Source organism: Vitis vinifera, chromosome 5, assembly GCF_030704535.1.
Source record: "Vitis vinifera cultivar Pinot Noir 40024 chromosome 5, ASM3070453v1".
Classification (NCBI taxonomy): Eukaryota; Viridiplantae; Streptophyta; class Magnoliopsida; order Vitales; family Vitaceae; genus Vitis; species Vitis vinifera.
In genome coordinates this window covers 12,505,672-12,649,850 of record NC_081809.1, presented here as the reverse complement: position 1 = coordinate 12,649,850, position 144,179 = coordinate 12,505,672, and the positions used below count along the sequence as shown (strand labels likewise).

The 144,179-nt window shown below is 36.8% G+C and overlaps 3 protein-coding genes across 10 annotated transcripts in view; 1 reads left to right on the top strand and 2 right to left on the bottom strand.

Moving 5' to 3' along the window:
- The first annotated feature begins 32,409 nt into the window (after positions 1 to 32,409).
- LOC100254507 (glutathione reductase, cytosolic) lies at positions 32,410 to 91,752 on the top strand. 4 transcript variants are annotated; one of them, XM_002285636.5, is made up of 17 exons: positions 32,410 to 32,655; positions 33,274 to 33,442; positions 34,078 to 34,142; positions 34,515 to 34,584; positions 35,080 to 35,151; positions 36,698 to 36,901; positions 61,881 to 61,954; positions 62,047 to 62,130; positions 63,076 to 63,163; positions 63,289 to 63,370; positions 82,402 to 82,475; positions 83,866 to 83,973; positions 84,103 to 84,167; positions 86,569 to 86,682; positions 87,326 to 87,425; positions 89,762 to 89,815; positions 91,130 to 91,752. In XM_002285636.5, exons 2-17 carry the CDS (start codon positions 33,302 to 33,304, stop codon positions 91,223 to 91,225), a joined length of 1,491 nt encoding a protein of 496 aa, XP_002285672.1. In that variant the 5' UTR covers positions 32,410 to 32,655; positions 33,274 to 33,301; the 3' UTR covers positions 91,226 to 91,752. The 4 variants fall into 4 exon arrangements, with proteins under 4 accessions (XP_002285672.1, XP_059592957.1, XP_010650233.1 ...); XM_010651931.3 differs by having other exon boundaries at positions 32,509 to 32,857; XM_059736974.1 differs by lacking the exon at positions 34,078 to 34,142 and having other exon boundaries at positions 32,475 to 32,655.
- Positions 91,753 to 119,897: 28,145 nt separating this feature from the next.
- Positions 119,898 to 133,217, bottom strand: LOC100259626 (protein disulfide isomerase pTAC5, chloroplastic). Of its 5 annotated transcripts, none has more exons than XM_019220248.2 (6): positions 132,610 to 133,217; positions 131,138 to 131,233; positions 130,773 to 130,907; positions 129,065 to 129,332; positions 120,292 to 120,329; positions 119,898 to 120,205 (listed from the first exon to the last, which is right to left on the bottom strand). In XM_019220248.2, exons 1-6 carry the CDS (start codon positions 133,114 to 133,116, stop codon positions 120,173 to 120,175), a joined length of 1,077 nt encoding a protein of 358 aa, XP_019075793.1. In that variant the 5' UTR covers positions 133,117 to 133,217; the 3' UTR covers positions 119,898 to 120,172. The 5 variants fall into 5 exon arrangements, with proteins under 5 accessions (XP_019075793.1, XP_019075792.1, XP_059592955.1 ...); XM_019220247.2 differs by having other exon boundaries at positions 119,898 to 120,192; positions 132,610 to 133,216; XM_059736972.1 differs by having other exon boundaries at positions 129,065 to 129,311; positions 132,610 to 133,215.
- A 6,997-nt stretch (positions 133,218 to 140,214) lies between these two features.
- The window catches only part of LOC100264807 (sm-like protein LSM5), a 14,829-nt gene continuing 10,864 nt past the window's right edge, over positions 140,215 to 144,179 (bottom strand). The window contains exons 3-4 of the mRNA XM_002285632.3: positions 140,571 to 140,643; positions 140,215 to 140,486 (exon numbers count right to left, since the gene is read on the bottom strand). Coding sequence (XP_002285668.1) covers positions 140,454 to 140,486; positions 140,571 to 140,643 — 106 coding nt within the window. The 3' untranslated portion in view covers positions 140,215 to 140,453. The remainder of the gene's footprint in view (positions 140,487 to 140,570; positions 140,644 to 144,179) is intronic.

Here is a 144,179-nt window from a genome sequence, read left to right as displayed (position 1 = left end):
TGGTGGCTCTGAACGCCTATAAAAATGGTGGCTCTGAACGCCTATGAAAACGGTGGCTCTGAACGCCTATGAAAGTGATGGCTCTGAACGCCTATGAAAGTGATGGCTCTGAACGCCTATGAAAATGATGGTAGCTCTGAACGCCTATGAAAATGATGGTGGCTCTGAACGCCTATGAAAGTGGTGGTGGCTCTGAACGCCTATGAAAATGGTGGCTCTGAACGCCTATGAAAATGGTGGTGGCTCTGAACGCCTATGAAAGTGATGATGGCTCTGAACGCCTATGAAAATGATGGTGGCTCCGAACGCCTATGAAAGTGGTGGTGGCTCTGAACGCCTATGAAAATGGTGGCTCTGAACGCCTATGAAAATGGTGGCTCTGAACGCCTATGAAAATGGTGGTTTTGAACGCCTATGAAAATGATGGTGGCTCCGAACGCCTATGAAAGTGGTGGTGGCTCTGAACGCCTATGAAAATGGTGGCTCTGAACGCCTATGAAAATGGTGGTGGCTCTGAACGCCTATGAAAGTGGTGGTGGCTCTGAACGCCTATGAAAATGGTGGTGGCTCTGAACGCCTATGAAAATGATGGCTCTGAACGCCTATGAAAATGATGGCTCTGAACGCCTATGAAAATGATGGCTCTGAACGCCTATGAAAATGGTGGCTCTGAACGCCTATGAAAATGATGGCTCTGAACGCCTATGAAAATGGTGGCTCTGAACGCCTATGAAAGTGATGGCTCTGAACGCCTATGAAAATGATGGCTCTGAACGCCTATGAAAATGGTGGCTCTGAACGCCTATGAAAATGATGGCTCTGAACGCCTATGAAAATGGTGGTGGCTCTGAACGCCTATGAAAATGGTGGTTCTGAACGCCTATGAAAATGGTGGCTCTGAACGCCTATGAACATGGTGGCTCTGAACGCCTATGAAAGTGGTGGTGGCTCTGAACGCCTATGAAAATGGTGGCTCTGAACGCCTATGAAAATGGTGGTGGCTCTGAACGCCTATGAAAGTGGTGGTGGCTCTGAACGCCTATGAAAATGGTGGTGGCTCTGAACGCCTATGAAAATGATGGCTCTGAACGCCTATGAAAATGGTGGCTCTGAACGCCTATGAAAATGATGGCTCTGAACGCCTATGAAAATGGTGGCTCTGAACGCCTATGAAAATGGTGGCTCTGAACGCCTATGAAAGTGGTGGTGGCTCTGAACGCCTATGAAAATGGTGGCTCTGAACGCCTATGAAAATGGTGGTGGCTCTGAACGCCTATGAAAGTGGTGGTGGCTCTGAACGCCTATGAAAATGGTGGTGGCTCTGAACGCCTATGAAAATGATGGCTCTGAACGCCTATGAAAATGGTGGCTCTGAACGCCTATGAAAATGGTGGTGGCTCTGAACGCCTATGAAAGTGATGATGGCTCTGAACGCCTATGAAAATGATGGTGGCTCCGAACGCCTATGAAAGTGGTGGTGGCTCTGAACGCCTATGAAAATGGTGGCTCTGAACGCCTATGAAAATGGTGGTTCTGAACGCCTATGAAAGTGATGGCTCTGAACGCCTATGAAAATGATGGCTCTGAACGCCTATGAAAATGGTGGCTCTGAACGCCTATGAACATGGTGGCTCTGAACGCCTATGAAAGTGATGGCTCTGAACGCCTATGAAAGTGATGGCTCTGAACGCCTATGAAAATGATGGCTCTGAACGCCTATGAAAATGGTGGCTCTGAACGCCTATGAAAATGATGGCTCTGAACGCCTATGAAAGTGATGGAGAAAATTGGATAACTTCTACTCAAGAGATATGCACCAGTATGACGACCTATATATAAAAAAACTAAACTAGGTAATAACAAATTTCTAACTTAAGCTTGATATTCTCAAAGAAGGGGGTATGCCCCAGTATCACGGTTGCATCAAACTGCTAAAATGTCCAATGAAACAAGCAGCTGCAAACATCGTAATGAGAAAGAAGCAACACCTCATGACAAAGGTCTCGAGAATTATATACACAAATTTCTTCATATCTCAAATAAATTCCTTGTCAAATGATCTCAAAGATAAAGCTCAACAAATGCACATCATAATTTGCAAAAGAACGACTATGGCGAAAACAAATCATCTCATAAACTCTTGACAAGGGAGTCCATCGATACTTTCTGGGTGAAATCTGATGCGGTCCATCTCAGTCTCAAGCAATGTCGTATGTAGCCAATCACAATATCACAAATTATAAAACTGAAGAATGTGCTCATATAAGGAAATAAACTGGCTACGAAAGCAAAAACTGATCATAGAGACATCAATCCCCCATGTAGAATAGAGAATCATAAATACAAGGCACAAAGCCACCCATCTCATCAAAGCGAGAAATATGCTCCAGTGTAACAAATGATCCTCACGTGAAGTAAGTAATTAATACAGACCATCCGCCCATGCATTACTACTCCAATCAGTTCACTTCAACAAAAGAGGGATATGCCCCAGTATGGCATCTGATGATCAAGTCTCAAGAAGATCGAACAACATTGATTATCCCCTTTATGCACCCAACATTCAAACAAATCTTATCATCCCAAGAGAAAAATAACACGCTCATATGATGATAACCCAAGGTACTGGGCCAAGGTGTACCAGAGTAGATGCGTAGCGTATGACAAGGTTCTATCATTACCAGTCAAGCATATCTACAAATCATGGATGTGGGAGTCGTACAAACCAATCACAACTAGGAAAATCCCCTGATGAGGGCAATATGCCCCAGTATAGGCATCTGGTGTGTCAAAGCTGCCAAACATCATTAGACTAAGCATAAGAGGAACCAAATGTCACTCGAAGCATCTTCCATAAAGGAAAGCATAGCAACACCCATATTTCTACCAATTGTTAAGACCTGCCCAACTGGAGACTGTCAAAGATAACGTTTAATCTCATGGCCTCAGGGTGGTCTTACGACACGGACCGTAATGTAGGCTTAGGTTACAGGGTAAAAGAAATGAAAGGAAACTAGGCTCAAGTGTCCAATGATCAAACCCAATACCCTCGTGTGTAAGATGTGATGTGCAGGGTAATCTCGTGAGCCAACTAACTCGATAACAAACAACGAAAGTGTCAATGACGAACTATAAGAGAAAAGGGAAGTGGTCAGGTCTTCAATGCGATGTAATGGATATGAAGAGGCTACTAAAACAAAGACATGTATCAATGGAAGAAAAGAATAAATATGGAATAATCACCATGAAAAGGGATGATCGAAAATGAATGAGAGAAGCGAGAAGATACAAGGATGATGACTAACTCATATTAATGCAACCAAGGAAAATCATATCACCAAAGATGGAATGGAAGTGAAGACAGTGATCTGGAGATCATAGTGATGGGTTACCCAATCCTCACACCCAATGTATACCAACCCCGATCCATGAAGCGAAGGATCTCACAAAACTCTCACCAAACTGTTGTTACTCAGAAAACATGAGTAACGCAAGGAACGGGATGCTTTCAGATAGGCTCACATACGAGCTCAATGATAGATAACTCAATGAACAACCCTCAATCATCAATGAATGCCCAGTGGAATGTGCTATCACAAACAAACTTATTGTCACAACTTTTTTTTTTTTTTTTTTTTTGCTTTTTGTGAACACTAGTATCAATAAACCAAAACCCCATTGAGCAAAGAATAGAAATGAATAAACTCTCTTCAATCCCCAATGAAAATATGAATCATACACAAACCTCCAAAAGTATGTCAACTCCAATCACTGACATGTATATAAAACCCCCACCCTAAGGTCACCTCTCAAGCTAAGGTATCCAGATCAAAGTCCACAGATGGAATGAAGGGTGTGACATGACTACCTTGATACACCAAAAAATGTGAAAAGTCATCAACTAGAGAAAATAAAGAGGATGAGACGAAGCAAGGAAAGACAAAACACGAAAGTGGATGGAAAATGAACAATAATGAAACATGATAGAAGTAGAATAGTAAAGGATGATGACAAGAGAAAAAAAAAATGAAAATAGATCAAATAGTTGAAACTCACGAGACTAACCAAGTAAAACATTCATACACAACCAAGGGCCCCTACCCAGGTGATGAAAGGTAAGCAGAGCTATAAGAATGAAAGGCTTTAATGTACTCATAGGGCTCAAGGGGCTAGCAACGGGATGTATGTGAAATGGGTGCGATAAGGTATAAGGCTAATCGAAATGATGGCCACCCATCCTTTAACCATGATCTTAAACGTAATACTTCTTCAGTTGATCCACATTGGTTGGCTCCAAAAATTGGTTTCCATCTAGGTCAGTCAACCATGCCGCCCCTTCTGGAGTTAGCTCTCGAATAACATAAGGTCCACTCCAATTAGGTCTGAACTTCCCCCTAGGGTCTCCAATCAAACCTCTGAGCATCCTCAAAACCAAATCCCCTTTATGTAGTGGTCTAGGCTTGACCCTTTTCCTGAAGGCACGAGCCATCTTTCTCTGATAGGCCTGAACATGATCCGCTGCTCTCAATCTCCTCTCATCTAAAAGGTTAAGCTGATCAAATCGAGCCTGGGCCCACTCTGTCTCTGAAATCTGCTGCTCAAGAGCCACTCTTAAAGAACCCATCTCTGTCTCGATTGGCAAAACAGCCTCCATACCATACACCAAGGAGTAAGGTGTAGCTTCTGTAGGAGTGCGAAAAGAAGTACGATATGCCCATAAGGCAAAAGGAAGCTTTTCTGACCAATCCCGAGAAGTCTCGACCATCTTTCTCAGAATTCTCTTAATGTTCTTATTTGCAGCCTCTACAGCTCCATTAGTTTGTGGCCGGTATGCAGACGATCTGTGGTGTTGGATGCCATACTTTTGTAACAAAGTTTCGACTTCAGCTCTAAAGTGTGCACCCCTATCTGAAATCAACTCGTGTGGAACTCCGTAGCGACAAATGATGTGTGACCTGATGAAACTAGCAACTCTAGAAGATGTCAACTTCGCATATGATGCAGCTTCCACCCACTTGGTAAAATAATCAATGGCTACTAAGATGAACTCATGGCCATTGGAAGATTTCGGCGAGATCTTTCCAATGATATCAATACCCCATACTGAGAATGGCCATGGTGATGTCAAAGCATGCAACTCTGAGGGTGGTACATGAATAAGATCCCCATGCATCTGACACTCTGGGCATCTTTGAACAAACTGGCAACAATCTGTCTCCATGGTCAACCAGAAATAGCCAGCCCTCATGATCTTACGGGTTAACATGTGTCCTCCCATATGCGGACCACAAACTCCTGCATGAACCTCTCTCATCACTCGATCTGCAGAGGCTCGATCCAAACATAATAGTAATATCCCATCAACTGATCGTCTGTATAAGGTCTCTCCACATATCACAAATCTAGTGGCTAACTGCCTCAACGCTCTCCGATCCTTAGCTATCGCAGCTTCAGGGTATGTGCCAAATCTAAGAAACTGACGAATGTCATGAAACCATGGTAGGTCATCTTGGACCTCTGTCTCATCAATCAAATGACAATATGCGGGCGCAGATCTAGTCTCAATCAGTAAAGGACGAACTACCACATTAGTTGGAATATCAACTGTAGAAGCTAAGGTAGCCAAAGCATCAGCAAACTGATTATGTGCTCTAGGGAGATGAATGTATTTCAACTCTTCAAATTTCTCAATCAACAACTCCAAGTAGGCATGGTATGGCTTCAACTTCGCGTCTCTGGTCTTCCAGTCACCCTGAACCTGTCTGAGCACTAGATTGGAATCACCAAGTACATCCATCTGTGTGATGCCAAGCTCTAATGCAGTCTCTAAACCAAGGATACATGCCTCATACTCAACAATGTTATTTGTGGTGGGATGGTAATTAGGAAATGTTAAACGAACAGATCTCGGGATGTGATCACCCTGGGGAGATACCAACAAAACACCTATCCCATACCCTGAATGATTAGCTGCTCCATCGAAGTACATGCGCCATCCTGATAACCTAGTCATAGCGACAAACTCCTCATCTGGAAAATCATCATCAATTGGCCTACTCTCGATTATTGGTAACGACGCTAAATGATCCGCAACAACACTTCCCTTAATGGATTTCTGAGAGACATAATGAATATCAAATTCTGTAAGAAGCACTAACCATCTCATCAGTCTACCAGCCAAAGCAGATCTATCAAACAAGTATCTCAATGGATCAAGACGGGAAATCAAGTGTACTGAATACTCTATCATGTAATGCCTCAACCTCCTAGTAGCCCATACTAGCGCTAAGCAAAAGCGCTCAATCATAACATATCTCATCTCATATTCCAGCATCCTCTTACTCAAATAGTAGATAGCTCGCTCCTTTCCTGAGTCATCCAGCTGAGCTAGCATACATCCTAAGGCCATGTCTGAAACTGACAGATATAAAAGAAGTGGACGCCCTGGCATGGGAGGCACTAAAACAGGAGGAGAAAGCAAATACTCCTTAATCCTCTCAAACGCAAGTTGACAATCATCATTCCAGACTGTAGGCTGGTTCTTTCTCAATAGACGAAAAATGGGCTCACATATGTCTGTCAACCTGGCTATGAATCGACTGATGTACTGTAACCTACCCAGAAAACCCCTGATCTCTTTCTCAGTCCTTGGCACAGGCATGTCAAGTATGGCTTTGATCTTATCTGGGTCAACCTCTATGCCTCGCTCACTGACCATATGCCCTAACAATTTCCCAGAAGTTACTCCAAAAGTGCACTTCTTGGGATTTAGCCTCAATCTGAATTTTCGAATCCTCTCAAAAAATCTCTCTAGAGCTGCTAGGTGATCTGCTCTGCCTCGAGATTTCACAATCATATCATCGACATACACCTCAACATCCCTATGCATCATGTCATGAAATAAAGCAGTGGCGGCTCGCTGATAAGTGGCTCCGGCATTCTTCAACCCAAATGGCATAACCCTGTAACAATAAGTACCCCACTCAGTGATAAATGTTGTCTTTTCCATATCCTCCGAAGCCATCAAAATCTGATTATACCCTGAAAACCCGTCCATGAAGGACAACATCGAATGGCCTGCTGTGCCGTCGACCAACAGATCAATGTGTGGGAGAGGAAAGTCATCTTTAGGGCTGGCTTTATTAAGGTCTCTGAAATCAACACAAACCCTGACTTTGCCGTCCTTTTTTGGAACAGGAACAACGTTAGCCAACCATTCTGGATACTCAACCACTGATATAAATCCAACACTGAGTTGTTTTTGAATCTCCTCTTTCACCTGCAGACTCCAACGTGGGTGTAATCGCCTCAATTTCTGCTTAACTGGTCTGGCGTGTGGCAAGATGGGCAGATGATGCTGAACTATAGAGGGATCAAGGCCTGGCATGTCCTCATATGACCACGCAAAGACATCCAAGTATGATCTGAGTAAATGAATAAGTCTATTTCTTTCATCTATGGATAGGGGTAAACCAATCTTCAGTTCTCTAGACTGATCATCTGTGCCAAAATCAACAATCTCAACATCCCCTATAGCGGGTGAAACTCTCTCATCTATGGGATCAGAGTCGTGATCAAAAGAGTCTTTACCTGAATCGGGCTGTGCAATTTCATCATTTATATCAAATATCTGTGAAGTAAGTGGATAAGGTGCAAATAACGAAACATCATCACAAGAGACAGACGAATACTCGTAAATGCTCAAATCCATAACTGAATCATCAGAAACACAGTCAAAGCGGGTGACAAAACCCGATAGAATGTCAAATGAAAGAGGTGGGTCCACAGAGTCGGACGCTCCCTCAATTGGGCCAATAGTGCCCTCATACATATCAACAGTAGGAATAACAAAAGCAGAAAGCTCAGGAGCAGGAACAGTCTGATCCTCCTCAGCAATCTCGATGACAGATACTCCAAAAAGCTCCAATGGTGAGAAAGGCTCACGCTGAACTGTATCAAGGAACTGACTGATACCCAACATGTCCATCTCATCATGATACTCATCACGAGGAACTACTCCATCAGTCATATCTTCGGGCTCAATGATTACCCCATAATCAGTAATCTCATCCGGGAAGCACAAGGAGAATAAGCTGGCTCGATCCGGAGATGGTGGAAGGATCATCGCAGAAACTGACATGTCAGGGGTCTCATCACCCAACTGCATCTGATGAAACACATGCTGAAGCTCACCTAATGTACTATCATCAACACCTATCTCCTCAACACGAGGCTGAACCTCTGATCCCCTAACAAAGTAATCGGCCAGGCTGAAAGTGTAAGGGCGAACAGGATAATCAAATGGGATGCCAGACAAACGAGCCCTCACCCTGTCCCTACGTAGTCGTGCCATATAACAAACATCATCCTCTGAAGGGGTGAATCCAAGTCCATAAGGAGTTTCATGATCAATAGAAGTCACAAACTCACTAGATCCATGTTGGCGTCGTCCTAACCCAAAACCAGGTAGAAATGACATGCCTCTCATCATATCAAGAACAAGGGTACTACTATGCTGGTCAAATGACATGGCCACGAAATCTCTGCAAAAATCCTGAATCTCAAGGGTCTGTACCTCATCAAATGTGAATCCCGTTAGAAAAAAATCATCATCACTATGACTGATCTGCAATACTGGCTCAGAGGATGAAATCATGTCTCTAGTAGACTGCACTGTAATAACCCGTCCGTCATGGATAAACTTCACCTTCTGATGAAGGGAAGATGGAATAGCTCCAGCCTGGTGAATCCAAGGTCGGCCCAAAAGCAGGTTAAAGGAAGCAGGAATCCTCAAAACCTGGAATAATATAGAGAATGTGGTCGGGCCGATGAGCAAATCTATAGTCAAGGTGCCCATGACCCCTCTCTGAGTGCTGTCATAAGCCCTCACCGTCTGTGTGGAGGGACCAAAATCTGAGGGTGCAAAGCCGAGGGCTATAGCAGTGGCTAATGGGCAAACATTCAGGGCAGAGCCATTGTCCAACAAGACGGATGGGACTCTGTGGCCTGAACAAACGACTGTAATATAGAGAGGGCGAGTATGGTCAGAACCCTCCGATGGTAGATCATCAGCAGAAAACACAATGCAAGTGGCCCTATCAGCTGTCATCATATGAATCAATCCCTCTGGAGTAGTAGAGGTCTCAACACGTATCTGACTCAAAGCTCGAATAAGTGCATCTCTATGGATGCTAGAAGTAGCCAACAAACTCCAAATGGATATCCGAGCCTGGGTGCTCTGCAATTGTCTCAATATCTCATCATCCTCCCTCCTGACCTCCTCACGAGAGTCCGTACCACCAAATGGTCTGGTAACTGGAGGTGCAGCCTGGGCTAATCTCCCACTACGGGTCATAACCTGTACATCAACGTCCTCAGGCCATAGAATAAACGGAGCAAACATGTCCCTATGCTCGACATATGATGGTGTAAAAGGAATCAACTGTAACGGTGCTCTATCCGGGATCAAACTAAATGGTGCAGGGATCGAAGAATCTGATGTAGCTCCTACAATCTCATAGCCATCATCTGGAACAATCATCTCAGGCAATCCATCATCCCAACTCAACATGTGTATGACATCGTCCTGAACAAAATCCATGTGATGAATACCACCAGTAGGCGGAGGCACCGAATGTGTGGTGTGAGCAGGTAAAGGGTTCGTGGTCACACTTGGCTGTCCCAAGTTAACCAAACCCTGATCTATCAAGTCCTGAATAGCATGTCTCAGAGCAGAGCAGCGGTCAGTGTCATGTCCTGGACCCTGATGGTAAGCACAGTGAAGGTCCATCCTGAACTGAGGTGGCAAAGGCTGAGGTGGTGGTCTCGGTGCTAGTGCAGTCAACAATCCTCCCTCCATGAGCTTCTGGAAAGCTCTACTCAAAGGCATTCCCAGTTGGGAAAACTGCCGCATCGGTCTCGGTGCAGGTGGAGCCCTAGGCTGAGGATAATGAGCAGGTGGCCTCTGTGTGGTCTGAGTAGCATAAACTGGCTGTGGAGCTGAGTGTAGATATGTGGGAGATATAGGTCTAAAAGGAACAGGTGACCTATACTGCACATGGGGTGATGGCGGATAATAAACTCCAGAAGTCTGTCCAACTGTCTGATAATATCTGGGGGGCCTCGGTCTGACTGCGCTAATGGCGCTGACGTCTCCTGGTCTCTGTCCAATAGTGGGTTTCTTCCCTTTCGAGTCTGAAGGGGAAGAATCAGGCCACAAACCTCTAGCAATACCCTCCTCAATACCATATAATGCCTGTACCAAAGATCCAAAGTCCACGTGTGGGAACCCCATCAAATGTCTAGCAAATCGAGGCTGCAAGCTCTTCATAATCATGCTGATCTGATCTCTCTCAGACGGCCTATCAATGATCTGGGCAATCTTCTCCCTCCAACGGGAGATGAATGATGTGACTGTCTCATCGGGCCTCTGCCTCAAGGCCTCCAACTCCCTCCGTGAGACATCTATGACAGTGTTAAATGCAAACTGTCGTAGAAACTCCTGGGCTAAATCATCCCATGTACGACGACGTGATACATCTAAGGAAGCAAACCAACGCTGGGCCGCCCCACTCAAGGACATGGGGAATAGCATAATCATCTGAGCCTCATCCAAACCGTGGGCCCTCATAACAGTACTATATAGTCTCAAATGAATGCGCGGACATCCAATCCCTGTGTATCGCTCGATCTCTGGCATCCTAAACTTGGCCGGCAGACTGGCCACTGGTAGTCCATCAAAATCATCCCATCCCATACCTCCATCTGATACTCTCATCTGTCTCATCTTCTGCTCAAGCCTGTCCATGCGTGCATGGGTATCCTCCGAGGTCGGAACAACCACCATGGCAGGCGGTGGGGTAACCTCAGTCTGACTCTGTAAAGTAAATGGTGTAGGCTGTGGAACTGTCTGACCAAGTGGGGGAGGGGGTGGCATCTGAGTGTCCTGTGGAGCTATCTGACTAGGCGGGAGAGGGGACGGAATAGTGGGATCATACTGCACACTCTCCTGAACTGGAACCTGTTGGGCCTGCTGCCCATCCATCCTCTGACCAAGGCTAGTTATGGCCTCCTGGATCGAAGCCATAGCAGCAGCAAACTGATCAACTGTAACCACCTGCGAATCCATATCTGTCTGATCTGACTGGTCTGACACTCTAATCAATCTCCCTCTAACTCTGATCCAAGAAGCTGAACCCAGATCGAACGTATCAATACTCCTACAATAGTGGAAATACTAGATAAGATACGGTGTAAAGAAAACTCTACAAGAAATGTCTATCAACTGTACAGAAAGGTAACCTGGAAGTACTCAGACTAATATCCAATTCTAAGTGAATATAGAAGAGACTACTACGAAGGTAACTAAACCTATTACTACTAACCCGGCTTTGAAGGACCACAGATGCACCCACGTGTAGGAAGGGAATCATAATGGGGCCTAAGCTTAGCCTAAAAGGACAAGGTGGCTCTAAAAATAACAAGGTGGGTTAAAGGATCCCTAGCAGAAGCGATCATACCCTCCAGCGGTATGCAACCCTCTGCACGCCTCCGAAGAGACGGGGCGCTTCCATGCAAGGTGGTCATCACCTCCACACATGCACTACCTCGACATCCCAGGGGGTTTCCTATAGCTAAAGCTCTCACAACTCTCAGCACTCAATAGTCAACTAAAGTGCACAGTGAGTGGTGTGGGTGCATCCGAAAATCTTATGAATCTAAAATAGAAAACAGAAACACCCTGGTCACACAAATATCCATAAAACCTAGCTCTGGGTTATACAGGTCTTCAAAGATCGGACTTCAATCAGTATCAGTGTGTCGGCTTTCTCCAGAATGCTCCCAAACATCAATATAGCCCGTCGCTAGACCCTACTCCTAACCACTAGCTCGGTCAGAGAAACAAACACACACCAGGTCTCACACTTGCAAATGTAAGAACCGAAAGGAAGGAAATGACCGAAACCAGAGGGTTGGAGGTAAGGGGATATATGTGCGACCCACACAGACAAGCAACATGCAATCACACAGGAGAAGAGCAGTCATGCAACAGGCAATCAAGCAAAGCACAGATACATCATCCATGTTTACATACAAGCTAAACGAGAATATGAAAATCAAGACGAATAGTGGCAAAGACAGCATGCTCAAAGATGATTAAGATAATATACAAGCGAGAAAATCAACACATCCAGTCAGAATATGTACAACAATGAGTCTACACATGTGAGGTGAACAGAACAATCATGGCAAGATCAAAGTCACTATGCTAAGACAGACAAGATAAACAATCAATGTCATCAACACGTTAATGTCCCAAATGAATGTGATAGTCAAGCATAGCAAATCATCACATCAAACTCTCAGTGTGCTATGAACACTCGATCATAGAAAAACACAAAGAGAAGGTATCCATCAATCGACTAATTAAACGCCATATTTGCCTCAACTTAAGTTCGAGCTTGATCTTCTATGAAACCAGAGATTCTGGGTTCGATCCCCAGTGGAGTCGCCAATTTGTGGACCCGCATTTTTCGCGTGCGTCCCCACTCGATCGGCGAGACTCGCTTTTCGTTTATTTGGTGAAAAATATGTTTCTTAGAAAAGACTTGGAGTCGCCACTTACTTTTATTTATTTTTAAAGGGGAAAACAAGTAAGAACAAAACCCCTAGATGGACTCCTGATTTTGTTTTTGGAAAAGCTGTCTGCGAAAAAACTGAGGCTGGGTCCGGGGATCAGGTTACTTATTGGGAAGGTACGGTAAAGACCGTAGCACCCCTCTAAGCCCCTTAAAAAATGGGTCTCTACTAAATAAGGTGAACCAGACATGGCAATTAACTAGAAGATCAACGGATACCAAAACGATCATAGTTTAAAAATAAGTCATGATAACGAAATAATAAACAAAGTGAGAGTGAGAGTGTACCTTATTAGCAGGTAATAAAGCGCTATCATGAAAACAAGGTTAGTGTACAATGACAAGTGTAAAAAATCTCATACAAAATCAAACAAAATGGAGAACACAACTTACTTGAATTATTTTTGAAAAAAATGTTATGAATGTCGGGCCCCCACCAAAGCCCAATTAATTTTTGCTATGAATTAATTCTCATAAATTCCATCATTTTGGAATTATGAAAAACTTATTCATTTTTATATAAAAAAAATTTAAAAAGAGGAATTTTGAAAATTAAATTTGAAATTTCGGAAGTGTGGAATTTTATTTTATTTAAAATAAAAAAATAAGTTTGAAAATTTTGGAAATCTCTTTGAAAATGGTATTTCCAAATAAATAAATAAATAAAAATAAAATTAAATTAAAAAAAACGAATAAATAAATAAATTTTGAATTTTGGAAAATGGGAATTTTGAGAATGGAATTTTGAAAAATTAAATTTAAAAAATTGAAAATTTGGAAGGATTATTTTTGAAAAATGAAATTTCGGAAAATTAAATTTTAAAAATTGGAAATTTGGAAAATAGGGACTTCGAGAATGGAATTTCGGAAAATTAAACTTAAAAAATGAAATTTTGGAAAATTATCTCGAAAATAGAAATTTTTGGAAAATAGGAATTTTTGAAAATCGAAACGTGAAGATCGAAGTTTTGAAAATTATATTTTTGATGTATGAGAATAAAAATAAAAAAAAATAAATAACAAGATGGTACGTAGTCGGTGGGACTCGAACCTTAAGATTTAAAGAAAATTATTGACCTACAATGGATCAACTGAAATATCGATAAATGATTTAAAGAGCAATATGTATCAACATGGATCAACCCAAACCAAAAATTCAAGAAGCAATATATACCAACATGAGTTATTAAAATCAACAATTAAAAACTCCTAGGTACATACAAGTTATCATAGGTCATCAAATTAAAAACTGAAAATTCAAAGGACTACAAAGGATTAACATGGATCAACCAAAAATAATGACTAATAATTTTAATGACAATGCAAATTAACCCGGATCGATAAAAAATAAGAATAAAAATTTAAGGTGCAATATAAATAACGCAGATATTTGAAAATTAATAACAAATGATTTTATGAAAATGAAAACAAATACTAATAATAATAATAATAATATTGAAATAAAATAAAATAAACTAAAAATAAACAAACAACATTTCACGAATATTATAAAGCTACATGGATATTAGTTTTCATTTTGTTTCATTTTAAATTCAAAACAATACAAACCAAAACACCATGACTTACCACTGCCACTTTGATTTTTAATTAAATGAAACAAACCACCAACATCTCATGGCCGCCCATATGTTGTATTCTCCTTGATTTATCAATTTAAGAAAGAATAGAAAACATCAATGCACTACAACTTATGCACACAGCCACACGTCTCATATTCCTTTGATTTATTTAAGATTTAAAAGCCTAAAACATCCAAGCACTAACTCAATGCATGCAGCCACACGTGTTTATTCCTTTGATTTATTCAAATTTTAAAAACCTAAACATCAAAGCACTAACTCAATGCATGCAGCCACACGTCTCAAAATTTGATGGTATTTGGTGTATAGGAATTTTAAAAAAATGAATCCGGAACTTTATGAATTTATGGAAATTTGGTGTATAGGAATTATAAAAAATGAATCTAGAATTTTATGTGTTTTTGAAAACTTGGCGTACGGGAATTTTAAAAAATGAATCCGGAATTTTGCGAATCTAAGGAAACTTGGTGTACGAGAATTTTAAAGAATGAATCCGGAATTTTGCTAATTTTTTGGAAATTTGGGTACGAAAATTTTAAAAAATGAATCCAGAACTTTACGAATTTTTGAAAATTTAGCGTACGGGAATTTAAAAAATGAATCCGAAACTTACGAATTTTTGAAAATTTAGCGTACGGGAATTTAGAAAAATGAATCCAGAACTTTACGAATTTTTGAAAATTTAGCGTACGGGAATTTAAAAAAATGAATCCGAAACTTTACGAATTTTTGAAAATTTAGCATACGGGAATTTAAAAAAATGAATCCGAAACTTACGAATTTTTGGAAATTTGGTGTATGGGAATTTTAAAAAATGAATTCGAATCCGGTACTTACGAATTTTTGAAAATTTGGTGTATGAGAATTTTTTTTTAAATGTTGAGTTTGGAATTTTGGGGAATATTGGAAATGTTGGAAATGATATTTTAAAAGTTAAGTTGAGAATTTGGAAAATTAGAAATATTGGAAATGATATTTTAAAGGTTAAGTTGAGAATTTGGAAAATTGGAAATGTTGGAAATGATATTTTAAAGGTTAAGTTGCATGTGGGTTGTGCATATACGGGAAGTGCATGGGCTGAATGGGAGGTGTGGACGTATGAGAGGAGTTGTGGTGAGATGTATTTGATGGCTGTTTAAAGACCTTGAGCTTCATATGGGCAGTGGGGTGGCTTTAAGCTGCATGGGGGCTGCATGTGTGAGCTTTAGGCTATATGTGTGGGCTGTAGATGAGGGTGCGGAGGCCGTGGGTGCATGTGAGGATGAGGTGTGAACTGTACGAGTGGTCATGGTGGGGTGCGAGGATGTATGTGGCAGTGTGGGCTGCACAATGGGTGGGTTGTGGGTTGTATGAGAGATGAGTTTCATGAAGAATGAACAGTGGAGGAGGTAGAGAGAGAAATGGCTTTGGTGGGTGTGGAACATGAAAATATGGATATGGTGGTGGGAATGAGTGGGCTGTGAGGTGATGTGCGGGCTGCATCATTTTATCCTGTATGCCATTTTAGGTTTAAACTCATTTTCAACTCAAAACCATGGCGATGGGAAAAGAGAGGGTAAGGAAAAAATGGCCCAGAAAGGTTTTCAATTTCCTTTAATTGCATGCCATATCTCTCTCACGAAGCATCTCTTCTTCACTTTCAAATTGTAACTTAACTCCAAAAGAACCCCATCAATTCTTCACAACTACACAAGAATAATCGATCACCTCCCTTGTCTTCCTTTCAAAATTACTTTCTTTGCACAGACCAGCCCACTCACCAAGAGTTTTAACATTGAGCACCAATATAAGGCTGACATTATGGTCAGCACAAATAAATTTAATACAGTCCGGCTGATTGCAAATCTCTTTCAATACACACAGTTGGGCAGCATGTTTCTCAATCATCTTAGCACTTTCGTGGAAGCCTCACACAGGTCCAATATGAGCCAATGATTACCTCAGGACGAGTATTAGGGCTCTCTTGAGGTCTATGGTCTTACCTAGGAGGGGCACCAGTAGCCTTAACCACAACAACTTCATCTCCAGACATTTTCCTCAATCGTCCTCCCTAGATGATCCTGGTGTGCAAGCTTACTCATATGATTCTAACCGAGCATGAGAAATTGGCATACATGGCGTACAGAACCAAAAACACAGGACATCGGGAAGACCAGACAAGAAGTTGAAACGAAAATGGAGTAAATGAAAGCAAGGAGAAAACAAAGGACATGCAGAGTAATCACCAATCCATATTCCATAAACAGAGAGGCAATAGACTTGTATTAAGGATGGGTGAGAAGAATTTCCAGAAATTATCAAGAGGCTTAAACCAGAGTTCAAACCAATCTCAGTAAAGCACAATGAAAATGAAACATAAAAGCACTATAACTCAATCCAAACAATCCAAAGATCAGCCACTATACAGCCTGATACCTATACCTAAAATTAATGACGAGCATATAGGCCTTCGCCCACCAAAGCGTCTAACAAATGGAATAAATCTAGAAAAGAGTAGATGTTTTAATGCAAAGAACTTACCTCCTAGAAGATGTGGATTGTCTCGAATCCTCACTGCCTTGCTCTCTGTTCTGACCTCTTTCTCTGCTCTCCCTTCAGAATCCGTTTTTCTTTCTTCTTTCTCTCAAAACCTCCCCCCTTCCTCCAGATTTTTCTGCTCCAAACCCCCTCTTTTGAAACCTCCTCAACTTTTCTTCTCCACCTTCCCGAATCTGTTCCTCTCCAAAACCTTCCTCTTCTCTTCCCAGACTCCTCCTTTTATATCCTTCATTGAAAACCCCTCCTTTCTATCTAGAAAAATGGCCCCTGCCTCCTTCCGATGCCGACTCCTCGAAAGACCTCCATCTCAGTTTTTTTTTTCTTGCCTCCTAAGCTTCTCCACCGACTCCCATTTTCATTTTTTTATAATCTCCCCACCCATATTATTTTTTTATTATTTTTTTTTCAAAGTCATTTCTCCTAATCCACCTGTTCCTTCCTTTTTTTTTTTTATTTATTTATTTATTTATTTTATTTTATTTTATTTATAAAAAATAAACTAAAAGAACAAATATAAAATTAAAGGTAAACAAGTCTATATAAAAAAAATGAAAACTAAATTAAGAAGAATGTGATAATAATAAAACAAACATATAGTGAGTGCATACTACTAATGATATCAATAATACTAATAATTAATAATAATACAAATAATAATAATAATAATACTGATAATAACAATAATAACTAATAATAATAGTAACAATAAAGGAAATAATACAAGATCCCTGACCATCTGCGATTTTCTAAAAAATAAATTCGTGAATGAATAAATAAATAAAACAGGAAAAAAATAAATAAATAAATAAATAAATGTCGCATGCATGTAACAATAGTCTAAATATTAAACTAAAACACAAATAAAAAAAATAAAAATAAAATACCAAGCTGATACAAATAAACATAAAAAAATTCATCTCAAGCAATCTAAATAAAACAATAAAAATACTCACCTAGTCTCAAAATCCATCAATCAAGAAACTAATCTTAGAGAATTAAGCTTACAAAATAATAATAATAATAAAATAATAATAATATAATAATAATAATAATAATAAAAAAAATCTAAGTGACCTGGGTGACTTAAGTGGAAAGTGTCAAGGTGAATTAGGTGGAAACTAAACCAATGAGGTGTCCAAGTGATAAAAAAAAACGTGCTAAGTGACTTAGGAGTGTACCTACCGGGCTAGGTGAATCTAAATGGGCCTAGGGTGCAAAAGTGGGCCTAAGGTGGTGCCCAATGCGTCATCAGAGAATTATTGTAAAGTATCAAACGGATACGTAATAGAACATGTGCTAGTAGGACAAAATAGAGGGTCTACAGTTAGTAGCAATAGGTATTCTTAATAGAGACACCTTGATATCTCATGGATTGAGATAGTGTGTCATCTTGGGTGATCCTAAGAAAGTGTGCTAATGAAAACTATGGTCATAGTAGTTCCTTAAAGGAACTTGACATAAGCTCTTTATGAGCTAAGGTATGTTAGTTAATCACATCATAAGAGGATCTCGAACTCAAAGAGGGCAGAGATAGAGGTTGATAGCTTTCACCTTGTTTGATTACAAATACCAATTCATAGGAAGACTAAATACAATAGATAAGGTCACGAACCTAAGCACTTAGTGTCTCATTGTTATTCACATAGGTATTAGAGTGCAATTGATTCTCTATAGTGGGATGTTAAATCAATTTTAGAATTAGATTGTAAGAGAGTTAGTGTCCTATAGGTCCCAATTATCCCCACTTAATCTTATATACCTTAATGACATGGATTATAAAGGTTAAACTGGCTCTTGGTTCACTTATGTACATAAAGGCATTTTGGTAATTTCACAAGGTTGTGTAGGGGTTAAGGAACAATATATCTAGATTGGACTAATTGATTAATTAAATAGTCTTATTAAGTTAATTAATCAATTAGGAGCCTTTTTGAGCTAAATTAAGTTACCTAAACCCATGGTGGCCTCAAGTCACTTAAGCCTAGTTGAAACCCTATAAATCTCTTTTTAAGGGTTGGAGTCTACTTTCACTTTTCACCACCATCCAAAGAGAAATCCTCAACCTCTATCCTCTAAACCCCCCCCCCCCCCCCTCCCTCACACGTTTAAGAAGTACCAAGGTTCGATAGAGAGTCATCAAGCAAAAGATCATGTGTATGAGGCTTTCGATAATCATTTGGTACTTCATTGAAAGGAAAAAGATTTGAAAACATCAAAATCTGAGGTGAAGTTTTATATATATATATATATATATATATATATTGCTTAAAATGGTATTTTTGCTTTCATTTCTAGTATCTAGATGCCCTAGGGAGATATCCATGCACCTAACTTGATCTCAGAGTAAGGAACAAAGTGATGTGTTATTCCCAACAATTTCAATCCTTACTTTTGGAGTTAAGTTTTGAGGAATGCACTATGTTTTTACTTATTGTAAACAAACATTAGGCAATTGGTAACTATCCAATTACAAGACATTTGTTTCAGTCATTAGCACTTTGAGTCTCCAACTTAAAGTGTGAAATGACTATCATGCCCTTAGTATGGGTTTTATGACGTGATAGATGTTGAGATAGAGCCTTAAAAAGCATGACATGATGTAATAGTTTTAGATTCATTAATAAATTTATTTATTTATTTATGTTTCTTATTCACTTTACTATTTATTTTGCATTAATTGGTTATCTGAGCATATATACCCATATTACTTGCATTGTACATGACTTAGGTACGTTAAGCGTTGCCTAAAGGATACAAGTCATGAGTTCTTGTAAGATGATAAGTTGTTCACAGTTAATTCATAGATTTTGGCAATTCAATAGAAATTGTAGTACATTATTGTGGACACTCATTTTCCACGTGCATTCTCACTCAACGACGAGACTCACTTTCTTTTAATGAAAAATTGCATCTTTGTAAAAACTAGAGTCGCCACTTTTTTTTTTTTAAGGAAAATAAAATAAGAAAATAAAATGCTAAGAAAAATGACTCTTTAAGTTTTGGAAAAGTTTATCTTTGAAAAACCTGAGTCTAGGTTTGAGAATCAAGTTACTTATCGGGAAGGTACTAATGATAGAGGCTTATGGCAATAAATATTCTCAATAAAGGCATCATGATATCACATTGGTTGAGATAGTCTGTCCCTTTGGGTGATCCAAAGGACATGTGATCTAAAAGACTATGGCCATAACATTTCCTTTAGAGGAAATTTGGCATATGTTCCTTGGATTTAAAGTATGTTAATTGATTACATAATAGGTAGATCTGTAACTTAAGGATTAAAGAGGCAATCTTGATAAGTGATGGCACTACCTTGTTAAATTATGAACATCATGAGTTAGTAAACAACATCTTTGGATTGGACTAATTGATTAATTTAACATCTTTATTAATAAATTAGAACCATTTTTGGGTTATATTAAGTAACCCAAGCCCTTATCGAGCTCAAGTTCCTTAAGCCCAATGGGAAACCCTATAAATACCCCTTCAAGGGTTAGGGTTTCTAACTTTTAGTTTTCCTTTACCATCCAACAAGAAAGAAAAAAAAAACTTTAACCTTTACCCTCTTAAACACCCCACCATTTGAGTGATAAGGATCAAGGTAGATTCATCTGGTGAAAGATTGTGGGTCTACAAGACTTCTAACGACTATAGTTTTGGATTCTTCAACAACATCTTCTATAAATAGGATTTGATTTGGGAACATCCAAATCCAAGTATGAGTTACTTTATTCTCTAGATTTGTTAATCTTAATGGTTTTTAAAGCCATATTTTTGCTTAGATTACTTTCTAGATAAGCTTAGGTAGATGCATGCACCCTGTTAGTTCCAAGGCAAAGGAATAGAGCAATCTAAAGTTCCCAACAATAGAGTGGTATTAAAGTTTATCCTTGACCTTAGTATAAGATTTTTTTTGGCCCTGTAAGGGATATTTGTTTATTTAATCCCACAAACCTATGTGACACAATAAGAACACTACGTTTGCATGAAAAAGTGATTGTGATGTCTCACATCAAATAGGGAAAAATGGTTGTGGAGTCGTATTTATATAAGTTTCACTTAACTATGTAAACACATTTTAAAGTCGTGAAATGGTATTAAGCTTTGAGCAAATAATATGTATACGGATGTCAATGGTTGTTACAAATGTTATTAGAGTCAATCCTTGACCTCAATATAGGATTTTTTTAGCCTTGTGGAGGATGTTTATTTGCTTGACCCGATAATCTTATGAGACACAACAAGGAAGTTGTTTCTAAATAGGAACGATTATGATATCCCACATTCGATAGGAGAAAAAGTTATTGACACTATACACGTCTGAACTCTTATCAACTATGTAGATGCATTTTTAAAGTTATGAAGGCTCCTTGAGCCTAAAGCAAAAAATATTGTACATGGTTAGGAGCATTTCATTACAAATGGGAGTTTGTTTAGCCTAGTAAAGAGTGTGTATTTGTTTGACTTTGAAATCTTATGGGACACAACAAGGAAGTTGTGTCTATTATTGGGATTAAACCCTTAAAAGTAAGACATGATGTAACAAAATCAAACTTAATTATCTCTTTGTTATCTCTTTTATGCATTAACATTGATTTGAACATTTAACTCATATTTCTTACACTAGACATGACTTAGGTGCATTAGGAGTTACACAAAAGATATAAGTCATGGGTTCCTTGTAAGTAGATAAGTTGTCCACGAACAGTTCATAGATTTGAGCAATCTGGTAGAGGCTGTAGTGTACTACCTCCTAATTAAAGTGATGACTTGTCTTGGTCATTGAGATGGGTTTCCCATGGTGAGTGCACTAGTGTATGTGATGCATTCTGAACAAATCCTAAGGTGAATTATGACACAAGGCTATCAATTGCCTTGATTTGCAAAGCTAATACACTACATGGACTCTCAACCTTGAAAGAATATTAAGTTTGTGTCAAAATCAATATGAGGCTTTGACATATGGGTAAGACCTGAAAGTGATCATATATCCTTAAGGAGTGAGTCACTATTGATGAAGGCTGGTGGCAATGGGTATTCTCAATAGAGGTACCATGATATCTCATGGGATTGAGACAGTGTGTCTCCTTAGGTGATCCAAATGATATTTGATCATGAAATATGTTGTTGCAGTAATTCTTTTAGTGGAATTTGACTTATGCTTCTTAGAGTTAAACTATATCAATTGATCACATTATAATTGGGATTTATAACTCAAGGATTGGAGAGGTAATCTTGATAGGTGATAACATTATCTTGTTAGATTACAAACACCAGTTCATGGGGAGTATACATATAGTAGATAGTAGGTCACGAACCTGAGTTTTATCTCATTGTTATTTACATAATGTACTAAAGTGCAGTTGATTCTCTATAATTGGATGTTGAATCAACTTCAGAAATGAATTATAAGGGAGCCAATACTCCTATGGGTCTCAGTAGTCCCAACTCTGAACTCATATACTATGTTAGCACGATTTATGAGAGTTTGATTGACTCTAGGGTGTTTTGGTAATTATGCAAGGTTGCATAAGAGATAGTGAACAAGGTCTTTGGATTCGGATAATTGATTAATTAAATAGACTTATTGGGTTAATTAATCAATTATGACTCATTTTTAGTTAGATTAAGTAAACCATACCTTGGTAGGCTCAAGTCACTTAAGCCTAATAAGAAACTCTATAAATACTCCTTAGGGATTAGGGTTTTTATGACTTTAGACAATCATCTTCCATCTCTAGAAAGAAAGAGAGACTAGATTTCCACATTTCCAAAGCTCACACTTTGGAGTGCCAAAATCATGGTTTGAGTCATCAAGTAAAAGATCTTAGGTGAACGAGACCTCTAAACTATTCAGACATGTTTTTCATCTCAAGGAATTGATCTGGGAACATCCAAATCTAAGAATGAGTGTTATATCTCTAGATCTAAAATTAATAATAGGTTTCATTGTCATTTTATTCCACTACAATAGATTTAAGGATGCCTAAGAATAGATGCATGCACCCTATGAGATCCAAAGATTGGGAACGAAGTAATCTAGGGTTCCTTACAACTAGTATTAAAGCCCTAGGTTAGGATTTTGCATGCTAAATATTCTAAGGTGTATTGACATTTTTTTTGTAGAGTTGGTTGCTCATCCCACAACTTAAAGGAATGAATGAATGTAATTAGTTTATTAGATATTGAATCTGCTAATAATTTTTGGTTTAATTGTGTTGCTTTCTAGTTTAGGTTGTAAGCTCCGTTGTTAGGAGCACAAGAATTTCTTTATGGATGTAAATTTTTTTCCTTTTGACTAGATTGATTGTAAACTCCCATTTTGAGGTTTATAGGACTTTTGATTATGTAAAAGTTTGATTTTATTTTATTTTATTTTATTTTTTATCAATCTTGTAACCTAAAGAGACCATGGAAGTATTCTAACTAATCATAGCGAGTCCATGGACAATCCCCATCGGAAAAGGCAAGTTTTTGGAGCTTAAGGTAGTCGACACAGGTGCAAAAGCAACCTTAGGTGCATAGCTTAAGGATGTAGCACCCGTGTGCTTAGATTAGCGCTCAAGCGGTTGTAACCAACACCTTTTTCAAAATTTTGGGTGCTCAAGTGCAAATTGGAGTTTCTAGCATAATTATTAAGGTTTTTCCTATTTTTAGTTAACCCTATATTTGTTGCAGGTTTGATTTGGTAATATTGGTGATTTGGATTTTATCCAAATTTATTACCAATTATGCAACAAGATCCCTAAAGGCCATGGGGAAATTTTTGCTTATTTAATTCCTTGTTTAGATATGCTTTTTATTTATTGCATAAATAGACTTAATAAAATATTTGGGTATTCTTAATTGGAAATAAATTTTCATAAATTTTTAAAAATTAAAAAACTTATTTAAATTGGAATGTGCATGGTTAAGAAATGTTATTTTAATAAAAGATAAGTTGGAAAAGAATTAAGAGTTTTCTTTTCTTTTTAAAATTAACTATTGGAGATTTTATAAAAATAAAATCTTCTCAATCTGTGAGATCTCTAAGAATAAAATTGTCCTTTTAAGGAAGAGCTTTTATTTTTCAAATCTTTATAAAATATTTTTCTTTTTTGCATAAGATTTCAATTATAAAGAATAAGTTAATTTTGGAAATTCATAATAGATAATTTATGATTAAGAAGGTTGCCAAAATAAGTGTTAAAACCTAAAAAAAAAAATGTTTTGGTATTCTTAGTAAATTTTCATAAGAAGATTTTTCCAATATTATTTATTTAAACTAGTTGTTGCTAATAAGAATGTTATTCCTTTTGGAACTATCCACTTGGTTTTGGGATTGGTGGTTCTCCAAGCTCTTTTCCCTTGAGAGAAGGATAACTACACCTATGATGGTCATCCAAGCTCCTCATTCCCCCCCTCCCTAAGAGGTGGAAACTATTCAGTATGGATATGAATAGTTTAAAGATAAAGAATAAGAGAGTAATTCTTTTAGCATAAAATTTTTAGTTTAAAAGATGAATAACGGAATTAGAAAATTATCATGACAAAGAATTTATGATGAAAGTTTAGTGACCTAATGGAGTTATAAAAAATTTTAAAAATACTTTCCAAAATGAATTGTTTAATTCCTTTTAAGAAAACAAACATTTTTGGAAGCTTTTCATAGAGAATATTTTATCCATTAAGGAATTACTAAAGGTTGTGATTTTGGTAATACTTAATGAAATAAATTATTATGAAGTTTCCATGAGAATTTTATTAAATTAGAAAGGTGTAGGGATAAGGAAAATAAATTTGTGAGAAATTTTGAAAATGAAAGCTAAAGCTCCTTTCTTGGATAAGGTGCTCTCTAGATTTTGAAAATCTCATAAATTGGTAATTTCCTTATTACATTAGAGTTTCCAATTTGAAAAATAAATATTTTGTAAATTTTCATTAAAGATAATTTATCATTAAAAGATTATTACCAAAAGGTTTAGTAATTTGATGGAAATAAATATCTTTAAAACATTTCCTAGATAAAATATTTATTAATTGGATTTGTAAAAGAGAAGGAGAATTCATTCTCCTATTTTTGGAAATTCTCAAAGTAGATAATTTATTCATCAAGGTAATTACTAAGGTTTTAAAATGCTCTTAATTAACTTAAAAGATTGAGTGGGAGAGGGCTTTCGGCAAGCCCACAACCTTTATTATTGAGCTCATCAGGATTTTTAGTTTAAAAGATAGGTAATAGAATTGGAAAATTATCATGATAGAGAATTTATGGTGAAAGTTTAGTGACCTAATGGAGTTATAAAAAATTTTAAAAATACTTTCCAAAATGAATTGTTTAATTCCTTTTAAGGAAACAAACATTTTTGGAAGTTTTTCATAGATAATATTTTATCCATTAAGGAATTACTAAAGGTTGTGATTTTGGTAGTATTTAATGAAATAAATTATTATGAATTTTCCATGAGAATTTTATTAAATTGGAAAGGTGTAGGTGTGGACCCTCACCCGATCCACCGGACCGACGCGACTCGCTTTTAAAAGAAAAGAAAGAAATGAAAAAGTTGGTGTTTTCCAGTTTTGAAAAACCCGCCCTTGGTGAGGAACGGTGTTGTTTGGAGTCGCCACTTACTTTTTATTTTTGTTTTTTAAAATGGGGAAAATTAAGTAAGAACAAAAACCCCTAATGACCCCAGTATGGAAAAAACGGTCTACGAAAACTAGATTCTGGGTCCGGGGATCAGGTTACCCGTTGGGAAGGTACCTCATGCGAGGTAGCACTCCTCTAAGTCCGAAACTCGATCTTTACTAATGAATTGGGTATGTGGGAGCATATGGGTCAAAGGTCAAATGAAACCCTAGGCTAAATAGATGTCATGAATCACACAATCCTAATTGGTATTTGGCATGCATATGAATTCAACCAAACAAAACGATGGGTGCATACCTGTGGTCCCTAGCCAAGCGCTGCATAAAAGGTCAGCCAAACACAGATAAACACATAACAAACATTCAAGATTAAGCACCATGCATGCATATGAATTCAACAACCAAAGCCAACGATGCGTACCTGTGGTCCCTAGCCAAGTGCTGCAGCAGAGAGTGAGTCAGTCACGCAACAATGTATTCAAAATCAAGCATCAAAGCTTGTGCCAAACAAGAGGATAGCTGGTTGAAATGAGGTAAGGGACTCCCCAAATGTCATACAAATCGAACTAGACTCATCTAGACCACACCACCCATAACTTCAAAATTGCCCATACTAACTGAAATCAAATACTGACTTAAACCTTCAAGATGGCTCTCAAGTGCCCTATAGCAAATGGGTTTGAGCCCCCATGGATAAGGGCTCGAAAAATGCCAAAATCGAGGGCTACCTAAAGTCCTCCAGCAGAACAGGTTTAACTAGTTCTCAACTGGTACAACCCATTGAGAAGAATTCCCAAATTTTTCTAGAAAACTCCTAAATGAGTGAGGATTCAAAAAAAAGAAACGACACTCAATCCCGAGCCCGGATGAGTGAGAACCAGACAAAGAAAGGCAGATGTTCCTTATGGCTGAAAGAGGCAGCCAGCTATGGTGCTGAACCGATTGAACCGGTTCCCAACCAGTACATCCGGTTGATAAAAAATCCCAAATTCGGTCAGTAAGTTCCTAAGTGATTAAGGAAGCAAACAAAAGAAACGGTTCTCAATCCTGAGCCCGAATGAGTGAGAACCAGACAAAGAAAGGCAGGTGTTCCTTATGGCTGAAAGAGGCAGCCAGCTATGGTGCTGAACCGATTGAACCGGTTCCCAACCAGTACATCCGGTTGATAAAAAATCCCAAATTTGGTCAGTAAGCTCCTAAGTGATTAAGGAAGCAAACAAAAGAAACGGTTCTCAATTCCAACCCTGGATGAGTGAGAACCAGACAAAGAAAGGCAAGTGTTCCTCATGGCTGACAGAGGCTACCAGCTATGGTGCTGAACCGATTGAACTGGTTCCAAACCGGTTCAGCTGGTTGGTAAAAAATCCCAAATTCGGTCAGAAAGTTCCTAAGTGATTAAGGAAGCAAACAAAAGAAACGGTTCTCAATTCCGACCCCGGATGAGTGAGAACCAGACAAAGAAAGGCAAGTGTTCCTCATGGCTGACAGAGGCTGCCAACCATGGTGCTGAACCGGTTCAGCCGGTTGGTAAAAAATCCCAAATTCGGTCAGGAAATTCCTAAGTGATTAAGGAAGCAAACAACAATAATCATGTGTGGCCTTTATTGTCCACACCCAAGCAATACAATCTTCATATCAAAGGGAAGAAAAGATGATGAGGAAGGAGAAAAAGCATATGAAGACGAGGAAGATAAGTTGTAAGTAAAGAAAATTCAGCATGCTTACCTTAGAATCTCCACCAAATATGATCCGTGCATGCCAATGATGACTTCCAAAACTGAGGGGCTGTCACTCTCCTCTTCAAAAAAAACCATAGTGCTGAAGCTTCCCCCACACTCTCAACTCAGAAGATGCTACTAACCTTTTGTTTTTCTCACCAGCAGAATTTCCCCTCTCCAAAATGTCCAAGGTCTTTTGCTCTCCTATCCTCTCACCTTTTATACTCATACCCCTCTTAGCATTTGAGCCTCCTGGGTTCCTTCCCCTTCAGCACCGAAATTCCCTTCATCAGCATGGGAACCACACCCCTCATTACTTCTCTTAGACTTACAAGGCCAGCTCACTCCCTTCAGTTTTTTCAACTTGCTTCACCACCAAGAATCCATATGGATTCGTGGTGGGCTACAAGGAACCCAAACCAAGGCCTAAAATGGACCCACAACATTGCCCAAAACCAATCTGGAGCTTATGGGCCTGAGCCATGTAGGATTTGGGCCTCAAAATTACTAGAATTAGTGTTTTACCTCAGCTGACTCAATGAACCGGCTGAACCGGATGCCAACTGGTCGACCCGATGGAGAAAAATTCTAAAAATTTGACAGAATGTTCCTAGGAGAGTAACGAATCCATTAAAAAAAACGGTGCATGATTCCAAGTTCGGAAAAGGGAGATATGATAAAAACAATTACCAAAAATCAATGTTCTGCACCGGCTGACCTAATGAACCGGCTGAACCGGCTGCCAACCAGCCGACCGATTGCAAAAAATTTTGAAAATTTTACAGAATGTTCCTGGAAGAATAAGGAATCCATAAAAAGAACGGTTCTTGATTCCGAGTTTGGATGAGGGAGATACGATCAAAATAAGCTCGAGTGCTCCGAACCTCAACATGCCTCTATAAACCCCAACTAAGCTAAAACATCAGGATGACCCCACTTCCTTCCTATAGCGTGATGTGAACGACTAGGAAAATGGCCATGGTGACCCTCCTAAATGAACCACATATGCACCACAATGGACCACACACAAACCCACACGAGGCTCGGACACCGACTAAGCCCAAAAGGGGCCCTAGTGGTGTCATATGCGAACGATGGGTGGATGTGACACCAGAAGGATAAATGCCAGTGTCGAGGGACAAAATTGAGGGTCTACAGTAGGGATAAGGAAAATAAATTTGTGAGAAATTTTGAATATGAAAGTTAAAGTTCCTTTCTTGGATAAGGTGCTCTCTAGATTTTGAAAATCTCATAAATTGGTGATTTCCTTATTACACTAGAGTTTTCAATTTGGAAAATAAATATTTTATAAATTTTCATTAGAGATAATTTATCATTAAAAGATTATTACCAAAAGAATTAGCAATTTGATGGAAATAAATGTCTTTGAAACATTTCCTAGATAAAAAATTTATTAATTGGATTTGTGTAAGAGAAAGAGAATTCATTCTCCTATTTTTGGAAATTCTCGAAGTAGATAATTTATTCATCAAGTTAATTACCAAGGTTTTAAAATGCTCTTAATTAACTTAAAAGATTGAGTGAGAGAGGGATTTAGGCAAGCCCATGACCTTCATTATTGAGCTCATCTTGATTCGAGTTCAACACCACCCCATTGGCGGGTTGGGCCTTAGGAATCAAGGGATATGAACTCTCCATTAAGACGAGACTATACATGTCTATAGTGAGAGCAACCATCCCACTGATAGGGTTCCTTACTTGGTGACATTGATAGTTCAAGGATAATGGTTATACACTTATCATTGGACATGAAGTGGTTGAATCACCTACTACAATTCCACTTGCATAGTCTATAGGGCAAATAAAAAGATATGTTAATCTTGCCTTTCGATACCTTCATGGTTAAGGTAAGGAGATCAATCTAGGAGGGTCTTCAACTTGTAATAAGGACATGACCTACCTACCATAGGTTTGATTCTTATGATACTAGAATACCTTGCAAAAGGACATATAGTTAAAAAGGATTGTTTTTTTTTTTTTTGCTAAATTAATTACCAATTACCTTGAATGCTCAATTATGTCATATGCTTGGTTGGTTTCATTATTATAGATATCATGTCTATTATTCATTATCACTCACTTTCTCACAACAGACCTTGCTCTCAATTAATCATTTGAACTAATTTTAATCTCAATTTAGTACTTAATTGCATAGAAGTTGTTTTAGGGAGTACTAGCTATTCCTTATGAACTAACCTAGCAAAAAGAAAGAGTGGTATATCAAAGATGGCATTAGACAAATTAAAAGACTAAGTGTCTAATATTTGGATCTTTGGATATTGTGTTGCAATAGCAACACATGTCTATTACCAAGGACTTTGATAAGAGCAAGTCAACTTAGACAAACTGCCCTTAGGACTATTATGAACACTAGGTTTTACATGATCTTAGAGACCTTTCTAGTTTTCTTCGAGATGGCTAAGGAGATTCTAAAAAATTATAGGGTGTTTAGATAAAAGTCAAGGGTTCTTCAGGTTATTCTACCAAGAAAAACAACAATAACACCAAATAAAGAAAGTTTAAGAAATGAATAAGAGAACAAACTCAGGAGTAGGTAATTCCTTTGTGCCCTTTTAAGACACTAGAAAAGGAATGCCTAGTTTACCTAAAGGAAAAAAAGAAAGTATACATCATTTTCTCATTGTTGAATATTTAGTGGTGGATTTCACCATTTATGGTGGATAGATTCTGGGCCCACTGTCTGTAAGTTCTTACAGGGCATTCAACAAGTAAGAAGGTTAAATGATGAAATTATACTTATCTTAACTTCAATTGTAACGCTAATTGTGTAGGCTAGTGGGAGATAATATTTCTTCCATGTGTGAGATACTATTTCTTCCATGTGTGCCCATTATCACTTTTCCAAGTGATGAGAATAGTCAGATCTCAAGATTGAACCTAGCATTAATTAAACATTTTGTATTTAGACCTATGTCATATTAATCTAAATAGGATCCAAAGACTGGTCAAGTTTGGACTTTTTGATTTCAGAAGTTCTTCTAGTTTGTGAATCTTGAATAAATGGTAAAATGGCCAAGAGGACTATAGCTAAGAATTGTTTGGAGGTAGTGCATACTAACATGTATGGACCTTGTTGTGTTTATGGATGGAAAGTGTGGTTATTTCATCAAAATACTCTAAGTTTGGATATGTACAGAGGGAATATGATGCCTTAAATACATTCATTAAATTTTAGGCGAATTCGGATAACCTATCAAGTAAACATATTGTCACTTCAATTAGATCGAAGTAGTATGCCTCATACATTTAATTCTTTGCATAAGAGCATGAGATTAATTCCCAATTATATGAACTAGGAATTCCATTGCAAAATGGAGAGATGGAAATAAGATATCAAACTTTGATGGACATAGTGAGACCAATGACAAATTTATCATCTTCTCCCACTATCCTTTTAGGGATATTATGAGGAATCATTACCTTTATGGTTAGGATCATAAGAGAGTGTTTGTTGATACAAATGTCAGATTTCTAATGAAGACTACATGATAAGGAATAAGGTAAGAAGTGATATAGATTGGAATATATAGGCTTTAGATAGTTGTCTTCCATCACCAGAGAGAGAGAGAAAGAGAGGTTAGGTTTCTACTCTTTTAAAGCCCACACTTTGGAGTGCCTAGGTCATGGTTCGAGTCATTGGGTGGAAGATTTTGGGTAAATGAAACCTTCAGACTATTCAAACACATTCTTCACCGTAAGGAACTGATCTAAGAACATCTAGATCTACGTATGAGTATTATATTTCTAAATCCATAGTTAATAATGGTTTTTATTTCCATTTTATTTTGTTTTGATAGATTTAGAGATGCATAAGGATAAATGCATGTACCCTATGAGATTTGAGCTTGGGAACAAAGTAATCTACGATTCCCAACAACTACATTGGGGGAGGGGGGTGATGTAATATCCTACTTTGAATAGGGGAAAAAGTTTCTAATACTATATATGTATGATTCTTTAAACCATGTAAGTATGTTTTAAAGTTGTGAAAGCTCTTTAGGCCTAGGCGGAGAATATCTATGTGGTTAGGAGCAAGTTGTTACAAAATGGTATTAGAATTGATCTACGACCAAGTGTGAAAGTTTGTTTGACCTTGAATATAATGTCAATGTTTTGTTTGTGTGAGAGAGTGGGAGGAGGGGGGAGGTGATTGTAATATTCAACATCAAATAGAGGAAAAGTTTTTTACACTAAATATTTAGGGGCTTCTCTTAACTATGTAAACACGTTTTAAAGTTGTAAGGGTCCCTTAGGCTTAGAATAGATGATATCGACGTGGTTGGAAGTGGGTCTTTACAATTATCCATATTTGTACAATTGTTTTTAAAAACATGCATTATAAAATAAGGAAATTTTTTTAAAATAAGTTAAACATGGTTTCATAAAATACCCTTTTTACAAAATGAGTTTCCAAATGGTCTCCCATTTAAAATTTAACAATATAATAAAAAGGGCCTTTTTATCTTTTAAAAAAAATTAAAATTAAAAACAATTAAATCAAGTGCACAAAGAAATGAAAAAAGGTCACTCATTATAGTGTAAAATGTAATATTTGAAAGAAAATAGGAAAAGTCAAGAAAAGAGTGATAAATTATATTTGTATCTATCAAAACTCTTTTTGCATCCACCCATTTAATGGAATTTTTTGAGACATAAATGCTCCATGTTAAAATCCCTAAAGTACTCTTCAATACAAAAATATACGACTGTCTAATACCAGACATTTATCCCCTGTTTGAAGTTTTAGAGTAGGACATATACTCTAAGTTTGGATATTAAGAACCGTACATTGCAAGAGTGTTCGACATTCTAGGACCAGACATAGCTATGATGTTCAACTTTCTAGGTCTGGACACCACAAGTTGTGTTTTGTTTTTTTTGTTTCTCTATTTATACTACATCTTTCCATGATTTCTCATTTATAAATCACTTCTAAATTCTTCCTAATTCCTTTTAAACCATTTCAACAAGTTCCTTTTGCCAAAAATTATATATGAATAAGTTCTAAAAGATATTCGTATCGTATGTTATTATGGATTCAAATAAAATGTATAAAAGAAAATTCAAATTAACTATAAGTATACCTGTAATAATTCTCTAATATTAAATAACTTTCGAACAAGATAATTTAAAGTTAGCATTAATCACCATAAAGAAATTGGTTGAAAGAAAAGGGAGGAAGAAGACGGCTGAAGGAGTCACAATGAAAATGATGTTTTTGGGTATTTTTGAAATTATAGGGTGTATATGTGAATAAGTTTTTTATTTTTTGGTGGTATTTAAATAGGATAGACCAAAAGTATTGAATTTTGATAATTATATCTACAAGGACTTAATGGGAAACCGAAGAACGACAGAGAGAAAACAATTTGATCACTCTGATTTTGAATCAAGAATTTCTAAATATAGAGACGTGTCGTGCCTCATTTGACCTTCATCTCTCTTCAAACCCTAGACCTCTCTATTCCTCAACTACCACTACTCGTAGCGGTACGTTTCACGATTCGAGTCCCTCCAATTTTCCGTTTAGTTGCTCAAAAACAGTGGCGTTGTGCTTTAACCTTTGTTTAGGAGGAAGGGAACAATAGGCGTTTATTCGAGTTCTTAGTATACGTCCAACTTTTTGATCGGTTTACGCTTAGGTTTTTTCTTTCTTTTTTTCTTCAAATTTTCTTTTGTAATTGAATCAACGGTAGGTGCTGATTTGAGATTTTGCTTTATTTTGTCTCTCTCGTGTGTGTTTTTTTTCTTTGTTTTTATTTTTGTGCTCTTTGGTTTTCTGGGCAATCAGAACGGAGGGCTATCCTTTTGTAGTTGTCGCTTGTGAAGTTTCAGACGATTTCATTATCGAATTGCTTTTACGTGTTATCTGGCTCTCGATTCATATTTATTTACTTTCTTTCCGTTTGGTTTCTGAGAGACGATTGGAAAAACAAAGATATTTTTTTATGTTTTTGTTAATTGGGAGCTGAAATTTAATCTCTGTACTCAGTGGCTTAATGAACTACTAGGATTAGATTCAATTCGGTTGAGTGTTTCATTTTGGTTTCTTTTCTTACAAACCGAAAGGACGGTTGGGTAATGATTTAGTGGTTTGTTTGAATTCAGCTTTTCTATATATAAATATTTGGTAATTATGGCGAGGAAGATGCTTATTGATGGGGAGCTGAGCAAGCCTAATGAAGAGGAGACCCATTATGACTTTGATTTGTTTGTTATTGGGGCTGGAAGTGGTGGCGTTCGTGCTGCCAGGTTTTCAGCGAATTTTGGGGCTAAGGTATCATTTTGGAGAATTATAAAAAAATCATGGTTTTAGCTGTTATTTTTGAAATCCAAATTAATTATTGATATTGATTATCAAAAAATCATTATGCTACTTTTTAATAGAATCTACTTGCCGTTTTAATTGGCTTTGTTTGTTTGAGTTTCTGGTACTTAGGTAACATTAATTCACCAAACTATTTTGTTTTGTCATGTAACATCACTTCCACCCTCTGATTGAGTGTTAGCTGTGTTATATTCTCCATTTTTTCTTGTAAAATGACATCTGTTTTCTTTTCCCAAAAATAAAACAATGAAAAGGATGCAGAAAACATATTTGGTATTCCATTTTTTAATATTGTTTGAATTTTTTTTCTTCCAAAATGGATCCTTTTCAGAAAATCTGAAAAGGTTGGTGGTTTTGTTTTTAAAAAACGATGCACCTCAACAATTGAGAAGTACACAAAATGAATATGTTTGTTTCCTCATTTTTGTAAAATGAAAATTTTTTCCATTTATTGTTTTTTCATTTCGACAGCCAAACAAGCCCTTAGCTTTTTGGTGATATTGATTATATTTTTCTTTCCTTTTTGTAACATTTCAAATTGATAGCTAATTTTCTTCTGACTATCTTGAAAACTGTCCTGCAAGGTTGCAATCTGTGAGCTTCCCTTTCACCCAGTCAGCTCAGAAGTAATTGGAGGGGTTGGTGGCACGTAAGTTTATCATAACTTTAATTATATGGCCCCTTAAGAATGGATTCTAGCAATTCAGAGAGGAGTAATTTGTCTAAGTACTCTGGTTGTGCCCCATAGATGATCTTTAATATATTCTTAAATAGAAAAAGAAAAATAATTTATATCACAACATCGCAAAAGATTGTTTTTGTTTCCTTTTTTCTATTGACAAAAGAACCAATTAAAATGTATTTGTGATTTTGAATGATGAACATTAACATAATGGCATATGGAGGTTTTTTTGTAGTGTTTCTGTTTGTTAGATGTTGAATTAGTAATGATGGTTATTGCAAATGAAATTCTGAAACTAAAATTTCATATTGTCATGACGTCTCACATCTGGGTTTGCAGGTGTGTTATCCGTGGTTGTGTTCCTAAAAAGATTTTGGTGTATGGAGCATCTTTTAGAGGTGAAATTGAGGTGAGAGTTTGTTTGATCTGTTTCAGAAACATATGATATAAATCCACAATAATTTATCCAAAAAAAATAACCATTTCTTTCTTGGATTTTGGTTTTAAAGAGGAACATTTTAAGAAAATATCTTAGCTAGAGGTATTTAGTTTTGGTCAATTTATCAAATTTTAACTAGAAATGAATTTACTAAATAAAGAAAAACAGGTCTAGGAAAACTCATCAAGTGGAGACCTCCTTTTCATTTGCTAATGTCTTTGTCACATGCCCATTTGCTCACAATATTATTATGGCAACCAAATATAATCAATTGAAGCTGCCTCAAAAAGCATAAGGTGGAACTAAATTTATTTTCCATAGACCTTCATTGTTGTTATCCCCACCTTTCTCATGTTTGTACTACTTTTCCATGCATTTTTCATGCAATAGTATGATATATTCAAGATTTTCCTTGTCATAAGGTTTCTGACATTATCTGATACGTAATGTATGTATGTTTTGTAGGATGCCAAGAATTATGGGTGGGAATTGAATGACAAAGTGGACTTTAACTGGAAAAAACTTTTACATAAGAAGGTTTGTTCTAATTTCTCTATTCCACCTCCACGCATGTGACATTTTCATTTATGGTATCACACAACTCAGCTGGCACAATTCAGTGTTACATTTATTCAATAAATGCTTTTAACAAAACTCTAATCAAGTGAAAATTTAAAATAAGGAAATTGATGTGGGGTGAGTCCTCTCATCAAATGTAGTCTTAAAACCACTGGCACAGAGTATGTAAATTTACATAAAACAAGCAAGATACCTGGACCCAATATCAATATGTAGAAGGTTGTCAATCTGGTATTCTTTAATTCAAATACCAATTAATCTGGTTGAACATCATAATGTTTAGCATCGCAATTGGTTATGAAAAATGGGACCACATCAATATCCATTTTCTCTTGCCAAACTCTCCTTCGGATACTCATTCTCGATTCACCACTTTGGTAATCCTTTTTAAGGTAGAGATAATTCTAGTGCTAATGGAGATGGAGGACATTCATTGGTGAAAAATAAATGGTTTCATTTTTGGTTTTCCTAGTTGTTCTTCTCAAATTGTATTTAGTTCTTTGAGAAAAATCCTTTCCAGGATTACATATGATAGCTGAAGGCAAAAAAGGGGGATATTTTTAGTATATCATGGGGAGAGTCATGAAGTTATTTGTTATCTAAACTCCGATTCTTTCAGGTTAAGATGCTTGAAATGAAGTTATAGATCTTTACACTATGAATGCTATGGTATGGTCCTAAAATTAACTGTGATTAGGACATTTTTGAAGATCATATACGTTTTGATTAGGAAATTTGTGAATATCAGATATGTTTTGATTAGGAAATTTGTGAAGATCAGATATGTTTTGTTAAACTTGCTTAAATGTTGTTTTCACATCTATAATAATTTGATGTGGGATTCTCTTCAGTTTTATGTTTCCTTTTGGGCTTACTGTGCAGACATTTTAAACCTTATCATTTGAGTGTAATTCAGCTTAACTGGCTGGCTGTCGATTTGCACTCCTTAAGGTTGGGTCTATAGGGTCTGGGTTCACTATACGTGTACAGGCCTTCTGTCTTTTTGTATAGCCCTCCTTGTTTTGGGAGGTTTTCTCAAATTTTTTTTATTAGGTTTGTACATCTTGGGGAGGACTTTTCATCCTTCTCATGTTTTTCTATTTTAATACAATTGTTCGTTTCTGATAAAAAAAAAAAAGAGTACAGGACTTCTTGTTGTTTTTGGTTGGGCTTGGCATTTCTGAAGGAAGTGCGCTTGATCTTCATTTAAGTAATTGGTAACCAATTATCGAATCTGCTAGATCTGGACATTTACAGAATTCAATTATACCTGGAATTCTTGGATGCCATTTCATGAGTTTGGAACAACCAGTGTTAAGCAATTGAAATCTTCTTGTGGGTGTTAGTGGTTTCCATGCAATGCATTTTTTTCTTTCTTTTTGTGGCTTTACAGACAATTTGTTTTTGATTTCTATTTTTTTTAGTTATTCATCACTTTTTTAACAGTTAGTCATGCTAATGAGTTTAAGAATGGGTTTTTTTCCCTCTTTTTCTGTAATTGCAGACAGAGGAAATAGTCAGGTTAAATGGAATTTACAAGCGGTTACTGACAAATGCTGGGGTGAAACTGTATGAAGGAGAGGGAAAGATTGTTGGTCCTAATGAAGTTGAGGTGACACAACTAGATGGCACTAAGTTGTGTTATTCAGCAAAGCACATATTGATTGCAACTGGTAGTAGGGCTCAACGTCCAACTATTCCAGGGCAGGTAAATTTTCTGATCTTCTTTCCAATATTGTTTGAGATTGAATATGGTATACACAAACTGGTTTTGAAATTATGAGTTTAAGATCCTGATTTCAGTCCATTTGAAATGGTAATGAGGATTTGAGTGTTTGCTAATTTTGAAAGGATGCATGAAGAAAATCTTGTTATCTACTTAGCTTGTGCCATGTGGACACATAAAAATCCAGTTGAAGTGGAGCTTAAATCCAGTTGACTCTTTTAGTAAAGAAATATAGCACACGCTGAAGAGATTGCTCAAGAAGCACGGGTTGTCAAGTCATGCGATTAGATGCTTAGCATGTTTAAGGTGTAGGAAACACCATAATATTTTCCAGCTGAAGAGACTGTAAATTTTGCAAAATCACTATGATCAAATGATTGTGGTTGATCGATATAAAGATTCACATGGACATCATAAAAATCATTGTGATTCCAATTTTTTATGATACAAAAATCTTTGTTTACTAAGAGAAATTTTTCTTCAAAATTTTGATTTGGTGGTGGATTGAGTCCCAATTGCTAATGACAAACACAAGGCAAAATTACGTTGGTCAAGTCATTGCATAACAAAGGGCATATTCTCAGATGAGAATTCTTAGGAACAATAATTCCTATTTGGAGAGAGTTATGAAATTATGTCCTTGCAATCTATAAATGGATTAGAAGGTTTTGAGAAATGGCTATGATGTGTCTCTCTGGGTCAAACTTGTGGATTGCTCTAAGAGCAGCCACATGGCAGCCTTAAATCACCTGATAGAATCCAAGATTCTAACCCAACTGAAGGCCTGAAAAAATTACCCGAAAGTCTCTCTCTTCTTTCACTCACATACACACACATGCACATCTGTGTTTGAATGGTTCCTACCCTGCCCCTGTCAGGAAAAGGTTCCCTCCATTACTCTTGTTTGTACTTAATTTTTCTACTTGTGGGAAATGTGACATTGTTCTCTTTGTCTTGGAGTTGGGGCGAATCAACAAATGAACAATTTCTTTTGGTTGAGCTTGAATACATGTCTTCTATTAGCTAGGAGGGTTAAAGACAGGTAATGAAAGACCTTGTTTCTCTAAGACTTGAAGGTATAGGTAGTCAGGGAAAAGAGAAAAGCCTATTCATCAAACATCTCGGGATCCTATTTTATTGATTCGTCATCAGTCTCAATGCACAAGCCTTAAGCAAGAAACCTTCTCAGCCAATGGGGCATGACAAGGTCTTTCTGCATGTTAGCTGCAATATAGAGCAGTTTATGAAAACATGCAATATATTCCCTATAAGTTCCTTGGGTACGATCATTGCCACTGAAAACTCTGGCACATTCACCTTATGAAGTTCTTTCAGTGGAATGAAGGCAGATCTAGGGATATCAAAGTTGACGCTCTTGGGTTGCCTATATGATGAGGTGTTGCAATGATATGAGATAGGCCCTTATGGGGTGACCTTGTGCAGTCAACACCCAGGAAACTGCTCAGTGGGGTGTGTCTTAATGATGGAGAGGAAAAAAAATTATTTATCTTAAAACTTGCAAAAATAGTCCAAAACTTCTTTAGAAAAGGAACAATTTACCTCCAAAAAAGTGTTAAATTTATAGACATTTAGAGGTGGTCACACATGTGAATCACATTCGTGGCATATTCAACATGTGCCAAGCTTGTTAAAGCCAAATATTTTTTCTTATGGATTAAGCAAATCAGGGTTGGGGTTAGGGTTTTGGAAAAGCCATGAATTTGCCAAGGAAGAGGGTTCAACTTCTAATCTTTGTCATTGGCATCATCGCTTTCAGCATCATTTATGTTGGTTATTTATAAGAATAGGTGGTGAACATTAGTTATGGGATGGAGAATAGGTGGAGAAGGTTCTTTGAGGTGGAGAAGAAGCTTTTTGAGGTTAGGTTTGACAACATCAAGGGGGGGGTAGTAAGCGGATTTAGTCACTTAAAGAAGTTAAGGTGCTCTCTTTTCTTTGGCTTTTGAAAAGGAAGAGATTGGTTTGCTGCTGGAGTAGTTGAAGGTGTTTGAGTTAGAGAGTTCCTTGGGTTTCATCAAGAAGTTCAGAGGAAAAACAAGGACACATCCTTTGGAGGTATGTTTTGATGGTAGAGGAAGGTTCATTGGAGTTTGTAATAAATTGAAGAGCTATCTTTATGGTAATTCCAGAGGGTGTTAGAAGCAGAGGATGGGAAAACTTAAGGATGGGGAGGCCATCTATGGTGGAAACCCCTTCCTATGCATCTTTGACTAGGCAAACGAGGGTGGTGTTTGCTAAGAAGACAATGGGCTATTTTTGAGAAGTGTAAAGTGTGCTCATATGCAAGTATCATTGAAGAGAAGGGTCCAATAAAAGGAGCTATTATCCTATTGGGGAGGTGGGCTCCAGCTGGGGTTTGGGAAGTGTTGTAGGGATAGAGGATCGGTTAGAGGTAGGAAGAGCTGTTGCAAGAATTTTGGGTGAGGGCTGTGGTGCACATTACACCATTCTCAGTCTTCAAAGGGTTGTTTTTCATGGATATTTTTGAAAGACATGTTGACATTAAGAGATGGGAATGTTATTAGAGAAAGGAGATTCTACTATTATTTTAAGGAGGTGGTTGCCAAGGGAATATATTATGGTGCTTGGAAAATTTAGGCCTAGCTGGATAGACTACGAGGCCTTCCCTTCCATTTGTGGCTTGAGAATCCCTTGCATCATTTGATGAAGTGTTAAGGGAGAGTTATTGAAATTAACTGGGGCACTTCAAAGCTAGTCAATATCTCAAAAATCAAGATGAGAGTAGAACTGAAAGCAAATGTGGTGTCACCAGCACTGTTAGAGGTGAAAGCTGAAGCTTGGTGCTTTACAGTGTCTGTTTCAGTCATTGGAGGTCAAGAAGATGAGTTTTTTGGGAGGGTTGAGTTAACTCATACTAGAAGTGGGTTAGACTCAGTGAGACATGGCCTCAATCCACACTCTGTTCTCTGTGCAATGGTTACAGTTACAACGTCCTAAGACATGTGGTAGTAGTCGGGTGCAAGTTGGGAACAGATGTCCTCCACTTCCCTTCCTTTTAAATTCAAATTCCGGGTCAATCTGGCCTTTAAATATGGAGAAAAATTTTAAGATAGCCCAGTCGAAAGGAAAGTGGGCTGTTCCAAGTACAGGAAGTACTGAAGTTAGAGAGAAACAGGAGAGAGAATACCTCTTTTCTTATGCATTCTAAGGTCTTGATCAATGTTTTCAGAACCGGATTGGTTATTGATCCGGAAAAGTTATCGGTTCACGGTTCACTAGTCGGACCGACGGTTGAACCGGTGACGTCATAAATATATAATTTATAAATTATTAAAATTTAAAATAATTATAAAAATAAAAATAATAATTTATATATTATTTAAAAATTAAAATTTTATTTGAAAATTAGAAAATTAGTTTCAAATTATAAATTTAAATTAAAATCATAATTTAAATTTAAATTTTAAAAATTTAAAATTCATTTTAAAATAAAAAAACTCATTTTAAAATCAAGAATTTATCTAAAATTGTAATATGTTCATTAATTTAAATTAAAAGCATAAGTTTTAAATATCATAAAATAAAAAATCAATAAATATAAAAGGAAATAAATAGTAATGAGATAAGGTAAAAAATAATTAAAAAAAAAAATTGGAATAATTGAAGAAGAGAGGAGAGGAGTGGGGGGTTTCCACTTCCAGCGTAGGGTGGGGGGCTTTCGACGGGCACTTCTAGTGTCGGGTGGGGGGTTTCCGACGAGCAAAAAGGGGAAAGTTTTTCGGCTTTTCCAGCGCAAGGGGTTCCAGCATAGGGGAGGGGGGTGGGGTTCCTGCGAGCAAAAAGAACTTTTCCGATGCAGGGGGTGGTGGTGTTCCAGCGTGGTCGCGGGCTGGCTTTGCAAGGGTGGTGGGGGTTCTGCTAGCAGGGCTTTTCCGGCGTTGGGACAGGGAGGGTTCTAGCGGGGTTGTCGGGAGGGTTTCAACGGAGAAGAAGAGCTTTTCCAGCGAGGTGGCTTTGCAAGGGGGGTGGGGGTCTCGCCGAAGGGGAACAACGACAATGGAGGAAAAAAAAATAAAAAAATTGAACTAGACGGTTCAGACGGAACCGTCCGATTCATACGGTTTGGATGGAACTGTCCGGTTCATACGGTTCAGACGGAACCGTCCGGTTCATACGGTTCACCGATCGGACCACCAGTTTAATTGGTCCAATTCCTGTCTGACCATTTTTCTGGCCCAATTGATCAGACCGGACTGGAACCGTGACCGACCGGTCCAGTCCGGTTTTTAAAACCATGGTCTTGATTGCAGGCTATATATCGAACAAAGCTTGAATCTAGAATCTAAACAATGAAACAATGAATCTAACAAGGAAAAAATAATTTTTTTTTTTTTTTGATTGGAAAACAAGGAAAAAATAATCCTAGCTAAATTTTAGGATCTACATAATATTGTAAACCGTACAACATTTAAGTATGGAAACTATTTTACATGCTCAACGGCCCAATCCCAATTCTTCCAACAGGAAGCCCACTTGGTTGGAGCCCAAGTGCCAGCCTCCTAGAAAGTTTTGAAAAGGATCCCCATAACCAGGAAAAGAGAAGCATAGTAGCTTGGGAAAATCCATCTGTGTTTAAGGACCAATCTAATTATTAGTGGAAAGAAGGCTCAGTGCACCTTTAAAAGATGAAGCTCAAGAGAAAAATCTATATCAAAGGTCTAAACCCAATGATATACCTTCTCTTAAAGGTATGAGATCAGTTTCCAACAGCACCGTATCTATCAACAGGTGGTCAAAGGCTCATAAAAGGAGTCTGTCTAGCAGTTTGATGCCAAAATCCAACCTCTTATGGCAAGATTTTCAAGGATCAGGATTGTGCAAGGTGTAGGAACGAGGCTATGCAAGGAAATGAGAGAAACTTTTGTGGAAATGAGAAGCTTATTTTAGTAAGAGTTTGTGCAGCATGGGCTATGAGAAAATTGAATCTTCTAATAGTTTGGAATTCTCTGATGAAGAGATGTGGAACTTATCCACTCAGTCGTAGAATGTTTTGGGCACTTATGTGAAGATTCTAAGGAGAAAGGGTCCAATTTTCAAGTCTTCATACTCTCTAATAATTGACCAGAGAATAACCTGTGAGGAAATGAATGTTTGCAACATGGGAATCAACATTTTCTGGTGGAAGATAAAGGGAGTGGGAGTCAAGATTCTGGCCATTTTGGTAGGGTTCCTTTGGGAGCATCCAGATTCAACCTTCCTACTTTTATAGCTACTGCAGGAAGTCTCATTTGTTTGGAATGCAATTTGGAATGGGTATACTTGACGATATGAATCATTTTGAAAAATAAACATATTCGTTCTTTAGCGGATCTCTTATAAATCTTTCTACTAGTCTATCTATCTATTAATTCCATTTTTGTCTAAATTGCAGAGTAAATGTGCCTGTAAATGCAGTATTTTATTAAGTATTAATATTATTTATTATATTATTCATTAATGATCATTAATGAATTACCATTTTAGTTATAGAGGGTTTGCTCTAAGGACTAAGGATAAGAAAAATGAAATATTCATAGGCCATTTGTGGCATGCAGAAAGGGCTCCTGCAGCTGCAGCAGGATTTGACAAAGGAATTGATTGTGATTTTGAACCTATTAAACTTAGATGAGGCTTTTGTTTTTGATAAGGAGATGACAATATTTGCTGAAGTCTCCTCACCTTTGTCCGACGTGATCCTTCAGTACCTCTATTTTCTTCTCTACATTTCCCAGTATTGGGGGTCTGGTGTTCCACTTGACTTGAATGTTGGCTCTTCTAAATGTCAAATTTTGGGGCCTGTGGGTCTATGGATACCTTTATCTGTACTGTGCGTGGCAGTAAGGCTTCCCCTTGTTTGAGTCCGAGTGCTTCTAAAGAGGTCCTTCCTTCCCTCTTGGGGGGATCCTGCTGGTTCATCTATTTTCCCTCTAGATGGATACCACATCAAGGGTCTTGAAAAAAATTGCAGAGAAAAGTATATGTTATTGCTTAGAAGAAGTATATATATATAAGTGTATATATATAGGAAACCTATAGAATCCCAAGTAATCAGGAAACTGAATTTAAAATCTCCTAAAATACAAAGTTCGATTTCTAAACTAATTCAAATCTTCAACTTCTAAAGATCTGCCAATACTCACCCTCAAGTTGGTTCAAAGATGTCCAACATGCCCAACTTGTCAATTAAGGGAGAATAGATGTTAGAAGGTAAGGCCTTAGTGAACACATCTGCCAATTGTGACTTGGAGGCTATGAATGGTGTGCAAATCACCCCTTCGTCGATCTTTTCCTTGATGAAGTGTTGGTCAATCTCAATGTGCTTTGTCTTATCATGTTGTACTGGATTATGTGCAATACTTATTGTTACCTTGTTGTCACAGTACAATCTAGCAGGTTCATCCACTTTTATATGTGGTTCTTTTAGAAGAGTGCTGAGCCATGAAGTTAAGAATTCAGTAGGGAACCCATGAAGTTAAGAATTTTGTCTTGGAATGTAAGAGGGGTCAATGACAGTAATAAAAGAATGGTGTTGAAGTCTTTCATAAAAGCGCAGGAGGTAGATTTGGTTTGCATTTAGGAAACCAAAATCCATGATATGTCCTTAGGAGTGGTCCGAAGTCTAAGGATAGGTAGATTCATTGAATGGGGTGCAGTCAATGCAGGCTTTTGGGGGGATTGTAGTGTTTTGGGATAATAGAGTCCTTGAATTGGTGGGATTGGAGGTAGGGGTTTACTCAATTTCTTGTCGGTTTAAGAATTGTGATGAGGGTTTTGTTTAGTTTTTTATTGGGGTGTATGGCCCTACTCAAGGAGGTGTTAGAGAGGTTTTTTGGGCAGAATTAGGGCCATAAGGGGTCTTTGGAATGACCCATGGTGTATTAGGGGTGACTTCAATGTTGTAAGATTCCCTCAGGAGCGTTCTGGTGGCACCCGGAGGCTGTCTGCAACAATGAGAAGATTTTCAAAGGCCATAGATGAGCTTCAATTGAGAGATCTGCACTTGATTAGGGGTCCTTTTATGTGGAGGGGGGGATTGAATAATCAAGTCCTTGCATGGTTAGACCGTTTCTTGGTGTCTGATGATTAGGAAGGCCACTTCAATGGGGTGTTATAGTACATGTTGCTTAGACTTGTTTCAGACCATGCTCCTATTCTGTTGGAATTTTTTTTTTTTTATTTTTTTTTTTAGGGGGGGTAGAGGCCCATCTCCTTTCAGGTTTGAGAATATGTGGCTCGAGGAGGAAGACTTTAAGGAGTTTGTGAAGTCTTGATGGATGTCCCTTAATTTTAGAGGGTCCCCGAGCTTTTTTTGGTTGAAAAATTGAAAAGCCTCAACCTTGTTAAAAAGGTGGAACATTGAAGTTTTTGGGAATGTAATTGTTAAGAAATTAGAGGCCCTATCCCAAGTGGAATTCTAGGATTCTAAAGAGGTGCAGGGTACCTCATCCTTTGAGGAGGAGTTTGCCAGGGAGAACTTAAGGGCAAATTTTGAGAAACGGGCTCTAGTGAAAGAAATAAGTTGGAGGTAGAAATTTAGGGAGGTTTGGCTAAAGGAAGGGGATAGAAACACTAGTTTCTTCCACAAAATGGCAAATGCTTATAGGAGGAGGAATGCTATGGCTAAGGTGAAGATTAATGGAGTTTCTTTCACAGAGGAGGTTGACATAAGGGAAGGGATCGCTCAGGCTTTTCAGTTGCTTCTGTCGGAACCTCCAGGGGAGTGGCGTCCTAGTATAAGGGACATGCGGTTTTCTGTTCTACACAATCAAGATGCAGCAATGTTGGAGGAACTGTTTCGAGAGGAGGTGCTGTTCATTGCCTTGTCAGAGTTGAATGGAGATAAAGCACCAGGGTCGGATGGCTTTTCTCTTGCTTTCTGGCAACATTGTTGGGATGTAGTCAAGGTTGAGGTCATGAACTTTTTTAAGGAATTTTATGAACAAGAGTGCTTTGTGAAAAGCCTCAATGCAACTTTCCTAGTGCTGGTTTCAAAGAGAGGAGGAGTTGAAGAGTTGAAAGATTTCAAGCTGATAAGTCTAGTGGGCAACCTCTATGCATTGGCTAATAGGCTTAAGAAAGTGGTGGGAAAAGTGGTCTCAAAATTTTAGAATGCATTTGTGGAAGGAAGACAAATTCTTGATGCGGTACTCATAGCTAATGAGGCAATTGATTCAATGTTGAGAAGTAATAGTGTTGGGGTGCTTTGCAAACTTGATATTGAAAAAGCTTATGATCATGTAAGTTGGAATTTTCTTTTTGAGGTGTTAGGAAAAATGGGTTTTGGTCAAAGATGGATTAATTGGACTAGTTGGTGCATCTCAACTCCAAGGTCCTCGGTGTTAGTGAATGGTACTCCTTCAGGGGTTTTTTTAGAGCTCTAGGGACTTAAGGCAAGAGGACCCATTATCTTCGTATTTATTTATTTATGGAGGTGCTCAATTGCTTTCTTGGAAGGGCAAAAGAGGGTGGCCTTTTGACTGGTTTCAAATTATTAAGAAGAAATGGGGAGGGCTTGGAGATCTCCAATTTGTTGTTCGTAGACAATACTTCGGTTTTTTGTGAGGCTTCCTCTTCCCAAATGACTTATTTGAGTTGGTTACTCATGTGGTTTGAAGGTATTTCAGGTTTGAAAATCAATTTAGATAAGAGTGAGCTTATTCCGGTTGGGAGAGTGTTGAATGTAGTAAAGTTGGCTGCTATAATTGGTTGCAAAGTGGGTATGCTCCCAACCTCTTATTTAGGCCTTCCTTTAGGAGCTGCCCATAACTCGGTGGTGGCTTGGGATGAGGTAGAAGAAAGGTTTAGAAAGAGATTAGCAATGTGGAAAAGACAATAAATTTCTAAAGGGGGAAGGCTAACTCTGGTTAAGAGCGCGCTAGCTAGCTTGCCAGTCTACTTTATGTTGCTTTTCCGGATGCTGAGGAGAGTTCACTTAAGGTTGGAAAAGATTAAAAGTGACTTTTTGTGGGGTGGTGGGGCTCTAGAGAGCAAGCCTCATGTAGTGAAATGGGATATTGTTTGTTTAGACAAAAGAAAAGGAGACCTTGGAATTGGATGTCTTAATTCTCTAAATAAGGCTCTCCTTTGCAAATGGTTGTGGTGCTTTGCTAAGGAGAGTGATGCCCATTGGAGAGAAGTTATTTGTGGTAAATTTGGGGAATTGGAAAGGGGTTGGTGCTCTAAGGAAGTGAGGGGCAGCTATGGTGTTGGACTTTGGAAGGTTATAAGGCTCTTGTGGGAGTTAGTTTCTTCCAGAACTCTTTTTGTGGTGGGCAATGGGAGAAGGGTCAAGTTTTGGAAAGATAGATGGTGCGGGGATGAGCCTTTGTGTCCTTTCCCTCCTTGTTCACTCTAGCTAGCTCAAAAGAGGCTTGGATGGCGAATTTGTGGGTGCAATCTTCTGAGGGGGGGTGGTTGGAACCCAAGCTTCTCTAGGCCTTTTAATGACGGGGAGTTTGGGACGGTGGGGGCTTCTTGTTAAGGATCTAAGATAGGGTGGTGGTGGAGGAAAGGGAGGATGTGGTGTTTTGGGTGGACACGGAGAGTGGGTCCTTTTTTGTTAAGTCCCTTTACTCTATCCTTGAGGAAGTTAGGGTAGACCCTTTCCCTAATAGTGTGGTGTGGAATGCTTGGGTTCCTCCTAAGGTTAGTTTTTTGCTTGGGAGGTAGCCTGGGGGAAAGTCTTGACTTTAGACCAATTAAAAAGAAGAGGGTGGTCTTTAGTCAATAGATGCTCCCTTTATTATGTTCATGAAGAGACTTTTGATCATATTCTCTTGCATTGTGGAAAGGTAAGGTTGTTATGGGAGCTCTTATTCTCTTTGTTCAAGGTGAGTGGGGTGATTCATTCTTCGGTTAGAGAGACCTTGTTAGGGTGAAGTGGCTCATTTATTGGAAGAAAAAGGAAGAAAGTGTGGAGAGCAACTGCCTCTTTTGGGCAATTTGGAAGGAGTGAAATAGAAGATCTTTTGAGAATGTGGAGTTTTTTGTTCAAAGGTAGAAGTTTTTGTTTTTGTGCAGCTTATTATCTTGGACAAACTTGTTTATAGAACATAATTTAGTAGCTTGATGTAGAATGCCTGTCTGTAAGTGAACCACCCTAATCAACATTGGTACAGGCTTCAACACGGTAGTGGTCGTGTTTCTCAAATAGAAGACCTTTGCCCAGAGTATGTTTCAAGTACTTGAGAATGTGAGTCACTGCTTCCATATTACAGTTCATTAGAGCGTGCATGAATTGACTAACAAGGCCAACAACATAAGCTATGTTAGGTTGAGTATGAGACAAATAAATCAGTTTTCCACCAATTGTTGATATTGTCCCTTGTCTACAACTGTTCTTGAGGGGTTAGCGCCCAACTTATGATTAGGATTGATGGGTGTAGTTTCAGGTTTGCATCCCAACATTCCAACCTTGTTTTAGAGGTCGAGGATGTATTTTTGTTGTGATACATAGATACCTTTCTTTGATCTTGCCACCTCAATGTCGAGGAAATACCTCAAACTGCCCAAGTCTTTGATGTTGAATTCTTTGGCAAGCTTCAACTTGATCATTTTTTTTTTATTGGAAACGACACAGAGATATATTGATAGATAAAAAGAAGTACAAAAAGAAGGATGAGAAATCCTCCCGTTAAAGAAAACTAAACTACAGGAAATTACACTGTAAAACAAGCGAACTCTTTATAAAGGACCATTCCTTATGGAGTACACACCGCTAACCAATCAAGTTGTAACACATTAAGGGGAGTCCCCTTAAAAACCTTGGAACAGAAAGCCCAAAGAGAAGCAAGGAAAACAATAGAGTCCCAAAGATACTTTGAATTCCTTACTTTATCCTAAAAAATCCTCGCGTTTCTTTCCCACCACACAACCCGAATTAGAGCGATGCTTGTAGCTTGCCACAGAACTATCCCCCTCTTAGAAGAACCAAAACCATTAAATTTGATGGACATCATGTCAAAGATGCTCCTTGGGGGGACCCAATCCATCTTAGCTAATTGAAATAACCTGTGCCACAACCCAATCGTCAAGGAACAGTGAAGAAAAAGATGATTTGCTGATTCCCCATGCTTCATGCACAAAATACAAATATCAGGACTAAGGGCTTTGTAGGGTCTTCTCACTTGTAGCATGTCATTACTATTCACCTTCTTGTGTGCCATTAACCAGACAAAGGACTTCACTTTGAAAGAAACTTGAGAATTCCAAACGAACTTAGAAGGGAAAACCTGAGGAGATCCAGAAAATTGAGATAATGCTAGAAAAAAGGATTTGACTGAAAAAAGCCCTAAAGAAGATGATGGCCAAAATCTAGCATCTAGAATCGAAGGAGATAAATGCAATCCATCAAGTGACCGTATGAGGCCTTTTAAGTCCTCTATCTCAGAATCTGAAAGGTTATGGTAGAAATTTAAATTCCAAGAGAAAGGACGAGTAGGATCGAGAACTGAAGAAATAGGAATGTTTTTATCCAAGACTACTCTAAATAGTCTTGGATATTGGGTTCCCAAAGGTTGGTCCCCCCACCACAAATCTTCCCAGAACCGAATTCTTTCCCCATTTCCTACCACAAACCAAGTAAACAAGGAAAACTCCTGAAAGACTTGTGCAATAGCTTCCAAGGACAGGGATGTGACCATCTGACTAAAGTGTTAGCATCCCAACCATTAGAGTGTGAACCATAAATGCTTAATATGACCTGATGCCATAGAGCTGAACACTCTCTAGGGTACCTCCACAGCCATTTCCCTAAAATAGCGAGATTCTTCAGAAAAATATTCCCAAAACCCAAACCCCTAACCCCCTATTGCCTTCGGTTTACACACAACATCCCATCTCACTAAATGATCTCTTTTGCCTTCCCAATCCCTGACCATAAAAAATCCCTTTGCAACTTCTCGATTTTGGCAGCCACTGAAGCGGGTAACTTAAATAAGGAAAGGAAGTGACATGGCATATGGGTAAGGCAAGATTGGATAAGAGTTATCCTTCCCCCAAAGGATAAGTAAGCCTTTTGCCACTCATCTAATCTTCTTGAGATTCTCTTAATCACTGGATCCCAAAAGCCACACGCCTTGAGGTTCCCTCCCAAAGGAAGACCCAGATAGAGTATAGGCCAGCCAGAAGCCTTGCAATCAAGCATCACAACCAATCTTGAAAGATGAACCTGATCAAGATTGATGCCATAAATATTACTCTTGTCAAGGTTGACCTTGAGCCCAGAAATGTGCCCAAACACTAGCAAAAGACTCTTGAGAGTCTGTAGATCTTCCTCCCTAGTGTTAAAAAAGAAAATGGTATCATCAACAAATTGCAAATGGGACACCCTAGTTCTGTTTCTACCCACCTTGAAACCCTCCAACATATTTCTTTCCTCTGCTCTCAAAAGCATCCTACTCAGTACATCTACGACTAAAGTAAACAAAAAAGGGGATAAAGGGTCACCTTGTCTTAATCCTCTCGATGCCTTAACCCACCCTTTAGCGCTACCATTCACCAATACTACATAAGATACCGAGGACAAAAATCCACTCATCCATTTCCTCCATCTAGAATTGAACCCCTTCTTCTCCAACACTTGATCCAAAAAATCCCACTTCACGTGATCGTAGGCCTTTTCAAAGTCAATTTTGAAGACGACACCTTCCTCCCCTGATCGTCTTCTCTCATCCACTATCTCATTCGCTATGAGAACCGCATCCAAAATTTGTCTCCCTTGAACAAAAGCGCCTTGAGTAGAGTGGATGGTTTCATGCAGAACCCCTCTTAGACACCCTGAAAGCACTTTGGCTATTATTTTGTAGAGACTAGTAATCAAGCTAATGGGTCTAAAATCTGAGATTTTCTTTGTCAAACTCTTTTTGGGTAATAGAACAATGAAGGAGGCATTAGTGCTTTGATTGATAATTCCGCTCCTATGAAATTCTGCAAATACTCTCACTAAATCCTCCTTAATCACATCCCAATAGTCTTGGAATACTGCAATGGTAAAGCCATCAGGCCCCGGAGCCTTGTCCCTATTCAACTGAAAAATGGCCTTAGAAATCTCTTCTTCAGTGAAAGGGGAATCCAACCTTAACGCGCTCTCTTTCGAAATAGGGGACCAATCTAATCCTTCAGCACTCCAAGACTCTTCTGTAGGACTCGTGTAGAGCTTTTGAAAGTAGTAAGATCTCCTCTGTGATACTCTCGGCATTATTCAACACTATGCCCCTTTTATTTTCCAACTCCTTGATATATTTCCTATTTCGCCTGCCATGAGCCACTTTATGAAAAAACTTAAGTTACAATCCCCTTCCTTAACCCATTTCACCCTAATTTTTTGTCTCCAATGGATTTCCTCCCTCAAAATTAATTCCTCTAGCTCCCCTTTTCTTAAGACTCTTTGATTTAACAATTCAGAAGTGAGACCCCCTACTTGCTCAATGGCATCAAAGTTAGCTAAATCATTGAGGATACTTTTTTTCTTTTCATTAAGCTCTCCAAAAGAAAACTTATTCCACTCCTTCAATTTGGCTTTAACAGATTGCAATCTCCTCATGATATTGTGGCCTTCCCATCCATTTCCTTGAAAACCACTCCACCAATTTCTGAAGTTCTCCTTGAAACTAGGATGTTGCAGCCACATATTCTCAAACCTAAAAGGTGTTGGGCCCCACATGAACGGGTTGGTATCCAAAACAATTGGCCAATGATCCGAGGTCCTTCTAATAAGGGCTTCTTGAAGGCCTTGGGGAAAGAGCTGCCCCCCACTCATTTGAGTAAAGAAAACGGTCCAATCTCTTACACACGGGAGACTCTTGCAAATTTGACCAAGTGAATGATGCGTTCCGAAGAGGTGGATCAAGCAATTCACATTCTCTAATAAAACTATCAAAGTCCCTCATGCTTGAAGTTAGACTAGAACCTCCCAATTTTTTTGAACTTCTCCTTATGACATTAAAATGACCACCCACACACCATAACGGAAAAGTTAAGACCATAAATGTCAAAAAGTTCCACCCAAAAATCCTTCCTAAGTAAGGGACTGTTTGAACTATAAACTGTGGATATCCAAAGAGGTCCACAACCGTCCAAAGCGAACTTGATTGAGACCAAGAAAGATCCTATTACCACCTCCTCACTACGCAATTTTTTTGAGTCCCAAATGATCAAAATCCCACCTAAAGCCCTGCACGCCTGAAGAGCAACCCAATCCTTATTTCTAACCGTTCAGACACTACCCACAAACCTTCTGTCACACTTCTCCTTTTTTGTTTCTTGAATCATCATAACTTCCGGATTCTCTGACCTTAGGAAATCTTTAACCACCCTTCGCTTATTCCTTGAACCCAAACCCCTGGCGTTCCAACTGATAATTTTCATGGAAAAACTCACAGAGCCTAACCCTCCAAACCAAATCCACCAGGTCTCAATTACCTGTGGAGCCACTGTTCTTCCTCTTAGAATACACCTTAATGTCCAGAAAGCATAAAACCTCATGCACTTTAGCCATTTTCCTGGGGGACAGGCCATCAATAAGGAAATCGCCCGATGGGGATACCACAGTATCCCCCTGACTACCTGACAACAGGTTGGAATCCTCCTTAGGCGAGCTAGGTTTAGACTTCCTAGGGGTAAAGCTCTCGGACAACTGGTCTGATAAAGCACACTGATTCTCCTCCTCATCACGGACAGGGATGCCAACATATTTTGAAGTGCCATCAACGCCTTTTTCAGAAAATTTTTTAGAAGTAACTTGATTTTCCGTAGGAAACTGAGAAAGAGAGACTGAACTAGGGAGATGTGGACCAGAGGGACTCGACAAAGGAAGTTCCAGACTACAAGAAGGGAAAGAAGAAGACTTGGGTGGCTGAGAAGGAAAGGGCTGACATACCTCCATGTTTTCCACTCTTGGAATTTCGCAAATCCCCTCAAAGGTGAGTCCTTTACCTTTGATTTTTGGAATAGAAGGTAAATCCGTGACTGAAGAACCACGAAGATTGGACCCCACTCGGCCCAAAAAACCTTCATTGTCTTCTTCGAAATGGGAATTTCACGGATCCGCCTCTCCTCTTGACGTCGAGGTCTCTTCCCTCGAACAACACTTACTGTTCCTTGACAAAAGACGGCGAAAGAGAGGACTCTCTCTGATTCCTCATTCCATCTGAAATCCCGTCCCGAAATCCACTTCCAGATTGCGAACTTCGCAAAACGACGATGAACTTCGTAGGAGAAGAGGCTCGCTGCTACTCCGATGTCCTTGTCGGCGATCAACGCTTGGAGGGAAGAGGGTGGATCACATCTTCTTTGAAACTATCATCTCTTCCTTCTACGTAGAGTCTCTCATCTAAACCACGGGAGCTTTCCCTTTTCTCGCTGCATTTTCTTCCTTTCGAGACCAACCTTTCATACTAGAGGGCATCGTTCCTCCTAAATTTTGGCCCAACCCCGATAGGCCTTTTAACTTATAGCCCACGGTAGCGTCTGAAGGTGGGCTAGGGTTGGAAAGAGACCAGGCCTTTAACTCAAAGGCCCGACCATCCTCTCCAGAGATAGCCTCGACGCTGGCCCTCTCGTCGCCTGGACCATGAAAGCTTGCAAGCAGCGTGATCGCCTTTGTAGAAGAACCAACTTGTTGGGGAGATGAAGACGATGCCGCTACAGTCTCGTGGACTTGAAGAGCATCTGGGCCAGCGTGAAGCCCATGATTCCTCATCCCTCTCTAGGCCCTTACAGGCTGGGCTTTAAAATAAGGCTCAGACACTTTGGGCCCAAGAAAAGTTTCTTCTACTAGGCCCAGACTGCTCCCTCCCCATCCATTCTCCCTTTTGGCCGCCAAACTTGTACTTGAGCACCGATAACATGACCGGGGAAGAAGCCACCTACTGTAGCATTCATTGTCCCTAATGCTACCTCGTAGCCCCTCTGCAATTTTTGTCGATTGAGAGACGCAACCTCCTGCTTTCAACCACTCGTTCTTGCTACGGGTTGTCTCAGATGTGACAAGGTCGTCTTCATCATCTTCTCTGGTGACTAAAACTGCTATTGTAAATGTCCAGGCCCCATCTTCCACCTCAAGCAACGCTGGTAGCACGACATTTGGAAGCATCTCCACCCACAGCTTCACCTTCGTCAAGTCCATCAGCTTTAAAGATTCCCTTGCCACCTTCATTACCCTCCCCCACTTCTTCAAAATGAATTTCAGCTGATCTTCATCCCACAAGTGAAAAGGAAGACCTTTCAATTCTAACTAACCCCTTCTGAATTTTCCGGGAACAACCATATTTTCACTTGGCGACCATCTCCTTAGGAGAATAGGCCTTCCTTTCACTAAAAGTCTTCCCTGCTCTTGGAACCATTCTGCTCTCCTTGCTGAACTCACAAAGAAACACCCCTTGAAAGCGGAAATGGGAGTTATAGACACCATTCCTTTCATACCCATCATCCTCGCGATGGCTTTTCCTTAGTGAGTCCAGTGTTGGACTTTTTCTTTGCATTCACAAATTACAGCTCTGGCCCATTTTCCAGCTGACAACAGAACTCCAGTCCTAAATCCATCCTCTGCAACCACTTTTGCGTATGATCGACCACCTCTGTAAATGCCCTTACTCATTTGAGTATCTCCAAACGTCTCCTTCGAAGCTCCTCCAGCTTGATCAAAATACTCTTGCACTGAAAGAATCGCCTCCCTAAGGTCTTCCCACCCATTGCCTTTAACACCCTCAGGGATGACAAGAAGTAAAGGTTTCCTTTTTGTAACAATTTCTGTAATTTTCATGAAACGCCCTCTATTATTGAAACAAATCTCCATCAAGTGAGTCTTAGTCTTGCCCCTAATATTTCGTATAAATCCCTGGAAGCCTCCAACTCCATAGCTTTCTTCAAATGCTCCGTCAACCAATCCAACTCCTCCTTTCCAAATCCTACCGAGACAACAAAACCTTGGCTCCTTTCTGTTACTGATACCCAAGTTCCCCCATTCGATCTTTCAAACTTTACTTGGAAAGACTTTTTCTCCACTTCAAACTTTTCAACTTTGCACTTCATCATGCCAACTTGATCATTTTCATCTCAACATCATTCCCTGTTAAGATAATGTCATACACATACATGATCAAGGTTGTTAGTTTTCCTTCTGACTTGTTTTTGATCAAGAGAGTATGATCACCTTGGCTTTGTCGGAAGCCAAATTTAATTGACCTACTAAATCTTTTGAACCAAGATCTAGATGATTGCTTCAGGCCATAGAGAGATTTCTTAAGTTTACACACCTTACCAACACCAAAGTATTTTTCAAAACCAGGAGGAGCATCCATAAACACTTCTTCTTCTAGATTTCCATGGAGGAACACATTCTTCACATCTAGCTGCTGCAGCAAGGGCCAGTCATCATTAACTGTTAGTGACAACAAGACTCAAATGGAATTAATTTTGGTAATTGGAGCAAATGTTTCCTGATAGTCAATCCCATAACTTTGTATGTATTCCTTCGCGACTAGATGTGTTTTGTATCTCTCTATTGTGCCATGGACTTGTATTTGATTGTAAACACCCACTTGCACTCCACGGTATTCTTCCCTTTGGGTAAGTCTGCCACTTCCCTAGTGTTGTTCTTCCGCAACGCTTTGATCTCCTCATTGATGGCCTCTTTCCACTTTGGATCTTTCAAAGCTTCTTCAACATTCCTCAGGATAGTCTCATTTGACAGGTTTGCTACAAAAGTCTTATACTCTAAGTCGATTTTTTGATAAGAGTGAAAATAAGCAATAGGATGCTCCACACACCTTTTCTAACAACTATGGGAAGATCACAATTAGTCTTAGCAGAACTGGGTTTTTCTTGAACATTGCAAGTTTCAGGACTTACTTTGGGTTCAGAAGATTGATTATGCTTTGGAGAGAGAGAGAGAGAGAGAGCCTGTTCCTTCATTCACTGCATGCTTGTTCTTCCTAGAGTAAACTTGAAAAGGGGTGGTCTGTAGGTGCAGAAGCTGCTGGTTCTTGACTTTGAAACTGATCTGAGACCTCTAAACGAACCTGTTCGAATCCATTTTCAGTGGCTGGAAGTATAAGAGGGTTTTCTATCTTCTCTACATTCTCCCCCTGACCTGAAGCTCCATCCTGTGTGTCAACACTTACGATATCTTCCCACTTTGGGAGTGGAAAAATATTTTGTGGCTGGTCTTCACTACTTCTGTTCTCCCCCTGAAGATCAAGACTAGAAAAATAACTGTGTCTCGAAAAAGGTAACATTTAGGGAGACATACTTTTTCTTGGTTGAAGGATAGTAGCAAATATAACCCTTTTGATGAGGTGAAATAGTCCACAAATAAATACTTTAGGGCTCTCAGTTCTAGTTTTGAATGACTCCTGGCTGAAATATGAACAAATGCAACTAACCCAAAGACTTTTGGCGGTATGGAGCTTGGAAAATATTCTGTAGGAAAGAACCCTTGAAGTGATCCAAGGGGTGTCTTGTTAGCAAGTATTTTGGAAGGCATCCGATTTAGTAAGTTGCTACTAAAACAACATCACCCCAATGAATCTTTGGGACATTCCTAGCAAAGAGAAGTGACTGAGCAACTTCCAGAAAATGGCTATTCTTGTGCTCGACAACGACATTCTACTTAGGTGTATTTGTGCATGATGACTCATGAATAATTCCATTGTCAGTTAGAAACATGCTGAGAGATCAACTAAAGTATTCTCCCCTATTATTGGATCTAATAACCTTAACTTTAGCATCAAACGGGACACTAATCATCTTATGAAATTTCTAGAAAATCCATATACCATCAGATTTTTCTCTCATAAAAAAAATCTAGGTCACTCTAGTGCGATAATCAATGAAATTAATATACCACCTTGTCCCTGACATACCCACGACACCAGAAGGACCCCATATATTCTTGTGAATAAGAGAAAACGAAAAATCACATCTATTATTTCTCAATGAGTATGGAACACAATGACTCTTAGCAAGTTCACGAGTTTCACACTTAAGCAAAGACGAATCAAAACCCTTAAACAAATCAGGGTACATTATTCTTAAAGAAGCAAAATTTAAATGTCCTAATCTTTCATGTTGCAACCTAATTTCACGTTCTCTGGTTGGACTTCCTTCCACTTGGTATGCTTAATTCTCCCAGTCTTGCGGAATCAGGTAGTATAGGCCCTCTCTTTCCTCAACATTGCTAATTGTCTTCCCCATAGTAAGATCCTGAAAAACACACTGATTCGAGAAAGACATTACTAAACAGTTTTGAGACTTCGTAAGCTTGCTAATGGACAACAAATTCACCGACATCTTAGGAACATGTAAAACAGAGTCAAGAGTAATGTCTTTGTTAATGGCTATTCTCCCTTTTCCATGCACTGGTATATTTGAGCCCTTTGCCATGAGAACCTTCTGTTTTCCAGAGCAAGGCATGTATGAGTTAAAGAGTTTTGACTCTTGAGTCATATGATCTCTTGCTCTAGAGTCAACTATCCAAGGAATATTATTTAGGACTGATGTTATGCACATAATAGGTTTGGTCGTACCTGATTGTGCAAAGGCATAAGAAGTTGATGGGGTTGATGGAGTAACCTCAGTTTATCCCAACAGTTTATAGATAAACTCTAATTCATCTTTTGTGAAGGGTGAGTTTTCGGTAACAACTGCAATAGATTTGGAAGTTTGAGCGCCAGTTGAGTCAATATGGAAGCCTTTTCCTATCTTGGACTGGTTTTTTCCCTTCTGGTTCTTCTTATCCATGTGAAATGGTAATCCATTTATTCTCAAACACGTTTCTCTGGTATGATAATCCCTGTTGCAGAAGTCACACCAACGATCAGTTTCCTTATTTCCTGCACTATTTTCACTAGAAGCTTTGAGTGTTGACTGATCTGGTTCATTATTGGATCCCAACATCACAACTCGTTTACTTTCTTCATCTTGTATGGCAGAGAATACCTAGTGATTTGGAATTGCATCCCTACCCAAGAACCTCCTTCGAACCTCATCATACTCAGGTCTTAATCTAGCCAAGAAATAGAAGATCCTTTCTCATTCAAGAATCTCTACGAGCCTTGCAGCATCTCTTGGCGATTCCATCTCCCAATGTTGGTGAACATCCAATTCTTCCCGCAGAATTTTCAATTTATTGAAGTAGGAGAGAATGTCTTGATCCATCTGTTTGGTCTTGTGAATTGTGCGCTTCAGTTCAAAAATTCGAGTGGCATTCCCCTTCTTCGAATAAGTCTTCACCATAACATCCTAGATATCCTTGGCTATAGACTAAAATAAGAATGGCTTCCCTATCTCAAGTTGCATAGAATTAAGAAGCCAGGACATGATCATGGAGTTCTCAGAGTCCTATGATTTAAAGAGAGGGTCAATATTCTTGGGAGCCTTAATCGTTCCCAGAATGTAGCCCATCTTCTTCTTGCTCCTGAGAAACAGCTTTGTGGCAGAATGAGACCACTCCAAAAAACTTTTGCCACTCAATTTATCTTAGTGATCTGAAGCGTCAGGTTGTCAAGGCTTCCATTCAATCTGTTCAGGTTTGAAGAAACCTTAGTAGATGTCGTCCTAGATCCTTCCGACATTTTTCAAAAAAGAGAGAAAACCCGAGGATAAAGAAGATGAAAGCAAAGAGAGAAAAATCTCAGTTAAATACTAAGATCTTGATACATAGACGTTGAACCTAGAAAAAAAGAATTCTCCAGCCAAATGTTGAGAACAAAATAGGTACAAATGTCTCTAGAAAAGAAAAAAGGAGCCCTAGTTCGGTGGCTCTGATACCATGAAAAAAAATTGTAGAGAAAAGTATATGTTATTGCTTAGAAAAAGTGTATATATATATGTGTGTACATTTGGTAAAGAAGGGCAGAGAAATAGGAAACTTATAGAATCCTTAGAAATCAGGAAACTAAATTTAAAATCTCCTAAAATACAAAGTTTAATTTCTAAACTAATTCAAATCTTCAACTCCTATGGATCCGCCAATAGGTCTAATCCCTAGCAAACTGCAGTCTATGAATTCTCTCCTCTTTTATGAATATTAGCATCATCAAAGGTGATGAGAGTTCTCTTCCCTCAAAGCATAAATCAAAGAAAACCCAAGCTAAAGGACATAGTGTACCACAGGAAGAAAGGCAGAGAGTACCTAAACCAAATAATAGGTCCTCTAGAGTGAGGTACAAGGTTTTGCTTCAATTTGTTGGGGTTTGTCCAAGTGTCAATGAAGATTATTAGTTGGAATGTAAGAGGCTTAGGTTCCAAAAGGAAAAACAGGGTGGCTAGGACTTGTTATACAAAGAAGCTCCAGATATAGTTATGCTTCAAGGGATTAAAAAAGAGAAATATAATCGGAAGTTGGTGAAAAGCATTTGGGTGGCTAGGAATAGGGAGTGTATGAAACTGTCTGCCTGTAGGGCTGCAGAAGGAATTCTAATTATGTGGGATTCTAGGTGACAAGCTCTTTTTTTTAGATCAGTCTATCATTAGATGGTGAAGGTTTTTTTTTTTTTTTTTTTTGTTTGGATTTCTTCAGTCTATGGACCAAATGATCCTTCCCTTTACATAGGATAGGGTTTTGGGAAGAGATATCGAACCTTTTTAGATTAACTTTTCTGAGGTGGTGTGTTGGAGGGGATTTTAATGTCATTAGGAGGGCTTTGGAAAAGTTAGGGGGAGCTAGGATTTCTTTGAGCATGTCTGAGTTTGATTATTAGAGAATGTGAGTTAGTCGACCCATCGCTTAGGGAATGCCTTTGTTTCTTGGTCAAACATGCAAAAGTCCTCTATTTGCAAGAGGTTGGATAGGCTTTTTTTATGGATTGGGAAGAAAGTTTCCTCAATAGTCTCAAAGAAACTTTTATTGCCCATTAGTACTAGATACCGATCCTTTTAAGTGGAGGCTATAATTCCTTTTAGATTTGAAAATATGTGGTTGCTTTGTCTTAGGTTCAAGGATTGCATTAGCACTTGGTGGAGAGGGTGTCAAGTAGTAGGCTGGGAGAGGAATAGGTTTATGCAAATGTTTCAAGATATCAAAGCAAAATTGAAAATATGGAACATGGATACTTTTGGAGATATCAAAGAGGGGAAGGAGGCCGTATTGAGAGACATTGCTAGGATTGATTCTTGTGAGGGCAAATAGGCTTTATCTTTTGAGTTGGTTGCTCAAACGGCTATAATGAAAGTGAAGTTGGCAGATTTGGTGCTAAAAGAAGAGGTAACTCAAGACAAAATGCTCATGTTCTTGTCACCATCTTAGAGGGCTTTTCAGGTGGTAGATATGGAATGAGGGTAATCTATTTATAATTTGTAGATGACACCATTTTTTTTTTTCACAAACTAGACCACTCAACTAGTAAAACCCTAAAACCATTTTTAATGGTATTTGGACTGGATTGTGGGTGTTTAAGTGGCCTATAACCTATTTGGGTCTCCTTATAGTTAGAAATTCAAGAGTTGTTTACTTATGGGATCTAGTCATGGATTGGACTTCCAAATGATTAGGTGGTTGAAATAGAACATCTCTATCTTTCAGGGGCAAAATAACTCTTGTGAACTCTTGCTTGTCTCTTATTCCCATGTGTTTCCTATTAATATTCAAAGTTCCAGTTAAGGTGACTTATAGGATTGAGCAATGATTGAGAGAATTTCTTTGGTTAGTGGAAGGGGAAGGTAAGAGAGATCACCTTGTTAGATGGGACCTGGTGTTAAACCTAAGAAGGAAGGGGGTTCAAGTGTGGGAAGGATTTCTTTGAGAAATAGTGCTCTTTTGGGGAAATGGCTGTGTAGGCTTCCTAGAGAGAATAATGCTTTATGACACAAGGTCATTTTGAGTATCCATGGACCACATTCTAATGGTTGGGATGCCAACATTGTTGTCAGGTGGTCGCTCCACCATCCCATGAAGGCTATTGCCCAAATCTTATCTGATTTCTCTCATTTCACTAGATTCTCTATGGGTGATAGTATGGGAAGATAGTGTGATGATTTACTATTTTGTATTCAATACTCAAAATCTTTTTAAGGTGGTGGGGTCGAGAGACTTCTTTATTTCCATTCTTTTCATACCCTTATTCCCTACCTTATCTTAAAATTGTAACTATCATAGAAATCTCATGGATTAAGAAATCGAGGAATTAGCTCGATTGATGTCTTTTGTAGTCCATGTGTATTTATCACCTTCTTACCTTGATGTGAGGGTTTGGTCTTTAACCTCTTTAGTTTTTTTCTTAGTTAGTTCTTAGAGCCCTTTCCCATTCATCCACCCTTGTTCCTTTTGATCTGGCTAATTTAATGTAGAAATCTAAGACCCTCCCTACTTTCGGATGGCTTGCGACTAGTAAGGAGGTTAATACCAATGATTTGTTCCATAAGTGGAGACCTCTCAAAGCTCTTAATCCAAAGTGGTACATCATGTGTAAGGAGAATAATGAATGAAGTGATCATCCTTTTTTTTCATTACCCAATAGCTTTAGGCTTATGGCATAGACTGTTTAGCCTTGTGGGAATAGATTGGGTACCACCATGTACAGTGGTAGAGACAATGACCATTTCCTTCAAAGGCTTTAGGGATTATGATAAAGGAAAGGTTCCATGGGGTATTGCAAGCCTTAGTTTGATCTGGTCAATATGTTGGAAAAGAAATGCTAGGATTTTTTAAGATGCTTTGAGGACAATGGATTTGGTTTAGAACTTATTTTACTCTTCATCCTCTCTTTAGGCCTTTACAAGCGAGGCTTTTGGAGGCACCCTCTTGAGCCTTATATTGCTAAGTCAAGGAGGTTGGTTGAAAAGACCTCACAAGCATGATCAACACCAATTGAAGTAGTTAATTTAAACTTTGATGGATGTTTTGTGGCAACCCCAAGGCAACTTGGGATTGGTGGAGTGATTAGAGATCATTGAGGTTCAGTAATCAAAGTCTATTTAAACTTGCAGGTGAGAGTTTTGCTACTAAGGCTGAGATTGTAGCACTTTTAGAGGGCCTTGTGCAAGCAAAAGCTTTAGGCCTGTTTAACTTTGTGGTGTGGGGGGATTCTACTGTTCTTATTTCATGGGTAGGTAAAAAGGAAAGAGTTTCATGGAGGCTTGACAAGTTGGTACGCCAAATATTCAATATCCTTACAAAGTTGGGATGTTCCATTCAATGGGTTCCTCGCTTGGCTAATTAGTTAGCAGATGATAGCTAAAAGAGGAGCAAAGTAGTTGAAATCTTTTGTTGAAGATTATTTGCCTCCTTGAGTCTACTTAATGTTTGTTCAAATGTTGCTTCAATTTTTGTAACTTCTTTCAGTTGTTTAGCTTGTACAGTTCCTTGTTAAAGAGTCCATTCCCTTGTCTTGATCTAAGTTGTACATTGTGTAATGGTGTCTCTTCCATCTTGATCTTTTTAATTAATAGAAAAGATATATTAGGTTTCTGGTCAAAAAAAAAAAAAAAAAAAAACCCTTTTTCAAAGTCGTGCTACACCTAGTTGGTAGCTTATGTGATATGTCAAGCATGATTAAGTGTACATAGTCTCACTATGGATAATTATATAAAAGATGTAATATTTTACATAGAAAAGTTGTTTGTAACACCATAAGTTCTTGTCTCATTTGTTCTTGTTCTAGCTTTTTCTACCATGCAGCTTTCATTGAATCATAGTTTTTGTGCATTTCATGTTCTCTGAAATATAACCATTGCCCTGTTTGGAATCATATGGTTAATTTTTAAGTGCTTAGCTCTCTTTTATTTCCAACTTCAATTTGGAAAACCAATACAAATTTGATTTGATGAAGAGCTTGAATTTAGTCACTTGCTTTTAAAATGGTTTTTGGTGGTTTGAAATTAATCAGTGTTATTTTTATTACTATTATTATTATTATTATTATTATTATTATTTTTAGTATTATTATTTCTTTACAGTTTATCATCTAACACCTTTCTTGTTATTTGTAATTTTTTTTTTTAGGAGTTGTCTATTACCTCTGATGAGGCTTTGAGTTTGGATGAGTTGCCCAAGCGTGCTGTAATACTAGGGGGAGGGTGTGTTTCTACCTCTTCATTTTCCTAGTGTACCAAGCTCATCTTATTGGCATGCTCATGTTTTTGGTTGATATTTTTTTCTTGTTCTTTAGGTACATTGCTGTTGAGTTTGCTTCAATATGGAATGGGATGGGTGTTGCTGTAGATCTATTTTTCAGAAAGGAACTTCCATTAAGGTTATGTAGCTCATGTTTTGATCCCATTTTTTGACCATAATCCTATTGATCTCCTGAATGATGGTTGTGGGCTTTAAAACTTTATTGGGCTTATCATGTTATGTTTTTGATAAGTCTGATAACCCTCATCATTTAATGCATGATATAGCAAGCTTCAAAAGTATGTCTGCTTGACTAATTGTTTTTTGGTTCCTTGCTACTTGTAACGAGATTGGATGATTGGACATCTAGACTGGCAACCAAATAGTAAAATAACACTGGAGGCAAAGGAAAAAGAAAATTAGGAATTGTTTTTTCCTTGTTATGGACTTACAATTTGTTGAAATCTTTAAGGACCACTAATCATTATTGACTTATGGCAGTTATATATGCTTAGGATGGATAATTTTTGTTAGGTATAAGTGGTGCGTGGAGCATAAATTTTTTTAGTTTTGCTAGGTCAACCCTTTGATAATCACATGGTATAAATGTTAATCATGTCTGATTGTGGCATACATGTGCGTTTATTAAGAATACGTGCTTACCTGATGTTTAGCTTGCAGATAAGCAGAATGGGGGGTGGGTGGCGGGATTGTATGCTATGAATGTTGGACAACCAATTTTCCTAAAAAATGCTTCAGGTTTTAGGAAAATTTGTTGTCCAACAATGAAGAACAAGTTCGTTCCTTTGTGCTTTCTTGTTGTTTCATTCCTACTAAACTCTCCTGTGCAGACATGCAAACAAACTTTAACTCATATGACAAGTGTTCCTTATCTTTCTGAAATATGACAGTTAAAGCTGTACAAGTTTTCTGTTATGTTGTTGGCAGCGGTTAGCTGTTGAAATATATTTCTGTACTCCATTTCACTACTTAGGAAGGAAGGAGCTCTGTCCAAGCATTTCTTGGCTATAATCATGATAGTAGTTCTGCTAATATTACCATATCTGGAATTCTTCAAATGCAGAGGTTTTGACGATGAAATGAGGGCAGTAGTTGCAAGAAATCTGGAAGCCAGGGGAATTAATCTGCATCCAAGGACAACTTTATCAGAGGTATTTCTACTTGATTGTGTTAAATCAAATCTGATTTTGATTTCTTGATTGTGTTTCTAGTTCTTTTAATTTTGTTTTCTTGTTTTGTATGCAACTTGATGCTAACAACAACTCTGGTTCCTTAGTTGGTTAAAACGGAAGATGGAATAAAAGTTATCACAGATCATGGTGAAGAATTGACAGCAGATGTTGTACTTTTTGCCACTGGTAAATCCATACCTTATTTTAATTGTAGAGCTTTCCAATAACGTGTTATATCATTCTTGCATCAGAGATGAACAGCATTTTTGTATTTAGTTTGGTCCCTGGTAGCCTGGTTGGAACATCTTTTCCTACATGAAACAACACTTTTACCTTGCTCTGAAGGAGCTAACTGTCTGGCAACTGCATCATTCTCACCCAGTGTCCCAGATGTTTGGTATAAAATAGGTCCATATCATGATTTGAATTAGGATGTTAATGGGTCTCTGTTTTCTCATAAAATGAGGTCCTGTTATGGTTTCATTTAGTTAAACAATCTCTTTTATGGAACCAAATCCTCAAAATATGTTTGATACTCTCTTGGAGTTCAAGGTAGTACGCCCCTTAAAATTTTGGATCAATTTGTATCATCTGGCCATTGGTTGTTGGTGGCACTGCATCTCTTAGGAACTTTTATCTACTGTTGGTATGGGATTGTTGGGCCTTGTTGAGTGGCCTGCTCCATATTTCACATATGGTGGCACCTGGAAAATCTCATTCCTTTTGTGGGCTCTCCAAAATAATGAAGAATAAAAAAATGTAGAAGTTTGGAAGAAATGATTATGAACTCCTCCATGTAATAGGAGTTCCAACTTCTTGTTTCCTCATTCTCAAATTGGTTTTTAAATTTTGAATATGGTTTATTGACATTGCTGGTTGATACCCTTGTTTCCATTAAGTTTCTGGAGGTTCCCAAATCTGCAAGGAAATGTTTTCTGATTAAGTTAGTTGGTTTGTTCCAGTGGAACTTGGGTGGAAGTGAAGAGAGTAATTGTAGAGAGGATGAATGAGGTTTCAAGGGGTGGTAGAAGCTGGTTTGCATTGGAGGCTAAATCTTTTGGGCTTTTGGTTGAGGTAAAGGGAGGAGAGTTGAATGGGTGCATTTGGGAGAGATGCAGAGGGGTCACGTCCTGGATCAACTTTGGAGATGCAAGCTTACATTGTTTGTTGGGTGGAGTTGAGGCCTGTTGCAAGGAGAATGGAGATAGGAAGTAGGCTCCTGCCTGGGAGGAGAGGGGAAGGAAATATAGGCTGGAATGACGTGCAAACAAGGCTGGAAGATTCCTTCTCTGCTCTGTTCGGGGCTTAGAGTTGAAAAGATTTTGCATTATTTTTCTAGAAGGGAAGGGACTATTAGGGGGCTGGAACACCCTGGCGGAGAAATTCATAGGTCTTGGAGTGGAACCGTTTGAAGGGGCTAAGCCTCCAATCACCCCAGTAGCTCAGACAAGGGAGAAGGGGGCAGTTTTTGGGTCGTTTTTAGAGGATGCAAAGTCAAAATCTAAAAGGTCAGGAGATTCAGTGTGGTTGGAAGTGGGGGTAAGAGAGATGCAGGGAAGGATGGAACAACTTAATCGTTGCTTGGTGGGGTAATTCCTTGGCTCCTATTCTAGAGTTGGACTTTCTTGGGAGGTGGGTGAATTGTCAGTGGTTCCTAAAGGGCAGATACGAGAATTGCAATGTTAGGTAGAGGGCTATTCTTGTTTGAGTTTGAGTCTTTGTGGGAGGCTGAGCGGGTCCATGCTCTAGGAAGAAAGAGGGTTCAGGAAAATTTCTTGTGTTTGGAGAAGTGGACCCGAAGGTGGGGTGTTTAGGAAGGATTTTCATGCTAATGAGGCTTGGGTTATGGTGTTGGGTCTCCCACTTCATTTGTGGAGTTGTGAGGTGTTCAAAAAGATTGGAGATGGTTGCGGAGGTTTTATTACAGAGGATGAGGATACAATTGGTATGATTGAGCTGCAATGGGCCAGAATCTTGGTAAAGCTGGATGAAAGAAGCTTGCCTAGTTCAGCCCATGTTGCAGTGGGGTCAGGATGTTTTTCTATTCTTTTGTGATGGGAATTTCCACCATGGTTTGTGGTGGTGTCGTCGTGTGGGAAACATGTGAATGGTGTTTCAGTGGATAGGGAAGAAGGTGAGGGAAGTTCACGCGCTACCTGCAGTGGAAGGTCAAAGGAAAGATCAGTATAGGTGGAAGCACAGTGCGGGGTACAGGACGTGTCACCTCCAGGTGATTTCTTGAAGGATGGTGCAACTTTTTCTGTTGCCTGTTCTGCAAGGACGCAGGCTGTGGGGACTGTGAAGCCTAGCGAGGAGGGGAGGTTAGGGGGCAACGGTTTGACTAAGGGCAGTAACGTGTCAAGCTGAAGCAATATGGGAGTTTTGGAAAGCGAGTCCGATGATTTGGAAGGCAGGGCGGGCGGTGAGGGTAGGGATGACAATGGGACAGGTTTTTTCAAGTACCCGCCCCTAATTGGACGAGTTTGAGAATTTTTTTAAAACTTGGGGTGGGTTCGAGTATTGCCTTATCCAGCCCCGTCCCACCCCACCTCGATTATATATAAAATTAAATTAAATTAATTTTTATTTTACTATTTTTAATATATAGATAATAATAAAATATTTTTTAATAAAATCAATTATAAAAAAATGTAATAATTTAATTATTTAAAATTAATTTAAAAAAAATTAAAAAAATTTCAAAAAAAAAGTTAAATGGCGCGGGGCGGGACGGGTATGAGAATTTCTCATACCCACCCCGTCCTGTTTAATTTTTTAAATGGGACGGGGGTAAAAATTATTTTGAATAAATGAGGCGGGATTGGGATGGGGGTAACCCATCCCAAACCCACCTTGTTGCCATCCTTGGGTGAGGGAAGTGGCTTAGGTGGGCTGGGTTGTTTGGAGTCTTAGCTGTTGATTGGGCTGGACTCACTTAAGACTGGAGGTAGGAAGATAGGGGATTTTGGGCCCTTTTATCTGACAAGCCTTGCAATGGGTTGTGAGGGATAAGGTGGAAAGGAGTTTGGGCCTTTTGAAGTGGGCTTTGAAGGAGGGGGGGGTTACTTTTTAAATAACCAAAAGTCTCCAGTTGGGGCTCTTTTAGCTAGGGCTCCAAAGAGAGCTGAGTTGGGGATTGAAGGAGAGGAGCTGAGAGATGGTATCCTCGATGGGGCCCTAATGGGACTAGTGGAGACGTTGACTTCGAAGGAGGCTTTTAGGGCGGTGGCCACCGAAAAAGCCCTCTTGTTTGAAGCTTTAAGGTATGGAGATCTCTCTCTTCTCTAGGGGTGTCGGTGATTCTCTTCTTCTTCTACTCCTTTTTGTTTTGACCAGACCTTGGAGATGGGTGGGTCTTTTGGCTTGGGAAGGGTGGAAGACGTTGATAGAGAAGAGAGCATGGTGCAAAGTGCTGATGCTGTCAGGGCTTTTGGTGATTGGGAGTGACTCGCTGGATTGGACGACCAACGGGGGGAGAAGGTGGAAGTTTTTGTCTTTGATAGAAGTGGGCGAAAGGAGTGAAAGGCTGGTGGTGAAGGGGCTACCGCAGGAAGAGGGGGGGGACCGGAGGAGGCTAGGAAGCTAGCTGTATGGCGAAGTTTAGCAGATTGCTTGGATTCCCAATAGAAGGTTTTAAAGAGGAAATTCTGAATATGCTCCAAAAGATAAATAACATAAGAGAAAAGGGCAAATAGAGAGTCCGCCCTATGTCTACTAGGTTTGAGAGGGAGTTGAAGAAGCTGGAGTGCTCGATCAATTATAACGAAGGAAAAAAAAGGAACGGGTTGACTAGAGTAGGGGACAAAGAGTTGTGCCTTACATGAAGCTGAAAATTTTGTCCTGGAATGTAAGAGTGAATGATGTCAACAAGAGGAAATTAATTAAGGCTTTAATCAGGTCTCAAAGGGTGGATTTGGTGTGTTTACAAGAGACTAAAATTCAAGATATTTTTTTTGGGGTGGTGCGTAGCTTAGGAGTGGGAAGATTTCTAGAGCGGGGTGCAGTGAATGCTAGGGGTGTGACTAGAGGCGTGGTAGTTTTCTGGGATAACAGAGTATTGGAGTTTGTTGGGATGGAGGTGGGTCAGTTCTCAATTTCTTGCTTCTTTAAAAATTTTGATGATGGTTTCGTGTAGATCTTCATAGGAGTTTATAGGATAGTTCTCAGTTCTCAAAGGGTGGATTGGTGTGTTTACAGGAGACTAAAATGCAATATTTGTTTTTTGGGGCGGTGTGTAGCTTAGGAGTGGGAAGATTTCTAGAGTGAGGTGCAGTGAATGCTAGGGGTGCTGATGGAGGTGGGTCAGTTCTCAATTTCTTGCTGCTTTAAAAATTGTGATGATGGTTTTGTGTGGATCTTCACAGGAGTTTATGGGCCTACTGTTAAGAAGAGTAGAGAATTTTTTTGGGAGGAGTTTGGGGCTATCCGGGGGTTATGGAATGACCCTTGGTGCTTAGGAGGGGAATGTGATTAGATTCCCTTGCGAAGTAGTGGGAGTGGGATGGTGTCTTTAGCTATGAGGAGTGTGAAAAGAGAGAAAAGGGAGAATCCCTAATTTTTGTTATTGAAAAACTGTTAATAATACACATTGGACTTGGGTATATATATACATGTTAGTGGGACCCACAATACAATAAGGAAAGAAAAGGAAAAGGAAAAGTAAATAACCTAAATACCTATACACTATCTAACACTCCCTCTCAAGTTGGAGCATATATGTTATATGAACCAAGCTTGTTACAAATGTATTTAATTCTAGGACCTCTGAGAGATTTAGTAAAAATATTTGTTAGTTGATCATTTGAATTGACAAAACTACTCGCCACACATCCTGATGCAATCTTCTCTCTAATGAATTGATAGTCAACTTCAATGTGTTTGGTCCTTTCATGGAAGACTGGATTGGATGCAATATGCAAAGCAGCTTGGTTGTCATAGATGAGTTTCATCTGTTCATCCTTTCCAAATCTCAACTCCCGAAGAAGATGTTTCAGCCATATGAGTTTACATGTTGCCAGAGCCATAGCTCGATACTCGGCTTCAGCACTAGATCTGGCCACTACATCTTGTTTCTTACTCTTCCAGGATATTAGGTTACCTCCAATAAAAACACAATACCCGGAAGTGGAACGTCTATCTGTGGGTGAGCCAGCCCAATCTGCATCTGTGTAACCAACAACCTGGGTATGACCTCTGTTCTCGTATAACATACCTTGGCCTGGTGTGCTTTTGATATATCGAAGAATGCGGATTACAGCATTCCAATGGCTATCACATGGTGATTGTAGGAATTGACTAACAACACTTTCAGGAAAAGAAATGTCTGGACGAGTAATGGTGAAGTAGTTTAGTTTGCCTACAAGTCGTCGATATCTCCCAAGATCTCCTAAAGGCTCCCCCTGTCCTGGTGTAAGTTTGACATTTGGATCCATAGGAGTGTCTACCAGTTTACAGTCTAACATATCGGTTTCTTCCAAGGTGTCTAAAGCATACTTCCTTTGGGAAAGAACCACACCGGAACTGGATTGAGCTATCTCAATCCCTAAGAAATACTTGAGTTTCCCCAAGTCTTTAGTCTGAAAGTGGGTGAAAAGGTGTTGTTTTAGTTTCTGAATATCATTCTGATCACTGCTTGTAATGACGATGTCGTCCACATAAACTACCAGATATATACACTGTCCCGAAGAGTTATGATGATAGAAAACGGAATGGTCTGCTATACTGCGGAACATGCCAAACTCTTGAACAACAGAACTAAAACGGCTAAACCATGCTCGAGAAGATTGTTTCAAGCCATATAGAGAACGGCGTAACCTGCACACTAAACCAGACTCCCCCTGAGCAACAAAACCAGGTGGTTGCTCCATATAAACTTCCTCAGCAAGATTCCCATGAAGGAAAGCATTTTTAATATCTAACTAATAAAGAGGCCAAGAACACATAGCAGCCATGGAGAGCAATAGACGAACAGAAGCTATCTTGGCAACAGGAGAGAAAGTGTCACCATAATCAGAACCATAAACCTGAGTATAGCCTTTAGCAACTAAGCGGGCCTTAAGGCGATCAACCTGACCATCAGGACCAACCTTAATTGTGTAGACCCAACGACAACCAACTGTAGATTTACCAGAGGGTAAAACAACAAGATCCCAAGTGCCATTGGAGTGTAAAGCAGTCATTTCATCTACCATTGCCTGTAGCCAGCCTGGATGGGAAAGAGCCTCAGAGGTGCTCTTGGGAAGAGAAACAGAAGATATAGCAGAAACAAATGCAGAATAAGGTGAAGATAATCGATGGTAACTCAAAAAATTGTAAATGGGATGAGGATTACGAGTAGATCGATTACCTTTTTGAAGAGCAATGGGTAAGTCAGTAGAAGGAGGCAGAGTCGAGGCAGGAGAAGCCGAAGGGATAGGAAGTGAGTCAGCAGGTACCTCGGCCAAAGAAGGAGGAATAGCGACACGATGACGGCGATGATAAACCCGAAGTGGGCGAGAAGGCACTACATCGAGTGGGGAGATAATGGGAAGGGGTAAGACTTCAGAAACAAGAAGAGACTCAGAGGTGGAGAAGAACGGTGAGTCCTCAAAGAAAGTGACATCAGCGGAGAGAAAGTAGCGATGAGTCTCAGAGGAATAACAATGATAACCCTTTTGAAGTCTGGAATATCCTAAGAAGATCCATTTTGTGGCTTTGGCAGAGAGTTTTTCCTGTCCAGGAGTGAGAATATGAACAAAGCAAGTACAACCAAAAACACGAAGAGGAAGGAAATAAAGTGGTTGGTCAGGAAAAAGAAGGGAATAAGGAATCTGATCGTGTAATACAGATGAGGGCATATGATTAATTAAATAACATGCTGTAAGAACAACATCTCCCCAAAAACGAAAAGGAACATTACTATGGAGAAGGAGAGTACGAACTGTCTCAACAAAATGTCGATTCTTACGTTCAGCTACCCCATTTTGTTGAGGAGTATGAACACAAAAAGACTGATGAATGATCCCATGTTGGGACAAAAATGAAGTAAATGGTGCAGAAAAATATTCCTTGGCATTGTCACTGCGCAACATACGAATAGAAATATTGAACTGGGTTTGGATTTCAGCATAAAATTTCTGGAAAATAGAGAATAACTCAGCTCGATTTTTCATTAAAAATAACCAAGTACATCGAGAATAGTCATCAATGAAAGTGACAAAATACTAAAATCTTAAAGTAGATGCGGTCCGACAAGGACCCCAAACATCAGTGTGGACAAGTTCAAAAGGAAACTTTGCTCGATTATTCAAACGCTTTGGGAACGAGACACGAGTATTTTTCCCAAGCTGACAGGACTCACACGCAAGCGACGAAAACGATGAAAAACAAGGGACCATTTTCTGGAACTTGAATAGACTAGGGTGGCCCAGGCGACTGTGGATGAGGAGGGGAGTATCAGTGGAAATGCAAACTACAGGAGTTGAAGGCGAGGTGAGGTGATAGAGGCCTTGAGACTCACGTCCTATGCCAATCGTCTTTCCCATACTCCGGTCCTGCAAGGTCACAAATTTATCAAAGAAAGTGATAGAACAATTAAGAGTACGTGTTATTTTGCTGATGGAAATAAGATTAAAAGGACACTCAGGGGCATAAAGGACAGAATGGAGAGGTAGGGAAGGGAGAGAATGAGCGAAACCAAAACCTTTAGCCATGGTTTGGGAACCATTAGCTAAAGTAACAATAGGTAAGGCGGAGGTAGTAGTAATAGAAGAGAAAAGATCCTTATTACCAGATATGTGATTAAAAGCGCCAGAATCTAAAATCCAAGGTCCAAGAGAAGATGTGTGGGTAAGACAAGTAGAAGCATTACCAGTCTGAGCAACAGAAACAATAGAAGCTTACTTGGTGGCCTGATAGCAGAGATAGTCATCATACTCACTGTCAGTGAGGGAAATACCCTGAGATGTGGAGGAACTGGGAGGCTGAGGCGACTGAGGATCAGATGACTGGGCCACGTGGGCAGTGCGGGGAGGCCGCCCATGTAACTGATAACACCGATCACGAGTGTGGCCAAGCTTATTGCAATAGGTGCAATGAGGACGTTGGCCTCTACCTCGGTTACCATTGCGTCCTCCTCGAGAGTTAGTTTGAGAAACTAACACAAAAGAATCTGAAGTGTTATCAGATGACAAAGTCTGAGTGGAGGAGATACGGAGGAGGTGAGCAAACACATCATCCAAGGATGGAACGGAGGAACTGCCAAGAATCTGATCGCAGACGGTCTTGAGATCTGGACGGAGGCCAATAAGCATAAGAACCATGAAGAACTTGTCAATCTGTGTTCGTTGATCCCCAACATCAGTAGTAAGAGGCATCACGATCAAGAATTCCTCCTTAAGAGAGGCAATCTGGCCAATATAAGTAAATAAATCTATGTCTTGTTGTCTGACATTGACAATAGAAGAAGCCACCTTATAAAGACGTTGGATATCATTCGTGTGTAGCCCTTTCACCTAATTTCAAAATTTAAATCATGTTTTGTAGGCTCGAAGATGAAGCAGAATCTTAGGATCAACTGATTGCCATAACACACTACATAACTGTGCATCTATCTTCCTCCATTGTACTCTGTCAACCTCAGGGATATCCGCCTCCTGCGTAACAAGGTGATCCTCATAACCTTGACCCATAAACCAAAGCTCCACAGAGGCAAATCAGGACAAAAAATTTTCACTGCCAACCAATTTCTCCAAAGTAATCATAGGAGATCCAGATATGACAGAGGAAAAAGTGGAACTTTAGTAGCCATATCTACTTATTTGGAGAACGAAATATGTTTGGATTGAAGAGAGCCCTAATACGACTTCAGATCGTGGCTGAAAGAAGAAAAGCCAAGGATCCGCGACTGTAAGAAACCAAATAGTAAAGAAAAACAAATGTGGCACTACTGAAAGGGTAGAAGAACACTTCCTAAGACATGTGCAAGGCTCGGGGTGGAGAGGAAGTCACCGGAGGTCGCCGGAAAAGCTGTTTAGAGGTCTAACGGAGACAAAAACCCCCCAAAAAATGCACTTTCAGGGCTTGGATGGAACAAGCACAGATGGAGGGTGGCTAGAGGGCGTTAGGCAAGGCTAGAGGTGGAAGCGCGTGGCCGGAAAGTGCTCCACGCGCTGGCGCGTGGCCGGAAAGTGCTCCACGCGCTGGCGCGTGAGGTTCAGGCCGCCGGAGAAGAAATGCGCATGGCCGGCGTGTGGCTGAGAATATCCCTCCGATGCTTTGAGAAAACTTGAAGATCTCCTCCTTGCGCACCTGATGGTATGGTCAGTGTCGGAAAAGGACTTCATCGGAAAAAGGTTGCCGGAAAAGTCGTCGGCGGTGAGGGTTTTCTGACGGCGGTGAGGGTTTTCTAACGGTGATACGGTTGATCGGAAAGCTTTAGAAGATGGGAAAGGTGACTGTAATGAAACACGGTCACTGAAAGATTTCCCATAATGGATTCACGGGTAAACCGGAAATAATTAGGGTTTTTTTCTCCCTAGGCTCTAATACCATGTGAAAAGAGAGAAAAGGGAGAATCTCTAATTTTTGTTATTGAAAAACTGTTAATAATACACATTGGACTTGGGTATATATATACTTGTTAGTGGGACCCACAATACAATAAGGAAAGAAAAGGAAAAGGAAAAGTAAATAACCTAAATAACTATACACTATCTAACAAGGAGGTTTTTAGAGGTGATTGATGATTTGGATTTGAGAAATCTTCCCCTACAGGGAGGACTGTTTACTTGGAGTTGTGGACTCAATAACCAGTCCATGTTTAGACTGGATCCTTTTTTGGTCACTGAGGATTGGGAGAGTCATTTTAGTGGGGTGGTTCAGTACCCCCTCCTTAGACTAGTGTCTGATCACTTCCCTATTTTGCTAGATGGAGGAGGGGTGAGGAGAGGACCAACCCCTTTTCATTTTGAGAATATGTGGTTAAAGGAGGAAGGGTTCAAATATTTGTTGAAAAGTTGGTGGCAAGGTTTTAATTTTAACAGTTCCTATAGTTTTGTCCTGACAAAAAAGCTGAAGGCTCTTAAGACTAACTTGAAATTATGGAACAAGGATGTTTTTGGGAAGATTGTGGTTAATAAGTCGTTGGCCTTAGAAAAAGTCTCTTTTTGGGATGAGCAGGAGAAATCAAGAGAGTTAACTCTGGAAGAAGTGGACGCTAGAAAGGAGGCAAGGGAGGATTATAAGAAATGGGTTCTCATGGAGGAAGTCTCTTGGAGACAAAAGTCAAGAGAAGTTTGGTTGAAGGAAGGAGAAAAAAACATAGACTACTTCCACAGGATGACAAATGCCCACAAAAGGAGAAATTGGTTGGCTAAGATTAAAATTAATGGCTCTTGGTTTTCAAAGGAAAATGAGATTAAGGAGGGCGTGGCTAGGGCCTTTTAGAATTTGTTGACGGAACCGGGAGATTGGTGCCCTAGCTTGGAAGGGTTGGAAGTTGAAAGAATCGAGGCTGAGGATGCTACAAGATTGGAGGAAGCTTTCAACGAATGGGAGGTCTTCTCTGCCCTGCTTGAGCTAAATGGGGACAAGGCTCCTGGGCCGGACGGTTTCTCCATTGCTTTCTGGTAGTTTAGCTGGGAGTTTGTGAAGGAGGAGATTATGGGCTTTTTTAGAGATTTCCATGAGCGGGGGAGATTTGTTAGGGTCCTGAATGCTACATTCTTGGTTTTAATCCCAAAAAAAGGAGGTGTAGATGACCTTAGAGACTTTAGACCTATCAGCTTGGTGGGGGGTCTTTACAAACTGTTGGCTAAAGTGTTAGCTAGCAGGCTGAAGAGGGTGGTCAATAGGGTGGTGTCTTCGGCCCAAAACACGTTTGTTGAAGGAAGACAAATTCTTAATGCTATGTTGATAGCTAATGAGGCTATTGATTCTATGTTTAAAAGGAATGAGAGTGGGGTATCATGTAAGTTGGACATATAAAAGGCATATGACCACCTAAATTGGAATTTTTTGCTGACTGTGATGTAAAAAATGGGCTTCAGGGAGAAGTGGGCAAGTTGGATAAGATGGTGCATTCCTTTGCATCGTTTTCGGTCTTGGTTAATGGCACTCTATTAGGTTTCTTTCAAAGTACTAGGGGATTGAGGTAGGGGATCCTTTATCGCCCTATCTCTTTGTGATTGGGATGGAGGCCCTAAGCTACCTTATTAATAGAGTTGTGGGTGGGGGATTCTTATTAGGCTGTAGGGTTAGGGAAAGGGGAGGAGATGGGGTTAAAGTTACCCATTTTCCGTTCGATGATGATACTATGGTGTTTTGTGGGGCTTCCACAGAGTAGATGGTCTTTTTGAGCTGGATATTAATGTGGTTTGAAGTCATTTCAAGGCTGAAAATCAACTTGGACAAGAGTGAAATCCTTTGGGTAGGAAGGGTTGAGAATATAGAGGATTTGACCCTTGAACTTGGCTGTAAGGTGGGGGCACTGCCTTCCTCTTACTTGGGGCTCCCCTTAGGGTTACTCATAAATCAGTGGCGGTTTGGGATGGGTTGGAGGAGAGATTTCGGAAGAAGCATGCCATGTGAAAAAGGCAATTTATTTCTAAAGGAGGGAGGATCACCCTCATTTAGAGCACTTTGTCAAGTATGTCCATATATTTTATGTCCCTTTTGCATATGCCACGAGTGGTTAGATTGAGATTAGAGAAAATTCAAAGGGACTTTCTTTGGGGTGGGGGAGGGTTGGAGAAGAAGCCTCATCTTGTAAGGTGGGAGGTTGTTTGTTATGATAAAAGGAAGGGTGGTTTGGGTGTTAGAAACCTATCTAATCTCAATAGAGCCTTATTGGGTAAATGGAGTTGGCACTTTGCGGAAGAAAAGGGGACTCTATGGAAAAAAAGTGATTAGTAGGAAGTATGGGGTAGAAGTAGGGGGGTGGTGTACCCAAGAAGTAAGGAAGGGGTATAGTGTGGGGTTTTGGAAAGAAATAAGGAAGGAATGACCTTTAATGAAGAGCAATTTCGTTTTCACCATGGGGGATGGTAGAAGAGTGAGATTTTGGGAGGATAGGTGGTGTGGTGACGACACATTAAGCCTTTCCTCCCTTTGTTGTTTGCATTGGTGGCATAAAAAAAGGAGTGGGTGGCAGAGGTGTGGGATGCTTCGGGGGAGGAGGGGGGCTGGAATCCACGTTTTTCTAGGTCATTTAATAATTGGGAGATGGATATGGTGGAGAGATTCCTTGTCACCTTACAAGGGAAGAAGGTGGACACTAACATGGAGGATAGGGTTCAGTGGAAAGAAGCCAAGGATGGTATGTTTTATGTTAAATCCTTTTATAACATTTTAGAGGGCAGCAGTATAGTCCCGTTTCCGAACAGCATTATTCGGAGCTCTTGTGCTCCCTCTAAGGTTGGTTTTTTTTTCTTGGGAAGCTTCATGGGGTAAAGTTTTAACCTTGGATCAACTAAAGAAGAGGAGATGGTCACTCCCGAATAGATGTTTCCTTTGTTGTGCTGCTGAAGAGACTATTGATGACCTTCTAATTCATTGCACCAAGGCTAAGGTTTTGTGGGACTTATTGTTTACCCTATTTAGTGTGCTGTGGGTTCTTCCTTTGTCAGTTAAAGAGGTCCTTCTTGGGTGGCATGGTTTGTTAGTGGGCAAGAAGAGAAGAAAGGTTTGGAGAGCAGCCCCTTTGTGTCTCTTTTGGACGGTTTGGAAGGAAAGAAATGGGATTGGTTTTGAAAATAAGGAGTTCTCGATTTAAAGATTGAAATATTCTTTCGTTAGTAATTTTTGGTCTTGGGTTAAGCCGTGTATAGATGAAGGGCCTACTTCTTTAATCAACTTTTTTGATTGGTTGGACTCTAGATGAGGGCGGGTGTGTTTTTTGAACCCCTCTCTCTTTTGTTTTTTGCCTTTAGGCACCTATTGTATACTTCCTGTATGCTTTGGGTTGGCCATTAGGCATCCTCTTCTTATTAATATATACTATGCCTTTGCCTATAAAAAAAAAAAAAAGAGTTTCTAGAGGTTCCTGTACCCCCTCTTCAAGAAAAATTTGTCATCTACGGGGAAAAAAAATCCAAGTAAAAAATCGTCTGAAATCTAATTTATATAATGTTAGATATCTAATTTCTTTTGACCTACATAGATTTCACAATCTTTATTCACTAATTCTGGGAAGTGGCTGTTCAGTCTCGTCTTTGATTTTTTACAGCTCACATCTAATTTGAGCTCAAGAAACTTGGTGTTCTATGCTCATGATCTATAGTGTTAAAATTGGGCAATTGGAATCCATTCCTGATGCATGGTTTCAAGAAGAATATCAGCTAGTTGCCTGTTCGTGGAGATGTATGGAGTACGAATCAGGCTACTATCTAATTTCTTTTTAATGAAGTTTTGATCCACTTTTAACATGCTTTGTTTGATCATGTTGGATTGGATTGTGGGGTAATGTTAATTGCTAACTTATTATTGCAGTATGGTTTCATAGTTCCTTCCTATTGAATCTTGAGATCTTCAAGGATTATCTTTAGCCATCATAGTTCACAAATCCCATGCGCCATTGATACGAAATTAGCTTTTGCACTTGATTGAGTAACAACTAATTATATGTGTGTGTTTGTATTTTTTTAGTCAAAAACAAAAAATGTACTAAACATGGATAAAGAATCCTCCCTAAAATATAGCAAACTGATCAAAAAGTATGTTTGAAGCCTCTAAAATACTAAGAAAACCTATATAACAGTAAAGTTCTATATAAGAATATTCAAGATGCAATTCATTACTCCAATTTTAGAGTAACTTCTCCTTCCGAGCAAGACCTGCTTAATACTCCTCTCCTTGCTAACCCAAACCTTTCGAGATATACACTGAATCCTAGTCGAGCTGGACCACATTGAAGTGAATGCCCTTTGATGAAAACTGAAAAGCTATTATAGCTACTATCCAAGTAGACTACAACCAAGTTACTTCAAACAACATTAGAGCTAAGATTTCTTAAGGAAAAATCTAGAAAAACCTTTGCATAAGTTGAAAATCATCAAAAGTTCTTAGAATAAGTAGGTTCTTCCCTTTTATAATGATAAGCCTCAATAACTTTCTGATGATTTCCAAGACACAATTAGTAGCCTCTATATATTCATTTACTATAGTTCTAGTAAAAAAATAAAAAATAAAAAACTGACCTTTTGACTTCTAATTTAATAACAAACTTTTACCATGCAAACCTTTGATATTTTCAAACTTGCCATAAATTGTCTATTAATGACTACATCATTCTCTCCTCCTTAAAAGAAGCTCATACTCGAGTTTGGTGTTGATGGAAACCTCTTTTACGTTCTCACCAATGTACAAATATAAATCTGAAATGTTGAATGTTGATTCTATTACCATATGTTTTGGTAGATCAACCATATAAGCATTCTCCCCAATCTTCTTGATGGTTTTGTAGGGTCCTATCTTTCTTTTACTAGCTTGGAATGAGAGTCAGCTGGAAATCTTTCCTTGCATAGATACACCATCACCATGTCGCCTTCTTGAAAGCTTTGGTTGCGCTTCTTCTAATCTGCATATTTCTTATGCTTTGCATTCGACTTCTCAATCTCCAATCTGATTTCTTTATGCAGTTTTTTCATCAAGTCTGCCATGTTTTCACCCTTTAAGCTATTTCTTCCCATTTTTGGTAAAGGAGCTAAATCATGAAGATGCATTGGCTGCCTCCCATAAACAAGTTCAAAAGGACTTTTGCTTGTAGTTTGCTTCTTGGAATAGTTATATCAAAAGAAGTACAATCCAATCCTTTAAATAGACCTAGAAACAAATGTTTTAAATAGAATAAACTAGGATGTCCTAATCTGTTATGCCATAGCATTATTTGTTCATGCACAAAGATTGAATGATCACTACCAATAAAACCCTGAGCTTGTTTATTTTCAAACCGGTTGTCATCAAAATAGTAGAGATCATTGATCAATCTAGCACTGCCAATCATCGTCCTCAAGTTCAAATCCTGGAATTCACAAAGAGAGGTGCAAAAAACAACACGAAAATTAGAATCCTTAGATAAACAACTTACAAATAAGAGATTACAAGAGAGTTTTAGGACATGTAAAACGAATTGTAAAACAATCTTATCAGACAAACGAATAGAGCCTTGCCCAGCAATAGAAGACAAGCTTCCATCTGCAATACGTACTTTTTTATTTCCAGAACAAGGTGTATAAGAGATAAATTAGTCATGTGGTTAGAGGCACTTGAATCTATGATCCGAGGTGCAGATAATGAAAGAGAATATGCACATGAAAGACTACTTGACTGAGCTAGAGATGCTATAAGAGTACTAGGAGTCGGCGGAGCAGCTGTAGCAATTGGTCTAATTGTTCTTTGCTCAATGAGGGTGTCTCAGCAGCATGTGCTTTAGCAGGGAAACGATTAGAGTCACCTTGCTTATTAGTCTTCCATCCAACGGGCTTCCAATCAGTTGGCTTCTCATGTAATTTCCAGCAGGTTTCACGAGTGTGGTGTGGTTTATTACAATGATCACACCAAACTCTTGGCTTGTCATTCGGACGACGCTGGTTATTAGGCTTGTGAGAAGCTGTTGCTGCAATGCCAAGTAAGGCTGAGTTTTCCATAGATCTAGAGAGCTTCTTCCCAAGCATAATATTCCTTCGACTTTCCTCACAATGCACTTCAGCGAACACTTCACCTAGAGGAGAGGTTGCCAACCAACGATTCTACCCCGAACTTCATCAAACTCAACATTAAGCCTAGCTAAAAATTTGAATATCCGTGAGCTTTCTACCATCTTAAAATAGTTACAATCATCCAAATTTTTCCACTCATAGTCATTGAATAAGTTAAGATCCTGCCATAAACCCCTAAGCACATTAAAATATTTGGTAACCGAATTCTCACCTTGACAAATATCACCCTGTTTGAGTTGTAATTCATAGATTTTGGACTGATTTCCAAGGTCTGAATACATCTTAATAATGTTGTCCCAAAGAGCTTTGGCAGTAAGATAACACATATAATTCAAGCTAATCTCCTCCTCCATGGAATTTACCATCCATGCCATGATCATGGAGTTTTTTGCATCCCAAGTGGCATAACTAGGGTTCGTCTTCGCTGGTTCTTTGGTGTCACTAGTCAAATAACCAATTTTGCCTCAACCCGTAATGCACATCCGAACAGATTGTGATCGTTTGAGAAAATTGTTCTCATTAAGGCAGATTGTGGTGATTTGGACAGAGTGGGAATGAGAATTGGATGTGGGTAATTTTGAGGAATTGGAACCAATAGTAATGGAAGGAGTAGATTCAGAAAATTTTGACATGGTAAAGAGATAGCAATCGAAAATGGAAAGAGAAGAAGAACAAAATTGGAAAGAATGAGAGGAAAAAGAAAGGGAATAGCCAATTAACTTGGCTCTGATACCATGTAGAAAAGGCTAAAAAAAAATGTTGTATATTAATTGAATAAGGAAGGGTAACATACTTCCTTTTATAGAAAAGTTACAACAAATCAAACTAAATCTACAACTGTACACAAATTTCTAGGAACAAAATAAATTTAAAATATACAACTTATCCCTAAAAAAAGAAACAAATTATCCCTAAAAAATAAGTAACAACCATATCAGAAAAATTTTGATATGATTGAGATTCTCAACAAGTTTTCATCACCCTTATGGAGCTGGGCTAGATTATATATTGGAGAGGCGCGTCTATCCCTTATAGGTTTCTTGGAGTGGTCAGCTTCCAATTAAGGGATGGTGAGGCTCTATTGGCTTTCTCTTTTGTTTTGAGAGGTGCTAGTTGCTTTGTATACCCCCGTATGCTTTGTAGCTTTTCGCCTCTGTTTTAATACAATTATGATTTACTTATCAAAAAAAAAAAAAAATGCTATGGTGCAAGAGGTCCAAAAGGAATGAGATCCCAAAGTCTTTGAAGTACCTACCTTCGAGCTAGTTGATCGGAATAGTTTGTAGCATAACCTCAAAGCCAACAGACAATGTACGAGAAGATGATCGACCATGTTTCCACTCTCCATACACAAAAAGCAAATGCTAGGACTAAGAGCTTTGTAGGATCTTCTCAACTGTAGCATGTCATTAGTGTTTACATTCTTGTGTGCCACTAGCCAAGTGAAGACTTTCTTCTTAGATGAGACTTCAGATATGCATAAAAAGATTTTTGGATGGAAACGAATTGGATCTGATGGATTAGACAAGACTAAAAAGAATGACTTATTTGTAAATAATATTAAAGAAGATAATGATCAAGCTCTTGCATCTAGGATGGATGGAGACAAATACAAACAAGTGAGAGATGACATGAGTCTTTTAAGGGCTTCTACTGCTAAGTAAGAGAGGTTATGACATAAATTAAGGTTCCAATACAAAGGGAAAGAGAAGCTAAGAATTTATGAGATAGGAAAATTTATTAAGACAATTCTGAACCCCCACCACAAATCTTTCCATAAATGGATTCTTGATCGAACACCCACCACAAAATGCATGTCTAGAAAAATCCTGAAAGACTTTGCAATGGCCTTTTAGGAGCAGCGATGTGACCACCTGAATATAATGTTGGCATCAAACCCATTAGAGTGTGTACTATATGCTTAAGATAACTTGATGCCAAGGAGCATAACATTTCCGAGAAAACCTCCATAGCCACTTCCCTAAAAGGGCATGATTCCTTAGAGAAATGTTCCTAAACCTCAAACCCCCTTCCAACTTTGATTTACATGCTAGGTCCCAACTAATTTGATGGTCTCTCTTATGCTCCCTAGTCCTTGATTAAAAAAAAAATCCCTTTGCATTTATTTTTAATGTCATTGAAGAAGGTATCTTTAAAAGGTAGAGGAAATAGCTAGGGATGTGAGACAAGCATGATGGGATGAGAGTTATCCTTCCACCTAATGATAGAGAGGCCTTTTTCCATTTATCCAATCTTTGCGAAATTCTCTCAATCATGAATTCCAATAAGCACTTGCCTTTTGGTTCCCCTCTAATTTGAGACCCAGATAGGGTAGAGGCTAATCAGAGACCTTGCATTAAAGCAACAAGGTTAGCCTAGTGATCTAATCCTAGCCTATGTTGATACCAAAGAGAGTATTCATGTCAAGATTGATTTTAAGTCTTGATATGTACCCAAAAATGAACAGCATTAGCTTGAGATTTTGCAAATCTTCCAAACAAGCCTTAGAAAAAAAGATGGTGTCATCTGCAAATTAAATATGGAACACTCTAGTCCTATTCTTACCCATAAGGAAGCCTTCTAATAACCTACTCTCCTTTGCTCTCAATAACATCCTACTTAAGACATTAACTACAATGGTGAAGGGCCACTTAAGACATTAGGGGATCTCCTTGTCTTAGCCTCTAGTTGCTTTAACCCCACCTTTAGCGTTTCTGTTTACTAAGATTGCAAAATTGTTTGTAGACAAACAACCCCTTATCTAAGTCCTCCACCTAGAACTGAACCCTTTCCCTTTGAGTACATTGTCTATAGATTTAAAATTATAATAATTAATATGATAACATAAAAAATTATATTTCAATAATATAAAAATATGGAGATAAATTATAATAATTAATATAAAAATTCAAAATTTTTGCATAAATTATATTTTATCAACTTGTGGTGTATTGGAAGATTTTTATTACAAAATCAATAAAAAAATTTAAAATTTTAAACTAATCAAAGTTTAATGATATTATGATATAATATTTTCTTAAAGATTTTTCTTAACATCCTATTGAAATAAAAGACTTATAACAATAGGATCTTCATTGTACATTTAGCGGTAACATCAAAGTAACATAATATGTAGCATCTTATTCAAATAGAGAAGATATAATAAATAAATTTTCTAACTATAATTAACCATATGGTATAATAAATAACTTATCTTACTATGCTTATGTTTAGTGTTAATTTGTTTTTCATTAATTCCATATTTGAATACTTGCACCCATCAGCTGAATGCCCATGTTCTAAGACTTTAGGATAAAAAGGATTCAACACCTAAAGCACATACCCGCACCTGCACTTGACACTCATACCTACCATGTAACATAGCTTTGATCATAATCTTTAATATAGGCATGTGCTTGTTAGTGTTAGAGCTTATAATGTTTTTTTTTTTTTTCTAAGTTTTAATTTTAATTTTTATAGTTCTATTTACCAGAAAAAAAAAAATTCTTTTATTGGTTGTAGGTCGGGCGCCTAACACAAAAAGGTTGAACTTGGAAGTTGTAGGTGTGGAATTGGACAAGATGGGAGCTGTGAAGGTTGTCTTTTACTGCTTTTATGCATATCTTATCCTTGAACAACATATACATTACAACAGGGCTGATAAACAACCAAGGAAAGAGAAATTTGCTGTTAGTGGATTATGTTATACCTTATATAAAGTTTAAATTGCACAAGAGTTATCTAACTAGAGTTAGGTCTTGTTAGTGTGAATAGTCCTTACCTTGTTAAGGGTTCATCAAAATATACAATTCCCTGTTGATGGAACATCTAACTCCTTTTGATCTAGGTTTTTTCAAACCTTTATTAAGTATTTATTTGAGCTACCATATTTTTTTTTAAAGAGTTGTATACAAATATTTGGTGTTTCCTACATGAGTTGGACACTCTGAATTGTGCATATCCAGCACAACTAGGTATGGACATGGGATATATTGAACACATAATTAGCAAGCATGCTCAAAGAAGAAAGGAAGACATTCCTTGTCCACTCAAATTTGAATATCTTAAGTGAACCACCCCATGTCTAATGGTGCAGAGACATTTCATTTTACCCTAGGGCAGGAATGAATAAGTATTACATTTTTATTGCCATCAGTTATTTTAAGGTTACTTTGCATAAAAAAAAGGTTTGTGATTCTCTAGACAGTCCAAAAATACCCTGATGTTCTCTGGAGAAGAATAAAAATCTTTAGATTCTCTATGGTTCCTTTCCCCCTTCTGTAGGAATTTTTCTTGTTGATTATTCTATGAATGACGTAGCATGGATGGAAGTCCAATGTCCCACATCGGCTGATCGCTAACTTTGGTTGGGTCTTATATATGGGGTTACCTCTACCACCAATTAGCTTAAGCTTTTAGGAGAGAATGTGGTCCCATATTTGGTATTAAAGTGAGGTTTGACCTAGTTCACCTTGTACTTACTGACGTGGGCATCAACAATTGAGTGGGGGTGTCTGGCGTAGGACGGATGGAAGTCTAATGGCCCACATCAGCTGATTGCTAATGTTGGTTGAGCCTTATGTGTGGGGCTACCTCTATCCCCTATTAGCTTAAGCTTTTGGGAGTTTATGTGGTCCCTTATCGTTTGGTATCAAAGCAAGGTTTGGCCTAGCTCATCCTGTACTCGCTAATGTGGGCATCAACAATTGAGTGGGGTTATCTGACCTAGGATGAACAAAAGTCTAATGTCCCACATCAGCTGATTACTAATGTTGGTTAGGCCTTATTTGTGGGGCTATCTCCACTCTCCATTAGGTTAAGCTTTTGGGGGAGTATGTGGTCCCATATCAATGAAGCACTATACAATGTTGGGCAGCAAAATTATGTCCCCTGTTCTCATGAAACAGAATTTTTTATTTATTTATTTATTTTTTTCCAGCATAAAAAGTTAATAACCAGACTGAAGTTCTCCTGTTGTTTTTCCAGGTAGATGAGTACTCCCGGACTAACATACCTAGCATATGGGCCATTGGTGATGTTACAAATCGAATGAATCTTACCCCTGTGGCCTTAATGGAGGGAACCTACTTTGCAGTAAGTGTTTCATCTGGACCATCACTAAAAATCATCATTGATGATGGTTTCAATTGTTTTTCCCTAAAATATGGAGGAAATGATTGATTCATGTTGTTTAAAGCATTCATTTGTTTGGGTTCCCTGCAGAAAACTGTCTTTGGTGGGCAACCTAGCAAACCTGACTACAAGGATATACCTTGTGCTGTGTTCTGGTACCAATTTATCCCATTTGGCACATGATGATCTTCTCTCTCTCTCTCTCTCTCTCTCTCTCTCAAGTGAAACTTATGTCAGAGCTAAACATCATGATATTGTAGCAGGATAACTAAAATATGTGTGATATGGATAACCGTCCTTAACTTATACAATATGGTTAACCATGCTTGATTTAGGACTAGTTTGTATATTGTTGCAAACTTTAAGAAAATCATTTTTAAATGTGAAAAGAAGTAGTTGAGCATTTGGTAAATTATGGTTTCAAAAGTGCTGTAAGTTTCAAAGGTAACATTTAAGTGTTGGTAAATTGGATTATTTAACTATTGAACATGTATAAAGACCAAAATAAGGATGTTAAATATTTAAACTCTTTTTTTTTTTTTATAATAAAATCAACCTTTAATTAAATAAATATTTTATTTAAAAACCAATTCTTAGTATTTTCATCATCATTTTTATGAAGAGATAAGGTTCTGGAATAGAAATGATGGGAAATAAAAAAATATGGAAACAAATGATGAAAGAAAATTATTTAAAGACATAATGGGCAATTTAAAATAAAAATCACACTCTTAGAAAATCACTTTTGAAAAGCTACCTTTTATTTTAAAACAGCTGCCAAAGTGGGTCAGAGTCTTTGAGAATCATTTTTTACTTATCGAATAGATCAGTTCTAAAAAGTTATTGTAGAAGTGATTCTGAGGGCATAAAATCAAATACCAAATGGGACATTGCTTATCTCCTTCCCCTAATGTCTTTGGGCCAGGGTAATATCAGGTAGCAAAAGCTGTGTTAGTTTGATATAACTCCTCCCTTAATGATGGACTATCATGCATGAGACAATTTATGTATTTTCCATTTTCTCCCTCTACAATTCCATATAAAGGTAGTTATCCTTAAGAATGTGCTTCTGATTTTTATTTTATGTTTTATAATATATCCTTTGGGATTATTCTTTCTCCTGGTTGACTTATGGAGGTTACTTGTGTCTAGTTTCAGATTTGAGCATGTTCTTATGTAGTGACTTAAATGGGAGCTCTTCTCTTTTACTCATTTAATTTCATAACAATTTTTTTTTTTTTTTTTTTTTTTGTAATTAAGTAAATGCCCTCTTGAAGGTAGTTTCAACTTTTCTCTCTTGCCTATTTGCCATACATCTAGTGTATGATTTAGAGCTAGAAACAGATTTGGGTTGGTTCAAAATTGACCAGCTCAAAACTGAACCATTTGTTACATGGGCTGCCTGCAAATATTTTTATTTTAAAAAATTAGCATGTTTTTAGAAAAATGAAATATATTAAATCATACAAGTATTGCTAGTTTCTGGATAAAATTTATTCAAACTGAATTTGGTTGACAGGTGGGATTCTGACATAGATTTAACCAATTTATATAATGAGGTTGGATTTGGGTCACCCATGGCATACTTGTTTACTGAAACTCTTGATCCATACCTCTTAGTTTTGGGCTAGGTTCAATTGGGTCTATGTTAGGAATTATGATCTCTATTTCTATCATATATCTATTGTTTTTTCGACATTTACCATTTAATATGTAGTGTATAGTTTCTCTTCTTAACCTAAAATAAATTTCATCTCTGCACCTTCAGTTTTTTCTTGTTTGTATATTTGCAGGTAACAAGATTGTCAAGACTTACAAATAAACAGTCTAGACAATCTGTTTAAATGCTAAATGTAACTGTGACTGGCAACCTGGTGGGAACTCCACCATTGATCTGCATGCCCCATTAATCATGAGTCCATGCTCCATAGACCTTGTGCTGTATGGGATTAGCAGTGCAAGCTCAAAAACCTGTACCAGTTAATGCAGATTGATAATCTACTTAGAAATTAAATTAGCCTACTACATTTGGTTATGATATAGTATAAAATAGGAAAACTCCTTTTTTGACTATGAAAGGATCACGCTTTCTGAAATGCACCAGTTCATCCTTCAACTCTACTGTATACACTTGAAAATTAGGTGATTACACTCTTTTCATCCATCAGAGACTGTTACAAGGAGAGCACCTAGGTGACTATCTGTTCCTTAAACCCATTGAAATATGGTTTGGTGGGTGCTAAGTTGGAACTTCCTAGTTTGTTCCATAAGTTGGGCCTCACTCTGTTATCAAATGACTGATGTAAGACCATGCAATTTAATATGAACCTCAAATTTCAGTATGCATTTAAATGAGCCTGGACAAGACCTTATTAATCTGAGAAACCCTCTTGAGGCGCTATATATATATATATTAGACATCAGTTCTATTGTATTTATTTTTCACTATTATTTGATTTTCCTATGAAGTAGCTAACTTAATGATCCTGAAGCACCTCTGTATCTTTTCCATTTGGGAATCTGTTTGTGATATTGGTACCTTCATGTGTCATGCAGTTTACCACCCCTTTCTGTTGTGGGTTTGAGCGAAGAACAGGCTACAGATCAAGCAGAGGGAGACATTTTGGTTTTCACATCAACCTTCAATCCAATGAAAAACACAATCTCTGGGTATATGCAACAATATGAAATTTTATTGTGCTAGATAATTTATAATCTTACAAAGAAACAGATTATCCTATTCTTGTGTAGAAGTTTATTATAGTGTTATGTATCATTTCAATAGGGATTAAAACCTATTCATTTGAAGGATTTTACTGGCTCAGCACTTAAAAGTTGTTGGGTTATAGGAATATGGTCAGTATGGAGTTGTTTTGATATCACATACCTAGTGCCTATTTTAGTCATATTTCCTATCCTCAAAACTCAAACTTCCCTCAGCACAAGGAGCATTTCCATTTGATAAAAATGGCTAAAGACTCTGGGTTGAGGGACATTCTACAAGCACAGATTAAGGTATCATCAAGATTATGGTACTAGCTGAACAGCATGACTTTTGAACTGAAGGATTTTGTACAAAACTATTCTAGTCTCTAGTGCATGAAAGTTTTTAGTTATATCCATTTCAAAGTATTTTGTGCTGGATCAATAGTTAATCTGGGGAAAATAAAGCTTCAATTCTTGTGGAGCTCACATATTTGGTTATCCTTTGATTAACTGACACATGATATATTCAGTTCTTTCTCTTACAGCAATTGGATGTTGTTAAACCCTCTGAATTTAAAAATTATTTCCTTATATCCTGTGTATTTAGACGGCAAGAGAAGACAATTATGAAGCTTCTTGTTGATGCTGAGACAGACAAAGTTCTTGGGGCATCTATGTGCGGGCCAGACGCACCTGAAATTATGCAGGTACCTTTGAGTTTGTGATACAATATTTTGATAACCACTTCTAGCATAAAAGGCTAGTTAATCACCTTTTAACTTTAGGCTTGCTGTATTTATTTTATCATTCATGTGGAATGGGAATATTCCTTCTTGGTCCTTTCTAAGTAATCTTTAATTCAATTAAGGCCTTGTCTATGCTTTTGGCCTTAATTAGAAGCCAAAGGTGAGTTGAATCCATGATTTTAAAGCATGGTTCATTGTCACGGTATCGGTCATTGACTAGGTGTAGGGTGATATGCATAATGGCCTAATATATATATAGTGACTAAATATTAGATAAAAATTTATTTGTAAAATAAGTTTATTTAAATTAAATATGTTCAACCATTAAAAAATACAACCATGAATCTCTTTTTAAAATATTAACCTTTTTTTCATATCAAATATATTCTAAATAAAACAATTATAAAAAAATAATTTTTATGTCAATAAATATATTTTTTTAATACTTCTATTGATTAATAAAAGATGCAGATCCTTTATGGGGCCTTTTGGGCATATCATGGAAATAAAATTTGTCTAATCTGGTTTTCATAACATTTAAAGATTCATTCTGATCTGGGGAGAGTCATTGGAAAACTAGGGATTGGTATAAAATGGTGAATTGTAAAAGATGTAAATGATGCCATTTCTTCAAAACAAGAGTTCTTATACATAATGCAAAATAGATCTAAATGAAATGGTTGCTTTGCAATTCTATGTTTACAATGAATTTTTTATTCTGATAAGATGTCTAAACATGTCTTTGAAAGTTTTCATTTTCTGTTAAAATGGGATACATATATTTATCTGTAAGAGGGAACCTGTTTTAACTGAAGCCAAACAAAAACGCAAGTATACATAAGGCAGTTGTTGGTGCTTATGTACTCAACCTGGTGATCTATCCATGACCAGGGTGAAATTAAGTTGATATTCAAACTGACTGTTGATGAAGAATCAATGGATAAGTTGTGGTTAGGGGTGAATTTTTCAAACTCAGCTTGCTGGTTGCATATTTTTAATAACATTTGCATACATTGAACCAGTAGGCATCCTTTAGGCTATGTTTGGTTCCTAGAAAGTATTAAGTAAAGGAACATAAAATCATTTTCTTATGTTTGGAATCTTTGGATATCATGGAAAAAAAGGTGAGGAAAAAAAATATTAAGTAAGAAGGGAGAGAAAATGTTAAAGATTTTCCTTAGATAAATGTGAGGAAAGTTTGAGAAAAGTGCATTCTTTAGGTCACTTTTGGATACATTATCTATTATTTTTCAGGTGGTTTTTGGATACAGTTTCTATCTATTATTTTTAAAAATAGAACTTTTGTACAATAACTGGTGTTGGTTGTTGCAGGACAGTAAGCATCCAGAGGTTTGGGTCCCCATAGAGAGTCCTAAGGGTTTGGTCATGGAAGGTTCTTCAATTATCCAAAAAAAAAAAACTTTTGTACAAAGTATAAGAAATATAAGAATCCTTATACAAAAAGCAAAAATTTATCTTAAGTCTATAAAAATACTTTTGAAAATTTTTAAATTTTGAGGAAGTATAAATTTTTTTAATTCCATAAATTTTAAAAAATATTTTCTAGTACCCAAGGTATTTACACTTCATATTTTTAAAAACAAAAGCTAAAAAATCTATCAAAGCATGCTCTCAACAGTTTAATTTTTTCTTTTCCTTAACTTTTCATAGACAACCAAACAAGAGAAGAAATTTATAAATTTTCCTTATCCTTGTATTTTTCCTTTCCATCTTCTTTCTCTCAAACTTCCTGGGAACCAAATGAAGCATTAGAGTGAAGTGGCTATTAAATAGATTGGAGTCAAAATTGGCTTCATATTGCTAGTTAAATGGTATAAACAATCCTTTTATAATTATGTCTACACATTTCTTTGGAAAGATTGCTTTTATTTAGACGCATTTCCAGCACTATTTCTGTTCATCACAATTATAAGATATACTGATAATACAAAACAATATGAAATTCCCAAAGAGCATATAATGTTTTCTCTAGAAAGATGGTTCTGCAAGAAATAATTCTACCATCATCTTATTCATGTAACTAAAAGAATATACTGATGACACAGAGCACTTTAAAATTCAGAAAGACCCTATCATGTTCATGTTTTGAACCTCCATGATGAATATCATCAGCTTTGGGTATAAACTATCCTAAATTACTGTTTTGAAACTTAGATAATTACACTTTCTGGTGTTTGTTATTCAACCCTTGAGATACATTACGGTGCCTGTTTATTGTGTGTCCTTTATTTATATATATTTAGTTCCTGATATCCTTTGGGGTGTTGTCATTTCAGGGCATTGCTGTTGCACTCAAGTGTGGAGCAACTAAGGCACAGTTTGACTGCACGGTAAGCTTGAGTTATCCTTCATTCAACTAATTAAGTGGCCTGGCAGATCATTATGTTAAGCATATATTATTCTTCACTTCTCTTCTTAAGTCTCTGTTAATCAAGCATCTTGGCTGATTTTTCCTGAAACCTGGGTATACTGTTCTTAATTTTAGGGATGAGAAGGGTATAGGATTGAGGATGTTTGCCACTTCTATTGGTGTGTTTGACTTCGTTGAGATGAAGTTTGGGTTCTTGTTTCAGGGCTTTCTATTTGCAGGAAGCTACCAAAAAGATGTTTTGATGCATCTATTATGAGCTCTTTAACAAGCATAGTTCTAACAGTTCTTTTTTTAGGAAAAATGTGTCTGTTCCAGTCTGTAGAGAACCTCATCCATATGTGATTAGACAACCCGCAATCGAGCCATCTCTCCTTGGAGGTTTTCTGATTTTAGGCCATTACACATCAGTGTGCTCAAGCCTGCTAGGTCACTCGTCAACTAAATGAGCTGGAAAGCTGAAACCTAGGACAACCCCTTTTAAGAAGCCACAACAAAAATCCTACCTATCCAAGCTGGATTCTCTATCTTTGCTTGCCATTTCCAAAATTTTAATCTATAACTAAAAAAATTCTTTGTAAAAACTGTTGTAATAACATTCAACTATTGTTTAATGTTATTTGGCAATACTTATAATTGTAATATTAATTATGATAGTTTTATGATGATATATGCATTGAGATGAATTATGGAAAAAAAATAAAAATAAAAACTTACAAATGTTCCATAATTTATTGAAGCATAATAATGTGACATGCAACATCTAGGCTAATCCTGAACCATTTCTAAGAAGCACTGGTCCCTAACACAATCTTTTAACAGCGCCAGGATAGATCAGACACAATTTCTGAAATCTTGTTCTACCCTTATCCTGTATAGAGAGATTCTTGACTGATGATTGATGGGCTAACATCCACAAGAGGCTTGTATGCTTACTTTCATCTGTCATTCTAAGGTTTGATCTTGTTATTGGGGAAGAATAAAAGAGGAAGAGGAAAATCACTAGGAGGGGCACAGACAAATGCTAGGGTGGGTTTTTAGTCAAACAGGTCCTCTGGTATATTTTCCACACAATAGCCACTATCATAAAGGTCTTTTGATTAGTGACTTGTGTTCTCTTATAACTTGAAAATGGTGGTGATAGTTGTTTGTTTTCTGGTGTTCATTTCCCTTGTCTCTGTGATGAGTCCACTCTTCTTTGAATGGATTTCTTCCACTCTTCTTTCATGTCAATGTTTATGGTGCACATAACTCATAAATTTGCTGTTGGGTATAGGTGGGCATACATCCTTCTGCTGCAGAAGAGTTTGTTACAATGCGGTCAGTGACAAGGCGTATCGCAGCGGGCAACAAACCAAAGACAAATCTTTAAAGATGATCAATAGAAATTGTAGAACATGGTTGGGTTGGAAGGAGAGAGACATGTTTTCTCAGAAGTAAATTTATTTCAGTGTTAATTTATGGGATAGTAGACGACAAAAAATTCATGAAAGGCTTAATAAAAGGTGAGGGAAATTGAAGCAGCGTTGGTTAAGACAGTTGAGTGAAGTAAAGGGTGTGGCCATGTTCTGTAAAATCTCATTTAATTTGATATGGATCAGTCTTTCCCATGTAATGCAAAAAATAAAAATCTCAGGCCTTAATCCTTGTTCAATAAGCCAGACATCCTAGGATAAGATGGCATCTTCCTTTACACCCCAATGTTTTATGAAATATAGGACCAAATTTGTTTTAAAGATATGTTACAATGGTGGTTTTTTTTTAAGAGCCATATTCTTTCTATTAGCATCTTACTCCTATATTTTTAATTTGATTGTAGTTTTGCTGTAGTATGTATTGAAACTGGATTTCTTTGGAAGCACTGTGCTGCGGATATAAAAGTGCATCTTTGTCTTGACATTTTTAGTAGATAATCATTTTTATTGTTTGGGAAAACTATGTTTTCCAGCAATATTTCGAAAATAATTAACAAATTGGACTTTGTTTTTTCTCTTATATGGATCCCCCACATGGCAACCCCGGGTTCCTAAAAGGCTCTTAATGACTTCAAAACTCAGCATCCAAGCTCAGCCGACTCCGTCTCATTAATCCAGTTAGTAATACATATGGGGGTCCACTGGGAAGGATTGTGAAAGCCGAGAAACTGTATTGTTGTTTATATATTTCCTCTCTTTAATCTTCACTAGACTTGTGGTGACACTAATCTTTTGCTAACCCTCGGCAGCTGCTGAGGATGAAAATATCGTTAATCACGAATATATTAGAGAAAAATCCATGAATATTTTGACATAAATTATCAGTGAGTCCAAAATTGATCAAAATTCATGAAAACGTTGAGTAAAACTCTAAAAATGATATAATAAATAATAATAGATGTTTTATAAAAAAATGAAATAAGTATATGATATGATTTATCATATTTGATAATAATATCATATGGTCGATCAAAATTATGAATTTTATAAGTATATATTATTATTAAATATTATTTAATAATAATATTGTGATATTTAATTATAATATATTTAATATTGGAATTATAATCCATTTAATTCAATTGTATTAAATGATATAAAATAAATGATGATATATGTATAATTATTTTTAATGCATACCCAATATATTATAAATAGCAATGTAGGTTGGTGGCACAATAGGCTGATTTTGAATCTAAGATCATGGATTCAATCCCACACATCTACACCACCCAACCAATTGTTTTTCATTTCATCTTGAAATGCAATCCAACATTGGCCAGGAATCAAATCCAAAACCAATATTTAAAGCAAACTTAGGAAGAAAATGGAGTTGGTTGGGTTGCACTATTACCCAGAGTGGAGGGGGTTGGACTGGGTTGCCCGAAATAGGAGGTGGGATTTTGGAAAGCAATTCAAAAATCGGTGTTGTGGCATTAAAATCGGCAAAATCTCGATATATTGTCGATATTTTGGTGATAAAAGAGGAAATATGACGAAATATCGGTCATTGATATTTTGAAGGGTATTATCGTATCGATACCCTCCAATACACGATATTTTAATCCTTGACAGTTGCCTCATTAAGCACCAATTTGGATGAAGGTCTCTATTGTCCAACATTGTGGGTTTTTTAACTCCCAACACTTGGTTAAGTTGTAGATGTTTCATTTTTTTTGGTTCACAACTTATATAGGTCTCTCTGCTCTTTCTTTTAACACTTCGATTTCTGTTTGTTTACATGATTGGAGAGGTGTTTGTTTAGTCTTATTTTGGGTGTGATTAATCTTGTATTGTTGATCTCCATGTGGGTTTTGGATTGGATTTAATACTAATCAAGCTTAGTTTATAATTAAGCTTGGTTAGTGTTTAAAGTAATTTTACCATCTAATTAAACATGTTTTTAATCTTAACTAAATGACTTAAGGTTAATTAAGCTTAATTAAAAGTTTAGGCTTGTGTGTTAGGAGACATTGGACCCAACTATAACCAAGGGAATTTCAGAGCCAAATTGAAATTTGAGAAACCATAAAAATCAAAATAAGTGAGCTTAAAGTTAAATGATAAAAGGATAGATGGGTGGCAACTTTATATAGAAGTTTAATAGAGAAGGAAAGTGTTTGAATGACTTTTTTGCATTTAAAATTCTGATGGAGAGTATTTATACAAGATAAATTTTCAAACAATAGGACTCCTATTTACATGGAGTACAAATTTAAAATTCAAATAGATTCATAAGTTGATAACAGTTTGCTAAATTTGCCCTCTCAAGATAGTGGGAGATAGCTCACCAATCTTGACTCACAGGGCCTAAATTTATGCAAAATACAAGGGCTTTGTTAGAGCATCAACAAGTTGATCTATAGTAGCCACATGAGGCACCTTGAGCTCACCTGATTGAACCTTGTTTCGAACAAAATGAAAATCAATCACAATGTGTTTCATGCGAGAGTGAAATGCGAGATTTGCACAAAGATATGCTGCACCCACATTATCACAATAGATAGGAGGTGGTGATGAAATTGAAACACCAAGTTCTGAGAAAAGAGACTTAACCTAAAGGACCTCTAAGGTTGCAAAGGCCACAACACAATATTCCACTTTAGTGGAAAAATGAACTATGGACTTTTGTTTCTTTGATGACCAAGACATAGGATTGTGACCAAGAAAAACAATGTGAGCACTGATGGAGGATTTATCATCAGGATTTCCTGCCAAGTCAGCATCCAAGTATGCACGTAGATTAATTGGGGGATTTCTTGTGCAATAACAGACCATGCGTTATTGTGTCGACTAAGTATCTAAGCAATATTTTAACATAAGACCAATGTGTTGATGCATAAATTGAGATAATTTATTCACCAAGAATTCGATGTTTGGGTGAGTAAGAGACAAGTATTGGAGGCCTCTAATGATCGATCTATATTCAGTGGGATTAGGAAGAAATGTGTCATCATGCAGATTTGGAATATTGGTGAGGGACATTAGGAATTGAATTGGTTTGGCAGCCACCATTTGTGTTTTCTCAAGAAGCTCTTGAATGTACTTGTGTTGAGATAAAAATAATTCATTTGCAGTATATATCACTTCAACACCAAGAAAAAAAAAAATAAAGTCCTAAGATCCTTATTGGAGAATTTAGTCGCTAACTAAGAAATCACGTGAGCAAGAAATGCATTATTGTTACCTATTAAAATAAGATCATCAACATAAACAAGTAGGTAAGCAATGAGACCACTCTTTTTAAAAATGAAAAGGGATGTATCAGCTTGGGATTTGACAAAGCCTATTGAGAAGAGAAATCGGCAGAGTTCATGATACCAAACTTGTGGAGCTTGTTTAAGGCCACAAAGAGCCTTACGAAGCCAACAAACATGATGGAGATGTCGTGTATCCGAGAACCTTGGAGGTTGAATCATGTAAACATCTTTAAGAAGCGTCTCATGCAAGAATGCATTATTAATGTCCAATTGACAAAGTGACCAACCATAAGAAACAACAACGCTAAGGATGAGCGAACTATTGTCGGTTTGATAATGGGACTAAAAGTCTCATTGTAGTTGAGCCCTGACTGTTGGTGGAAGCCTTTGGCCACTAACTGTGCCTTGTAGCATTTGAGGGACCCATTATATTTACATTTAATACTAAATATCCACTTGCACCTGACCAAGTTCTGCTTAGCACTTGGATAGACTAACTCTCATATGCCATTTTGCATTAGTGCATCAAATTCATAAGACATGGTATGCCTCCACTAAGGATTCTTCATGGCTTGAGAGACACAAGTTGGTTTGATTAGGAAGGAGAAAGAGGTCATGGAAAAAATGTTGATTTTCTTGGAGGGGTAAACACATTATTTTTGGATCTTGTGGTCATAGAGTGTGTGTTTTATGGATTAAGACATTGATTGGAGGTTAATGGTTTTGGTAGTTGGTTTGAGGAAATGGGAGGTCGAGGTGGAGGAAGAGGAGTATTGTTGGTGGCATGTGATGGAAGATTTGACTTTGGGATGATATGAGAAGTTGGGTCATGGGTCCTTGTGCAGGAATTGTGGACAAAGTTGGTGCTACCAAATGTGTAGAGTGTCTAGATCTAGTGATTGTATTAGTTTCCAAATTAATGGTAGATAAGGGAGGAGAAATATTAAGAGAGGATAAAGGAACTGGTATTTTAGAATTTGTGGAGAATGACCTATTTGAATTTGACTAGGACTTAATGATCAAAAGGAGAAATATGTGGAGAAGATGAGGAAAGATTCAAGGGAACCAAGATGTTATTTGTGGAGAGTGACCTATTTAAATTGGACTTAGACTCGTGATCAGGAAGATAACTAATAGGAGATGAAAATGGGAGATTTAAGGGGATTGGAATGTTGTTAGTTGTAGAGGGTTGACAAGTAGAATTGAACCAAGACTCATAATCAGATGAGAACACATGATTGTGAGAAGCTGAAAATGGATATACATACTCTAGAAAAGTGACATGGGAAGAGGTGATAATCTTATGGGATGATGGATCTAGGCATAAGTGTACACTCTGAGAGAGCGAGTAACCAAGGAAGACATAGGGTTTTGAAGGTGACTCAAGCTTGTGAATAGTGTATGGCTTTAACTAAGGATGGTAAAGACAACCAAATATGCGGAATTTTTCCAAATTTGGTGGAGTCCCAAAGAATTTCTTATAAAAGGATATGAATCCAAGATTGGTCTTAGGCATTTTGTTAATGAAATAAGCCGCGGTTGCAAAAGCTTCTTACCAAAATGATAAAGGCATAAAAGCATGATACAACAAATTAAGTTAACCCTATTTCCACTATGTGACGATGTCGGAGTTCTAAGTTCTCATTATGCTTGGGTGTATGTGGTGGAGTTATTAAGTGAGATATGCCATTTTGTCCAAAAAAAATCTTGTAGGGCAATGTACTCTCATCCATTATTCGTGTAAAGTTGTATAATTGAAGAATTAAAAAAAAATCAACTAAAGCTTTGAACCGAATAAATATGTCCCAAACTCAAATTTCTTATTAAGTGGATAAAGCCACATATACTTTGTAAAGTGGTCAACGAAAATCACATAATATTTATATCCATGCATGGAATCCACGAGGGACCTCCATACATCAAAATACACTAACTGGAAAGGGAATTCACTAGACAAAGTGGACTTGAAACAATGAAAGTTTTTGCATTTTATTATGTGAACAAGAGTTGCAACTGAAGGTGGAAAGACTCTTAGATGATATAGGAAGATGAATTGTAGAAACTAAACGACGTAGGAGTTGAGGTGAGGGATGACCAAGTTGATGTGTCATTCGGAAGCTGACGCTTTAACGGAAGAAAATGTAATCAGTGGATTGGACTTCATAGCAAATGTTGACCAAACATGAACTCGATTCTTAGTTTGACCGCGCAAAAGTGTGGACCCTATTCACAAATCCTTCATAAGAAATGAATTTGGTAAAAATTCTATGGAAGCATTATTAGTAGAACAAACCTTGGATACAGAGATAAGATTTTATTTCATGTTGGGTACACACACAACATTAGACAACATAACATTCTAGGAAGGAAAGCAAAGTTTAGAAAACCTTGTGTGAGTTATGCAGAGGCTAGTACCATTTCCAATCATTATATCACCATTGTCATCATACTTAGAGTGCAATGATAGATTTTGAAGGTCTATGGTCACATGGTGTGATGAACCAGAGTCAAGGAGCCACTCGGTGGAGGAGGGTGTAGACCCTCCATTTTGCTCTCTTAGCACATATGGCACTAAGTGTTTTCCTATACTTCTTTCTTGACTCGTAGTCATCCCTTGGTTGCCTTTCCAGCTTAGTTTAAGTCTCACCTAGATATTTTTAGGATAGATTTTTCTTGGATGCTTTTGTAGGCCTAGTTCACTTAGTTTAGTTTTTGAGTTTGATTGCTTGATTTTAGATCTTTGGTTGTATGAGTTTGACTTTTTTTTTTTATTATTTTCTATTGAGTTCGTTTAACATATTGATTCATTTTATTACAAACGTGATATTTATATTTGTGTTTGTTTTACTTACATTTTTTAATCTTATTTTTATCATTACTATTATTTTTGCATGAGATTTGTACTTTGATTTCTTTCACACATGTGGGATTAATGATTGATTTTAAATATACATGTCATTGACACACTAATTTTTAATTGCATAACTTTGATGTTTAATTTTCAAATTTCATGATTTTTACTTTAATCCTTATCCTATTTTTTCATGGGACTTGAGTGTTATATATTGGAGATTTTGGTTACTAGGAATTAAAAAGATTGAAATTGAGTCATTAAATTTTAATGAAATTCATGAGAATAGTGGTTGCATATATAGTGTTTTAGTGGTTGAAATTTTTACTATGGACGATTTGTACACATGAGGTTTTATGGATGCATTTCTATGTAAGAATCATGAAGGTTACACCATTACGAAAAACTGCTAACAACAAAAAGTCAACACAATTGCTATTGAAAACAAAAGTAGAAAAGATGGGTTGCCACTATGGACAAGAGCTCTCACATGCATAGGCTTGTTTTTTTGGGGAGATGATGCACATAGTTTTTTTATGGGGAATAAAGTCCACTAAAGACAATAATGGCATGACCAATTATTTAGAAACATCAAAGCATACATGTATGCCAAACATCAATCCCATGCATGTGCATGCAACCTTGCCATGCATGGCCACCTTTGATGCATTATTTTGTGTATATCGGGCCAACTTCTCTCCAGCCTTCCAAGGCCCATCACAAGCTCTTAAACTCCAATGGCAGTCCAGTAGGGGCTACATGAGAAATTGGAGAAATAATGGAGAAGCATAGAAAAAAGGGACAAGCTAGGACTGGAGGGAGATGAAAGGAGTTTCGGTGGGAAATGAACTAAATGGGAAAGAAGTAAGTTATGAATTCCGAAAGGGATAGAGATAAGCCTTAAAATGGAAACCTTCAGGAAAAAAAAAACACTTGTAAAGAAATTTTCTGATTTTTTTTTTTTTTTTTTTTTGTAGGTTTTGAGGTTGTGGTAAAGTAAGGCCAGAAAATTTTCAAGGTAGAAAAAGAAAATTTTCTAGAGAGGGTGAGAAAAAAGAAAAAGAGAGAAAGAAGATGCTAGTCTTTGGAGGTGCAAGGAAAAACTCTCAGGTATGATCATTGTGACTTCTTGTGCCATCTTTTAACCTTCCAAATTTGTGTATTAATGTTAGAAGTTATTTTATTGTTATTATGGCTTGTGTATGGATTATCTCTAGCATAATATTCTCTATTGTTTACATGGTTTTGTTTGGATATATGCATGAATTTAGGTTCATTTATGTTATATGATTTCTTGGGATCACATTCTTGTGTCTATTATAAACCCATTCTCTGGGTTATTCACTTATTTATGCTAAGCCCATTAAGGAAATGGTGAAATGTGGCTTGTTTGAATATCTTTTATTAGTTTATTTCTTTTTTATTCCTCTTGGGCTTTGTGTCCTTGCTTTTGCACCCATTCATGAGTGTTCCTAGTGAGGTTTATCACTTTTGCTAGTATGTCCCCCCATCTTAGAACCTAATATAGATCCTAGGCCCCACATAGATTAGTCAAACTCACATTTTGAATAGCAATCAACATGTAAATACCTTTCTCTATAGGAGATATTGAGAGAGAATTCTGGCGGGTTGTGGAGAAACCTAAATGATATTGAGTAGAGAGAGTACATCATCTGTTTCACTTCTCTCTTCATGGTGAGACTGTTTGGTTGGCGAACTGACTTTCAAGTCATAAAAAGCACTAAATCTTGATTAAAAAAATGATTGGAGGAAAAAATTTATGAGGAAGGCACCGAGATTTCTTTTTCGAGGAATCACATTATTGGAGTTCGAGGAGAGTTAGGGATGTTGGAGAATTTGAGATGAGAGAGAACATCTTTCGGTGGAAAGCTTTGGAGATGAAAAATCAAAACTTTTTAGGGAAAAACTTTTGGAAATGAAAAATCAGAACTTTTAATGAGGAGCCTTTGGAGATAAAAATCAAATTTTTTGGTGGATAACTTTGAAGATGAAAAATCAGAATTTCGATGGAGAGCTTTGCGGATGATGATCAAATTTCTCTTGGTGGAGAACAATAAGAATTGTCTTTGAAAATTGAAGAACATGGATTTTTATTGTGGATATATCAACTTTTTTTAGGCATAACCATGGATATTGGGAGGATTAGCATGCATGGTTTTTGTTTTAGGGAGAATGAGTCCACCACATTATCACTCTGGAGGGACACGACAGACAAAGAAGAAAAATTATTCCCTTTAGAGAGTCGAACACTTAAGAAGAGATTTTTAGGAGACTTTGCAAGGGGGACCCTAAGAATTGGGTTAGCCAAAGCAGTTATCTTGGAAAGGAGATTGAGAGCCAAAAAATAAAAATAAAAAATAAAAAATTGGGGAGAAGATCATGATCGTTTGCTAAATTTTGGAGAGTGGTTGCTTATGTTCCAAGGAGAAGAATGAATCAATGGAAAAAATTACATGGTTGATTTGTCTTTATGGTTTGCATCATCAAATGGCTTCAATGGAGACTTATGTAGGTTGATAAATGAGAAATCAATGAAATATATGAATATTCCAATAGAGAAAAATGGGAATTTGGTGCCTTAATGGGTATTAATTCATGGCTGAGGTATGGCATCTTGGTGGATAGATTCTAGGGCTGAATTTTTATAATGAAGATGAGATTTTGGTGGTTGCATAGATGAAGATTTAATGGCCGAAATTCAAAGAGAAAAAAAAAACCATGGATATGTAGCCCATAAGATGCGACTACATAGGTGAATATAAGTGGCTGAAAAATTAAAAGGTGTGCATGTAAAGATCTTATGGTTGTTTAATTAATATTGTTGACTGAATTGAGAAAGTCGTGTGATTAAAATTTTGTATTGTTAATAGAGAATTTAATGGAAAAAAATTATGGTGAAAATACAATGGAGGAAAGATAAATTTTGGTGGTTGCATAAGGTGAATTTAGAGGCTGGTTTTATGGTAAAATGATGGGGTTTCGGTGGCTCCATGTACATGAATTTAGAGACTGGTTTAGTGGGAAAATAATTGGGTTTCGGTGGTTGTATGTACATGAATTTGGAGGCTGGTTTTGTGGTAAAATAATGGAAAATTTTGGTGGTTGCATCAGGTGAATTTGGAGGCTTGTTTTATGGGAAAATAATGGGGTTTCGGTGGCTACATGTACATGAATGTAGAGGTTGGTTTTGTGCTAAGATAATGGGATTTTGGTGGCTTTAATGAGGAGCCTTCAAGTTGAATTCCTTAATGATGTTTAATGGTAGCATAGAGAAAAGGCAACCATGCACCACTTTTGGAGAACATGTTGCCATAAAAAATGCATCCATATACATAAGGGCAGTCCACCATTCAAGATGATCACTTCTGGCCGCATCATCCCTACTTCAAAGAGACTTCCATGTGGCGCACATTGTAGAAGGAACTAACACAAGCACACACAAACCATTAAATCTCTTCACAGCTTGCTCATTTGGAGAGATTCAAGCTACACCACACTTTCAAATTTCGAAATAGCCTACATCATTATTGAGAAAGGTAAGTTGGAACCATTATTTAATTTAATTTTAATTCATTATATTAGTTTACCATGGTAAGTTAGAATCTTTTTTTCGGTTTTGTTTTGATCCATTATTTGGTTTGTTGGAAAGTTAGAATTTTAGTTACTTTTAATCTAGATTCATTATATTAATTTAGAAAAAGTTTGAATTTTGGTTTAGATCTAGTTTTGATTTACATAAGATTGAAAAGATTTTAATTTTGAGTCATGTTGGATTGAAAAGAATTTTGATTTAGTTTTAGCTTTTGATACATATTAGATAGAAAAAGAAGAATTTTTTATTTACTTTTAATTTTGATTCTTATTGGATTGAATTTTTTTTAGTTAGTTCTAATTTTAATTCGTGTGAGGTGTTAAAAGTTTAAATTCTAGTTTAGTTCTAATTTTAATTCATGTGGGATATTGAAAGCTTGAATTTTGTTTTGGTTCTAATTTTAATTCATGTGAGATGTCAAAAGTTTAAATTTTGGTTTACTTCTTTTTTTTTTTTTTATTCATGTGAGATAATAAAAGCTTAAATTTTGTCTTGGTTCTAATTTTAATTTATGTGAGATTGAGAAAGCTTAAATTTTGATTAGTTCTATTTTGATGCATGTTGATGATCTATTTTGATGCATGTGAGATTTGACTTATCTTGACTTGACTTTGGCTCTGGCATTGTACAGCCATAGTGAGGGTGTTGTCTAATTCTTTCCATGATCAAATAGTGCTTCTAGATGTTTAATTAAGATTTTTCTCACAAATGCTATTATTCTACCCTTTTGTCGCATGTTTTCTCTTGGCCACTAATTTTGTTATTTTTTTTAACTCTCTTGTATATTAGTTTAGATTTAATCTTGAACTACATGTATGTCATAGACAATAGTTAATGTTATTTAAGGCCTCAATCTAATTTGTGACAATGTATGAAATGCTTGTTTTGTTGATTACATGAGATGTACATATTCGAGTTTATAGTTTTTTCCTTGTCATTCGATTTTGCTAAGTTTTTTCTATTTCATTTGAATTATGCATGTACAATGTGTATTAGGATTCACTTTCATTTTATTTGTCATTATACTTGTTCTAACCCACTCTATTGTTTTTGGAAGCACGTTATAAATTATGCATGTTATCCAGGTACGTCTCTCCTTTTTTTATCCTTTTAGTTTTGTAAATAGATATGCTTTGTATGTAAAGTACTCTCATGCTTTATTGTGTTTCGAATTTCTATGACTAGAGTTTGGTCTCTTGGATAGAATAGAACGCATGTTGCATGTTATATAACTTGTTTGAATTGACTTTGATATCTTGTGATAGCGCTTACGTTGCGGTTCAGGTACACATACTACCATTTCTTTATGATTGTATTTTGAATTCTTGTTTGGCATGCTAGTGATAATAGAGTTTTGAAATCACCTTAGACTACCGAAGCATCTTCAATCAATTGACTAATTATCATACTTCTCTCAACTTGGCTAGTAGAGACCTCTTTAGGGCTTAGAGGGGTGTTACCTTTTTAAGGTACCTTTCCGATAAGTAACCTGATCCCCCAACCTAAACTTGAGTTTTTCAAAGACATGTTTCCAAATTTCAAGGAATCATTTTTCTTAGGATTTTAGTTTTTTTTTATATTTCATTTTCCTTTTAAAAGAATAAAAGTAAATGACAACTCCATTTTTCCATAAAATACAGTTTTCACCTTAAAAAACGAGTTTCGCCATTGAGTAGGGGCGCACATGAAAAATACAAGTCCACAAAGGGTGCTGGCTAAGAGGTAACATTTATTTGGGACGTAAGAAAACGACCATGAGGGTAAGAGGGAAAATTCCAAGGCATATATTTGAAAGTAGTGCAACACTTGGCTGAATAACTTTGTTGGCCATAAAGTTAGCAAAAACTTTGATATGGCTTTGGGGTGTGGCAGTTTGGAAATGAGTTGGACGGCGGGGAGAAGGATAGAGGAGTAGAGTTTTTGTATAGGAATGGAAGATGAGGTGGTTTAGTGGCCAAGTTTTCTATGGTAGGTAGCTTAGGTTGTTTCTCTTTCTTGGCTTGATCTTACTTCAACTAGGCTTCAAAAGTAATAAGTTTTTCATGAAGTTTCTTAAAAGAAATTGAGGATTCACAGGCTTTGACAGCAACGACAAGGGAGCCATATTATTCTTCAAGGCCACTTAAAATATTAAGGGTTAAGGCATCCATGTCATCTGCAACATTCATGAGATGAAGAATGTCATGACTGGCTTTGATAGGTAGCATATATTTGGTGATAGTTTTATCACCCTTCCACATATTTTTGTAACATGCCTTAAAAGGCCATAATACGTCCATGATACGGTTTTGCATAGGTATTGAAGAGTATTGTCCAAGCATCTTAGATGTACGAGCAATGGTAATAAGAGGGTTGAGAAGGAGAGTCATGGAGCCAACAATGGCATAAAGAAGGAGCTAATCTAGTGGGACCCAAAGGGAGAAATTCGGATTGGTAGTGCTGCTAGTGGTAGTGGCCAAGGCTAGATGACATGGACAAGTGCCATCGAAAAAGTCGAGAAGATCGTATCTAATTAACAAGGTATTAAGTTGCATACACCATGTTGAATAATTGCTTGGGGTCAATTTTAGTGGAACTTGGGTTGCAACATTGATAGTAATTAGTTGAGAGTGAATTTCATGGGTTGGGATGATAGTAGGACTTTGGGTTGAAGTAGGGGACTTTGTTGAGGCAAAGGAAGCCATGAGAGAAAAGAAGGATAGGATCGATGGTGCTTGAGTGTGAATGCTCTAATACCATATAGAAGTTTAACATAGAAGGAAATTGTTTGAATAGTTTTTCTGCATTTAAATTTCTAATGGAGAGTATTTATACAAGATAAACTTTCAAATGGTAGGACTCCTATTTACATGGATTTGTGATATACTAGGATGATACAAATTTAAAATCCAAACAGATTCATGAGTTGATAGGAGTCTGCTCAATACATTAAATCATGCCACTTCATGCTTTCTCTCCACCTCATATGGGCGCTCTTAGCTTTAACCCCTCAATCTCTATAAAAAAAAAATGGTGGGGTTATAGAGAGGCCAAAGAGAGAACGTAAAGAAAAACAAAGTAAAGAAGAAGACAAGGTTGTCAAGTTTGTTATATTTAGATTCAAAATAATTCTTAGAAGCAAATAAATGATAAACTATGTGTAGACACTCAATTTTGTCTTTTAACATGTTTTATTATAAGTATTTTCATGGTTGGATCATTAATGGTTATGTATACATTCATTGTATGTTTTAGATTCATTATAATCATCAATGTGCTTCCTTTGTTTAGGATGTATGAATTTTGATAGATGATCCTAAATTTAGTGCATTTGATTGATTTGATAAGAGTTTATTAGATGCATGTAGAAATTAGAATTCATGGTTGTATGCATTACATGGTATCCTTGCATGTGCCATTGCGATTTTCATGTGCTCTATACATGTGATTTTTTAGCATGCTTGATTTCTTATTTAGATTATGAGTGACTTATGAAATTTTCTTGAGATTCTCCTATTGATGTTAAAGCATTGAGGAGAATTGTAGAAATTGAGGAGATAAGAGATGGAACTATGTGGCAAAATTAAAATTAGAGAATGGAAGAGTGGAATTGTATTTTTATGTAACAAATTTTTTATTATTCCATTCTCTTGATTCTTTTGCTCTAAATTCTCTACATATGTTTTTTTGGAAGACCTCACTTGATTCTTGAAGATTGTCTCTTAGAACTTTGTGAAGATCCCTGTGACACTAAAGTTGTAATAATCCACTCCCAACTATGTAGATATTGTCCGTTTTAGGCCCTAGGAGCCCTAACAACTTTAAAACGCATCTACATGGTTAAAAACTTTTTTCCCTATATGATGTAAGATATCACAATCAACACCACCCCACCCCCTTTGATATAGACACAACGTTCTTATTGTGTCCCACAAGATTACAAGGTCAAATAAACAGACACTTGTCAAGAGCCAAGCAAACCCTCACATTAGGTTAGGGGTCAAGGATCGACTCTAATACCATTTGTAATGATCCGCTTCCAGCCATGTAGATGTTGTTTGTTTAGGGCCCTAAGAACCCTCATAGTTTTAAAACGTGTCAACATGGTTAAAAGAAATTCATACATATATAACATTAGGAACTTTTCCCCCATCTGATGAGAGACATCACATAAGTTAGATCCTTGACAAGTGTCAAAATCTCCTAACTTCTCTCCATTTAAACTTCGAATTTGAAAAGAGTTTTAAAATTTTCAAGGAAAAGATACATGTTGCACATCTAGCCATGACATTTGTCAAGATGACAATGTGTACATTGGCCTCTATAAATGGGAAGCTTCTACTCTCATTTGGATGGGTTGGGAAGGTGTTGTAGGATTGGAGATTGAAGTCATTATTGAAGCTTGAAGACCTCATTTGATGCAAGAGAAAAGGAGATCATGAAAGTTGACTTTCAAAGAACAAATTCGCAACCTTTCTCAAGGTAATTTCATGTTAATTTAAGTTCTTTTTGTTGTGTTCTCTCTATTTGATCATCTCTTGTAATTCATGGAGAATTCAGTTAATTCAAGAGGTTAAGAGCCATATATTGTAAAATTGTGTAATCTGAGTTGTTTTCTTTGTTTTTAATGCACTTTGCCACTAAAATTGGGTTGAAATCAGTGTATTTCATGGTGATTTTAGATTTAAATCTGTGTAGTATGCTATCTATGTTGTAGATCCTCCTATTGCATGTAGATTTGAGTTTCTTTTGTATGAAATCATTGAAGGCATGTGTCAAGATCATAATCCTCTTTTTAAGGTCATGATTGAAGTTATGATGATCTATTGAGAATCATGAAATCTATTTGTAATTGATTGAATATGGCAATGATTTGAATGAATTTAGACTTAATTTGAATCAAATTTCATGTTTGAGTTGCGACTTATGAGGGAGAATAAGCGGTGAAGAAAATAATTTTGCATTGAAAGTGCATTGGTATTATTGTTGAGCCTTATTGCATGTTGATTTGTATATGTGATTGTAAACTAATTTTTTATATTGGATTGAATCATGATTTTTGAAGTTATATTGATGTGAATCTTAAGTTTAGATTGAGTATATTTATTATTGAAGCTTATTTAGAAGGAAAATGATGCATGAAGATGTTAAAAAAACGATGTAAAGGTTCAGTGCCAACTTAATCGGTTTACATTGTCTAGCACTTTCTTCATTTTTCTTCAATTTGGAAGGACCTTTATTAAACTTTAAAACTTGTTTTTTTTAGTATAAAACTTGAATGACATTATAAAATGTGTGTTAAGTTTTGAAAACCTTAAAAACAATGCAAGAGAGACCTTAAAGTGAGTCTTAGTCATGGAAGATTTAGGTGAACCAATCGATCAATTGGTCAACCGGTTTGCTTGTTTCGCCCCTTTTTGGTTGGTTTTCCCTTTAAAATTTTGGTGTATTTGGATTCCTTAAGTCCTGGTTTAAGGGTTGACATGATGATTTATGAAATTATTGATTTGATTTTGAGTTATAGACTTTCATTTCATATATTTTAAATTTGATAAACCTTTTCTCATACCAATTGTGAATACTTGGGGTGGTTTTTTATTTTTATTTTTGACGTGTTTTAGCTTTATCTCAAGTTAATTATCTTGTTAAATTTTTATGCTCACCATGCTTAGGAAATCCTAGATTACTCCATTCATAAGCCCTAGATCGTTGGGGTGCATGAATCTTATCCTAGTCTTCTCTATATCTAAGCATAATGGAAAACTTGGTTTCAGAAACCATTATAGATCCCATAGAACAAAAGAAAGTGTCATACCTGTGATCTGAATGTTCTTGGATCAATTCTTGCCAGTATAGAAAGCTCCAAAGTCATAGTAGATCTCATAAATGCAACTACCTTCCACCCAATGACTTCACCTTGAATCTGGGAATTGAGATGGTGGAGATCTTAGGGCTAGATACTAGGGTTTACTCTCTATAAACCAAAAGGAGAGGTAGCAAAACTGAAGCCCTAAGCTCTAAGGGGGTATTTATAGACTTCTTACCTAGTTTAAGTGACTTGAGCCCACTATAGGCTTAGGTCACTTAATCTAACCCTAAAAGGTTGCTAATTGACTAATTAACCCAATAGGGTTCTAATTAATCAATTAACACGATCTAGAGATACTGCTCACTTATCCCTATGCAATGTTACATAGTTACCAAAATGCCCTTATGCACATAAGTGAACTAAAAACTCATCCAACCCTCATAAACCGTGCCATCAAGGAATATAAGCTTGAGCGAGGATCATTGGGACCCATGGGAGATACTAGCTCTCTCAAAATCCAATTTTGAAATTGACTCAACATCCCATTATAGAGAGTTAACTGCACTCCAATACTCTATGTATATTACAATGAGACACTAAGTGCTTAGGTCCATGACTTGCTATCCACTGTATACAGTCTTCCCATGAATTGGTTTTCTATAGTCTAACAAAGTGAAAGCTATTAGTCTTTCAAGACTACCTCTACAATCCTTGAGTTCGAGATTCTCCTATTATGTGATTAAATGACATACTCTAACTCACTAGGAGTTACTATGAACCCAAAGATTTCATGACCACACGTCCTTAGGATCACCCAATGGGACACACTGTCTCAAAGTCCATGAGATATCATAGTGTCTCTATTGAGAATACCTGTTGCTATCAATTTCTATCAATAATGACTCAATTCATAGAGAATATATAATTAGCTTACAATTTCACTCATAAGTCAAAGTCACTACTAACTTTTGCACAAGTTCAATATCCTCTCAAGATTAAGGGACTATACAGTATAGTAGTTTGGTGAAGTCATCACTACCCGACAACCTTATGTCATGACTCACCATAGGTCCTATCCAATATGTAACCATACACATTAGTGCACTCATCATGAAAACCTCATCCCGATGACCAAGACTAACCATCCCTCCAATTAGAGGGTGGTATACTACAACCTCAAATGAATTACCTAAGTTTACAAACCAACTGTGAACAAATCATCTACTTGCTATGAACCTATGACTTAGATCTTTTGTGCAACTCTTAAAGAACACAAGTCATGTACAATGCAAGAGATGCTAGGTCAGAATGCTCATAAAGTATAATGCATGGATTAAAGATAAGAATGAACTTGGAATATCATTGAGTGAATAATGTGTTCCAAATATGTTACATCATGTCATGTTTTTAAGGGCTCAATCCTAACACACTATGCCATAAGATGTGTGCTTAAGATGCCTTAGAATCCATGATAGTATTAAGTATCACTGGTGACATATTTGAAATATGTCAATACTTTTCATTATTTTAATCTTGAAATGCTTACGGATTTATTTTAAATGACACTTGAGACATTTTTAAGGGCTATAACTAAGTTTGATAATTGTAGTTTTGTTGTAGTCTTATTTTCATGATAAGAGTGTACATGCATATAGATTCCTTGTTTTTTTTTTTTTTCATCTTCTATGCTTTTGTACACCTTTTGCTCCATTTTTTTTTTTTTTTGTTCTATCGATATTTGTGGACTATTTTAGGATTATTTAGCATTCTTTGTTAATCTATTTATTCACCCCTTCACATTGCACATGTATAAATCATGCAAGATCATCACTTTTTTTCCTCCCATTGTTGAATGACATGTCTCTTATGGGTAATGTTGGTTTTCTTTTGGTTATTGTAACAAATTTGTGGTCACTTTAGCTTGCCACTTATTTTGAATTAATTAATTTTTCTTCTCTTGAACATTAGTAGTTCCATTCAATATGTCACATGATCTTGTATATTATTGTTTTTATCATTTTTGTCTTCAGATCTTGGTATCTATCAGTAATTAAAGAAGTGCCAAAGTTCCATCAACATGATACTAGAGACCAATTTATTTCTTAGAGAAATGCTATGACTTAGGTTGTACCTTCCTGATAAGTAACATGACACCTAAATCCATCCTCGATCATAAACTTGTTTTTTCCTTTTATGAACTTGAGGTTTTATTTCCTTTTTTTATTTTCCTTTTTAAAAAAATAAAAATAAGTGAACTTTAATTTTTTCAATAAAAATCATTCACAATAAAATAAGTATCATCATCAAATGGGAACATATGTTAAAAATGGAGGTCCACACTAGATCCAAGCGGTTAAAATCGTGTTTTCTTTCTAAGTTAAATTTAATTAGGTTTATTAGGTAGTTATTTGAAGGATTTCAATTAAACTATCTTTTAGTAGAAGACTTAACATCTTTGCTTGTCTAGTTCTATTTAAATAGTAAAATATAAAGACAGATTGAAATAATGATGAATTGGTTGATGTATTATGCAATCAATTGCTTTTTTTTTTTTTTTTTATCTATTTGGTTGGTTTGTGATATTTGAAATGATTAGTGTTGGGATATTTGGATTATTCAACTCCAAGTGCTAGATTGTGGGGTGCATGCAAAGCTACCCTAAGGATCTCTAAATCTATGCGATGGAAGCATTCAAAATAATGAATCTTAAATCTAGGTGCTCAAAAAATAATACATGTGATATGAATATTCCCATATCAATTCCAATCAGTGAAGAGGGCAGTGCAGATCTCGAAAACCTTGTAATCTTCCACCCAATGGATTTCTTTCCTAGACCTTGGCACATTAAGATGGTGGAATCCTTTTTGTAAGGATGAAGGCTAGGGTTCCTCTCTCTAAAAGACTAAAGGCAAAAGCTACAAGCTTTAAACCCTTAAAAGGGTTTTTTTATAAGGTTATTTATGAGCTTAAGTGACTTGAGCCTATCTTGAGTTTGGGTTACTTAATTTAACCCATTGGATCCTAATTAATTAATTAACCTATTTTTAGATCTAATATAGAAAAACCATTCATAAGCTCTTGTGAAATTTTATGTATTTACCAAAATGCCTATGCACACATATGAATAAAGAACCCAAACATCCTTTAAATAATGTGCCACTAAGGAATATGAGCTCAAACTAAGACCATTGGAACCCAAAGGAAAATATTGGCTCTTTCATGATTCAATTCTAAATTTGACTCAACATTTTACTATAGAGAGTCAACTACACTTAGAATTTTATGGTATTAAGTCGAGATAAAAAGCTCGAGTCAGCGATCTACTTACAACTATATGTAAGCTCCCTATGAATTGGTGTCTATAATCTAACAAGGTAAAGTTATCAATCTTTCAAGTTTACCTCTACCTCCTATTATGTAATGAACTAACATGATCTAACTCTCTAAGAGCATATGTCAAATTCCACTTAAGGAATTACCATGGCCACAATTTTCATGATCACATGTCTTTAGAATTACCCAAGGGGGCATATTATCTCAAATTCATGAGATATCACGATACCTATCTTAACAATACATGTTACCACTTGCCTTGATCCATAGTGGCCCAATCCATAGGGAATATATGACCATCTTAAGGTCTCATTAGGAAGTCAAAGTCATTAAATACCTCAACATTAGGTCAATATTCTCTCAAGGTTGAGAACTTCTGCAACATAGTAGCTTAGTGAAGTCATGACCACCCGATAGCTAATGTCATGACTTATCATATGTCTTGTCCAATGTATAGCCATACACACTAGTACACTTACCATGAGAACCTCATCTTGATGACCAAGACAATTCACCTCTCCAATTAGGAAGCAATGCACTATAACCTCTAACAGATTGCCTAAGTTCATGAACCAGTTGTGAACCACTCATCAACTTATATGGAATCCATAACATGGATCTTTCATGTAACTCCTAATGCATCCAAGTCATGTACAATAGAAGTGATGTAGCCTTAAATGTTCAAAATACGTCATGCATAAATGAGATAGTGAAAAGAGAATCAAAATCATAAATGGAATCCATTTATTATTACATTATGTCATGCTTTTAAGGTTTCTATCCTAGCAATATTCTAGTAACCCTAAAAGCATATTGGTCATTGTATAAAGAATCCTCTCCATAGTCATATCACCTTGATAAACCATATCACAAAACATATAATCTTCATTTCTATATGTTTTTCTTTTTGGTGATTTCTTGAATTTTTAGACTTCTAACACTACCTCACAAAATAGGATCATGGGTGGTACAATCAAGGGAACTACCCTAAGTCCCATTAAGAACTTGATAAGACAAATGACTTCCTTTGTTGCTTAAGAAGTAATAACAAATACCACCTAGAGTGTACACATACATAAAGGTACACCTACGAAAGTCCTTATCAAATTGAAAGTTTGGATCCATGTACCCATGGGGTAATAACTCATTGCAATGACACATAAACATATAATCCCTTGTTCTCTTAAGATACTTAAATATATGCTTGACTTCTATCTAGTACACTGGTCTTGAAATGAACTAATCTTAGTTGATGACAATAACCCTACATCATTCCTAATGAGTAAATAGTCATCTTCATTCAAAATCTAAGGCACAATCATGCTTTCATATGTCTTATTATACTCATAATACTTATCCTTGTTTTGATATAAATCAAAAGCCTTGATTGATTGATCAAAACACTTGTCCCATAAGCAAGATGCTTACATAATCCAAAAACGGACTTATGTAACTTGCATACTAAATGTTCTTGGCCCTTTGCTATGAAAATGTCTAGTTGCATCATATAGATGTTATCACCAAGATAACCATTCAAGAACGTTATCTTCCATCTACTCATTTCTCTCTCTTGTGGACTAACTTACACATATGGGTTTTATCCCTCAAGATGCTTCTACGAGATCTTAGACTATGTTGAAACATGAGGATTCCAACTCCCCCTCCATAGCTCCTTGCTAAAAAATTATCATCAATGTCACTCATTGATTATCATAATCTTTGGGATGCAATCCTGCTACTATGATAAGACACTCATCTACTACAATAGTCAGGAACAGTGGGTATTCATATCCCTATATCTATAGTATCTTATGCAAATGTGGGACAATTTTTTAATGGTCTCCCGTCTATATCACCATTTTCTTTATCACTCATCATATAGTCTTCATCAAAAATCTTACACTTGTGTACCAACAAATATATTATAATCATCTTAGCTATAAAAGTAATAACCCTCGAGATCCTTTTAGATATCCTACAAAATGATATATCTCTGCCCTTGCTTCCAACTTGTCTATCTTTGGTTTCAACACATGCATTGGACACCCTCATATGTGAATATGTCTCAAACTAGGTTTACAACCTATCTACATCTTCTTAGAAGTCAAAGGTACCAACTAGGTAATGGAAGTAAGATACAACCTTAAAGGCATATCCCTAAAAGGATGTGAGAAGTGATGAGAAACTCATCATCGATCTCACCATGTCCATTAAAGTTTGATTTCTTCTATTTACTATTACATTTGCAATGGAGGCTCAAGTGTATTCAACTAGTATATAATCTTATGCTTCCTAAGGAAAGAATCAAACTTACTAGACATAAGCTCACTACCTCATCATATCAAAGTTTCTTGAAATGTTTACCCAATAGGTTTTTTAATTTTGCCTTAAATTCAATGAAATTATCCAAGGCATCAAATTTCTTATGCATTAGGCAAGTATATCCAAACTAGAGTAATCATCATTAAAGGTGATGAATCACCCATACTCTACCCATACATGAACATTAAAAGGCTCATACAAGTTAGCATGCACTAATTTCAAACATTTCTCAACTTAATGTCCTTTAGCAATAAAGGGTCTCTTGATCATTTTACCTTTTATATAGGATTCACATATTGGAAGATCTTCTAGAATCAAAGAGTTTAATGACCTATACTTAACTAGTCTTTGGATCTTGTTTAGATTAACATTTTATTAATGTTTAATTTTTTTTTCCTTTGAATGAAATATTATTATTCTCAACACTTAAAAGAAATAGTACCTCCTACTAGCCTACACAACCAACTTTGCACCTAAGTCTAAGGTAAACATATCTCCATCATGCAACCTTTTCTCTTGTTGAAAACAATGTATAGAATTATAAATAGTGTGCCCCAAATCTATCCACCACTATATATTCAACAATGAAAATATGATGTGTTCTTTCCTTTTCTTTAAGCAATCTAGTCATTCATTTTTAGTGTTCCATGGGCCACAAAAGAATAATTTCCCTAGAGTTTACTCTTCCATTCCTTATCTAATGTTCTTTTTCTTCTTCTTGGTAGAACTCGAAGAACCATTGACTCTTATATGAACACTCTTTTGATCTTTAAGAATCCCCTTAACCATCCTAAAGGAATCTGGTAAGATCCTTAAGATCATATAGACCTTGTTGTACATAATATTCCTAAGAGCAGCTTGTCTACCTGACTTGCCCTTATTACCAAATATTTCTTACAAATTAAAAAAAAAAATCATAGACCATGACAATAGATATGTGTTGATATCACAACACATTGTATGAGACATTTGGTTTTCTTATCCACCTTATGTCACCTTTGATATGCATCTTTTCTTCATGCTAGGATTGTTCAAAAAGAATAACTAGCTCTATGTACTACCTATTTTTACTTCTCTGCTATTAGTTACTATATCTAGATTATTTTTCCAATTGACACAATTAGGTTCAGTTAATTTGTAAGAATAGAGGTGATAAAATTAAAAGACATGATATCCATAATAGTAATTAACATCATGCCTTAATCAATGAGCATTCAAGATAGTTAGTAATTTCCACAATAATGCAATGCTCTTTAATTACTACATTAATCTATGCAGGGTATCCTAGTATCATAAGAATCAAGTCTATTTTAGGCAAGTCATGATATTATTACTAGGTTTACCTTCTCTAATTAATCTTTTTGCCCTAAACTTGGAAAGTTTCTTAAGGCAAGATTAACATACAATTTATTTTTAGCCCTCACACTATGCAAATGGGACTACTTTTGGTGATTCTACCACTATATCTAAGTTAAGTGTATAACCACGATCATTAAGATCAATGTTACAAAGTAAAGAATTTCATCATTACAATTGATTGTTCCCTATACAAACATATCTAGTATTGTCCTTAAGAAAATCTACATTCCTTGATTCCTTATCCCAATTTACCATTGGGTTGACAATGACCTAAAATCAAAATGGGTCTTTATATGATGATGAAAGTCCATATCCTTTGATTCCTTGGATCAACCCATCTTGAGGATGGTGATGGCATAAATCAAGATGAGGTTGATCTTAGAGGCTATGGGCTTACTAAGGATTCTCTAAAACTTAATATTGTGAAATAGTTAAGAGCTTTAAAACTTTAGTAATTACCTTGATGAATACATTATCTTCTATGAAAATTTTTAAAAATGTTTATTTCATAATTGGAAGCCTAGTGTAACCGGAGAATATAATTTTGAAAATTTAAAGTTTTCTATGAAAGTACTTTATCCAAAAATTCATTTTGATAAGAATCTCTACTCTTAAATTTTAAAACCTACTTTCATAAAATTTTCCTTCTTTGCACAATTCCAATTTAAGAAATATTTTATTTTGGAAATATTTCCAAAGAAATGTATTTCTATCAAATTACTAAATTTCCTTAAACGTTTTTAGTAATGTCTTTTAATAATGAATTGCTCTTATGAAAAATGTCAAAATATTTATTTTCCAAATTGAAAATTCTAGTATAATAAGGAAACTTTTAATTTATGAAAATTTGAAAACTTAAGAGCACTTTATTCAATTGGGAAAGATTTAATTCTTCAAGGACTCTAAAAAATAAATTTTAAAAAAGATTTTAAAATCCTTAAGAATAAATTTAGAAAAGAAACTTTAGATGGCACAATTTGAATTTCCTTATAAAATTTATTCTTGGGAAAATTACTACATAGGGTGGGGTAGGTATGATAATGACAGAAAATGGTCATCTACTTTGATAAGTCTTCAAAAGACCTTAGAATACAAAAAGTTAAATATATCGTCATATTTTTCTCTTTAAATTCAAGGATATCCCTACTTTGTTTTTTTTTTTTTTAAACAAAATTATTTTCTCTATTTTATCTTTTTCTTTCCTAATTATTATTAATATTAATAATAATATTATTATTATTATTAACCTATCACATAAGAATAATATAAATAATAATACATATAAATAATATAATAATTATTTATAATTTATTATTTTAAAAATATTACAAAAAACTTATCCAAAATAATAATAATATATAATATAATAATTTTACAAATTATTGTTTCATTCCAATAATTAAAAATATAAATTTAATGTATTATTTATTATATAGATTTCATAAAATTTGAAATGTTTAACTTTGCAAAATAACTATTAAATAAATATTACAATAAAAAATTATTTTTATAATTGTTAAAAAACAAAATTAAGATTTATCATAATGTATGGTACTTTTAGTATATTTAAGTTGTAAATTCAATACATAAATGTTGTACCTATATTTTGTAATAAATTAAATAGCATTAAAAACGTTGTTTTATATATTAGTTCTATTAAAAATATTAATAATAAAATTAATAATATAAAACCAATATCATAAATATTAATGAGGTATTAATAGTAATAATTTAATTAGTCTTAATGTAGCATATAAAGCATAAAAGGCAAATTTTTCAATAAGGTTTACAAGCCTTAAGAATTAAAAAAATATATATAGAAATTATCTTCTAGGGTTTCTTTGTACTAGTAATAATAAAAATATAAGAATATTATTTTTAATTTAATATTTAAAATATGAATAATAAGGTCAATAATAATCATAAAAATAATAGATAATGTTAATAAGAATTATATTTATAATAATATGAATAATTTAAAATACTAATATCATAAATAATAATATTAAGAGTAATATTAATATTTAATAATAATAATAATAATGATAATAATAATAATAATAATAATAATAATAATGCCTAAAAACATACAAAAGAAAAAGAAAAAAATAAAGTTAAATGTAAATAAGAGAAAAAGACAAAAAAATCATACAATTGAAATTTTTAAATGTTCAACCTTTCAAATCATTTCTTAGAACTTGACAGAAATTTGTAAACATGGTGACCCTTCACTCATGATCCACTCTTTTTGATAATTTTTCCTATATTTTTTTTTATTCCCACATTTTTTCAATTTAATAAATATTCTTAAATGTGAAATCTTTTTTTAATAATAATTAATTCCATTAAAAATTATCAAAAACACAACCTTGAGTAACATCCTTAATGATAAATTATCCATCTTCAAAATTTTCAAAAATTATTTATTATTCCAATCAAGGATTAATATAATAAGACAATTTTCAAAAAAAAAAATTGAAAAAATAAAAATCTAGAGAGCACTTTATCTAATAAGTAAAACTTTTATTTTACAAGAATTCTCATAAAATAATTTTAAATGAAATCTTTAAAAAAAAAATATCAAAAGGAAACTTCAATCTCTTAATTTTATTTTCATATGATTTATTTCTTTGACCTACACTATTCCAAATTTTAATATATAATATATGTTGGAATCCAATTTCCAAGGAAATTTATTTCCATTAAGAATTACTAAAATCTTCATTTTTATGCAAGACATACCACATATAAAAAAATTTATTTAAAGCATAAAATACAATTTCTCATCGCCTTAGGGATCCTATCACAAATTTTAGTAATCACAATTTGGAATTCAAAAATCTAAATTTATCAAAATACCATTGCAACCAAAAAGAAGGTTACAAAACAAAAACCTTAAATATGCCAAATTATGGCCACTAGGAATGTTTGAGCACTCAATGGGAATGCTCGAGCGTTGCAACTACTCAAGCACCACCACTACAACCTCGGCACCCAAGAAACTTTTCTCCTTTTTTCGATTGTTTTTCCCCTAGAAAAATTATCTTTGAGGTAGGTTTTTTGGCTTTAAATGTTTGGATCGATCGATCTCTTCCCTTAGGTTATATAGACAGATTAAAAACTAGATTTTTGCATCTAAAGTAAAAACCTGTGCTCCTAAAAAACGAAGCTTACAACCCATCTATGAACAAAAACCAATTGTTACAATGAAATATACAAATCCTATACTTCTTATGGAGTTTACAACTCAATCTAGAAAGCAAAAAAATTCAAACCATTCATTATATATTCTTTCAAAAAAGAAAAATATAATTCATACATTCATTCCTAAGGCCATGGGATGAACAAGAAACCCTGCAAAACAAAGGTGATTACATACTAGAAAGATTCTAGCATGTTTTTCCCTAACCTAGGGTTTTAATACCTATTGTTGGAATCTCTCGATTACTCCATTCCAAGCTCTAGATTATGGGGTGCATACAAAGCTATCTTAAAGATCTCAAGATCTATGAAACAAAAGCATTCAAAACAATGAATCTTAGATCTAAGTTTTCTTAGGTTGAGTCGAGCCCTTAACACAGGCCAAGCTCTTTTCTAAGAGAGGCATGGGAATCCCCAATGCCTTTAACAAGTCAAAGATGGGGATATTTATGTCCTCGACTAGATCACCTCTACTAACATAAGTCACAAAATCCTCAAATTATTATGAAGGTATAAGAGTGAAAGTCTTAAAGTCGGTGGAAGACACACCTTTGATGACCCTAACTAGAACATGCTCCTAGGGGGTAAGATGACAAATTGACCTTGTAAGACCAAAATGACTCAAAAACAAAAGAATAGTATGGAGCACCAAAATTAGCTACTTTAACTACTTCGTAGAATCACTCCCATGAGTACCATCAAGACTCTTCAAAAATGCAAAATGATAAACAACCATAGTAGAAAAAAAAAAAAACAAAGCAAATGAGGAGAATGATGAACATTTTGACTCCACCATCGTTAAGAGGCAATTGAAGCACAAGCTCTAGCATATTAGACCCCTCCCACTCTCCATCGACTAGCATAAAACCCTGGTCAACCTATTTTTCCTTTTGTTTAGAATTCTAGAGATGATGCTCTTTACCTCATCGTTTGAAAAGATATATGTAGACCTCAATATTTGTCTCAATTTTATTTTTACATTAATTTTGAGCATAATTTTGTCCTTAGATTTTAAATCCCAATTACATGTACTATTCTTGGTCCACCCATCCTTTAATTCTTAGTTGTTATTATTTTGTAACTTTTTTTTATTTGTTATTATTTTTATTATTATATATATATATATATATATATATATATATGTTATTTTCTCTTTCTTCTCTTTCTCTCCTCTTTTCTCCACCTATCCCCTATACCTCTACTCATACCCCCCACATCCAAGCCATACCCAAATCTCATCTCTTCTTTTTTTTTCTTTTTTTTTTCTTTTTCTCCTCTTCATCCCCATGCTTCTTCATATTTTTCTCTCCCCCAACACCATACCCCACCGGCCACACGTCCACTCTTTCTTCTCTTTTTTCTCATTTTTCCTTTTTTCTTTTAGTTTTTTCTTCCCTTTTTTTTTTACAATCGGCTCCCCATCTCCTCTCTTCCCTCTTCTCTCTCTTCTCATTTCTCTTTTTTCCTTTTAGTTTTTTTCTTTCTATTTCTTTTTTCTGGTGGTCGGTTCTCCATCTTCTCTCTTCTTTTTTTCTTCCCCCTCCCAACTCCCACACATGGCCAACCCCCATTTTCTTTGGCATTTTTTTCTTCTCCCTGCAACCCAACACCACACCCCACCATCCACACACCCACTCTCTCTTCCCTCATTTCTCTTTTTTCCTTTTAGTTTTTTTTCTTCCCATTTTTTTAGGTGGTTGACTCCCCCATCTCCTCTCTTCATTTTTTTCTTTTTTTCTTTTCCCCCCAACTCCCACACACAGCGGCCCCAATTTTATTTTCCATTTTTTCACACGTTCCCTATCTTCCTTCATTTTTTTTTTCTCTTCCTTTTTCTTTCATTTCCCCTTCCCACACTCCACGACCACTACTGGCCAGTCATTGCTGACTAGCAATTCGGCCATCCATAATTCTTAAAAAAAAATGGTAAATTTCTTTTTTACTTTATTTTATTTTATTTTTTTATCTTTTTTTTTTTTCATAGTAATTGATTTGGACTTGGGCCTATTGCTTATTGGTTATTTATTTGGGCCTATTGGATTGGGGTTGAGACATTATTTTCTTTGGTCATGTGTATTTTTTATGTGGACTTATTAATTGATATGAATTTTGGGCCCACAATGTGGGTAAAATTTGATGGATGACTTGAATATTTGATATGAGCTTGGCCAATTTGAAATATTTAATTTGGACATGGGACAATTATAGTATATATTAAATTAGGCTTCGATTATGAGATATTAAATTTAGGCCTAATTGAATTTATTTTGTTTTGTGATATTTTGGGCTTGGCTATTTTTTTTGTATTTTGGTCATTAATAATACAATTAGACAACCATCATCACATGATAGAAAGGATCTACACTCATCTAAGGATCCATTGCAGGTCGTAGAATTTGACCTTTGATAAAGGGCTGAATCACATAATGGTCAAAACCTTAAAGGTTACCTTAAAGGTTATTTCATATTAATCACATAATGGGAAGAACCTTCAAGATGGATGTAACCAAAATCATTTAACACTAGCCGACACCATCTTTCATTACCTTTCCATGAACGACCTACCAAAAAGAAATTATAAAAAGAGGCCTCAGTTTTGGAAAGAAAAGATACGAAAACATTTCATTTTTTATCTATTGTCCTCTCACTTCATTCCATGGTTAATTTGATTATCAGCACCACGATGTTATCAAGAATGTCCATCTCTGGCCTGAGCCATCCACTCCCGTCAGCTACAATAATCTTAAGTTCCTCCAAACCTGCCAGGTGGAAGCTTTGTGACAGTGCTGCTAGTTCTACCCCTATCAGCAAATAGGGCAATGGAGAGCCGCAGGTACAATGGAAAACAAGGTCAATTGTTTGTGTAGTTTCGGAAGTGTAAAGCCGGGTTGAAGACTGGAAGTGGTGGAAAGACTTTAATAGACCGTGGCTTCACATATCAGAAATGAACATTTTGGCGACATGCCCACGACCATTCTGTTGTAAAATTGTTATGTATCTCATTTCTTTTACCATACCTATGCATAGCTCTGTCTATGACTGTAAAATAATCAATGACTATATAATACAGACATCTAGGTATGAGTAACTGCACATTACACCTATATCGTGGTTTTTCCTTCACATGCATCACATATTGTATGTCCAAGGCCTTCACAGTATGGACACTTGACCCCTTCATCTACCCAGTCCAGAAACTGCACCACAAAACTTAGGTATGGGATCATAATCATAAATAATACCAGGAGAACAATTACTAAAGCAAAATTTGTCAAGGATCTCAAGCATTCCCTTACCTGTGGTTCGATGTTTGGCTCACCTGTTCCATCACATTCTGCAACATACCAATGTAAGTTAGCTGGAATGAATAAGCTGAAACCTTTATTAGTCAGATCCTTCTCTTTACCAAAAACAATTCCTAACTACTTTCAAGTTTGATTCAAAAATTGGTTCCTTGGTTGTAAAACCTCAAGGCTCTTTTCATTTTTCTTCTTGCTTTTAAGGACAAGATATTTCCCTGAGTGCCAAGATCTTATGTTAATTTTGCTTTGAAGGGGAGCCACTTGGCTGACAGCAAAAGGCTTACATTATTCTCAAAAAGTATCATAAGAAAATGATCCAAAGTTTCATTTAAAAAAGAATAAACAGCAGATAGTACTCCATTTTTCGTTCTTTTTATATGAAAATCAAGAAATCATCAGATAAATGAGCAAAATTATTAGAAGAATGCTCATGCGTGCCTTTTTTGTTTTCCATTGCCAAGATATAAAAATACATCTGATTTTCATTCCTCTTTTACAGGTCAGTAAATGGCATCAATCAGATTAAACAGACCAGTCGAGATCATTAACTCGAGGTCGAAATGCACATAGTTAATATATTATGTCCATTCTATGCTAAGGGATGGTTATAGTATAATTTTAGTTTAAACCATCAATTTTTTTGCAAAAGATTAAATATGAAATGAAAATTTTTTTTGATTGGAAACGATACAAATATATATTAATATAGAAAAGGAGTACAAGAAGAAGGATGAGAAATCCTCCAACCAAAAACAACTAAATTACATGAAAAAACACAAAAAACAAACGAACACCCACTAAGGACCAATCCCTATGGAGTATACACCGCTATCCAATCCAGTTGAATCACATTAAGGGGAATCCCCTTAAATGCCTTGGAATAGAAGGCCCAAAGGGAAGCAAGGAAAACTATAGAGTCCCAAAGGTACTCTGAATTCCTTGCTTTATCCTCAAAAATCCTTGCGTTTCTTTCCCACCACACAACCCGAATTAGAGCTATGCTCGCAGCTTGCCACAAAACTATCCCTCTCTTAGAATTACCGAAGCCTTTAAATTTGATGGACATCATGTCATATATGCTCCTTGGGGAAACCCAATCCAACTTAGCTAACTGAAATAGCCTGTGCCACAACCCAATCGTCAAGGAACAATGAAGAAATAGATGATCTGCTGATTCCCCGTGCTTCATGCACAGGATACAAATATCAGGACTAAGGGCTTTGTAGGGTCTTCTCACTTGTAACATATCATTAGTATTCACCTTCTTGTGTGCCACTAACCAGACAAAGGACTTCACTTTGAAAGGAACTTGAGAATTCCACACGAACTTTGAAGGAAAGTTCTGAGAAGATCCAGAAGATTGAGATAATGCTAGAAAAAAGGATTTGACTGAAAAAAGCCCTGACGAGGATAAAGGCCATAATCTGGCATCTGGGACTGAAGGAGAGAGATACAAATCATCAAGAGACCGCATGAGGCCTTCTAAGTCCTCAATCTCAGAATCTGACAGGTTACGGCGGAAATTCAAATTCCACAAGAAAGGCCGAGATGGACCGAGAACTGAAGAGATAGAAATGTTTTTGTCCACGACTACTCTGAATAGTCTTGGATATTGGGTTCCCAAAGGTTGGTCCCCCCGCCACAAATCTTCCCAGAACCGAATTCTATCCCCGTTTCCTACCACATACCGAGTAATCAAAGAAAACTCCTGAAAGACTTGAGCAATAGCCTTCCAAGGACAGCGATGAGACCATCTGACTACAGTGTTAGCATCCCAACCATTAGAGTGTGAACCATAAATGCTTAAAATGACCTGATGCCAAAGAGCTGAACCCTCTCTAGGATACCTCCATAACCATTTCCCTAGTAGAGCGAGGTTCCTCCAAGAAATATTCCCCAAACCCAAACCCCCTATTGTCTTTGGTCTGCACACAATATCCCACCTCACTAAATGATCCCTTTTGCCTTCCCCAACCCCTGACCATAAAAAATCCCTTTGCAACCTCTCTATTTTTGCCGCCACTGTAGCGGGCATTTTAAATAAGGATAGGAAGTAACTTGGCAAATGGGTAAGACAAGACTGGATAAGAGTTATCCTCCCCCCGAAGGATAAATAGGCCTTTTGCCACCCATCTAATCTACTTGAGATTCTCTCAACCACTGGATCCCAAAATCCACACGACTTAGGATTCCCGCCCAAAGGGAGGCCCAGATATAGAATAGGCCAACCAGACGCCTTACAATCAAGCATCTCAGCCAATCTTGAAAGATGAGCCTGATCAAGATTGATGCCATAAATGCTGCTCTTGTTAAGATTGACCTTGAGCCCAGAAATGTGCCCAAACACTAACAAAAGACTCTTCAAAGTCTGCAGCTCTTCCTCCCTTGAGTTAGAAAAGAATATGGTGTCATCAGCAAATTGCAAATGGGACACCCTAGTTCTATTTCTACCCACCCTGAAACCCTCCAACATATTTCTTTCCTCAGCTCTCATGAGCATCCTGCTCAGTACATCTGCAACTAAAGTAAACAAAAAAGGGGATAAAGGGTCGCCTTGTCTTAAACCCCTAGATGCCTTAACCCACCCTTTAGCACTACCATTCACCAAGATTGCAAAAGATACTGAAGATAAACACCCACTCATCCATTTCCTCCATCTAGGGCTGAACCCTTTCTTTTCTAACACATGATCCAAAAAATCCCACTTCACGTGATCGTATGCCTTTTCAAAGTCTATTTTGAATACGACACCTTCCTCCCCTGACCTTCTTCTCTCATCCACTATCTCATTCGCTATAAGAACCGCATCCAATATTTGTCTCCCTTGAACAAAAGCGCCTTGAGTATACTGGATGGTCTCATGTAGAACCCCTCTTAGTCGCCCAGAAAGCACTTTGGCTATTATCTTGTAGAGACTAGTGATCAAACTAATGGGTCTAAAGTCTGATATTCTCTTTGATAGACTCTTTTTGGGTATTAGAACAATGAAAGAGGCATTAGTGCTTTGATTGATAATTCCGCTCCTATGAAATTCAGCGAACACTCTCACCAAATCCTCCTTAATCACATCCCAACACTCTTGGAATACAGCAATAGTAAAGCCATCTGGCCCCGAAGCCTTGTCCCTATCCAACTGAAAAATGGCCTTAGAAATCTCTTCTTCGGTGAAAGGGGATTCTAACCTTAACGCACTCTCTTCCGAAATAGGGGACCAATCTAAACCTTCAACACCCCAAGACTCTCCTGTAGGATTTGTGTAAAGCTTCTCAAAGTAATGTAAAATCTCCTCTGTGATACTCTCGGCATTCTTCAGCACTAAACCCCTCTCATTCTCCAACTCCTTGATATATTTCCTATTTCGCCTGCCATTAGCCACTTTATGATAAAACTTTACAATCCCCTTCCTTGACCCATTTCACTTTGGCTTTTTGTCTCCAATGTATTTCCTCCCTCAATATTAATTCCTCTAACTCCCCTTTTCTTGAGACTCTTTGACTTATCAAGTCAGGATTGAGACCCCCTTCTTGCTCAATGGCGTCAAAGTTAGCTAAATCATTGAGGATACTTTTTTTCTTTTCTTTAAGCTCTCCAAAAGAAGACTTATTCCACTCCTTCAATTTAGCTTTAACATATTGAAGTCTCCTCATGAACTTATGACCTTCCCATCCGATTCCTTGAAACCCACTCCACCAATCTCTAAAGTTCTCCTTGAAATTAGTGTGTTGTAGCCACATATTCTCAAATCGAAAAGGAGTTCGCCCCCACATAAACGGGTTGGTATCCATAACGATTGGCCAATGATCCGATGTCCTTCTGATTAAGGCTTCTTGAAGGCCTTGGGGAAAGAGCAACCCCCACTCATTTGAGTAGAGAAAACGATCCAATCTCTTACACACGGGAGACTCTTGCATATTTGACCAAGTGAATGAAGCATTCCGAAGAGGTGGGTCAAGTAATTCACACTCACTAATAAAACTATCAAAGTCCCTCATGCTTGGAGTAAGGCTAGAACCCCCCATTTTTTCTGAGCTTCTCCTTATGACATTAAAATCACCGCCCACACACCATAGCGGATAAGTTAAACCATAAATGTCAAAAAGCTCCACCCAAAAATCCTTCCTAAGTGAGGGACTGTTTGGACCATAAACAGCAGAAATCCAAAGGGGTCCACAACCGTCCAAAGAGAACTTGACTGAGACCGAGAAAGAACCTATTACCACCTCCTCTCTACTCAGAATTTTTGAATCCCAGATAATCAAAATCCCACCTGAAGCCCCAAACGCCGGAAGAGCAACCCAATCCTTATTTCTGACCGTCCAGACACTACCCACGAACCTTCTATCACAGTTCTCCTTCTTTGTTTCCTGAATCATCACAACATCCGGATTCTCTGATCTAAGAAAATCTTTAATCATCCTACGCTTATTCCTTGAACCCAAACCCCTAACGTTCCAGCTGATAATTTTCATGGGAAAACACAAAGACCCTAGCCTACCGAGCCAAAACCAACATGTCTCAATGCCCTGTGGGGCCTCTGCTCTTCCTCCTAGAATACACCTTAATGTCAAGAGAGCATAAAACCTCTCGCACTTTGGCCATTTTCCGGGGGGACAGGCCATCAATAAGGAAATCACCCGAAACCTCCTTATGTGACCTGACAATAGAATCCATTGGGGTACAGCTCTCTGACATCTGGTTAGATAAAGCACACTGGTTCTCCTCCTCAACACGGTCGGGACTATCACCGTGGTTTAAATAGTCAACACCACTTTTTTCAAAAAAAAATTTTGAGATGCCTTGGTTTTCCGAAGGATCCTGAGGAAGAGAGACTGATTTGGGAAGAATTGGGCCAGAGGGATTCTTCAAAGGAGAATCCGGACTACAGGAAGGAATAGAGGGTGACTCGGGTGGCTGAGAAAGAGAGGGCTGACATACCTCCAAGTTTTTGGCTCCCGGAATTTCACAAAACGCCTCACAGATGAGTCCTTTACCTCTGATTATTGAATTAGAAGGTGAACCCATGTCTGAATAGCCACGAGGATCAAACCCCACTCGTCCCGATAGCCCTCCTTGGACTTCCACGCGGCTCGCCGAGGTGTCCTCCTTCGAGAGCTTACCAGAAAGATGACATCTGGAGAGAGGATTCACTCTGATTCCTCGGTCCATCTGAAAGCCCATCCCAAACTCCTCTACCATGTTGCGGTCTTCACTTGACGACGACGAACCCCGAGTGAAAAAAGGCTCACTGCAACTCCGATGTCCCTGTCGTCGATCTGCGCTTGGAGGGAAGAGGGTAGACCACGTCTTCTTTGAAATTGCCGTTTCTTCCTCCTGCGTAGCATCTCTCGTGTAAACCGCGGGGGCTTTCCCCTTCCTTGCTTCGATTTCTTCCCTCCGCGACCTGGCTTCCATACCATAGGGCTTCGATCCTCCTAATTTTTGGCCCAACCCTGACGGGCTTTTGAACTTACAGCCCACGATGTTGTCTGACAATGGCCTAGAGTTGGGAAAGGACTGGGCCTTTAGCTCATTGGCCCGACCTTCTTCTCCAAAGAATACCTCGACACCGGCCCTTGCTCCGTCTTGACAGAGCGTCGCGGTCGCCTTTGTAGAAGAAGCAGCTCGCTGGGGAGAAAGGGGCGAAGCCGATGCAGATTGGTGGTCTTGAGGCTCATCTGGGCCATCTTGAAGCCCACGATGCCTCATCCCACTTTGGGCCCTAACCTGTTGGGCTTTAAAAGAAGACTCATGCTCTGGCCCAATAAAAATTGCTTCAGCTTGGCCCGATCTGCTCCATCCCCCTCCTGTCTCCCCTTTGTCCGCCAAACACGTCCTTGACTGCCGATAACGTGCCCGGGGAAGACGCCTCTTTCTGTAGCACTCAATGTCCTTAACGCTACCTCGTAGCCCTTCTGCAGCTTTTGACGACTGAGAGACGCAACCTCCCACTCTCACCCACTCGTTCCTGCTACGGTTTACCTCCGACGTGACAGCATCGACGTCTTCGTCTTCTCCGGCGACTGAAACTGCTACTGTATAGGACCATTCCCCATCTTCCACCTCAAGCAACGCTGGTAACACTACGTTTGGAAGCATCTCCACCCACAGCTTCGCCCTCGTTAGGTCCACCAGCTTCAAGGTTTCCTTTGCCACCTTCGTTACCCTCCCCCATTTCTTCAAAATGAAATTCAACTGAACTTCATCCCACAAATGGAAAGGGAGACCTCTCAATGCTAACCAGCCCCTCCTGAACTTTCCTTGAACCACCATGTTTTCCTTGGGCGACCATTTCCTTAGTAGAATCGTCCTCCCTTTCACTGAAAGTCTTCCCTGATCATGAACACTTTCCGCTCTCCTTATTGTACTCACAAAGAAGCATCCTTTGAAAGCGGAAATGGCATTTATGGACACCATTCCTTTCATCCCCATCATCCTCGCAATGGCTCTTCCTACATGAGTCCAGTCATGGACTTCTTCTTGGCTTTCACATATTACAGCTCTGGCCCATTTTCCAGCTGACCACGTACCTCCAGTCCTCAAACCAGCCTCTGCCACCACTTCTGCATATGACCTTCCTCCTCTGAAAGTGTCCCTATTCATCCGGATATCACCATTCTTCTCCTTCGAAGCTCCTCCGTCTCGTTCATAATACTCTTGCACTAATAGGATCGTCTTCCTGAGATCTTCCCATCCTTTCCCTTTTACGCCCTCGGGGAAGACAAGAACTAGAGGTTTCCTTTTTGTAACGAATTCTGTAATTTTCATGAACCTCCCTTTGTTATTGAAGCATATCTCCATCAGGAGGGTCTTAGTCTTACCCCTGATCTTTCTTACAAAACCCCTAGAAGCCTCCACCTCCACAGCTTTCTTCAAATGCTCCATCAACCAAACCAGCTCCTCCATGTCAAATCCTATTGAAACCACGAAATCTCGGCTCCTCTCTGTTACCGATACCCAAGTTCCACCATTCAAACCTTCAAACTCTACCTGAAAACACTTTTTCTCCACAATAATACTTTTTCCCATTTTTTCTCAATATGAAATGAAATTCAACCATGAAACAAACAAAATAAACTTTTTTTTTGGTTCTTTTATAGAGCAATGAAAATTACAGTTGCTCAAATCTTTGTCAACCCTCATGTAAACATGAACTGGTGACTTCCTAGGGCAAGCATAATATGAAATGGACAACTATAGGTTATATGTTAAGAAATGATGAACAATAATTGATAATAATTGCTATGACAAGAACTGTACCTTCTCAAGAATGTAAAGAATAACTGGTGACTTCCTGTGAGAAGCATAATATTAAATGGACAACTATGTCACCTTCCCTCCTTCCCACTATCGCCCCCTCCCCCAAACCCTCGACTCTCTCTCTCTCTCTCTCTCTCTCTCTCGTAAATAATAATTGGATCTCTCTACTAGTATAATATAAAAATAGCACGTGCAACAATCTCTCTCTCTCACTTGTATGTAAATAATAACTAGACCTCTCCACAAGTAAAATAAAAAATTAGCCCATGCAACTCTCACTCACTCCTCTCTATAACAAGTAATGTTGCAACTTAGATGGGTTCAACTCAACTCAACCTAAACCCATCCTAATTTTTTATGAGCTTAGGTAACTTAACTTATAACTTGGGTTGGGCTTAGACAAAAAAAATGTAAAAAATTTGGGTTGAGCACGGGTTAGAGGCTCAAGCAACCCATGCCTAGCTCAAACCCAATTATATATTTATGGATAAAATTTAAATTATAAATGTGTGTTAATATATATTATTTAATAGTATTGTAATAATACTCATTTCATTTATATTAAGATATATTTATTTTTTTGAATGTTAGGAAATGATGTAGAATTGAGGATTGATGCACTATAAGGATTTTGGTTCTTTTGGTGTCATGAACAATTGATATTTATCTTTCTTGGTTTTACTTTTAGATGCACTTTTGCTATTAGGTGAAACGATTAGTTATGAACTTTTAAGTTACTTTAAGAAATATATTAGTGCAATCACTCTTTCTTCTAAATGTGATGAGTTGTTTGAATGAGAATTGAAATTTCTTCTTAAAATGTAAGCAAGTATAACTTTTACTCTTCTTTTGATAGTTGACTTAGAAATTGCTTGAGATTATCACTTAACCCTTTTTTTTTTTTTTTTTTTGATAGGGAGATTATCACTTAACCTTATGTGAAGTTTTTTTTTTTTTTTTGTAAATAATTTTAAAACTTCTTATTCATTTTTTTTATTGTAGAATCGGGTTGTAGCTATTGAATTGATTAAGTGAATGGATGTTATAAACTTATATATTGACATATTGATTTGCAAAGATTCTAGAATTCTATTTTAATATATGTAACTAATAGTTTTTTATTTATTAAATATAATTGATTAGTAAAATATTTAGATAAAAGGACATTAAGCTTATATAATGTTTATTAATCTAGCCAACCCAAATATAGATTTACTAACCTAAGCCCAACTTGATTTGAACCCTAGTTTAGAAAAATATGCTTGGGTTAGGCTTAGGTTGAACAACTTGGGTCGAACCTTAGATTGGATTGAGCCTTGACCAAATGAGTTTCATGCATGAGTTGAGCTCAGGTTATCTGTCAACCTGATCCAACCCATCCAATTTTTACCCCTAATGACAAGCATCGTATAAAATTACCTATGCAGAATAAATGGAACCCCCTCTCTCTCTCAAATATAACTGGTATTGCTATGACAAGCATAATATAAAATAGATAACTAGCATGCACCTGTGCACATTAATCGGCCCTCCCCACGACAAGTCAGACACTTTGTTGTAGCATCCTTGGGCTTGTTTCCACCACCCTTTTTGTCCCTGCCAACAAGCCTAGAGGGTTCTTCCCACCGGTTCTCTCCAAGAAGAAAAACGCGCTGTTGAGATACCTCAACTTCTGTGAATCCTTCTTCCTTTAGAACTTTTTGCTGAATTTCTGATATTTCTGTTACAGAAGCAACTAGAGCGCCATTTACACCCTCCTGAATAACCAACAGAAGCAACTAGACATTTTTTAACCACATAATTCAAGAGATTGAGCGGTTACTCTGCTTCAAGAAAAAAGGTATATGAGCCTTCTCAGGTGAAGATGTGGCACTATGCTATCAATCACAACATTATACAGTCTGGAAACATAATGTAATGCTGGAAAATATGCATATAGAACAAGAAACCAAGTAATCCAGGTCCACATAATTTTTATTGGTTCATTTAACTCATCATGCCAAGTTATGTGGCTACAGAAATGGTATCATATATTTTCTGCCTTCTTCTGAATTTTCTTAGGGTTATTTCCCACAATAAAACATTAAAATGTGTCCATAGAAATTTGTAGACAAAAGCAAGCCACTGAAGTTATTTTTGAGGTTGCATATGATCAATAGTTTGAACGCTTTGACACTAGAGTAAACTCATCCATATCAATGAATTTTATTTTTATTAAGTTGAAAACCAAAATATTGACTATATATGCGTTCAGGGTCTTAAAGTCAACATCCAAATTAAGCTTTGATATTCAGTCATGTAGGAAGTAGGATATGTTCTAAGGGTTCAATACCATGGACAGAATTCCATCAACTACAGGTTCCCCTGTCCATGCGATGTAAAAATTGTATAAGATGTTCGGATCATGTGCAATAAAGACAAAAATGAAAATAAAAAAAATATAAAGAAGCAAATTCAAAATTAACAACAAATAATTTCTTTAAATGTCTCATACCCTGCAAACAATTTTATGAGAGAGTTTGCTGGCTCATGGGCACCCTGCAAACAATTTTATGAGAGAGCTTACAGACTCATGGGCCATAGGCATTATCTGGCTCTAACACAAGTCAAAGCACAGTGGAAGATGATTGTGATATGGTTAAAACACAGAGATATGAGTAGGAGAAATGGCCAGCTGATGTTTCGAATGGAGGATGTCCCTATAAAGAATGTCTGTAGTCTTAATATCAAGGATGATACAATCAAGTGAAATTTATATTGAAACTTCAGAAATAAAGGGGAATAAGTTATAGCGTTGAACTTCCTGTTGTAGGATGCACCCCCTTCTGTTCTTGGCACGTGTTGTATACCCATTGTGTACATAGGATGCACCTCCTTTTGTTGGATGCCTCAAATATATTTTTGTGTTTGCCCATCAAAAAGAAAAAATGACAGAGGTACATTGCATATTGGTATGAATTAGGAGGCCTACTTCCTTTCCAACTACAAAAGCACCACCCTTCCCCACTACACCCTAGATCAAGCCTCTGTTAATGCTACATCACTCAAATATGTAAATTTTGAAATAAACATCCATCAGCTCACCAAGCAACTGTGAAATTAATTTCATATATAGATAGAAATGAAATTTCATATAAAATTTAAAACAAGTAGTGCATAGTCCAGTAAGAAACACAGCCATTGAACCTCAAACTAAACAGATCTAAGCAGGAATGTACCTTTGGTGGAGATGCATCATTTTCTTTTGGGTCTATGTTTCTTTTCAAGCCAGCAGCTTCAATATGTTGCTCCATAAATAATCTTTCTAAGAGTTCTGCAGTCATAATGCCATTCTCAGGAGCACCTAATGAGGCCTGATAAGCAAAACAGTATGATATTGAAACCATTAAGGGCAAGAATAGAATAAAAAAACAGGATTCAGTTTGGATTTAGCTCACCTATACAATGGCTTTTCTCTTAGGAAGAGATTTAAGCCCTCACTCACCCTGATGATTTGGGGGAAGGACGGGGGGTGGTGGGTGTGGGGGGTTTATTTACATAATATAAATAATGTACTTAGAATGAAGAAAAATAGACAACTCACCTGCCAAGTTTTTACAGCTCTCTCAGTCCCACTTGAGAAGCTGGAAAATTCCACATCTTCCTCACCAGAATAAAATCCCAAATTTTGAAGTGCTTCCTGTCAAAATCACACTAGTTCAAATACACCCAATTGGAATATCATCACCAGGAAAGTGTTAGATCATATTAGAAAAAAAAACAAAACAAAAAGAAAGACAAAATAAGCACTGGAAAGAATATTTAAAGAAAAAGGCAGAGAAAAACTTTCCATTCACCGAAAACAGATAAAATGGTTCAACAAAATACAAAAGTTATAATGGAAGCATAGAGAATAAGGTTAAGAGAAAAGAACAGAGAAAAAATAAGGCTCTCTTTGGTAGTGACAATGAGAATTGTTGGAAACAGAAGAATGAAAATGACACGAAGAACATGTTTGGTAACAAATTTTCAAAAACATTGAAAATAATCATTTCTAGAAAAAGTTATGATATTACATTTAACAAATGCAAGCACTTTAACAATTGGATTGACAAAAAGATGAACAGGTAATTGTTTTGATTTTCAAAAGTGAAACATTTCTAAAGAAACAATTAAGTTTCTGCTACCAAACATGATCTTTTTTAATAAATAAAAAAACCATGATTAAACATTAAAGCAAGGTGCCTTGCGTGAACTTAAAATCACAAGTTCCAACTAAATCTATATGATATATAATCATGATATAAAAGATATTTAACCAGTTTTATGTAAGTGAATGGTTGTGCATTGAATATTCCATTCCTTCTTCTAAATCTTCTTTGCATTCACTATTATGTTATACTAGAGAACTACAGTAATTACACCATATATTATTCTTTCATACAACCTTCTCAAGTTCTTGTTGAAAAAACCAGTTTAACTAAAAGGCATTCCTCTAATCAAAAGCTTCTTAAAGGCTTTAAAAGCCACAACAGATCCGGTTTCAAGCTGCATATGCCGATATCACTTAGTTTTAGTATTCATATAAATCATATCATGCAGAGATTTTGCTTTGCTCTTTTGCTCTTCAAATTTCCTTCATCACTAAGGTCCAACTCTTGGATAACACAACCAAGATATCTGCGGTATTGCACAGGCAAACCCTGGTCCACTAACACTATGTCCAATGTGTAAGTAACAGGATCTAGAAAGAAAGTTAAGTGCACATGAAACTTCTTTCTATGATCGATTATTGAGTCCTGAAAAGAACTTCGGTCACCTGGAATTTGAATGTGTGCACCATCATCCATCAAATTCATTGTTCATCATCCACTGTTGGACATCAGATAAATGAGCAACTTTTCCTATTCAAGTTGAAGGGCCTGACAGAATTGTTAACTAACTCGCTTCATTTTTCTTAACTAAGGCGCCAATAATTTCCCAAAGATTCTAGGCATTTCAAAAACATAAGACTTGCCTTTGTTTTGTATTTTTTAAAAAATTGGATGATAGAAGAAATAAAGAATGCGAGCAGACCTGCATTGCCCGAACCTCTTCTCCTTCAGAACCTACCCTCAACGTCTTCCTCTTTTTCTGGTCTCCAACTTTCTCCTCCTTCACCTCCTTCGACTCCAAAACCATAGGAAGCGCACTCGACCCGCTCTCCGCGATCCTAGCCACTTCCGCGGAATCTTTGGGCAGCTGCAACAGCGCAGCGATGTCGGGAATGGATGCGGACACCGAACTCTGGTGCTCCAGTTGCTGGATCCGGAATTTGAGCTCGGAAATCTCTCGGAGCAGGGATTGGCGTTCGGTGGTCCAGCGAGACTCTTCTCGCAACCATCGCTGCTCTTCTCGGAGCCAGCGTTGCTCTTCTCGGAGCCACCGAGCCTCTTCTCTCTCCCAATTGGAAGATGAAGAAGAGGCAGAGATGTGGAATTTGGGGGTTGGAGTGAGATTGAGAGTGAAAGGAAGGCGAGTGCGGGGTCTGTGGTTGAGAGGAGTGAGAGGAGGGTTTGAAGGGAGAGGTAAAGAGGAAGTCATGGCATGGGAATTGAATTGCGTCTTGGGATGAGATGAAACAAGCAACAATAAATGTGTTTTTGCAACATGGCTGTCAGCCTAATCTCATATCATCTTTCAAGATTTTTTTTAGTGAGAATTAACGAATAAAGCGGGCTGGGCTGGGGCGCTGGGGTGAAAAAGACCAAAGAGTGGCTCAATATGATAATTCCTCAAATGCATCGATTTTTTTTTTTTTTGGGAGATTTGGGCTTTAGACCCATTTGGCTTTGATAATTAATAAAGAGTCCTTCAAACACCCATAATTAATTACAAGGATATGAGATAGGAATAGATAAAAATACTCGCTTGACTCATTTTTGTTTTTATTCTACCACCCTTCACATACCACTATTATTTATTTTTCATTATTTTTTTAAACTCTTTTATAAATAATTAAAAAATCAACATTATTTTTTTATTTTTAAATTATAAATAAATAAATTATATTAATGATTCAAAGACTATTTTGGAAAATACTTTCTAAAAAAAATATTAATTTAAATAAATAAAAGTGTTGGGCTTTATGATTCCTATTGTTTTGTTTTTTATAAAATAAAACAAATGAACCTCAACTAATCCATATGGTTTAACTAGCCCTAGTTCACTTGGTATTGATTTTTGTTCATTTTCTTTTCTTACATTTTCTAAGAAACCAAATGGAGTATTATTTTAATTTGTTTTCATAACTTTTATGTTTAATTTTGTCTTGATGTTAATATAATCATTTACATGCTTTGTCTACCTTTTTGTTCAAACAACTATGTAGCCTTCAATTCAAACATTACTTTCTTGGTTGAGCTTGATCACTAATTTGGGGGTTTTAATTGGGAAAGACAATTATCTTCTCCCAAAGGTAATGCTCTATGAGCTTTTTCATTTAGAAAAAATTCTTGAATGTCTTATAATGCTTTATGAGCTTTTATTTATCACATTGTAGTATTACATAATTGTACCATTCTCATGAAAAAAAAATTTCAAAACTTCCAAGATAAGAAATAAATAAAGGTACGAAATGAATACCCTACACTTACAACACAATTTCACTACTAATACAACATATTACAAACCTTTTATATTATACTTTTAAAATTTTGACTACAATTAGATGTTCTCAGCTCTCCTTTAATAGTCCTAGTATGATTCATGTCATAAATGGATACTAGAAGAAAAATTAAATTTCAATTTAATTTAATTTGTAGACTTGTTTTTATAAAAAGAAATTTCTTAAATGAAGTCCATTCGTAGGGTGACCTTCTTCCACATATTTTATGATGTGTGGATTGAAAATTGGATTTGAAAATTGCATCTCCAATATTATCAATCCTTTCAATTAACCTCAATATAATTAGATCACCATCATTTGAACCAATTATTTTGTATGTAAGTAGAGAACACCCTAAACTTGCTCTCCAATAGTACAATGACTTAGAGTGTTTATAATTGTGCGAGTGGAATTCCAATAGGGATAGCTAACAATATAAATTTTAGTACAACAAATTACAACATCTTATGTATTGTAGTTTTAAAATTTTGAATGAAGTTGATGTTCTCAACTCTCTGTCCATAAGCCTGGTATGGTTTATGTCATAAATGGACATCATAGGGTAAATTAAGTTCCAAATTAATTGCATACCTGTTTTTATAAAAGTAATTTCTTAAATCAATTGCATTCATAGGGTCACTTGCTTCCAAACATTTATGATATATTGATTGAAAAATAAATTTGATAATTGTATCTCTAATATTATTAATTATTTTCATTAACCTCATTCAATTAGGTCACAATCCTTTTAACCAAATTTTTTGTATGTAAGTAAAGGATAAACACCTTATACTTATTCTTTAATAGTACATTGGCTACTTATGTTTATATCAATGTGAATGGAATTTGAATAGGAATCACTCTTACGAAATAAATAAGGGTACGACACAAATGCACTACACTTACAACACAATTATAGTAGGAGTACAATAGATTACAACAATACTTTATGTATTATACTTTTGAAATTTTTAAATGAGACCAAATCAAGTTCCAACTTAATTTAAATTTCATACCTAATTTTTATAAATTGTATATGATGACAAGAAAACTCTAAGAGGTTTTGACCGTATAGATTTGCTTTGCAAATTACTCAAGATTTGTTTAATTACTACTTGTAGGACTAATTATGGGATATTCATTATCAAGTTTATGCAATTGTGGAGTAATGATGGACTTTCTCATTTCATTGCAAATATATTATATTGTCCACACTACAATATGAAAACCATGTTAATTTCAGTCAAAGAAAATGAATTTTTTTAATATTATATTATTTATTCTCCTTTTCTAGGACAATATGAGCAAGTATCGAGAGAAAATACTCACATGATTGATAATGTCCCAACAAAATGAAGTTAGGGAAATGATCTATCAGTCGATGGATGACAATATAGCTAGTTCATGACTATTATGGATGGATGAATTTTATTTCAATATGAGGAACAATTTGATGTAAAATTGAAAAATATTAAGGGCATGTTTGGTTATTGTTTTTAAAAACTGTTTTTCAAAACAGTTTTTAAGAATGATTTCTAAGAACAATTTTTGGTGTTTTCAGAATAAATAAATATTTGTTTGGGAACTAAATTCTGAAAAACAATTTTTATTCCAAAAAAAACACAAAAAAACAAAACAAAAACATGTTTGGTTGTTTTAATAAAAAAAGTTTTTTAGAATAAGTAAAATAACTTGTTTGGAAGTTTTTGTGTGTGTGTTTAGAAGAAGAAAAAAATTTTTGGGAACTAAATTCTAAAAAAAAAATTTTGTTCATTAAAAAAAAAAAACACATGGTCAAGTTAATAAAAGAAGTTTTTTAGAATAAGTAAAAAACTTGTTTGAAAGTTTTTCTTTTTCTTTTTCCTTCAAAAAACACTCCATATCGCCCCCCACCTTCCTTCTACATTTTCCCTCCATCCAAACATCCTTTTCTTTTTCTCATTCCATTTAATCAATTTTTTTTTCCTTCTTTCTCCTCTCCCATTCCAATTCATAGTTACCACCAACGCCCCCTGTCGTCCAACAACGTTGTTATTGCGACCATCTCTGAAAACCACAACATTTTTCTTCATCTTCCAAACCCACAACCCATCACACCATTTTTCCCCCCATTTTCTCTACATTTTCCCTCCATCCAAACATTCTTTTCTTTTTCTTGGTGTTGATGTTGGGAACCTAGGATTACTCCATTCCCATGCCCTGAATCGTGTAGGGTGCATGCAACTATCCTTAGGGTACTCTAGATCTATCATAATGGATAAACAAGTATTCAAAAACAATAAAGATACCATAGAAAATAGATCTAGAGAATAAAGTGCTCATACATGGATCTGGATGTTCCTGAATCAATTCCTTGCAATGAAGAACATGTCTAGAAAAAGTAGAGAATCTCTCCTCATGTCGTTACCCACATGCGCATCCCATGCACATGGTCTATGCACATCGTGTGCGAATCTTGTGCACATGGTTTGTGCGCATCCCATGTGATTCTCATGCATGTAACCTGCATAATTCTAGTGCGTTTCTCATAAATCAAAGATCTTTTGCCCAATGACTCTTCCTTGTATCTAGGCACTGAGATGATGGAAATCTCAAAGGAGAAGGCTAGGGTTTTCTCTCTAGATTGAAAATGGAGAATGGCAAGACCTAAAAACCCTAACCCCTAAAGGGGTATTTATAGGTTTCCTATTTGGGATTAAATGACTTGAGCCCACCATGGGATTGGGTCACTTACTCTAGCCCAAAAAGATTGTTAATTGATTAATTAATCATACAAGGCTTAATTAATCAATTAGCTTAGTCCAAAGATACCACTCACTTATCCTTGTGCAACCTTGTGTAATTACCAAAACGCATTTATGCATAGAAGTGAACTAAAAACTCATCCAACTCTCATAAGTTGTAACAACAATGAATAGAAGTTCAAAGTGAGGACCACCAGGACCCATAGGAGTATCGGCTCCCTCAGAATCAAATTCTTAAATTGATTCAACATTCCACTATAAAGAGTCGATTGCACTCCAATACCTTATGTGATTTACAACGAGACACCAAGTTTGTAACCTATTATCCACTGCATGCAGATTCCCCATGAACTTGTATCTATAATCTAACAAAGCAGTGTTATCACCTATCAAGATTACCTCTCAAATCCTTAAGTTACAGATTTCACTTATTATGTGATCAATTGACATACTCTAACTCCAATGAGCATATGTCAAATTCCACTAAAGGAATTACTATGGGCACAAATTTCATGATCACATGTCCTTTTGATCACCCAAGAGGACACACTGTCTTAATCACATGAGATATCATGGGGTCTTTATTGAAAATACCTATTGCCACCAGCCTCTATCAATAGTGACCTAATCCATATGGATATATGGTCATTTCAGGGTCTTACTTATAGGTCAAAGCCTCTTATTAATTTTGGCACAAACTCAATATCCTCTCAAGGTTGAAAGTTCATGCAGTATAGTTGCTTGGTAAATCGTGACAGTTGATAGTCTTGCGTCATGATTTATTGTAGGTCATGTCCAATGTGCATCACATACTCTAATACATTCACCATGGAAAAACCTATCCCAATGGTCAAGATCAATCATCCCTCCAATTAGGGAGTAGTGCACTACAGTTTATACTGGATTGTCCAAATCCATGAACCAACTATGGACAACTTATTTACTTATAAGGAACCCATAACTTGTATTTTTTGTGCAACTTCTAGTGCACCCAAGTCATGTACAATGTAAGAGACATAGGTTGAATGCTAAAATCAATGTCAATATATACCAAAGGGATAACAAGGGGATAATTAATTTTAACTTTGTTACATCATGTCTTACTTTTTGAGGCTCAATCCCAATAGTTGGGTCTTACCCTTCTTGATTAGAGAGACTCTCCTTGGTTGACATGACCCCTTTGTGAGCAAGAAGTGTAAAAAGACATGGAAGGTAATCCTTTTATATATCTTGCGGACAGTTTGGAAAGAAAGAAATAGACTTACTTTTGATGATGAGGAATTTTCAGTACAAAGGGTGAAAAACTTTTTTGTTTGTACTTTCTAGTCTTAGACAAAGTTGTGTATAGGTGACGAGCCTCTTCCTTTCATCAATTTTTTTGATTGGTTGGTCTCTAGTTGAAGATGAGTGATGTTTTTGTAGTCCCTCTTTTTTGTAGGTTATGCCTTTATGTAATAGCTATATACCTCTTGTATACTTTGAGACGCTTTTTTAGCACCCTTTTCTCATATTCAATATTGTCTTCATTTTACCTATCAAAAATGAAAATAATAATAATAATTTATGCATCTAAAATTGTTATTAGTACTGCAACAAGATAGGTACTTTGCAATAGACAAGGGAATACGAATTTTACAAGTGTAGGAAATTTAGGAATTGTTGTAGCTGAGTGCAGTGGTTTAAAGGATCATATTCTTTTTGGTATGCAATAGAGTCTTCATTGTCTAGAAATTATATATATATATATTGATTCTTTTTGTATTGGGTTTGATAATTGTGGCTCATTTATTTTTCCACCTTCTTAGTCTTCATTCCACCACAATGAAAGCAATAACTTTAATTCGCCCAACCTAACAGCTCATGCCCATGTTTGATGGCTGATTAATCTTAATCTCTTGTTATTATGATATTTATGGATACTCTCACTTATTTCTATTTTGTAATTTTAACATGTCAATATTCCATAAAACCAACATTTTGTTTTTCCTTCTCTAGTTTCATTATTAAAAATACATCCTCAATCAATTTTAATTTTTAATTGGAAGTAATTAAAAAAATGAAATCAAGTTTCTATCTATCATCACATAACTCTTTTTTTTTTTTTTTGGCTTCTATATCTAAATATTCATTCACTTCCTCTAATATTCTTTCCTATTACTACTTTTATTAGTCATAACTTTCATATTCAGAGTTGTTACATAATTAATTTATGACAATGTGTTTAAATACATTTCTTACTTTTTTGTCTTTAGAAAAGAAAAAGAAAATGATAATAATTTCCATATAAAATGCAATAATTCTTTGAGATTTATATTAACAATATAATAATTTTTTGCAAATTTTTTTTTTTTAAATAAAGATATGTTTTAATACCTTAAGTTTTAAAAATCTTAAAAGTAATTTTCAAGGATGTAATGTAAGATCATATTCTATAAAAAATGTTACCACTATTTTTAATTTTAAAATAAAAAAATAAAAAATGTATTCTCAGTTTAATGTCACCATTATTAGTAATATCTTTATGATTATTACTTTGTATAACTCTCAAAATCCATAACTCATTATATTTAATCATTACTGATTTCTAACTCCTAAGACATTTTCCTTCTTATAAACCCCTCTTTTTTCCTACTCTCATTTTATTCCAAGTTGAACCTCTTAATGGAGTGTTTGTTTAGTATTTAAATTTACTATTAGTTGGGTTAACGATTAAAGCAACTGTTGGCCTGAATTTTATTATTATTATTATTATTTTATGCTTTAGTGTTAAAAAAAAAAAAAAAAAACCCACTACTGAGGAAGAATATTAAATGGAAGAAGAGGACAGGAAGAAAATGAAAAAGAATTAGGGTTAGAATTTTGAATGGGTGAGAATGAGAAGGTTAAAAAAAATGATATTCAAAGTGAGAAAACAAACATCTTAATACTTAATATTATTAAGTTATATTTATAATTAAATTAAATTAATTTCTATTTAGATTTAAGTGAAAAAAACAAACACCACCTGAGAATACTTTAAACTTCACAATCATTTATTTATTACTCAATTTTTGTAAGCTGATAGTTGTAGTAGCAAATGTGCGATGCATGTTAATTTTAATTCTCACCTAGTAGTAGAAAAATGTTAATATAAGCATACCCACACTTCAAAGAGTGGTGGCAAAAAGAAAGTATGGCATCTGAGCGGGCGTATGGAAAACATAGTGAGAGAGAAGTGGGCAAACAAGTTCATCACCAACTCTCATCACTTAAGGCGGAAAGAGGATAGGAGGAGAGAAGGAGAGAGATCAATATAAAAAGTCTAATTCGTTATGATATTTAGACTAAACCATACAGCCATTGTGTATTTTCTTCATCAGTCTTCCTCCACTCAACATGAATCAACTACACAACATTAGTCAGAAACAGGAAAATGGGCTAGCTTACGACCGACTCTAGTTTGTAGTTATCACAAAACACACCTGTGTCAAATGCCAATGTAGAATGTAGAATGTTGAATGTTGTTTGAGTAACACACAAATAGCCCCACTTCATTCTGGATCAGGAGACCCACCAGGAACCAGCTGCATTCCCACAAAAACCTTATAAGACATTTTGATTTGTATGAAAAGCACATGCACCTCTCATCAACACCACTATTTACTTACAATGGCAATATTGTTCCCGTTCAGCAAGATCTGATCCAATTTCGTGATTCTCCGACCTTCAGAGGTGATTTCGCTGCCACATACAAGTTCAGTTACATCAACATATTCATGAGGAAAAGAAACGTATAACATATTTCTAAAGCAATTCTATGACGTCCTAAATATAAACAAAAAACTAAAGGCATAATAAACAGAGTCACAAAACAACAATCAGTTCAATTCCTCATGTTAAAGAGAGAAGACAGAATAGAGCTGGGAAAATTTTGCCGGTCACACCTGCTTTTCTTTTGGATTTGGTTTGGAATTTATCAAAAGCAGCTTAAATGGTTGTAATTCTTGCAATATCTAACAAATCCTACAAGAAAACAAATTATTAAAGTCTCGTTTGGTAAAACTTCCTATTTTTTGTTTTTAAAAATAGAAAGTGGTAGTAACCTCTGTATAAAAACTTAAAAACTTTTACACAAAGTATGGACTTACCTCATGTTCTTAAAAGTTACTTTAAAAAATATTAAAATTCAAGGTAGTAAAAAATTTTTACTACCTCGATTTGTTTAAATAGCTTTTAGAAATCACTATCCTTTCAAGGGAAAGTCCATATGAATTAAAAATAAATAAATAAATTAGAAAACATGAAGCATATCCAAACAACACCTAAATTAATTAATTAAGCCTGACCACTTTGATGACTTCAAGCCATGGCCCCACCCCCAACTCGGAAAGAAAAGGGAAAAAAAGACAGTGGGAATCATACCACAGTGATTTCAACCAATCCCTTATGAAATATAAAGTCATCATTTCTTTCGTATTGTTCAGCAAAAAGCATAAATTTATATTATCAAAAATATATTCTAGAAATATAGATGATAAAATATGAACAGCCACTATTAGAAGCCTAGGCAATGGCACACACTGAAAAACAAGATACAGGATGGGAATTGTATAAATTGACTTCATTAGAGAATCAAGAGTTCAGTGTAATTGCAGTTTGCACTTCAAAACCAGTTGATACAACCAAGCAAAAGGAATATTCTTAAAATACAAGACATTTAGATAAAGCTCTTGCTTCAGGTGACTCCCGTAGATCTATGGTAGCTATATTGTCCAGACTTCAGTTATGACAATCATTCCATCCTTCTTTACCAATTATTGATGGGCATGCAAGTTTTGAAGCCATTGGGAAAGACCAAAATTAATTGAGGTCATTAAGCATGTCCTGAGCAAAAAGGTTAGACCACTTCCAAATTTGGCCAGAAAATCAAGTGGTCAAAGGTAGCACACAAAAAATGGGTGAGGGCAACAGTGGGATTGGGCCAAACATCATTAAAACTTCAAAAACAAGCATAGCATAGGTTCAAGTTTAGCACCTCTTCAGAGATCTTTTCTCCAATTAAATCCATATGATTCCCAAACATTCCCTAACCATCAAACAAAGAACTTCTATATCCCAATTTGTTTTAACAAGATTACAAATGATAGCCAAATTGGCTACAAATACCCCATTTATGAACCTTGATGGATTGAATGGTTTCAATGCATCAGCTTTTCCCCTACTTGACCATACCCCATGAAAAGCAAATTTTGTTCATACAGGTTGGCTTTTCTATCTGTTGCTTTATCATATTTCTGGTGGGGAAATAAAAGGAAATATATTAAGAAGAAGCATCTAACAGAATTACAAAAAAAAAAAAACAAAAACAAAGAAAAGAAAGATGCACAGTTATCAAAAAAAAAAAAAAAAGATACACCAGAAGACACAGGAAGAATATACAGCACATCATTAAACCAAACAAAATAGAATAAGAGGCCCAAAAAAGGCTTATCCCACAGCCCAACTATCAAAGAAAATTAGAAATGGCATTAGGTTCCCCTTCCACTCCCCCAGACTAAAGAAGAAAGTTTTCAGTGAATGGTGCTTAAGAGTCCAACTGCCCTATTCCTCCAAAAGTTCTCAAATTCCATTCTCTCCACAAATACCAAAGCAGCATAGGGGACCTTCATGCCTTTTTCTGTTTCTTTCCCACAAAGCTAACATGCCATCGAAGAAAAAAATTTGACCACTGAAGGTAGCACCCAATGAACTCCAAAAGACAGCATTTATGATACCTAGATCCTTCAATTTCACCCAACATACTATGTTGATACAACATGACATGGGTGTTGGTATGGAATCCTTGTTGATACTCCTATTTTATTTTAGGTGTGGCTATTTTTTTTTTTGATAGGTAAACGCACAAAGATATATTAGATAAAGGGTGCTTGAAAGGCAACCCAGAGCATACAAGGAGTATACAAACATCACCTAAAAAAGAACAAGCACTCACCGGCCCTCAATAAGAACCCAACCAGTCCACAAAGTTAAACAAAGTTAAGGGGCCTACAACTATAGAAGATTTAGCCCAAGAAAAGAGATTACAAACAAAGGAATTTTACTTTAGGTGTGGCTATTTAATTTTTTTCATTGATATTCTTTTTTTTTTTTAACTTTCTTAATAATAATTACATTAGAGAAAAAGAAGAGGAGAGAAAAGGGATTAGAGGAAAAATATGAAAGCTTTTAAAAAAAATGATGTTTTCACTTCCAATTTATTTCTAATTAATTTTTCTTTTATTAAGCCAAATCACAATACCCATATCCCCTTTTTGAATCCTTTTTAGCCGAGTCCCCCCATATCCTAAAATTTGAGTTCTAAAGGATTAGACACCTAGACACACACTTGCATTCAACAAGCGTAACCCTAATCCATGCAACATAGGATAGAAAGACAAAGGCTATAAACTTGTATCCTAATCACAATGGATGAGAAGGTGGTTTGTTGATTCCTCGTGCACACCCAACAGTTTATAAGTAACCATCCCCAAGGCCTAAGTTGGTTGATGGTAAATATCTTTCCTCACATTGCCTCCCAAGCAAAGAAACACACTTTGGAAGGCCCAACTGAAGCCACAGGAACAAGGTGAAAGGCAAAAAGATCTCCAAGATAAAATGCTCTTCACATGGCTTTTGATTTTATTTTGATTGATTAGAGCCATTTCTCGTGGCCCCACTAGAACTTGAATCTAGAACCTCCCACAACCCTGCCTCAACCCCTAACCACTTGAGCTACGTCTCAAGGGCTATTTCAATGCATAAGTTCTTGCAATTTAAAAAGTTGTCTTTACCTCCATTTCATTGTCCTAACTCATAACTACTAGAATGAGCCCTAATTCGTAGTGATCATCTGGCTTTCATGATTACTACCAAAAAGTGCTATTTTGTAGACCTAATTATAATGGTTTTAAGCACCTTTGTGTAGTAATCATATTCATTTAACCCAATTAATTCATTAAGGTCCTTAGTAATTGGTTTTAACCATTTTGTGGCAAGTAAACATGTTTTTATCAGCTTATGAATCAATTCAAGCATGCCAAATGATGGAAGAGCTACTTGGACAAGTTATGGCAAAGCTTTTGGAAGCTCAAATTCATGAAGAACCAAGCTTTGGAGCTCCATAGCCCTTTGCCAAAGTCGTTCAAAGTATGCAAGGAAAGAACAATGGAAAAGAGGAAAAGCAAGCAAAGTGAAGAGAAGCAAAGAGGACAGCAGCTGCAGTCTTCTTTGGCACTTTT

Excerpts from the sequence above, each read along its gene's own strand:
- LOC100259626 (XM_059736971.1), bottom strand. The coding sequence starts at position 133,116 with ATGACTTCCTCTTTACCTCTCCCTTCAAACCCTCCTCTCACTCCTCTC. Across the intron at positions 130,908-131,137 it reads GAGCTGTAAAAACTTGGCAG|GCCTCATTAGGTGCTCCTGA; the intron begins GTGAGTTGTCTA and ends TTTGCTTATCAG. Across the intron at positions 120,330-129,064 it reads GGGCCGATTAATGTGCACAG|AATGTGATGGAACAGGTGAG; the intron begins GTGCATGCTAGT and ends GGTATGTTGCAG.
- LOC100254507 (XM_002285636.5), top strand. The coding sequence starts at position 33,302 with ATGGCGAGGAAGATGCTTATTGATGGGGAGCTGAGCAAGCCTAATGAA. Across the intron at positions 62,131-63,075 it reads AGAAAGGAACTTCCATTAAG|AGGTTTTGACGATGAAATGA; the intron begins GTTATGTAGCTC and ends CTTCAAATGCAG. Across the intron at positions 63,371-82,401 it reads TGTTGTACTTTTTGCCACTG|GTCGGGCGCCTAACACAAAA; the intron begins GTAAATCCATAC and ends TATTGGTTGTAG.